The sequence below is a fragment of the Panthera uncia genome, chromosome E3 (genome assembly GCF_023721935.1).
Source record: "Panthera uncia isolate 11264 chromosome E3, Puncia_PCG_1.0, whole genome shotgun sequence".
Classification (NCBI taxonomy): Eukaryota; Metazoa; Chordata; class Mammalia; order Carnivora; family Felidae; genus Panthera; species Panthera uncia.
The window spans coordinates 6,206,411-6,350,589 of NC_064815.1; the positions used below are offsets into that span (position 1 = coordinate 6,206,411).

At 46.2% G+C, this 144,179-nt stretch overlaps 1 protein-coding gene and 2 long non-coding RNA genes across 3 annotated transcripts; 1 reads left to right on the forward strand and 2 right to left on the reverse strand.

Annotated features, from left to right (window-relative positions):
- Positions 1-15,067: 15,067 nt before the first annotated feature.
- On the reverse strand, positions 15,068-39,197 carry LOC125927899 (uncharacterized). Its single transcript, XR_007459494.1, has 2 exons — positions 38,752-39,197; positions 15,068-15,553 (listed from the first exon to the last, which is right to left on the reverse strand). It is a non-coding gene; the product is annotated as an uncharacterized LOC125927899 (long non-coding RNA).
- On the forward strand, positions 33,354-66,468 carry ERCC4 (ERCC excision repair 4, endonuclease catalytic subunit). Its single transcript, XM_049638273.1, has 11 exons — positions 33,354-33,602; positions 35,112-35,292; positions 40,969-41,164; positions 42,543-42,750; positions 45,838-46,018; positions 47,252-47,380; positions 48,552-48,662; positions 51,071-51,668; positions 53,956-54,048; positions 59,821-59,933; positions 62,237-66,468. The coding sequence occupies exons 1-11, from the start codon at positions 33,396-33,398 to the stop codon at positions 62,968-62,970; spliced, it is 2,751 nt and encodes a 916-aa protein (XP_049494230.1). The 5' UTR covers positions 33,354-33,395; the 3' UTR covers positions 62,971-66,468.
- Positions 66,469-131,092: 64,624 nt separating this feature from the next.
- Positions 131,093-133,040, reverse strand: LOC125927900 (uncharacterized). The gene is made up of 2 exons (XR_007459495.1): positions 131,851-133,040; positions 131,093-131,540 (listed from the first exon to the last, which is right to left on the reverse strand). It is a non-coding gene; the product is annotated as an uncharacterized LOC125927900 (long non-coding RNA).
- Positions 133,041-144,179: the final 11,139 nt, after the last annotated feature.

Here is a 144,179-nt window from a genome sequence, read left to right on the forward strand (position 1 = left end):
GTCGAGTTTCTGGTGGTTCTCTGGTCCTTTCTAGTCTGGGTTACTTTTGATCTTTTTTGTTTGTTTGTTTGTTTGTTTGTTTTGTCTTTTCTCCCCCTCAGAGAGTCCCCATTAAAATTTCTTGCAGGGCTGGTTTAGTGGTCACAGACTCCTTTAATTTTTGTTTTTCTGGGGAAACTTTTGCTCTCTCCTTCTATTTTGAATGACAGCCTTGCTGTATAAAGAATTCTTGGCTGCATAATTTTCCAATTCAGCACATTGGATATATCCTGCCTCTCCTTTCTGGCCTGCCAAGTTTCTGTGGTTAGGTCTGCTGCAAACCTGATCTGTCTTCCCTTGTAGGTTAAGGACTTTTTTTCCCTTGCTGGATTCATGATTCTTTCCTTGCCTGAGTATTTTGTAAATTTGACTATGATATGCCTTGTTGATGGTCAGTTTTTGTTGAATCCAATGGGACTCCTCTGTGCTTCCTGGATTTTGATGTCTGTGTCTTTCTCCAGGTTAGGAACATTTTCCACTGATATGCTCACATAACCCTTCTACCCCTTTTCTCTCTCTTCATCTTCTGGGACCCCTATGATTCTGATGTTGTTCCTCCTTAATGAGTACTGATTTCTCTAATTCTTAAATCGTGCTCTTTTGTCTTAGTCTCCCTCTTTTTTCTGCTTCATTATTCTCCATAAGTTTGTCTTCTATATCGCTGATTTGCTTCTCTGCCTCATCCATCCTTGCCACTGTGGCAACCATTCGAGATGGCAGCTCAGTTATAGTATTTTTTATTTTGTCCTGACTAGCTTTTACTTCTTTTATCTCTGTAGAAAGTGATTGTAATCTATTTTCAACCCCAGCTAGTATTCTTTTCATTGTGATTCTAAATTCTGGTTCAGACATCTTGTTTGTATCTGTGTTGGTTAAGTCCTGGGATGTCATTTCTTCCTCCTCTTTCTTTTGGTGTGAATTCCTTCATTTCGTCATTTTGAAGTAAGAAAAGGAATTGATAAGGTAAAAAAAATTAACATTCAAAAATTAAAAACAATACACACACACATACACACACACACACACACACACACACACACACACAAATCAAATACATGATGCTAGAACCTAGGTGTGTTTTGGTCTGGTTGTTAAAAGGAGCTTAATAGTTGGGAGAAAAAATGGGGGGGGGAAAGGAAAATGTTTGAAAATTTGAAAAAATGAATACAATGAATTAGAATAAAATGAAATGATGGAAGTAAAATAGAATTCAAAAATTTTACAAAGAAGTAAAAAATATAGTAGAAAAAATTAAAGATTTTTAATAAAAATTGAAAATAAAAATAATTTTTTCTCTTTCTGTATTCAAGAAAAGGAAACTAAAAAGAAAGAAAATAAATTGAATAGATGGACCCGCAAACAGACTAAAATACAATTGAAATTACATCGGTTTCCCCTTGAAGTCAAACTATGAAGTGCTTTATAATCCATCAACTAGGCAGGCGGAGAGACTTGTATTTCTGAAGAGTGAGGTTGGCCCAGTTGGGCAGGGCTTGGTGTAATGACTTCGTTCTCCACTAGATGACGATGCTCAGCTTACTGGAGGGGATTGTTGTGGCGCTTGCTGGTGTGTATGCGCATGCGTGGGAGCCGTGAAAATGGCGCCACCCAACTGCCCAGTCTCTAATATTGAAACTCTGTGCTCTCCCCAACCAGCAATCGTACACCCATCCTTCATCTCTGGCTTCCTCCGCTCCCGCTTCTACACTGTCCGTGCAAGCAGTCAGGTTGCCAGGTGGCACCTCCCTCCTGAGTTTTATCTCTGACATGGCTGTGTTTCCCGACCCCTCACTTCGGGGGAACTGCGGCTTGGACCCGCTCTGATCCTCTGTGGGAGGGTCTCCCTGAGCAATGGCCGGTGGTGGCCACAGCCAGGAACGTTTGCAGGACCCCTGCTGCTGCCGACGCCCAGAGACCGCAGCCGGGTGCCAGCCCACCTCAGAGAAAGTTTGCACGATTGTGTAGCAGCAATGTTTCAGGGATCATGGAAAATCACAACACATATCTGGCCCCTGGCTTTGCCCTTAACAACCTTGTTCCAGCACCAGCGAATGTGGTTGTTCTCTGGGGTCTGCTGTGGACCATCTGGCCACAGCCTCGACCATATGTCCTCCCAGCAGGGAAACTGCCTCTCCCCATGTGACTGGAGGATAACCGGCCTTCACTCTGCACCTGGGGATCCACCCTTCCCACCAGAGCCCCGCCAGGTAATGAGCTGCGGAGTTTCAGACTCTGCCCTCCCCTGTTTGTAGAGTCTTAATGGAATTTCAACCCTCTCCTTTCTCCTTTCTCCCTTTTTAGTTTAGTCCCTGTGGCTGTTTCCACTTTTCCACTTTCTCTCCAGCTGCTTTTGGTGGTGGGTGGGTGCTTTTTCCGAACTCTCTCCTGTCTCCATCCTCTGCAAGCAGAAACAGCTCCCTGCCCTTTGGGGCTTCTCTCTCCCCCAGTTCACCTCTTCCTGCTGCATACTGCTGAGTTCTGTGGTTCAGGTTGTGCAGATTGTTGTGTTAATACTCAGATCAGTGTTCTAGGTGTGCAGGATGGTTTAGTGTTGATCTGGCTGTATTTCATGGATGCAAGACACAAAAAAACTTCCATCCTGTTCCACCATCTTGGCTCCTCCCTATATGATCTGTTTTTATTATTAATTATTATTATTATTATCACTACCTTGCAGGTGTGAAGTTGTAAATTTAATTGTGGTCTTGATTTGCATTTCCCTATTGACTAATGATATTACACATGTTTTCATGTGCTTTTTTGCCATTTGGTTATCTTCTCAAGAGAAATGTCTATTCAAATTTTTTGCCTATTTTTTTAATCAGGTTTTTTGGAGAGACACATTCTTGATGACGTCTTTGAGCCCTAGATCCAACTATGAGACTTTGGGGTCTTACTCTTTTCAGTTACGGGAATCAATAGATTCAGTTTTCTGTGCAAGTCCTTTTTCATGTGTCTCTTGTCACTCACAACTAAAAACTACTCCTGAGAAATAGGCTAAGTCCATGGAACAAACCTGGATTCAGATCCGCTACTTGCATCCCCGAATAGCAACTCCTGAAATAAATTGCTCTTAGAGTTATGTTTATTTCTGCCAGAACTTTTTTTTGTAATCAATGACCCAATTTTAAAAAGTAGAGAGTGCCTTTTAGGAAGATGAAAATCATCTGTATGATACTATAATAACACATATATGCCATTATACTTTTGTCCAAACTCATGAAATATACAACAGGAAGTGTGAACCCTGAGGTAAACTGTGGACATTGGATGATTATGATGTGTCCATGTAGGTTCATTTACTGAAAAATGTACCACTCTGGTGAATGATGTTGATAATGAGGGAGGCTATGCATGTGTGGGGGCAGGGGAGAATCTCTGTGCCTTCCTCTTAATTTTGTTGTAAAGTTAAACTGCCCTAAAAAAAAAAGTCTCTCTCTCTCTCTCTCTCTCTCTCTCTCTCTCTAATTAGAGTTTTAATGAAAAGCCAATCAGCTAGGATGGACCAGGAAGTTTCCTGTAGGTATATCAAGATTGCTCTGGTATAGCAGAGCCCTACCTCTCCCATTTCATTCATGGACTTTTCCTGCATGGCCCCTGCAGGATTTTAAGTTTGCAATTCCTGACTTAACAGATGTGTGGATTTAGCTGGATCTCTTACCCTCAGTTTTCTTAATGGGTAAAGTAAGACTGATTAATAATATATACTTTGAAAGTTCATGTGCGACTTAGGTACCAAATAATAAAAGTTATTATTGCTGCTTTTAAATTATCATCGTCACTGATGATAGTCATTGTGGCAGATTCTTAGGGTGACCCCATCTTCCCCACCTCCTCGTGTTCTTGCCCTTCTGTGCTCTCTTCCCTTTCAGTATAGGCATGACCTGTGACTTGTTCCTAATCAATAGAATATAGCAAAGGTAACAGGCTACACATGATTATATTACATAAGCTTGTAGCACCTGTCTTGCAAGAGTCTCTCCCACCTTTGTTGGCCTTCAGGAAGCCAACGTATGCTGGGAAGCTCCAGGTTGAAAGGAACTACCGGTGGCCTCTAGAAACTGAAAACAGGAAACTAAAACTTTTAGTCCCATACCATGGAACTGAGTTCTTCCAACAGCATGCATGCTTGGAAAGAGATCCTTCCCCAGTCTAACCTCAGATGAAACCACAGCCCCAGCTGATACTTTGAATGCAGCCCCACAGAAGACCCAGTTATGCTGTGTCCAGACACCTGGACACAGAGAAACTGTGAGATAATAAATGTCAGTTGTTTTAAGTTCCTAAGCTTAAGGAGTATGGTTCACCCATACTCCTTAAGGTAGTATGGCTATGCAGCCAAAGATAAGTCATACATTAAGTATTAATGTCCTACTTATTAATACATAAATATTAAGCAACAATACATTAAGTATTAATGCACATTAGATAGCAGGAAGATTATGGAAGAGATGGTCTAGATAAGAAGGAAGAGAAAAGTAGGAGTGCCTGGGTGGCTCAGTTGGTTAAGAAGGAAGAGAAAAGTGACTTCCATCCGGTTCCCAATGATCCCACAGCAGCAACCAGCCACACAGACAAAAACCACAAAATGTTTCGTGTCCCCATTTTCCAAGGATGATTTGCCCCCTTTCTGCTTTGCCCGAACAAACACTGCTTTTGACTTGCTTTTGACTGTCAAAAAGAAGTTTCATGCAAATGAGACAGCCCCCTGGAAAGAATGAATGATCCCACGGTAGGATCCCAAAGAAGAAATCTTATTCAGTGGATCCTAACCAAGGTGCTTATGAAACCAATATTTCAAGGCCTAATTTTTAATAAAACGCCCAGGTGAGACTTGATAAAAGCATCTCTAGAGAAAAGAGAGGGAGAGTCCCAATCTTGCAGCCACTGTCCAACTGTATGTGAAGCCATAAGTGGAGAGATTAATGGCTCCTCACAGCCATAAATACATTTTTTTTCTCTTCGATGAGTCCTGGGGGACAGGAATCTGGTTATAATTGGATGTGTTGCAATATTGCTTTTTCATTTACAATTACAGTACTGAGAAAATGAAAAGGAATAGCGTGAGACTTGAGTGTGCTGGTGATTAAAAATGGCACCCGCAATATGCCATCAAGGCAGCCCTTCCTACCGTGCTGGCCCTCTCTTTCATTGGCACCTGCTCTGAAGGGGAGATGGGTGCCCTGTGACGAGGCAGGCACTGGGAAATTGGAACTACCATACTTCCTTCTGCTGCCCTCACAAAGACAGGCAGCTTTCTTCAGCTTCTACCCTTGTATTCTGCCCATCTCAAACACATTATGACATCATCACCCAAGTTCAGGATTCCAGAGAAAAATGAGGGTCTCATTTCTCCTTCCTCATCTCTGTCACCTCCCCTCTCAGTTTTCCACAATGGCGGTTATGGCTGTGCTTTCCGGAGATTTGTTTTCCATAACATCCTCTCTGAATGCATTTACAAATCAGAGAAAGGATGTTTCAGGAAACTATAGAGGGAAAACTCTTCGCACTGGGTGCCCAGTGTGTCGCAGGTGCTTCATAAGTTCATTGCAGGTGCCAAATAATGAATAACTTAGTAAATTAATAACTTCGTAAGTTCCTTCACTCCTTCATTTTGCATTCGCACCACTCCCCTCCTGCCAACCGTGGCCTCACTCACGTTCTCACTGAAATGCTTAGAAACTGGTCCCCCGCCATCATCCAGCCGTTGTCAGTGCGAAGTGTGGTCCCTAGACCAGCAGCATCAGCATCACCTGAAGACCTGTTAGAAATGCAAGCTGTCAGGCTCCAGGCCAGAGCTACAGAATCTGACACGTCAAAGGTGACGATTTGCAGTCTGCATTTTGTTGTTTTAATGTTTATTTATTTTTGAGAGAATGAGAGAGAGTGCAAGTGGGGAAGGGGCAGAGAAGAGAAGGAGACAGAGGATCTGAAGCGGGCTCTGCGATGACAGCACAGAGCCCGATGTGGGGCTTGAACCCGCCAACCGTGAGCTCATGACCTGAGCCGAAGTCAGACGCTTAACTAACTGAGCCACCCAGGTGCCCCTAGCAATCTGAGTTTTAACAAGCCCCCCGGGGGATCTGGAGGCAGGCTCAAACACCTTAAGTACCAATCTAATCCCTTTTAATGCCTGATGGATCATCCACATCGATATCCTTTACCACAAACTCCAGATTCACTGGAATTATTTTGGGGGAAAAAAAAACACAAAAAACAGAAGACCATTTGCCAGAGCTTAGAAATCCATTCGAGAAATTTCTCTTGCTCTGCACAGGTTGTAAGAGGACTTCACTTGAAAATCACATATGGCTTGCTGATGAATTACTCTTTAGCTCCACTCTGTGGATCTTTTGTGTTTTGTACCTACCTGCTTGCAGAGAGGTGCTGGTCAATGTTTAACAACTGGCTTTCTGGGAGCAAGATGCCTTTGCCAATCTCCGGGGTGAAAACACTCCCACCGTGGCCCACGTCAGGCTCCCAACATGATATCACCAAGCGCAGAGTCGAGAAAAGACACATACAAGGGTTCTCACAAGCATGCACCTGCTATGCCCACTGCCTGCTTGCCAACAAAAGCCTGCATTTCTCGGGGTACAGAATATGTCTTCCACTTCTTTGGCATTGCCCCCAAGGGTTCTGCTTGGCCAAAGGGGAATGTGTCCGCCTCTACCCTTAGGATGGTGGTACGCTTGACTCTCTTGCCAACGATTCTGTGTCCCTTCTGTTCACACTAGCCCTGTGGGAGGAGGACTTGCTAACTGGAATTGGCAGCTTGAGACAGTCGGTGGGGCACATTTTACTAGTTGGCTGGCTATTGGGATAAAGGTAGGAACCAGCTAGATCTTTCCTCTTTCCCTTCTGTGCCTGTGCATGGTGGCCCCTTGCCCACTTCCTATTTTTTGTCCCATGTCGTGATGCCAGAAGACAAAGCAGCCCCTGGCTCTTCCTCCAGGGGCTGCGGGGGTGTGTGGCCCCAGAGTGGCTCACACACCCAGCCATTACCAACCCTGGGGGTAGGGTCCAGGAAGCCCTCTTGGACTTTCACCCCCAGACACACGCACAAAGAAGTCCAGTTCTCTGGGGGCGGGGGAAGGAAGGCACCAAGCCATGTGGCCACTGTTGATGCAGCCGCACTTCATTTTCCCTCTTTACCACCGTCCTTGTGGAGGAGGGGAGCAACCTTGGCCATGAACCCTGAAGCCCTAACGCCTAGCTCACTGCTCTGAAAACAGCAGATACTTAGTTCTTTCTGGAGTAAGAAGGGCCTGGGTTTAGTAGACAATGGGTGCTCCATAAATGAGATATTTTGTAAGTCTTGTTTCATGGCATCTTCGGCCAAAGACTTGGCCCCTAGAGACCCCTGCCAACTGCTTCCCCAGGAAGCGAGGCCCTACTGGAGAAGCTGGGCCCCACAGTGGCCAGCTCAGTACCATGCGGCAGTTGTGACAAGGCTCCCTCCACACCAAGCCAGGCCCACTCACGCCAAGCTGTCATCTACCCAGTCTTCTGCAGGCAGGAGGCCATTCCCTCTCCCATGTGGCAGACCTTCAGGACTGATGGCCAAGTGTATGTTCTCTCCCTCCCTGTTTAAGGGCTCCACCAATCAAGGGATGTGGCTTAGCATTTGTTTCAGAGAACCTGACATTCAAAGATGGGGGTTAGGGGGACCAGGAGCATAGCAGGTACCTTAACGGTGATGTGGCTGCTGTCCCAGCCTTAGTCCTGGCAACCAAGATAGATTCTGGTGTTTCCACTTAATGTGAACACAAGTCCTCTAGGGATCACGTTAAAATGCAGATTCTGGAGCTCCTGGGTGGCCCGGTCTGTTGAGCGTCTGACTTTGGCTCAGGTCATGATTTCATGGTTCGTGGGTTTGAGCCCTGCATGGGGCTCTGTACTGACGGCTCAGAGCCTGGAGCCTGGTTCAGATTCTGCGTCTCCCTCCCTCTCTGCCCTCCCCCACTTGCACTCTCTGTGTGTGTCTCTCTCTCAAAAATAAATGAACATTAAAAAAAAAATTTTAATGCAGTATGCAAATGCCATCGTTCTCAGACTCCACTCTCATGACCGTAACACAATCCAGTCATAAATTACGGTTATGGTGATTTTTGAATTTAATTTCGAATTTTCTTTTATGTTATAATCAGGCTTAGAAGGAAAGGCAAAAACAATATATCACGCTCTTGTGTTTTATTGGTTAGGGTTTAAATACATTTGTTCATTTGACTACTCACTGATTGCATTTTTAAACATAACGTATTTTAATGCGATTTTTCTCTACTGCACACAAAATGCTTTAAGGCCATAAAATTCTGTGATGAATAGTAACTCCTCTTAGAAACCAAGGCATCAGCGATTCCTTTGAAGAATTTCTTCAAATTGACTCTTCAAAAATGCTGTAATGTGGTTGTGTCTACGTGACATCAAAAACATCTGAAGCAAACTGTTTTGTCTACACAGAGCCAAGTCTTGAGATATTTACATACATTTGAAGACACAGAGGAAAAAGAATCCTGGCAAAGAGCTGATTTTCACTTCACATCTTGCTCACAGCAAGTAAAGAAGGAGCCCGTAACAAATGATGTTTAATTAATTACAGTAAAAACTCACGTCTGACTTAACAAGCATTACTGGCAACCCCATTAACCCAAATCCTGTGGATTCCCACACCAGCCGGAAAGCCTTCCAATCGCAGAGAGGATGGAATGAAAACACAACTAAATCACGTCTTCAGAGGAATGCCAGCAAAAAGCAGGAGTTAAAACATCCAAAGATAAATAGGAAACCGGCGAAAGCCACGAAGCATCCACACATTTTGGTGAAATTACAGTCCATTTCAATCTCATTAGCGGCAGCCACCAGTGGAATGCAGAGCAGAGCTAGAAATAACTGGGAGGCATGTGCTACATCAGAGACGATGATTCTGTCCCGTTTAAGGTACAACTTGGCTAATTCACGGGCACCTGCGGGGCTCAGTTGGTGAAACATCCATGTCTTGATTTCAGCTCAGGTCACGATCCCAGGGTTGTGGGATGGAGCCCCGCCTCCCCTGGGCTCCACGCTGAGTGATTCTCCCTCTCCCTCTCTGTCTCTGACCCTCCTCCCTCGTGTGCTCTCCCTCTCAAAAATAGTAAACAAATAGAGGCACCCGGGTGGCTCAGTCAGTTAAGGGTCCAACTTCAGCTCAGATCATGACCTCGGGGTTCATGGGTTCCAGCCCGACATCAGCTCTGTGCTGACAGCTCAGAGCCTGGAGCCTGCCTCGGATTCTGTGTCCCCCTCACTCTCTCTGCCCCTCCCCTGCTCGCGCTCTGTCTCTCTCTCCAAAATAAACGTTAAAAATAATAATACATACATAAACATTTTTTTAAAAACTTGGCTAATTCTTTCTCATTTTGCCCCAGATTTAAAAAGTGAAACTCATTATTTGAGAGATCAGGGATCCTCTCTAAGCGAACCTTGGGTGTGGTCAGGCGAACCATTGCCACAATAACGCTGCAGAGCAAACCCCTCCCCTCCCCTCCCCTCCCTTCCCCCAATCTCAGTGGCTTACGCTCATGGCCCCGCAGTTGGGATGTGCTCTGGCTGATCCCAGCCGCAATTGACCGCATGTCTCTGCTTCAGACTGTAGGTTCAGTTCAGCTTGACTCCAGGGGTCAAAACTGAAGGGCCAGTGGTTTCATGGCCACTAGGACACAAGAGGACAGGTCCCGCCGCCCAGCCACATTGCAAGCCTCTGCTCACACCCCAGGCCCCAACATCCCATTGGCCAGAGCGAATGATACGGCTGAACCCCAAGCCAAAAACGGGCCAGAGTGAAGAATTGGGGCCGATAACGTAAGCTACCACACCAGATACACCAGTGTTTCTCAATCTTGTACTCGTTGTCACCCGTCAACCCCCCCACCCCCCAACCAGACAGCCTTTAGACTTAGGCACTCTGTAGAGAATGCATGAGAAGCACTTGACAAGAAGTGCTAGAAGCTAAGTCCACTTATCCCTCTCCGCCTAACGTAATTTGAGCTCGCCTCCCCTGCTTTGCAGAAGAAGGAACCGGGCCACAGGTTGGATACCTACAATGGGTTCTTTATTACACTTTAGTCCCAGTTTGCTGTACAGGTGTCTCTACTCAAGTGCCTCTGCGGCCTGCTTCTCCCACTGACGCGCACAACTTCTCCTTAAGGAAATCATCTCATTTTATGCCTGAAAGCCTCTCCAATGCAGCCTGAATGTTATTACCAGTTCACCCGCATTTGCACGGCCTCTCAAACAACTAGCAAATCACAGACAGAGCCCTGATCCTGCAGCTGCCACCAGGATCCTGGCCACAACGCCAAGTGTCACCTCCTATCAGGGTAACGCCACCCTGCGGCTGTCTTCAGAGCGCACTACGAACGCCTATTGCTGATCTGACTAGCATAATGTTAGAGTCTAATTCCCGCCTAATAAAAAAAAAAACTGTAGTTTTTTCATATTAATTACAACCCAGTTAATGTGCCTACAGGCACATCACACTCCTGAATAGCAAAAGATGTCTCTTACCAGTTAAGAACCACACTCAGCGACTCGTGCAAATCCCTAAATGATACAAGAAGCTTAAACAAATTCAAGGTTTATTTATTTTTTCCATACACAAAAGAAGTCCACAGATAGAGAGACCAAGGCTAGAAGTAGAGGTACATCACGAAATCGAGCTTTTGCTTTCTTTCTCCCCTGGTATCCTTAGTAGATGGCTTCCTTCCTCGCTGTCACCTCATGGTCAAAAATGGCTGCTAGAGCTCCAGCTGTCACACCCATACACCAGGCAGAGAAAAGGAGGAAAAGTAGAAGGGCAAAGACTGTGCTTGTCAGTGGATCCAACTGAGTTCTCTAAGTGCTATTGATGTTATTTCTAGAAGTCACCTGAAATTATCTCATGTACCATGAGAAATATGTGTGGCACTCTTTGGCCCCAAGTACATGGGGTACGTTATGGTCACTCCGAAGTCTGTCTGCTCTGAAACCCTTCTCTTCCCCTTAATGCAAAGCCCTTCATTCTCCCCAAGGCCACCACCATGAAGCGTGCAGGTGTTGTACCGTGACCTTCTTTCCTGAAGAGCCAGGTCAGTTGCAGAAGAAAACCTCAATATGAGAAGGTAATGTTTAAAGTCCTCACTGCTAGGGTTCTCCTTGGAGTTGCAAAAGGAAGCCATCTAAACACACGGACCCTTTGCAGGTGGCAAAATCCTTTAACTGACAACCTGAAGGAGTGCTCTTGATCTGGTTCACCCCACCTCAGGTCTGTAATTCTCCCCTAAAATTTCTTCTGCAAATCTCTCCATTCAAATCTTTATTAACCCTCTGGGCAAGTCGAGAGGTGAGCCACTCTCTTCTTAAAGGGAAAGAACACTTTTCCTGGACACACCTCCCCCTTCCCAGATTATAAAGCCCTGAGGCTGTCCATTTGCAACTATAGAAGAGACTACTGGCTGCTTTCCCATTTTTACTTCTCTTCTACTCAAAGAACCTCAAATTTATTTCATGTGGCAATGTGACCAGCAGAAGGAGTGTTTCCTGACCTCTCTCACCGCTAGAGTTAGTATTATATAAGAATAAGTTGGTGGATGCAATTTCCAGGGAAACTTAAAGAAGGGTTAATTGGGGTGCCTTCTCACCCAGGCTCAGTCAGTTAAGCATCTGATGTTGGCTCAGGTCATGATCTCATAGTTCATGAGTTCCAGCCCCGCATCGAGGTCTGTCCTGACAACTTGGAGCCTGGAGCCTGCTTCAGATTCTGTCTCCCTCTCTCTCTCTGCCCCTCCTCAGCTTGTGTGCTCCCTCTCTCCCTCTCCCTCCCTCTCTCTTTCTCTCTCTATCAGAAATAAATAAATAAACTTAAAAAAAAAAAAAAGAAGGCTGATTCATCCAGGAGATTCCTGTTTCTTTTTCCCCCTTGCTTCCTACTTCTTGCTGGGAAAAGCTTATACGTTTGCAGGGTTCCAGCAGCCATTTTTGAATCATGAGACACTTTGACTATGAAGGCCTACATTTTACTGAAGCCAAATATATATATATGGAAGATAGGTCCTCACTGGCCATGAAGCCACACTATCAGTCCTAAACTCTTACTTCTGGACTTCCATGCACAAGAAAAATAAACATCTATCATATTTAAGCCACTGTTATTTAGGTTATCTTTTCTTTGCAGCTGATGAACCTTCCCTTAACTGATACAGCGATCCTGGGCTTAAAGACTTCATTCTGACTCTGACTGAATTCTCTAGCTCAGTGACTCTCACACTTTGCATGCTTCAGTCTCACTGGAGGGTTTATTAAAACAGATCACTGGGCCCCACCCCCAGAGTTCCAGATTTGGCCATTCTGAGGACCTGCATTTCTAACAAGTCCCAGGTAATGCTGATCCTGATGTTCTGAGGACCACACTTCTAGAATATCTACGCTGGCTCGTTCCTAATTATTTGGATGATTTTCTTCCTAGAGACTGTGAAGAAAACAAGCGGCTGGGAACTGAGTCATTCTTGTTTCTCCCTTTTTGGCTTTTTGGCTCACGAATTCCTTTCCCAGACATAGCAAACTGTACCTTTTGCCTGATTTTTTTTTTTCTTTTTTGGCAGTATGCCCCTCCATGTCTACCATTATGAGAACTGCTGCTAACTTGATCACATGAACTTTGAGTCCTGGCAGAGATCCACGTAATTCATATAAATCTGCAACTTGTGAACACTTCATCTTGTACACTTTCCATTTTCTCTTCATCTTTTTTAAAAAAAAAAATTTTTTTTAAGGTTTATTTGTTTTTGAGAGAGAGAGAGCATGAGTTGGGGAGGGGCAGAAAGCAGGTACACAGAATCTGAAGCAGGCTCCAGGCTCTGAGCTGTCAGCACAGAGCCCGATGCAGGGCTCAAACCCACAAACCGCGAGATCACAACCTGAGCTGAAGTCATACGCTTAACCGACTGAGCCACCCAGGCGCCCCTTCTCTTTATCTTTAATGCCACACTTTTCATAGACAATAGTTCAAAATTGTGTGGCAAAAAAAAAAAAAAATGATTTGGGGTTTATGGCTTTCAGTTTTGCTGTTTTGTTTTGCATTTGAAGATAGTTGTATATATTTTTTCCTCTCACATATTATTTTGGTTCATTATCTGTACAGCATGTCAGTTCACCCCATAGCCAAACATGAATTTTTTGTTCAGAGTTCTTTTCACCGGACCCATACATTTTCCTCTTCTAGAGGATTCAAAGCAATGGTAATATATCACTGGGTAATTTTTTTTAATTAAAAAAAAATTTTAATGTTTATTTATTTTTGAGAGTGATAGAGAGACAGACAGAGTACAAGCAGGGGAAGGCAGAGAGATAGGGAGACACAGAACCTGAAGCAGGCTCCAGGCTCTGAGTTGTCCCACACAGAGCCCAAGGCAGGGCTTGAACCCACAAGCCATGAGATCATGACCTGGGCCAAAGTAGGAGGCTTAACCGACTGAGATACCCAAGTGCCCCACCGGACAATTTTTTTTTTACCCAGAAGCATCCATTCTCCTGTATTTTGGTGATAACATTCTGGTTTCCACTTGAAAATCACCTCTCCTGGTTCTCAGCCCTCCCCTCACAGTGGAACATGTCACCCATCCACAGCCAGTCAGAGCCCATGGTCTTCTCCTTGTGGGCAGAATTGTGCCCCCCCCCCCATTCATATGTTGGAGTCCCAACCCCTAGGACTTCGGAATGTGACTGCATTTGGAGATAGGGTCCTTAAAGAGGTCATTAATTTAAAATGAGGTCCTTAGGATAGGACCTATTTTAATATGACTGGCATCCTTATAAAAAGAGAAGACAGCCATCTACAAGCCAAGGAGAGAGGCCTCAGAAGAAATCAATCTGCGGACACTTCAGACTTCTAGCTTCCAGAATCGTAAGACAATACATTTCTGCTTTTCACTCGGTCTGTGATTTTGTTATGGCAGCCAGAGAAAACTAATACATCCCTGGCCCTAGGGGCGGCAAACTTTTTCTGTAAATAGCCAGACAATAAACATTTAGACTTTGTGGGTCATATGATCTCCATTACAACTACTCAGCTCTGCCATTGTAGCATCACAGCAGCCGTAGGCAACATTCTAAACGAATGGATGTGGGTGTGTTCCAATAAAACTTTATTAACAAAAATAGGCAGGCTGCCCTTGTAGTGTGATTTCCTGACTTCTGTCCCCAGATGATTGGTTTAGGAGTAAACATGTGACTGAGTCCTGGCCAATAAGCACGATTCTATTCCTCTGACCAGAATGTTATGGTGACTCTCAGAATTTGCTCCAAACTAGGAGGAAAAGCACACTCTTTTTACTGGACCATAGTTAGGAGGATGTGAGAATGCAGCCGCCATTCAGACACAAACCTGCCATCTTTCATCTATTTTTACAGAGGCCAGAATTCAGTAAGTAGATGCACATAAATGCCTAAAGAACAAATAAGCAGTAATCAACAATTTAAAATCTTCTACATATCCAAATGGGCTTGGCTGCTAGCTTGAATCAAGTTAACAAGAGAAGTGTCCATTGCACCGTTTGAAAACAACAGAAAGCAACATATCCTGCTATATGGCACCTTATGTAACCAGAACTTTAAAAGAATAACAAGACCCAGGAGAAAAAGCCAGAGGGAAGATACTTATCCAGATTCTCTGAGAATTCCCAGAAACAAAGCAGCTTTAAAAACACATCTGGTCAGTAATAAAGGAGATTCAAGGATGGCTGAATTTTTTTTTTCCATCAACTTACTTGATTTTAATTTAGATCTTTAACAGAAGAATTCAACATAGCTTCCCTGTTATGGATCAGATAGAAGAAGATATTAGAGTTCTTAAAAATTGAAAATCATATATTATTTTCTTTCCAGACTGATATTTATTTCTGTGTAGTAATTAACAAAATCAGATGCGAGCTTGCTTGTGTCCAACCGCTGATGGTGCTGGTGTCGGATAGTTAGCAGACCAAGTTAACCTCTAGTAGTAAGCAAAACTCAAATCTCGGGGGCTTTATGCAAGTTTATTTCTTGTTCCTGCAAAGCCCTGAGTCTGGGCAGCTTTCCGGGGAAGCTGCCTTCCACGTGGTAACTACTTCCCATGGCACTTCCAACAGATGATTCACTATGGACGGAGAAACAACACAGAGAATCACACACAGCCTTTAAACGCTTTCACCCTAGTGTCAGAGGACACGCCTACTCTCAAGCCATTGGCCAGAATTAGTCACATGGCTTCCCCAACCACAGAAGCCTGGGAAATGTAGTCTTTTAGGTGTCCAGGAAGAGGGGGGAGGATGGGAAACAGTGATTATCACAGTGCGATTCCTTCCAGAGGAGGAAAAAGGGCAACTTGCAAACCAATGAGGAGGAAGCACAGAGAAATAGGGATGCAGATAACTGGAGAAGAGACTACCATGGGGTTGCTCAGTTCCGTTGTTCTCAAGATGCACCTATGTACAAATGCCTGCCCATGACGTTGTTCGCTGAGCTGTGGTAAAAGGAAAAAAAAAAAAGAACATGTCATCATAGAGCTAAATTGGCAGTGTAATCCTTCAGTGTTGCTAAGATTGACAATAATAAATGGCCCTCCTACATTTTTTTTTGTTTTAAAATGTCATTTCTTTTTTGACTTGATGGTGATCATAGTTAGTAATTGCTTATCTAATGTCCTAACTTGGCAAAATAAAAGGTTGGCAGTCGCTCATAACTTTCACCATGTTTTAAAGTTACTGTGTCAGTCTGCAAAATGAAATTCTTGGAGCCAATGACCTAGTTAATGGCTTTGCCTAGAGCTTGCTTTAGCTGTGTAAGGAAATTTACTTTTTTGAGCACTCAATCTGCAGTGTTTAGCATTTTTCAAAGGAAGGTATCATTATCTCACATTTATAGATAAGGCAACAGAGACTCAGAATAAAGGGTTCCTGGTTATAATTTCTCAGTTGTCCCACTTTTCAGCCCTCTAATAAGTCCCTTTCTCCGCATTACTCTCTGTGGTTCTCCTGCTCTGATTGAACCCTTGCTGATACACACGAGGATCCTCTTCTCGGTGTCTACTTGTGGGGACTCTAACTTAAAACAAATCTCTTAATAAATGGTGTACTATGTGACTTACCAAGGCCACACTGTTAATTAAGGCCAACAGTGGACCTCAATCCAGATGTACATGACTGAGGTACACGTTCCATCCCTAAAGCCCACTGTCACTTTAGATACTGAACTACATCAAAGCAGTGAATTAAGAGGAACTTCTGGGTCACGTTCACCAAGTGCATGTGGGCAGAAATCCCTGCAGCTATATTAGAATGATATTTAACTCAAGACCCGTTAATGAAGCACCCCTCGCCTGCACACTGGCAACAAGAAGGAGAATCACGCAGTAGGGTGTCTGAGAGCAAAAACGGGCTAATTCTCAGCACAGGTGCTCTTGTGGAATATTGATAGCTGTTCTGAAGACCCAAATGGAGTATCTTTGGCTCTTTTTACCCCACCAGGTGTTTCTCACTCCCAGAGCCGAAAATGTATGTGCCTTCTAAGACTGTAAAAATAGGCATCTCTCACATTCCTCTATAGGAACATTTAGAAACAAACAACATTTGGAAAGCTGCATACATCTTATATGAAATATAAAGCTGTTCCACTGTAACTAGGGGCTTGCTCAGTCTGATGTATGAGCATAGATATTTGTATATTCATAAATTTCTGGTGCTAATGCACTTGAAATTCACTGTTCCTGAGAAAGGCAGGAAGAGGCAAGACAACTTTGAATAAGTTGGTGGGTTGTTTTTTTCTGAGATTTCTTCACTAAACAAATTTGTAAATATCCAACTTGCTTTTATTATTGTTAAACCCTAAATCTTATGAATTATATTAAAATATCAAACTTTGAATAGGGTTTTGGGAAAGGCTAAAATAAAACTTAATTTTTCTGATTTAATAAATATTACTAATAAAATGAGGCCATTTTGTTTTTCATCTACATACATTTCTAACAATCCCTCTTATATCTATACTTTTTTGTCAGTAGATAAAAATCAGTTCTATATATCATGAGTTATTTTAAAGCTCCTTTTATTCCAGGACTTCAAAGACATACAGAATGTACTTTTCTTTAAGTGCTCTGCAACTCAGTATCCATGATACATCATCATAAAATATCAAAAATCTTATTATCCATCAGAAATATTTATGTGGAATAGTTAATTAAATGGTGCAAAAACCTTAAAATTATGATTCACATTTGAGGCTATAAAAAGGTACTAAAGCATAAGGAAAGAGAACATTACCTTAAAGACTTAGAGGAAAAACAGAACTTAATGATCATCTTCTAAAAGACATGGACATAATTTTTTTTAAATATTGGTAAAATTGCAATTAATTTTATATTGATCAATTTAAAGGAAGATAGATAGATAGAAAATCAAGAGTCCTCTATGAAACTAAAGTAGGAGGCCATAAGAGATGAAGGCAAAAATGCAGGAGAAAAAGCCAAATAAAATTTTTAAAGAATTTAAGGAAATCTAAACTCTAATAGGAGAATTAAAATCCACACTGGAGACAGTTTAAAACAGAAAGAACACGGTAGAAAACTGCGTTATAGGAAACTTAGAAAACCCTAAAGATTATAGAGTAGGGAAAAAGAGGCAATGAAAATCAATTTTTGAAGGATAAAGTACAAAAGCAGTAATCATAAAACAAAATATCAGATATAAGACTAAATGGGTTAACATGTACAATGAAATATTACTTGGCCGTAAAAAAGGGTGAGCTATTGCCATGTGCGACAATATGGATGGACCTCAAAGGCATTATGCTGAGTGAAATAAGTGAGAGAAAAACAAATACCATATGATTTCATTATATGTGGAATCTACAAGACAAAACAAATTAATTAACAAATAGAAAGCAGAATCAGACCTATAAACACAAAGAACAAACTGATGGTTGCCAGAGGGAAGGGGGATAGAGGGATAGACAAAATGGGTGAAGGGGAGTTGGAGGCTTCCAATTATGGAATGATTAAGTCATGAAAATAAAAGGCATACCATAAGATATACAGTCAATGATATTGTAATAGTATGGTAACTACATGGATGGTAGTTGGTAACTACACTTGTGGTGAGCATAGTAATGTATAAACTCGTTGAATCATTATGTTGTATACCTGAAACTAATGTAACATTATGTCTCAGCCGTACTCAAATTAAAAAAAAAAAAAAAAAAAAAAGACCAAACATGCTGACATTGCCAATAAATATAAATGGGTTACACTTCCCTGTCAAATGGTTAGGAATTTCAAATAAGGTTTTAAAAGAAGTTTCTTTTTTTTTTTTTTTTTTAACATTTATTTATTTTTGAGACAGAGAGAGACAGAGCATGAACGGGGGAGGGGCAGGGAGAGAGGGAGACACAGAATCTGAAACAGGCTCCAGGCTCTGAGCGGTCAGCACAGAGCCCAACGCAGGGCTGGAACTCACGGACAGTGAGATCATGACCTGAGCTGAAGTTGGACGCTTAACCGACCAAGCCACCCAGGCGCCCCTAAAAGAAGTTTCAAATAAGGTTTATTAAAAATAAAACTCTGGGGCGCCTGGGTGGCGCAGTCGGTTAAGCGTCCGACTTCAGCCAGGTCACGATCTCGCAGTCCGTGAGTTTGAGCCCCGCGTCAGGCTCTGGGCTGATGGCTCGGAGCCTGGAGCCTGTTTCCGATTCTGTGTCTCCCTCTCTCTCTGCCCCTCCCCCGTTCATGCTCTGTCTCTCTCTGTCCCAAAAATAAATAAAAAATGTTGGAAAAAAAAATTAAAAAAATAAATAAATAAAAAAATAAAACTCTAGGGGTACCTGGGTGGCTCAGTTGGTTAAGTGTCCAAGTTGGGCTCAGGTCGTGATCTCACGGTTCATGAGTTCTAGTCCCGTGTTGGGCTCTGTGCTGACTGCTCGCAGCCTGGAGCCTGCTTCGGATTCTTTGTGTCCCTCTCCCTCAGCCCCTCCCCAACTTGTGGTCTGCCTGTCTCTCTCTCAAAAATAAATAAACATTTAAAAATAAATAAATAAATGAAAACTCTATTTTGCTTATAATGTATATACCAAAAAGGCAGATTAAAATAATAGAGGAAGATCTATCAGACAAACGCAAACTGAAAATGAAGCATAGATGAGAGATAAAGTAGGTGAAAATTCGACATATGTGCATGGGCATGGATAGGATGTGCTGGAGGCACCTTGCACTGACTCACAACAGCGGACTATACACATCTCTTCTTACCTCTACATTTAGTGACATTTTAGTACTTGTTTTTGCAGAGAGCTGGTTTACCAGCACACCACTGTGTATGCCCCTCTTTCCTTCACTCCTGTCCTCAATGTTTCCCAGCATTATGGATTTAATTTGTCATCTTAGATCTTGGTTATCATCATTAAAGTACTTTTATTTACTGTAATGGTTCATTGTATGTGTCAACTTTACCATCAGGTACCCAGATATTTCATCAAACATTATTGTGGGTGTTTCTGCAAGGGTAATTTTGGACAAGATTAACATCTTAATAGAGGAAAACAGATTGCCATCCATAATATCAGGAAGACTTAAATAGAACAAAAAGAATGACCTTCCCATGAGTAAGAGAAAAGTCTCCAGCAGACTGCCTTTAGACCTCGTCTACATCATCCACTCTCCTGGATCTCCAGGCTGCCAGCCTTCGGACTGGAATTATACCATTGACTTTCCTGTATCTTTTTAGAATCTACACACACACACACACACACACACACACCTCATTTGTTTCTTTTCTCAAGAGAACCCTAATTAATACATTTATACATTATATGCTTCACTTTATAGATTCTTCAAACATTTCCATTGTTTTATAGCCATATTAGGATTAATTTAGACTTCGTGTAAGCAGTTATTTTATACCTTGAGTTCCACATTCTTCATTTCTATACTTTGATTTTCCAGTTGTCTGGAGTATGATGGTAAATACTTTCAGGAAGTGTATGTTAAGATATACATCTTGGGGCACGTGGGTGGCTCAGTTGGTTTAGTGATGGACTTTGGCTCAGGGCTCAGGATCTTGAGGTCTGTAAATTTGAGTCCCACATCGGGCTCTCTGCTCTCAGTGCAGAGTCCTCTTCAGATCCTCTGTGTCCCTCTCTCTCTTTGCACCTCCCCTCCTGTGCTCTCTCTCTCTCTCAAAAATAAATATTTTTAATAAAAAGATATACATATTGATCATGTCTGAAATTGTCTGTTGCCTTCCCACATGAACAAGAGAGGAGCCAGATCCTTACCTTTGATCACTGGTTTTGCAGATAAGAAATATCTTAGCCTTATTTTTTTTCCTAAGTAAGTAGTCTTTTATCCTGTCTGAATGCCCATCATATTCTTTTTCTTCTTAACATTCAAACATTTTGGGGTGCTAGGGTGGCTCTGTCGATGGAGTGTCTGACTCTTGATTTCACCTTAGGTCATGATCCCAAAGTCATAAGATCTAGCCCTGCTCCATGGAGCCTGCTTAAGATTCTCTCTTTCCCTAGGGACACCTGGATGGCTCAGTCAGTTAAGCATCCGACTTCAGCTCAAGTCACAATCTCACAGTTCCTGAGTTCGAGCCCCACGTCAGGCTCTGTGCTGACAGCTCAGAGCCTGGAGCCTGCTTCGGATTCTGTGTCTCCCTCTCTCTCTGTTCCTCCCCCACTCACACTCCGTCCCTCTTTGTCTCTCAAAACTGAGTAAGTGTTAAAAAAAAAAAAAAAAGATTCTCTCTCTCTCTCCCCCTCAGCCCCTTCCCTGCTTATGTACATGCTCTCTCTCCCTCTCTCTCTCTCAAAAAAAATTCAAACATTTCATAAAAATAGCCTGTTTGATTGATTTGAAAATGAACATTTTATCACATGTTTACACCCTCTGGAATCAGGGTACAACTTACAGTCACTGTCTAACGTATGGCAGTATGATTCTGCAAACTCCTTCTATTTGACACCTGTGGAAAAGAATCAAGCATAAAACCCTCTTAGCCTTGATGCTATGTGGGTTATACTCTTTGCTAGTCTATTTTCATAAGTTTGTTTTGGCCTGTGCTCAGTAAACCATAAATTTAACATTATTCAGCTAAAAAAAAAAAGGCATCTCTATTATTCCTTTGAATGATTCCGTCTCTATGTGCTGTTTGCTCCTTCTGAAATTCTTCTCATTCTTCTCCCTCTAGTCTGCATTTCTTTGATCTTTTCTTAAGTCTGTGTTCATGTCTTTGTCCTCACCCTTTGGGTTTGGGGAGAAATTTTTAAACACGTCTCACACTGCTCTGATTCCATTTTCCACAACAGACAACTGTGTTCTGTATAGCAATTGTGTCCACTGCAGATTTTCATTTATCCAGTGTGGATTTTCTCTCCATACAATCCTTCCAGTCTCCACCTCTTTCCTCTTTAATATCACCCGCAAATGTAATGTTTCCAAATGTAATGCTCCAAAGAATTGTGTTAAAATATACTTCAGAAATATCCTAAAATATGAGACATATCCTAAAATTTCTTGCAACACCCCTAGTTCGCAAGGCGATTTTTGTTCTTTTTTTTTAATTTTTAAATGTTTACTTATTTTTGAGAGAGAGAGAGTACAAGTGGGGGAGGGGCACAGAGAGAGGGGGACAGAGAGAGGGGGACAGAGGATCCGAAGCAGGGGCTCAAGCCCACAAACGGTGAGATCATGACCTAAGCGGAAATCGGACACTTAACCGCCTGAGCCACCCAGGAGCCCCCAGCAAGTCTTGTTCTGATTGTTGAGTTTGATCCTACGATTTTGAGATCGCTCTACTTTCGTACGCCAGTTGGTTTCCTATGTGCTTGAGCATCTGGAGACATGAGCAGCAATGCCAAAGCCATCGTGCCTGGCCCTGGTAGTGTGTCTGTCAGGCTCAGAGTTTGAGTGGAGACATGATTCACTCCTGCCCTCAATCAATTTGCGACAGGCTTTCTCTTACTTCTTTCCTCCCCTCACCCTGTAAGGGAAACTCTTCCTAGAGAATTCAACTGTCCGATCGTGCTCCACGGGAGAAGAAACCAGTTCCTTTACTGGCCTTGTCTACTCTGTCCCAGACATGTGTTGTCCCTCTTCCTCCTGTTAATGCGTGTTGTCCCCCTCACCTCCAACAAGCCACTTTGCAGGAGTTCAGGCAACACATCTGATTGAGTTGTGTGTTTCTTCTTGAAGAATTTAATACATTAATACACGCCTATTCCCTAGACCTTCATCAGTCATTATTCCTACCAAGACAAAGTATACCCCAGAGGGATGTTTTGTTTCTCCTGAAATGATGTGAGATAATTAAGATGCTATTAACTAGTCTGGAATCATTTCGGAGTCTTTTAAATTCCGTTATCTAATGAGATGAGGGACTCACTCCGATATTATGGGAAGGTAATTTATTTCCTTCATCAAAATAAACAAGCAATTGCTCGCATCCCAAAAAGATAGTAAACACTAACTATATTCAAGAATAGGATATGAAAAGATGACAAAGTCTACATGATCTATTACTGATCCTGTCAAGGTAGAAATCTGCATTAATGCTGGTCAGTTAGAACCAAATCAACAAAACATACTAATTGTCACAGGCACACACATCAAGATTAACTTTTTGCAATTGTATTCACATGTACTCTATGTGCTACCTTTTGGCAAAGCACAAACTCACTGGTCTATATTACATATAGATCGATACAAATACAATACACATACACTCATAGAATCCAGAATGCATCTATATTTTAACTAAATTGAATCTATACATTTATTCTTCAGTTCCTTCCCTTGGATTTATTGCTAACTCAAAATAAATTCACAAAGTTAATATTCAATTTCCGTTTATTTCATTACAATCTTCATTCTTTGGGGCCACAGTAATTTTGCTGGGGAAAGAAGTAAGAAAAAGTTTCATCCAAATATATTTTCTTTATTTAATTTTAATAATATAATTTAATATGTAATTGGTGTTTGGACTAAAATGGGTGGTGAATAAAAAGATTGGAAGAGAAATGTGGGTTTTCTCAGAGTCTTGACATTTTGATATGAAATATAGTTATTTAAAGCTGCAGCTCACACTTAAAAAATTACCTACACACTGACTTTTGACATCCATGGTTACCAAATTGCTCTGCTCTTGTCAGCATCTACTTCATTCAAAAATACCCTTCCCTGGGGCGCCTGGGGGGCTCAGTCCACTCAGGTCACGATCTCACGGTTCATGGGTTTGAGCCCCACGTCAGGTTCTGTGCTGACAGCTTAGAGCCTGGAGCCTGATTCAGATTCTGTGTCTCCCTCTCTCTCTGCCCCTCCCCTGCTTGTGCGCTCTCTCTGTCTCTCAAAAATAAATAAATGTATGATAAAAAAATTTTAAATAAAAATTAAAAAGAAATCCTTCGCCCAATATTTGCCAAGCTATGACCATGTGTCAGGTTAACTCGGTTAACACTCAAAATAGTCCTATGATTTACTTTTCATTCCTGTATTCCCATTTTACAAGTGGAAACACTGAGGCTCAAGAAACTTGCCCACAGCCATGAAGTTGGTACAATGCAGAAACTGGATTCCAAGACATGGCTTCCTGTTTCCAGACCCCATGCTTTTGCCAGCCAGGACCATTGGGCTGAACCACCTTGGCATGGAGAGTCTTTTGGTTACCATGGTTACCCCCCCACAGATACACTGCTTTCCAAATGTGCTGTTAGCTAATTAACTAAAATACTTGTGGAAATCAAGAATGGATTAATACTAGGAAATCGAGAATTCAACATAGTTCTTCAACAGATCAAAGGAAAACATCATGATTGTATCAAGACATGCTGAAAACTATTTGATAAAATCCAACATCCATTCCAGGTTTGAAATAAACTCCTAAAAAGGAGAAATTATATGTATGAAAACTACCTCAGACCGGAAGAAGTGTATTAAAGTAGAAATGAACAGCTCCACTAAAGCCAGAGGCAAGGCATGACCAGTATTAGATTTTCCTCTGCAGCAACCTCCTGGCCAAAGTCCCAGAGCTCTGGAAGCTGGTAACACACGGGTGGATTCTTCTCCCAAGAAACAAACATGGCCAAGAGGAAATATCTGGAGAATGTGGAGCATGGAGATCCCTCGATGAAGCCAATTAGTCTGCCAGCCCGGCCCAGGCACACGATGATAGCCAAGAAACCACTGTGGGGATTTGCCAACCGCCAAATATGTCCATTCTAATTACACGTGGCTAGCCCCGAGAAGTGACAGGCTTCTTCTGAGAGCAAGTCTTAGAGGTTAGGACAAAGAACCTTTGGCCCTCAATGCTTCCACCAGGTGGGGAATTAATGTTTCTGTTTTCTTTTTTAATGTTTATTTTTCTTGACAGAGAGACAGAGTGTGAACAGGAAGGGGAGAGGCAGAGAGAGGGAGACACAGAATCTGAAGCAGGCTCCAGGCTCTGAGCTGCCAGCACAGAGCCCCACGCGGGGCTCGAACTCATGAGCCGTGAGATCATGACCTGAGCCAAAGTTGGATGCTTAATTGACTGAGCCACCCAGGCGTCCCTGGATGCTTCTTAATGCACAGGTTTCTCAGCCGGAGGCTACCGGCATTAGGAGCAGGACGAGAACCTGCTTTGTGATTTATTTGTCTTAAAGAGTAATTCCCATGAATAAGCTCTTCCACAAGTTCATTTCTCCCACCGAAAGGATAGGTAAACTATCAAATTATTTCCTCCTTTCTGTTGTTCCAAGTACATGTCTTGACTTCTAAACATAATGCCTCACTCTAAATGTCAGGGCTCTATATCCTATCTCCCTGTGCAAGTAAAACTACATTAAACATATTTACATTATATATTTACATTAAATAATAATAAATTCCACTTTTGAAATGAATCAACTTTGAATTTCCTGAGTCCATTTTTTTTTTTTTTTTTTTTACTAAGAAAGCACCTTCACCCCATGGGATTTCTTAGGCAGATAGAAGAAGTAAACTCCAAATTAAGCATCTCAGAGGGTCAGGAAAAGACCAGGCCATGAAAAAATAATTACAGATTTTTTTTTTTAACGTTTATCTATTATTGAGAGACAGAGTGAGACAGAGCATAAGCATGGGAGGGACAGAGAGAGGAGGAGACACAGAATCTGAAGCAGGCTCCAGGCTCTGAGCTCTCAGCACAGAGCCCGATGCCGGGCTCAAACCCACCAACTTTGAGATCATGACCTGAGTCGAAGTCGGATGCCGAACCGACTGAGCCACCCAGGAGCACTAATTACAGGACGTTTTTAATAGGCTATAATTTAATTTCATTTATTTAACAAATTAGTACTTTTATCCCCAAAATACAGCACAATGCATATTTGATGTCTTATTTGTATTATTTTTTGTTACGTTTAATTTTAATTTATGTTAATTGTATTTAGCTTAGAAAATTTTTTCAATGTGTATTTATTTTTGAGAGAGAGACAGAGCGCAAGCAAGGGAGGGGCAGAGAGAGAGGGAGACACAGAATCTGAAGCAGGCTCCAGGCTCCATGCTGTCAGCACAGAGCCCAACTCGGGGCTTAAACTCATGGACCACAAGATCATGACCTGAGCTGAAGCCGGGGCCCTTAACTGGCTAAGTCACCTAGGTGCCCCAGGTTTAACTTTTAATACGTTTTTTAACTATGTAGTTCAAAACAACAAATATAAGATAAACAATGAAAAAAATTCCCGTTCCTCCTCATTCCCATCTGAAAATTCCAATAGAAAACCAACAACCTTAGCTTCTTATATATCCTGCCAGACTTTCTTTATGTATATTCAAGCACTACACTCACAAAAAATTTCTTACACATCACATTGTACTTTGCTTTTTTCACTTAACAAAATCAATTGTTTTTGATGAATAAAAAGCCACAGGGTTTTGCGGGGGGGGGGGGAGGTGGATGGATTGCAGCCAGATATTAGGATATTTTGGCAATCATAATATTTTTGCATGTATGCTTGGGATGATAACTGATTGTAATTTATAATTTACAGATTTAATTCTGTATACATGCTCTACCCCAATGACAAACTCCTATAGGAAAATGACATGGTTTATTAAAGATTGTCATAGGTCACTACAAGCAATGTGGTCCAATAATCGGACCCATATTTAGCATCTTCTACCTATGCTTCTTCCCCCGTCTGTGCTTCTCTGAGACTGTAGGTGGAACCACATATGGAGAAAACACCGGAAGTCTATGTGTGTAAGTCCCCTCATGAACAAGATGCCAGGGAAACAGCCCCGCCACCACCACCCCTACTTTCCATTCCCCACACATGACACTAACTCCAAGTCAGGCAAATGGATTACAACAGCATCATCAATGCCTACTGACAAAGACGAACAGCTCTTAGATCATTATTATTCACAAGGTCAAAGCTCTTTGTCAGCGCCATGGTCAGGGCTTGCGTAGCCACCCGGACCCCAAGCTCGGAAGGGTCCCAGGCTTGGTTGAACGCTCTGCTGTCGCCATCTTGAAATTCCCATTACTTTTTTAACAAGATGCCCTGAACTTTCATTTGCACTGGACCCCACAAACTATGTAGCCAGTCCTCTGTTCCTTGTCAGAATACATTCTAAGAGGGAGAAGATGGTAAGGGAAAAGGAATGTCTCTAAAATTAAGGAAAAACCTGGGTCATCTGGGTGGCTCTGTTGGTTAAGCAGCCGACTTCAGCTCAGGTCATGATCTCTCTGCTGATGAGTTCAAGCCCTGCGTCGGGCTCTGTGCTGACAGCTCAGAGCCTGGAACCTGCTTCACATTCTGTGTCTCCCTCTCTCTCTGCCCCTCTCCTACTCATGCTCTGTCTCTCCCTGCCTCTCAAAAATGAATAAATGTTAAAAAAATAAAAATTTTAAAAAAATAAATAAAAATAAGAAAAACACACTTCACAAAATTTGCCTGACTCACATATTCTTTTCCCCATGGGAGAGTTTCCTCGGGGTTCCTCATAAATTCCTACAAAAGGCTAATTGCCTAATCCATAAGAACCACTATCATTTCTTGATGTCCTTGCAAAGAGGGGCAGGTAATTGGTTTTCAGGTTCAGATTCATTCTTACTTTTTTTTTTTTCTTTTCTGTTGTCAAACAGTAAAAATATTTTTATTTTAATTAGAGTCATCAAAAGTCCTTATTTCTGAGAAAAGAGATTAGTTTAATGACTAAATTCCCTGTGCCTCTATGAGTAATAATTAGTTAACCAAATACAAGTCTTCTCTCGGTGGAATAATGACACAGTGTTAGTACACAGGTGACTTCATTTTCAGACAATTAATGTAAGTGACACACACCAGTGGGTCTCCCAGGGACCTCAGGTCCCCGGCAAAGCTCTGTAGGTATTGCAATGGTTTCCTCCCTCCTACGCATACCATCCATTGCCCACAGACAGAATCGTAACAGGCCTCTCAAGGTCATATACTAAAAATTTGCACATGCTCGTAGACGCTGTCTGGTTTGATATACCACAGATCTATTTGAAACTGCTGCTGAATTCATAGTAGCTTTTTAAAAACATGGCTGCAGGGCACCTGGGTGGCTCAGTTGGTTAAGTGCTCGACTTTGGCTCAAGTCATGATCTTGCAGTTCATGAGTTTGAGCCCCGCCTCAGGCTCTGTGTGGACAGCTCAGAGCCTGGAGCCTGCTTCGAATTCTGTTTCCTTTGCTCTCTGCCCCTCCCTCACTCATGCTCTGTCTCTGTATCTGTCTCTTTCTCTCAAAAATAAATAACATTTAAAAAAAGAAATGTTTTTACTTTTTTTAAATGTTTATTCTTGAGAGAGAGGGAGACACAGAACCTGAAGCAGGCTCCAGGCTCTGAGCCATCAGCACAGAGCCCAACACGGGGCTCAAACTCATGAACCATGAGATCGTGACCCAAGCCAAAGTGGGATGCTTAACCGACTGAGTCACCCAGGCGCCCCAAGAAATTTTTTTAAAGTGTGGTTGCCACCCACAGACACAAATCTACTACTGTCATCATGGAGGGATTGATCCAAGAGTATTCTGAGTTTATGTTAAAGGGATGTATAAGCATAGAAAGGATGTGGACCATATGAGTCACGTGTTCAAGTCAAAGTGACTCAGTGACTCAGTGATTCATGGCCTGCCCGTGTTAGGCATCTAAGGAAGCAGTAGGGGGAGCAGGGGTGTCCACAGTTTTCGAAGTCAAGTAGAATTTGCTCCTGCTCCCACTTGGGGGCCATGGACAAGCTCCTTACCCTCCTATGTCCTCTTCTCCTTATGTGTAAAATAAGGAAAATAATAGTAGCTACCTTATGATCTTAGTGGACACCACCTCATTGTGCCCCCAGGACACCTTGAACTCAAAGGAGAATCATGGCAGTAGAAGAAGCCCCCAGCCCCGAATAAGGGAGAGGAAAGAGCTGAACAGAGCAAGATAGAGCCGGGATGGTGGTTAGCAATGTGCCCCGCCCCAGCCACAGTGTCTGCACATTGCAAGCCCACAATAGACGTGACTTGGTTGTTGTCGCCATGGTTAGGTCACTTGCCCACCTGTCTCTAGGTGAGTAGCTGTCCTAACTTGCGCGATCATTAAAAACACACTCTAGCTCAGTATGTCTTTCTGTTCATTACCTGGTAAGACGTTATCTAATTTTTAAGACATTATCTAAGCCTCTAGGTTTTCCTAATTGCTTTCCCCATGAAATTTTAATACAGCAGATGCATTGCAATTCTATGTGTTGTGAGTAATTTCAAGCGTCGTCTCAGCTGGGCCGTGAGTTGTAAACCCAACCCCTAGTACACAGACTTGGCGGGGGGGGGGGGGGGGAGATGTTATAGGCTCCGGATGGAAGGTTCTTAGCCAAGCGAGACTGTGGCTCGTGACCTGAGAGACCTCGCCTCTCAGTTCCGCCCTTCCAGATGGTGGACTGGACAACTTCCCTGAGAGGCAGTCCCAGGACATTGGGCCCCACCTAGAAACCTCCTTGCTTGCTCTTCATCCCAACACTGCTATCTTCCATCACGTTCTCAACCTGCAACCTCTTTATCCCCTACGTAAAACTCTTGATATTCTCTTTTCCTTTCATAATCATCTTTAAAACATTTTGAAACTGGACCCCAAAGGTTAGCAACTTTCCCTTTGCTAGAGGGCAGGGATGATCCAGGCACCAAATGCTCCTCAGCATTAAGAGGGAAGGTTTGGTTTTAATCCTTAGGAATACATGTGCTTCAGGTCCTAGAATGGGTTAGAGTGTTTTAAAACAGTTGTCACTGGGGCACCTGGGTGGCCCAGTCAGTTAAGCATCCGACTCTTGATTTGGGCTCAGGTCAAGATCTCATGGATCGTGAGTTCAAGCCCAAGCGGGATCTGAGCTGACAGCCCAGAGCCTCCTTCGGATTCTCTCTCTCCCTCTTCTCTCTCTCTGCCTCTCTCTCTCTCTCTCTCTCTCTTTCTCTCTCTCTCAAAATAAATAAATAAACATATAAAAAATAAAATGGTTGTCATTAAGTTTTTAAAATAAAATTGGTTGAATGTTCACATCTTGCTATTTTCTTCATCTCAGTTAACTTCTCTACCCATCACATGAGGTAGTTCTTATTATCAGCCCCCATTTTAAAGATGAGGCAACTCAGAGAGGTTAAGTAACTTGCATGAGGTCACACAGCTAGTAGGTACCTAAGCTGAGTTTTCAGCCCAGGTCTTTCTGACTTAGAGCCTGAACCCTTAAACCACCACAAGCAAACTCTAAGAGACTCAAAGGTACTCTGGCCCTAGGACAGGGTTAAACTCAGGAAACATTCGCTTTTTATCCAGCTTCTGGATTTAGCAGACATTCCGCATAGGTATGAGAAAGGCTGAGGTTGCTAAGAGAAATCACAGTCGTGGTCAACCTAAGGTTAACTGAGATATGCTGGGTTCTATCTCAGGGCAGAGGGAAAAAATGATGCTTAATCTCATTCCCAGCTCAATGCTAAAGGCCAAAGGCCAACTACCTGCCCTGTGTCCTGATGGGCAAAAAATAACTGGAACTCACAAAGTGACCTGGAGGGGAGATGGCTGTGGCGATCAGAACACCCTAAGAAATAAGAAAAAGTTTAGGAGAACTGTGGCGACAGAGGCACGGGAAAAGAAGAGTCCCGTCACCTTACGTTGAAAACGTTTGCCCACTGGAAAAACTGAAATTTTAGTCTAGACAGAATCTGTGAGAATTTATGTCTGCCTCCCCAGATGCCAACTTTTGACATTAAGTGTTGCCCACCACCCACATATTAAATCTCGAATTCACAAGAGGATCATCTTTAGCACTGATGAAGTATGTATATAGCACCTGGGAATTGGTTTTGGCTTCATTTTTATTATACAAGCAATACATGTTCAAGGTAAGCAAGACCAACATCATGGAAGGGAATCAACGGAAAAGTAAAGGTCTTACTGCGATGCCAACCACTAATCCTGGGGATTTCGCCTCCCCAGGAACAATTGCTTTTGCTAAGAGATTTAATTCCAGAGCTCTTCTAAGCAGTCACGGGAAAACATTGGTTTTTTGCTAATGTTTTTAGACAAATGGGACCGTACTAGACATTATTGTCTTGTAACTGCTTTTTTTCAGCATATAATAACATGCACGAGAGAGCTTGCCACATACACCTTTTAATAGCCATATGATATTCCGCTCAGTAGAGATGTGTGAAGAGATTTTAACTAGCCTCCTTCTTTGGACATTTAGGAGCAATATCTGAGAAATAATGATAGTTCACAAAATGATCTGATGAATAAACATTTTTGTACACAAGCTCCCGCTCGAATACGATAAATTCTATGGTGGCAAAATTTCACCTGCTTTGTTTACTGATGAACCTCCAGCATTTGGTTCGCTGCCTGACATGTAGCAGGTGTCCAATAAGTGTTTATTGAGTGAATATATCTTCGTGTGTATATGTATCTACACAAGTATTTAAATTTTATGTGTATGTTGACCACTGCCCTTCCAAAATTATTGCTTCACTATCTATTCTCTACTCTGTTTTGTTCTGTTTGGTTTTGGTCTGCTGGGGATATCTTAAGAGCTCAGTGTCATGGAAATAGTGAGTGACTGTGTATGTTTCCCATTGTTGCTGTAAGTAGCTGCCATGAATTTCGTGGCTGGAAACAACATAAATTCATTATCTTCTAGTTCTGGAGGGCAGAAGTCTATAGTATAGGTTAGCAAGGCTGCATGCTCCCTAAGAAGGTTTTAGGATAGAATTCATTTCCTTGCCTTTTCTGGCTTTTAAAGCTTGCATTCCTTGGCTCATGGTCTCTTCCACATCATTCCAACACCTGCTTTCACTGTCACATCCTTTTCTCCGATTCTGACCCTCCTGCCTCCCTCCTTCCCTTCTCTGGATGCTTGTAATTTACAATGGCCCCACCTGGATAATCCCAGATAATCTTCTCGTTTTGAAATCACATCTGCAGAGTCCCGTTTGCCACAGAAGGTAACATATTTGCAGGTCCCAGGGATTAGGACTTGGATATCTTTCAGGAGCCATTATTCTGCACACCACAGCGTGGGAATCAGGTTTGAACTTCAGCACTGCCTCTCCCACATGCACACCCTAAATACATGGTGCGTTCCTGCTTGCCACGTCCTGAACTAAATCTAAGCAATACACTAACTAACTCCGTGGTCTCGGCCAAGTTGTAGAACTTCCCTGAAGCTCCATCTGTCACTTTCAGAATTGGAGAGATTAATATTTGTTTCACAGGAAATTCTGCCTGTAGAACATTGCAGGCAAACCTTCCCATTCAGGAATTATTACACGTTGTTTTAATCTTGACAAAATGTAAGTAAAATCCTGGTTAAGCCGTAACGAGATAGAGAAACAGATCCTCTTGCATCTGCTGATGTGAATGTAGATTGGTACAGGCTTTCTAGAGGGCAATGTTGCACTATGAATGTAACGAAAAGCCTTATGCTGGTTCTCTTTATCCCACTAATTATCCATTCTAAGTATATCTTAGGAGCATGGTTGAATTTATGTGCAAAAATGTTCAGTGAAATATTATTTATAATAGGGGGTGATGGTGAAAACAAACTAAATGTCCATTAATCAGGGCTTAGATAAATAAGTGTGGTATATCCTCATTACAGAAATATTATCAGCCATGTAAAAGGATTCTGTAGAATACTAAATAGTATGCTCGAGGTTTGTCAAGTATCAGTGACAAACTTGGAAACCCGCCTCACTTATTATCTCAAATCGGTAAAAGAATTGTGCGGTGAGAAGGGAAAAAAAAAAAAACTGAAAATACACATTTCATGGTATTACAGTGACTATTTCTGGGTAATGGAATAACGGTTGATTTTCATTTTCTAATAATTAAGTTGGGGGGGAAGGAATGTCCACATAGAACAATTCCTTTGGTTGGATCCTTCCGAAGGTGTCCCTCTAGTGGAAGAAAGGATGCGGCGGCTGGGGGGGACACCCGGGCGCGACTTTTTAAGAAACAGATTATTATTGCATTCAAGACATTTCGATAGAAACAAGGGCCTGAAAGTAGTAAACTATTCTGCTCAATAAAAAAAAAAAAAAAAAAATGTTTACAGGGAGACAGAGGCCAACTGCAAAAGTAAAACTGAAACCTCACCGTGGCAAAGAGGGCCACTAATTCTAGGCGCGCCTGGACAACTGACAGCTTTTTCATTGCCGAGGTTGGGGAACTAAACTCCTTGGGTTTAATTCTCCTCTCCTTGCTTTCGGGTAGCTCGGGTTCTAGTTGCAGATCCAGGCCGCCCCACCCTCCGACCCAAGGGACAAGGCAAGACGCATTCCCTAAAGGCCGTGGGCTGGAGCCTAAGGTCTGGAGCGGACACCTGTCGGGAGCTCGCAAGCACCAAGTTGCGGGGGAACTCTACGAATCTTCGGCTCCACTCGGCTCCTCTTCGGCTAAGTTCGGTCAGGTCTCCTCGCGGCTTCGGCTCCTCCTCGGCTGAGTTCGGCTGGCTCTCGACCTGTCGGGCTCGGCTCCCTTCGGCTTCCTTCGACAGACGCTCGTCTCCCGCTCGGCTCTGTTCAGCTGAGCTCGTCTCCCGCTCGGCTCTGTTCGGCTGAGCTCGTCTCCCGCTCGGCTCTGTTCGGCTGAGCTCGTCTCCCGCTCGGCTCTGTTCGGCTGAGCTCGTCTCCGCTCGGTTCTGTTCGCCTGAGCTCCGCTCCCGCTCGGTTCTGTTCGCCTGAGCTCGGCTCCCGCTCGGCTCTCTTCGGCTGAGCTCGGTTCCCGCTCGGCTCTCTTCGGCTGAGCTCGGCTCCCACTCGGCTATCTTCGGCTGAGCTCGGCCGCGGCCCCGGAAGGGCGCCCATGGAGCCGGTACCGCCGGCTCCGCCGACCGCTATGGCGCCGCTGCTGGAGTATGAGCGGCAGCTGGTGCTGGAACTACTGGACGCGGACGGGCTGGTAGTGTGCGCCCGCGGGCTCGGCGCGGATCGGCTCCTCTACCACTTCCTCCGGCTGCACTGCCACCCCGCGTGCCTGGTGCTGGTGCTCAACACGCAGCCGGCCGAGGAGGTGCGGCTGCCGGCGCGGGGGTGAGGGGGTCCCCGAGAGAGTTGGGGGCTTTCCGGGCGGATACAGGCCCGGCGCGGGCGCAAGGCCCCTGAGGGCGCCGGCGGTCCCTAGCGCCGGGGGAGGGCGTTGAATGGGGGTCCGTGAGGCAGATGCAGGGCCCTGACACCGGCGCGAGGACGTAGGGTGGGAGGGGTCCCTTGGAGGATGCACGTCCCTGACACGGGCGCGGGGACACCGAGAAGGATGAGAGGGGTCCTTGAGGCGGACGCGGGTTCCTGACGCGGGTGGGAGGACACGGGAGTGGGAGGAGTCTCGAGGCCGACGCAAGTCCCTGACACCGGCGCGGGGACACCGAGGGTGCGAGGGGTCCCGAGCAGGGTGCAAGTCTCTGACACTGGTGGAAGAGCTTGGAACGGGGGTCTCTGAGACAGCTGCAGGTCCCTGCCGAGGGTGCAAGGACACAGAGGGACGGAGGGGCTCGGAGAGGGGGAGGGGAGTCACCACCGGAGGCGAGGGGCAGAGAGAAGGATTGGAGGTGCCGGAAGAGGACGCGATGGCCAGAGAAGGCTGCGGAGAGGAACGATGAGAGAGGCCCCAGGCTGGATACCATGGGGCCTGTTGGGTCAGAAGAGCGGGATCTGGAAAAGGGAACAGTGACGGGGATGGGGGCGTCTCAGAGGGTAATTGCAGGGTGTGAAGGGAGAGACTGAAACTGGGGAGAGCCCTGCAGGGAAGAGGAGGGTCTGAGGGGGTTGACCCAGGCTGGGGGCAGGCGGCGGAGGGTCGGAAGGGAAGGGAGCTGGAAGCTGAGGACCTGGCGGTTAAGGAATGGAGGGCACTGAGGACGGAAGACGGATACACCTGTGCCAAAACGGGGCGTTTGCTATTGAGAGGTGGCACAGCCTGGTCTGACAAGTCTGCTGCGCCCCTAGGTAGAGCAGGTGGCCAGGAGGCAGGTGGCCGCTGAGAAGAACGCCCACAGACTCCTTGAGGGCAGGGATACTGTCTGATTTGTCTAGGGATCCCCGGTACCTGGCACAAGCCAGGGCCCCCAGGAGAGGCAGGGTTGCCCTGAAGACACAAAGGGCCAAGCTCCCACTGACCTGAAGCCCCGCTGGGGCGGATGGGGACAGAGCCACCAGTCTAAAACTCGGCTTGGGAAAAGGATTCCTTGCGATGTCCTCACACCCTGTGCTTGCCTGCAAACCTGGCTTTGATGGCAAGTATCTTCTAGCTAGCCGAAGTCTTTTCACTGAGGGTTTTAAAGTCTTTGTTATTGTTGTTAAAATGCTCATAACTCAAGTGCAGTGATGCCTCAGCACAAACCCAAAAACACAACAAAAATAAAAGCCTGGTTGCATGTGGATGATTGGTTGATCACCTAAAGCAGTAACTTGGTTTGTATATTCCTCAAGTTCCCTGCCTCTCTTTTTAAATACAAAGACCTTGCCGCCTAGTAAAAACCGCCCTGTATTAAACAGACTGCTAATCAAACTTGATTTGATGTAGGAGTATTTTATCAGTCAGCTGAAGATTGAAGGAGTGGAACACCTCCCTCGTCGTGTAACAAATGAAATCACAAGTAACAGTCGCTACGAGGTCTACACCCAAGGAGGTGTGATATTTGCAACAAGTCGAATACTTGTGGTCGACTTCTTGACTAATAGAATACCTTCAGATTTAATCACTGGTAAGAATTTGACACCTTGTCATTATTTGTATAATGATACAAACTAGCACTTTTTTGTGCCTGTCCCCACTGCTAAAGTCTAAACTAGAACCTCCTTGGGGGCAGCACTGGGTGTTTTGACTCAGCATTGTACTCCCAGGAATTAGCACAATACCGGACACATTTTAGATGCTTAAAAAGTACTTGTAGCCTGAATAAGTAAGAATGACTTTTCCTTGCTCTCTAAGCTCCTATCTGGTTAATACTTCATAATTGGCTGGCATTTGCTTTTCGAACCTAATCAGCCTTGAAATGTTTATAGATATTCTTTGTATATTTCCTAAAATATTTGGTTTTCTCTTTGAAGGGTTTTTCTCCCCCCCGTGATTTGAAATTAAACCAAGTCGTTGCTTATTTATTTTGAGAAATAATGGCTTCATTTTAGCTAGAATTAATATAGAAAAGGAATTCGTTCTCATTATTATTCGTCTGTTTGGCAACCTTTTCTGATTTCCCCCAAAGCTCCCTTGAGGTCCCTACCTCTCTGTCCTCGGGTTATCCTGTGCTTCTCCCCAGTCATAGCACTAAAGAACAACCCAGTATATTTGCCAGTTTATTTTTCTGTCTCACTCTTGGATAACAAGCTTCATAAGCACAAGGAACAATTTGTTCATCACAGGCTAAGAACCTGATACACAGGGTATTAAACACGTAGTTGTTGGATGAACGTCGTGTGAATAAGCTGTGATCTTCAGTAAACTTCTGGAGGGCAGAGCGACTGTGACATTCATAATGGTATATCCCACTATTGCCCTGGCCCAGAAGACCCTCAGGAAACATTCAGTGAATCAATGTATGAACGAATGTTTTATGTGGCTCATGGTAAGCTGATTGAAGAAAAGCGTTTTTATACTTTTGTAACATTTATAACTGTAATAAGCTGGGGCACAGGTGGTGAGGTCGGGCTCACCCGGCTTTGAGTGGGGATGCCGCCACTCACAAGGAAGTTACGTGCTTTTGGTGAGCGCAGTTCTCTTTCTCCTTTTTTTTAAATTTTAGTTCGTTAACATATACGGGCAATACTATTTCAGGAGTAGAATTCAGTGATTGATCGCTTACATACAACCCCCAGTGCTCATCACAAGTGCCCTCCTTAGTACCCATCCCCCATCTAGCCCATCCCCCACTCCCCTCCCTCCCTCAATCCTCAGTTCCCTGTCCTTAAGAAAGGCATGTTTCCCTCTCTTCTCTCCGCCCACTTCCCACGTGTTCATCTGTTTTGTTTCTTGAATTTCCACACATGAGTGAAATCCTATGGTATTTGTCTTCCTCTGATTGACTTAGCATAATACACTCTAGCTCCATCCACATCATTGCAAATGGGAAGGGGTCATTCTTTTCGATGACTAAGTGATATTCCACCGTATAGATAGATACACCACATCTTCTGTATCCATTCACCAGTTGATGGGCACTTGGGCTCTTTCCATAATTTGGCTACTGTTGATGATGCTGCTGTAAACATCAGGTGCATGTACCCCTTCCAATCTGTATCTTTGTATCCTTTGGGTAAATACCTAATAGTACAATTGCTAGATTGTAGGGTCGTTTTGTTTTTAGTTTCTTGAGGAACCTCCACACTGTTTTCCAGAGCGGCTGCACCAGTTTGCATTCCCACCAGCAGCGCAAAAGACATCCTCTTTCTCCGCATCCTCACCAACACCTGCTGTTTCTTGCGTTGTTAATCTTAGCCACTCTGACAGGTATGAGGTATTATCTCATCATGGTTTTGATTTCTATTTCCCTGATGAGGAGTGATGTTGAGCATCTTTTCATGTGTCTATTGGCCATCTGGATGTCTTCTTTGGAAAAGTATCTATTCGTGTCTTCAGCCCATTTCTTCACTGGGTTATTTATTTTTTGGGTGTTGAGTTTGAGAAGTTCTTTGTAGATTTTGGATGCCAATCCTTTATTAGATATGTCTTTTGTGAATATCTTCTCCCATTCTGTAGGCTGCCTTTTAGTTTTGTTGACTCTTTCCTTTGCTGTGCAGAAGCTTTTTATCTTGATGAGGTCCCAATAGTTCATTGTTGCTTTTGTTTCCTTTGCCTCCAGCAACATATCTAGTAAGAAGTTGCTCCGGCCAAGGTCAGAGAGGCTGCTGCCTGTGTTCTCTAGGATTTTGATGGTGTCTTGTCTCACATTTAGATCTTTGATCCATTTTGAGTTTATTTTTGTGTATGGTGTAGGAAAGTGGTCTGGTTCATCCTTCTGCTTGTCGCTGTCCAGTTTTCCCAGCACCACTTGTTAAAGAGACTTTTTTCCATTTTTCTTTCCTGCTTTGTCGAAAATGAGTTGGCCATATAGTTGTGGGTTCATTTCTTAAATTGAGAAAAAGAGCACCTCCTAGAGTTATCTTAAGGATTAAGTGAGTAAAAATAAACTGCTCAGTATAGTGCGTGATACATACTAAATGATAAATAATAGCAAAGAAAAAAAAGCATTGGCTCTTCATAACCAGAAATTCTGATGCATCGTAAAGTCTTTCACTGTTTGCTGCTTTCTTCTCAGCTTAGTTTTATATTGCTTTAAGTGGATAAAATGGGGGCAGTGTACCGGAACTACCACTAGATGTCAGTATCGCTCTGACTTTTAGTCACCATTCAACCTACTTAGGCAGAGAGCGGGATGAATCAAAGAAACCTCCAAATTATAGCTTATAGGTAGTTCCTAATTAAAACCGCAAAATTCCCGGCCCATATCTGATCAACAGCCACTAATGAAGGCGCTGTTGCTGCCGCTGCTTGGCTGCAGGGAAGGTGAATGAATGCCAGACAAGAACGCCGCCCGATTCTGCTCCCCAAGGGATCATTCCACCCCCCCACCCCCACCCCCACCCCCGCTCCCACCAGGCTGGCAATGACACTTTCACCACAACTCTGACAGACCAAACAGCAGTCCTTGAGACATGTAACCCTCCGGAAAGTTCTGAATGTCCCCGGCCCTAACCTGCCCCCCCACCTCCGCCGCTGCCATTGCTACTCGTGGTATCCGCCACCATACCCCACCCAAGGGTCCCTGCCAAACGCAACTCCCCGGTGCGGAGAGAACTGTGTAGATAGCGACCCTGGTTGTACTGGCAGGAGACAGGACAGGAGGCTTTCATTGCTAAAACGGCTCCTGACATCCCCAACTAGAACTCAGAACCCGCTTTCCACGGGACGCTTAAAAACCCTCCCATGTTACATGTTAGGTTCGTGTGCCCAGTGCTATAATCCAGTTTTCTGTTCACTCAAGAAACATTTAGTGTCCTAAGTGTCCTTTGTTTGGTAGGGATGTGGTAGGTCCTGGAGACAGATGAACGAGGGACTGGTGAACTCTTGAGCTAGGCTCCCTCTGGGCTTGACCCCGCCTCCCCCGTGTACCAAAGTTGTGACCCCTGGCACGTTCCTTAATGTCATCAGGACTCTGTTTACTCACCCATAAATGGGAGACTGTAACAGTGCCTTCCTCTTAGGCTTAGCACACGGGTGAAATGAGATCATGTTTGTAAAATTCTTAGCTTCATGCTCAGCACACAGTCAAGCATTCTCTGATGACTGCTCGTTGTGATGTCCTTGTCCTTGAGCGGTGTCGTGGAGGAGGCAGGTGGAAAGCAGTACTCGCAGTACAGGATGAGATAACGAACTGTTGTGGGAGCATCAGAATGAAATGTAAGGAGGCTTTGGTGAGACCGCAGTTGCCCCCAGAAATACACCTGCTCGTGTTTTCTTGTTGCTGGTTTTTCAAATGGTGTGTCGGGGGTGGTGGGGAGTCCTCAGGGGGTGTCACGTAGGAGAAACCAGGCTTTGTCTTCAGGCACACATGGTTTGGGACCTTTAGCCTCCCATTGCTTGGTGGATGACCTTGATCAACCTGTTTGCCTCTCCTGATCTCATAATAATACCTACATCATAGAATTCTGAGGATTAAATGAATAACAGTCTGCAAAAGTACCTGACCCCAGTGCCCGGGATCGAGTATTCTCTTCTTCCATCTGGGTTCCAAAAGAATGACAGCCTTTTGGAACACAGCATTTTCTTTCTTTTTTCTTTTTTTAATGTTTGTTTATTTATTTTGAGAGAAGGGAGAACATGTGTGCACACGTGCATGAGCGGGGGAGGGGTAGAGAGGGAGAAGAGAGAGAATCCTAAGCAGGCTCTGGGCAGGATCTCACGGGGCTCGATCTCACGAACCGAAACCGTGAGATCATGACCTGAGCTGAGATCACGAGTCAGACGCTTACCCACCTGAGCCACCAGGTGAGCTGGAGCAGAACATTGTCTTAAATTGAGGCCCATCTTTCCTTTAGAAGCCCACCTTTATCACTTCAACCTTGTATAATACTTCAGTCTAGGCCAGCAAAGCGTAGCCCAGTGAAGTGCTTGGAAAAGCCCAGCGTCTTAAGTCCAGGATCTTTTCCGAGTTGTAAATTTGTTAGGTACACGTATTGCAGTTATTGAAAACCCTTTGTAAATTCCTAAATAACACTTACTGATTTTTAGCACATCTGAAAAATAGTGTGCTTAGCTAGAATTAGAATAGACGGTAGCTCTCTCCACCTCAGTCCAAAATTTAAACGCCAAAAGAGCAGAATCTGAATTGAGCCTCCTGAACTACTAAAAGGGGTCATAAATCACTATTAGTGTCATTTCCCAGATGCTAGGAGTCATGGGAACTGGTACAAAAACACAGAAGCACATTTTTGACAAATTTTTATGTAAGGTAATTGGCTTGATGTCGGTCTCAAAGACTAAGAATCATCACAGAATAATTGAGTTTTTGATTCAGAAATGACATCCGTGCACTCTTACGTCATACGTCTTCCTAATTTCTTGCTAATCACACTGCATCAAAATGGCATATATGTGTCATGTCTCGTGGATGTATTATACACACAAAAGAAAGATTATCTGGTCAGTGCTCTCATTTTATAAATAAGGAAACGTATAATAATTTCCTTGTTTTTGTGATCTCAGAAGTGTCCTAATCACAGCACCCCCAAACCCGGATGTAGTAAATATATTCATTAAAGGTCTTTATTTTAATGGACTAGTTTATCTCTCAGTTGACTATCCTCTGATTCCAAAAATTGAATTATTCTAGTAGGTGGTACAGATGTTACCCAGACTTGTGAAATGGCCCTCTTTTCTGTAGTCCACATCTGGTTCACATATGAAAGGAGAGTCAGTGAGGCACTTTGCTTTCAGAAACTCTTCCTCCGCCGTGCCAGACACACCCCACCCCAGGGCCTTTGCTCTTACTGTCCCCTCATCCTGGAACGGTCTTGGTGCACGTGGTTCCAAGGCTCACCTCCTCTTTTCCATCTAGCCTTGGCCCAGATAGAGCCTCAACGAGGCGACCCTGCCTAAAGTTGCCCCCCATCACCTCTCACACACACTCCCTCTCCTCCTCCTCGGATTCCTTTTTTCCTCCCCAGCCCTTATCGCTGTACAACTTACTAAATCGTCTCTTTGTTTATATTGTGTATCGTAAGTACCGCAAGGACACAGATTGCCATCTGTGTGTTCACTGCTGTATCTCCGGCCCAGATGAGCACACCGCCCGTGCTCAAGAGAAATGTGGTGAAATCAGTGAATGAAAACGAGCATGAACTTCCTTGTCTGTTCTGTAATCTAAATTATTATCTCTTCCCAGGCATCTTGGTGTATAGAGCGCACAGGATAATCGAGTCTTGTCAAGAAGCATTCATCTTGCGTCTGTTTCGCCAGAAAAACAAGCGTGGTTTTATTAAAGCTTTCACAGACAATGCTGTCGCCTTTGACACTGGTTTTTGTCACGTGGAAAGAGTGATGCGAAATCTTTTCGTAGGGAAGCTGTATCTGTGGCCAAGGTAAATAGCCTTATGTGACAGATTTCTGTGAGAGAATCCACTCCGACTTAAGCGTGCACTTGAAAGTGATGTAAAATTTAGAGGAATTGCACTTGACATATGATAGCCGGGTCCATACCAAGTGCATCAAATAGAAATATATGGTTACCTCATTTGTGATTATTTTAAAAGGAGAGACAGATTTGATATTTCCTTTTCTGGTAGCCCGTCACATCCATCCAAGGGCAGCTACTTTATTGCTTCTTCTACGTTTAGCGAACCCCCCAGGGAATCTAGAGCCTAAGGTATATAACAGGTTTAGGAGAACTAAACTCCCTCTGAAAATTACCCGTCGGGGAATAAGGCACAAAGATTGTTTTATTAATTTTATTTAACGTTTATTTGTTTTTGAGAGACGGAGCACGAGCAGGGAAGGGGCAGAGAGAGGGAGACACAGAATCCGAAGCAGGCTCCAGGCTCCGAGCGGTCAACACAGAACCTGACGCGGAGCTCGAACTCATGAACCGTGAGATCATAACCTGAGCGGAAGTCGGACGCTTAACTGACTGAGCCACTCAGGGGCCCCAAAGCGAAAAGATTTTTGAAGAATTCCTGTAAATGTCTAGGAAAACCCAGAAGGTTCCAATGTTCAAACATCTCGCACCTATGCTGATACGTATTTTGGTTACACTACATGGCATTTGAGAGTGATTGCCAGGGTCTTTTGCCTTTCTTGATTATGCTGTGTCAAGGATAGGCATGCTTTTTCTGTGAAGGGCCTGATAGTAAATATTTTGGGCTTTGCAGGCCATGTGGTTTGTGACAATGCTTCCAGTCTGCTGTTACATCAGGAAAGCAGCCATAGACAATACATAAACACTGGGCACGGCTGTGTTCCAATAACACTATTTCTAAAAACAGGCAATGAAAAAAAAAGAAACAACAAAAACGGGGCGCCTGGGTGGCTTCACTCGGTTGAGCATCTGACTTTGGCTCAGGTCATGATCTCATGGTTCATGGTTTCTAGCCCCACGTCGGGCTCTGCTGACCGCTCAGCCTGGAGCCTGCCTCAGATTCTGTGTCTCCCCCTCTCTCTGCCCCTCCCCTGCTTGTACTCTGTCTCTCTCTCCCTCTCTCTCAAAAATAAATAAACATTAAAAAAAAAAAAAAAAAAACAGGCACTGGTTTGGGCCCAGACCATATTTTTGCTGACCCCCTGCCTTATTCAACGAATACATCCTTTCGCTGAGATTAAAAGTACTTCTGAAAACATTGTCATTTTGCTGTCTGTTTGGTTTGTGTCTTAGTTGCATTTCCAAAACCCCTGTGAGAGCAAAAACTGAGAGCCGTGTTATTTCTGGTCTCGGAGAAAACGTTTGGAAACGATTTGTCTCTTCAGGTTCCATGTAGCAGTAAACTCATTCTTAGAACAGCACAAACCTGAAGTTGTAGAAATTCACGTTTCTATGACGCCTGCCATGCTCGCCATACAGACTGCCATCCTGGACATCCTAAATGCGTGTCTGAAAGAACTGAAATGCCACAACCCATCGCTCGAAGTTGAAGATTTGTCTTTAGAAAATGCTATTGGAAAACCGTTTGACAAGGTACTCTGCCTCTTTTCCTTGTAAGCGCAGTGTGTTAGGTTACAGCTTTAAAGAATTCCCGGTTCTTTTGCTAATTGCAGTGTCCTCAATAGGATATCGCTGTTATTTTTTTTAATGTTTTTTTATATGCATTTTTGAGAAAGACAGAGAGACAGAGTGTGAGCAGGGGAGGGGCACAGAGGGAGGGAGACACAGAACCCGAAGCAGGCTCCAGGCTCTGAGCTGTCAGCAAAGAGCCCAGTGCGGGGCTCGAACTCACAAACCGCGAGATCATGACCTGAGCCGAAGCCGGATGCTTAACTGACTGAGCCACCCAGGCGCCCCAGAAATTGTTGTTATTTTAAAACTAATCTGGAGGCGATTTAAGTACAACCTGTTCGGTTTACTGGAGAGTCATAATTTGTAGTAGAATACATGGATTGACCCTAAGCACAACTCTTTATTTTTGCAGTTATACAGTGATTATCTTGTATTTCAAGGATAATTAAGAGAAGGAAAAATAACCTTTTTGCTCTGAAATGACAGCATTTGGATATCTACAGATAGAAGAGTTTTACATGAGAATGCTTTCATAATTTATGATCTTTTGTTTGGAATAAAAATAATTGGGACGAGTTTTCATTACTGAGGAATGTGAACCTTGCTGTGTCCTAAAATTACGTTTTCAGTTGAGAAAATGTTAAGACTTTTAGTTCAAGGAACTTTTATTCTAACTGATGTTTTCTATTGTAGATGAATATTAATACAGATGCGTAAATGTCTAAAATTGAATTGTAGATCCAGAAAACGCTGACTTTTAAAAAAATTCCAGGCAGCTTTTTTTTTTTTTCTATATTTTGGTGGAACGAGTTCCTGTCTTTTAAGCTCTGAATGCATCTCTGTGTCACTGGAAATAATTCACAGTGATTATTTAAAAGGAAAAATTTAACTCCTCGTATCTCTGATTCTTCCAGAAAGTGCTTTTATTGAAATAATGATACATAAAACTAATTACATTATGTTTTGTTCCTCTGTTCTTACAGTTTAGTGCATGTGAAGCCACAAAGAAAAACCACAAAAAAACCCTTCCCATTCTTTTAATAGAATGTGTGCGTCCTTATTAAAAAACACAATATAACCTGATAGGTTTTGTACTAAGTTTCTGTTTCTCATTCCCTGGTAAAGGTCAAAGTATTATTTTGGGTATTCTTTCAGCAACCAGATGTAAATGCAGACATGACTCTCATCTTGTTAGAAAATTAACATTTAAAAATTTTTTTTATTTTTTATTTATTTAATTTTTTAAACATTTATTTATTTATTTATTTATTTATTTATTTAGAGAGAGAGACAGAGAGACAGAGAGACAGAGAAAGACAGAGCATGAGCAGGGGAGGGGCAGAGAGAGAGGGAGACACAGAATCCGAAGCAGGCTCCAGGCTCCAAGCTGTCAGCACAGAGACTGACTCGGGGCTCAAACCCACGAACTGTGAGATCATGACCCGAGCCGAAGTGGGATGCTTAACCAACTGAACCACCCAGGCGCCCCAGAAAATTAACATTTGTTTAAGAGACAGAGCGAGGGGCGCCTGGGTGGCTCAGTTGGTTGAACGTCCGACTTTGGCTCAGGTCATGATCTCATGGTACATGGGTTCGAGCCCCGTGTGGGACTCTGTGCTGACAGCTCAGAGCCTGGAGCCTGCTTCGGATTCTGTGTCTCCCTCTCTCTCCGCCCCTAACCCGCTCGCGTTCTGTCTCTGTCTCTCTCAAAAATAAATAAACATTAAAAAAAGAATAGGAGAGAGAGCAAGAGCATGAATGAGAGAGAGGGGCGGGGCGGGGGGGGTGGGGTGGGGAAGGGGCAATCCTAAGCAGGTTCCACGCTGAGCGTGGCTTGATCCCACAACCCTGGAGTCCTGACCCAAGCAGAAATCAATAGTCGGATGCTCAACTGCCTGAGCTGCCCAGGTGCCCGGAAAATTTAACTTTTGTAGATTATTTTACAAAACAGGCATGCAGTTATATGTCCCAGTTTGTCTAGGATAGTTCTAGGATCTGTCTGTTGTCCCGGAGTGATTATTAATAATATAATTTCATTTTCGTAAGAGCCCCAGATTGGACAGTAAACTATATGGTCACCCAGATAACTCCTTCTGAGTATGAATTTGTTGGGTAAAGTGCCGTGTAGTGATACTGCTTCCATAGCATGCTACAGGTATTATCCTTTTTAGTTAAGAAATAGTTTGTGGGGCGCCTGGGTAGTTCAGTCGGTTAAGCGTCCGACTTCAGCTCAGGTCATGATTTCGCCGTTCGTGGATTCGAGCCCTGCGTCGGTCTCTGTGCTGACATCTCAGAGCCTGGAGACTTCTTCAGATTCTGTGTCTCCCTCTCTCTTTGCCCCTCCCCTGCTTGCACTCTGTCTCTCTCTCAAAAATAAATAAACAGTAAAAAAAAAAAAAAGGAAAAAAAAAAGAATCAGTTTGTGAAGGATGTGTATATACGTAGCAGTGGATACGTAGATACCTACATAGTACATGCCAAAGCTAGCCTTCATTTTAGGCAACACTTTAGGATCCCAGAAAATATTCAAATGTAGTCCCTTGTTAATTTAACAAATTCTTTTCCATCCATGAATCACATTGGGGGGGCGGAAAACCCAAGCAAATCACTTACACCACAAAGTTAAGGTATGTCGTTATTTAATTTGATATCATGTAGTTTCCCTGGTATGTGCCCTCTGTTCCCTGTTCAGCTGGATCCCACATCTTTATGTATCCAGGATAGGGTCACAACCAAATTCGGCAGAAACTGGGCAGGTCTAAGCTGTAAGCTTTGATGTTTCATGAAAACAAATGACTGGGGACACCTGGGTGGCTCAGTCAGTTCAGCGTCTGAATTTGGCTCAGGGAGCTCATGGTTGATGAGTTCAAGCCCCACATCAGGCTCAGCACTGACAGCGTGGAGCCTGTGTGAAATTCCCTTTCTCCCTCTCTCTGCCTCTCCCCTGCTCCCACGCTCGCTTGCTCGCTCTCTCTCAAATAATAAATAAAAAAATAATAGCTATATCCAATATATTTTTAGCCATACTAAACTGTATTCTTGTTTTAGACGATCCGCCATTATCTGGATCCCTTGTGGCACCAGCTTGGAGCCAAGACTAAGTCCTTGGTTCAGGATTTGAAGATATTACGAACTTTGCTGCAGTATCTCTCTCAGTATGATTGTATCACATTCCTTAATCTTCTGGAATCTCTGAGAGCGACAGAGAAGGCTTTTGGTCAGAATTCAGGTGGGAGATAAAAATACTAATATTATTATGGGAGCTGATTTGAATAAAGTGTCGGATTTTGTTGGGGAATCAGATGTGGGGAGTGCTATATTCAACTACACGGTATACTAAGCTTTCAAATTACGTTTTATGTTCATAGCATAAGGATGTAGGTTTTATTGATAGCTAATGTTTCCGCCTACTGAACTTCTGTTCTGTATAATAATAAATATTCATATCCATTCCGGGCAATTTTATTTCTAGAAAAGACTCTGTATATTACAGGCAGTCCCCAACTTAGAAATAGGTTGTGTTCTGGAAGTTTAGTTGTTAAGAACTTCAAATTCATTTTCTGCTAAGAAACAGCAAGGGAGTTTAGGGTTTCATCAGCTAGAGTGCTGAAGACTGAAGAGATTTGTAGAGAAACATACTTAAACAGTTGGCTACCGTCTTCTTTTTCTACCAGCCACATCTGCCCCACTAATGTGACCTCTGTCACTGTTTGACTAGACCGTTGATTTTCAAAATGGGGTCCGTTGTCCTCTGAGGCCAAGATTTACTACCATTAGTAATGTTTTTAACTTTTAAAAATTATTTTGTTTTATTTGAGAGAGAGAGAGCAAGCAGGCAGGAAAAAGGGGCAGAGGGAGAGAGAGAGGGAGAGAGGATATTAAGCAGGCTCCATGTTCAGCACAGAGCCTGATGCAGGGCTCAGTCCCACAACCTCAAGATCGTGACCTGAACAGAAAGAAGGAGTCAGACACTCCACCAACTGAGCCCCCCAAGCGCCCGTACAATTAATAGTTTTTATTGCTTCATCAGGGACATTAAGTAATAAGCTACGAATGCACAGCAGTGAAGAACACATTGACCACTGGTACTCTTTGGTTCCACTGCCTTGATGATGCTCAGGCACCCAGCAGTGTTACCCCCCAATGCTTTTGCACCATTACCAGAAATGTCACCACAGTGGGAAAAAAAACAAATAAGGAATTATTACTCATCTGAGAATAGTTTTGAGCTCCAGAGTCCCTGAAAACATTTTGGTGGCCCCCAGAGGTCACTAGGCCACACTTTGAAAGCCCACTGGCCTAATCAAACAGTGATTGAGGCCTCAGTAAGGGAGAAGGTACGGTTCAGAGAACACTATGGCAGGCAGTTGTATAGATAGGGCATGTGACCATCAGAGAGTCTTTAAAATTCATCCCAAATTGAAGGCCTTTTTTTTTTTTTTTTTTTAACTTTTCATATTAGGTTGGCTCTTTCTTGAGTCCAGCACCTCGATGTTTGTTAATGCTCGAGCAAGGGTTTATCATCTTCCAGATGCCAAAATGAACAAAAAAGGCAAAGTGTCTGAAAAAATGGAAATTGAACAAGTACAAGGTATCCTGTAGGCTTCATCTTTAACTGTGTCTCTTATTTAAGTATTTGGTGTGAAAATTCTTACCAAGTCAACGTGTAATCCTCAGTCTCCTTCAGCTGTGTGAAGAATGCGTGCCTGTATGTTAAAGGCGTGTTATGTGTAACGTAAGTTAAAAGTATCCAGCATGGCAAGTCCTAGAATCCGTTGTTAGAGGATTCCGGATAACAAGTGCCAAATATCAGTCAAGAGTGTTCTTACTGCTATATAAGAACTAGTGATTGATACATTTTTTTTTTTTACTTCAGAATAATAACTACTTTTGGCACTTACAGTCTTAACAGAATATTTAACATTCCTTTTAGCTGTACAAAAATAAATATACCAGAATGAGGCGAGAATAGGTTTATTCCAATACTTATCTAGTGGGTATGACAAATATCATTGGTTTTTTAAAGCATGGGATAGGATTGATGCTGACTTTCTGCCTAGTTCAAAGGTCTAGTTCAAAACTTAAATACATTAGTGATGCATTTGGGTACTTACAGAAATGTTTGATTGTGGTCTCCTTGTATTCCATTTTCAGGAATGTGAAAGTCATGCGGATTAGAAATAATAAATACTCTTCCTCTGTACTAATTCTTTCGTTTTATGTAGCAGCTTATATATAGTATCACGGTTGACAACTAATACAGAATCATCTGAAATTCATGACGCACACGTAACTTTCTCTCAAGGCACTATGAAACCTCTCTTTCCTTTAAATTAAAGTTCATTTATTTATTTTGAGAGAGAGCATGTGTGCAAGCCAGAGAGAGGCAGAGAAAGAGGGAAAGAGAGAATCCCAGGCAGCCTCCATGCTGTAAGCACAGAGCCTGATGTGAGCTCAAACCCATGATCCGTGAGATCATGACCTGAGCCGAAACCAAGAGCGGACGCTCAACCGACTGAGCCACTCAGGCGCCCCACTATAAAACCTCTGTTAATGTCAGTTTCAAATATCTTCTATTTAGACCTTAAAGAGACCTTTTTCAAGAAAGTAGTTTCTATCTGGCATCAGGAAGGAAGCTCAAAAGAACAAGCTTTTGGAATGACGCTTGTGTTGTCTGTGTTGTGTTGTTTTGAAAGCCTGTGGAACACTTTACAGGTGAATACTACCCTGGAGAATGAGGTTATCCTTTTATTCCCATACAGAAACAAAAAAGGAATTGGTGCTAGAAAGCAACCCGAAGTGGGAAGCTCTGACCGAAGTACTGAAAGAAATTGAGGCGGAAAATAAGGAGAGTGAAGCCCTTGGGGGTCCAGGTAGGAAAAAAAGAGAAGAGGACGTTTGCTTTCAAAATGAAGCAAATGAGTCTTTGTTATTAGTCCTTTAAAAGTAACTTACTGTTATTGGGGCGCCTGGGTGGCTCAGTCGGTTAAGCGTCTGACTTCAGCTCAGGTCATGATCTCGCGGCCCGTGAGTTCGAGCCCCGCATCGGGCTCTGGGCTGATGGCCCAGAGCCTGGAGCCTGCTTCCGGTTCTGTGTCTCCCTCTCTCTCTGCCCCTCCCCTGTTCATGCTCTGTCTCTGTCTCAAAAATAAACATTAAAAAAAAAATTAAAAAAAAAAAAGTAACTTACTGTTATTTTGTTTATCAGATGTAAAAGAATAAGTGCCAGATGCACACAGAAATCCTAGTGGCAGCCTCCTTTCTGTTCGTTTGATGTGATTTTCTCCTGGTTGAATCCTTGCATACTTGTAGAAAGCAGGCTGCCTTGCTGGGCTGGTTGACTTCTCAGGACTTCTATTTAAAGATGCAGCTAATCTCCACATACACATTCACCACGATTTCAATCTAGAATCCCCCGAGGAGAAAGCTAATGGGCTTTTTTTATATTCTCAGCAAGTGTCTTTCCAAAGACGTCTCAACTGTTCTATGGATCAACACTGACGTGGCCCTGAAAAAAAAAATTCCAGATTTTAGGGCCCCTCTCTTCAAGCATGAGTATACTAGTAGATTAGCATCGTAGACCAAACCCGCTAAAATTTTTTTTTAAATAAAACCAGATATTTACTTTTTTTTTTAATGTGTATTTATTTTTGAGAGAGAGACAGAGGCAGAGCACAAGCAGGGGAGGGACAGAGAGAGGGGGAGACACAGAATCTGAAACAGGCTCCAGGCTCCGAGCTGTCAGCACAGATCCTTGACGTGGGGCTCGAGCCCACAAACCGTGAGATCATGACTGAGCCAAAGTCAGACACTTAACCGACTGAGCCCCCCAGGCACCCCAAAACCAGATGTTTAAAAAAACTAGATTTTTCTTTAGTGTATTGAGACTTTGAACTCCTATGAATCAGTAAAGGCAAGCACATAATTCTTATATGAGTAAATACGCTGGTGATATTATCTGAGAACGTATGGTACTTTGATTTAAGACTCCAAGTCATGCCTGCTCCCTTAGGAAAATTGAAAAGTACCAAGAAAAAAGAGAAAGGAAAAAATTATGTCTAGAAGCCACATTGGTATATTTCCTCCAGGTTTTCTTTTCTGTATTTTCTGTTTCACATTGTTAAGGTCACAGTGCAATGTAATTTCTGGATATATAATTAGCAAGTCAAATGATAACGTTCTTGAGACATATTACCACATTTGACTTACATGAAATTTTTATGAGTTTTCATTTCTTCTAGCAATGTTAGAGCTCATCTCTTTTTCACTTAGCAGTGACTGGAGATCATATATTCGTGTGTGTGTATACATGCATATGTGTAACAATTTTATTAATTTGGAGAAAAATGTTCATTTGAAATTTGGTATTTGCTAAGCTCATTGTTTTCTTTTTTTAATGTAAAAAACGTTTTTTAATGTTTATTTATTTTTGAGAGAGAGAGATAGAGCACAAGCATGAAAGGGTCAGAGAGAAGGAGACACAGAATCGGAAGCAGGCTCCAGGCTCTGAACTGTCAGCACAGAGCCCGATGTGGGGCTCGAACTCATGAGCTATAAGATCATGACCTGAGCTGAAGTCGGACTTGTAACCGACTGAGTCACCCAGGCGCCCCAAGTTCAATGCTTTCTTAATGCTTTTTCCTCTTTGGTGAATTGTCTTTCTTTTCCTTGGCCAAATTAGGGTATGTCCTCGGTTTGTATTGGCTTTTTATATATTAAAGATACTATCATTTATGATAGTTGTTTTGTAAAGTCGTTTTTCTGTCTTTAGCTTTCTTAATGCACAGTTTTTTTCTTATATAGAGTCCCTCTCAGATTATAGATATCAGTCTTGTCTGAGATATCTTCCACTGTTTTTAAGCCTAGAAAATCATCTCCATCCACAGAGATGGAGAGTAGTTGCCTTTTTTTTTAATGATTTAATATTTAACATTTGACTCAGTAATCCATTTGGAATTTATTTTGGCATATAAAATCCTCTGGAAAATTATTAATTAAAAAGAGCTTCTGTAAAGCCTCTATTATACCACGGCTAGGCTTTCCTAAGACTAAATGTTTCTGGCTTCAACTTTACTCAAAAGATTTCACTAATCCTGTCAGAGAGGGAAAGCATTTGATAAGCATCTGAGACCCTTTTTAAACAAATTGTAAATGCGCCAAGGGGTCAGATGTGTCTTCTTTGTCAGGGGAGGAGGCGAGCAGGCGGACAGAGAACGGGGGTGTGGTGGCAGTGGGGGGACACGTGAGGTAATGGTAACATTACGCTGTTTGGTAATTTTAGGTCAGGTGCTGATTTGTGCAAGTGATGAGCGAACGTGTTCCCAGCTGAGAGAGTATATCACGATCGGAGCAGAGGCCTTCTTGTTGAGGCTCTACAGGAAGACCTTTGAGAGGGACAGCAAAGCCGAGGACGTGTGGGTGCAATTTAGAAATGAGGACAGTGCAAAGAGAATGGCGAAATCTCACAAAAGGCCTAAAGACCCCCACAGCAAACAGAGGGCTGCCCCCAAAGAAAGGACTCTCAAGAAGAAGAAGCGGCGGTTAACTTTAACACAGATGATAGGAAAGCCTGAAGAACCGGAAGAGGAAGGGGATGCCAAGGAAGGCTGTCCTGGAGACATGGGCAGTAGCCCAGACAGTTCCTTAGAAGAAATCAAGCACGAGGAATTTGACTTAAACTTGTCATCCGATGCCGCTTATGGAATACTGAAAGACCCGCTCACCATCATCCACCCTCTCTTGGGCTGCAGTGACCCCTACGCTCTGACAAGGGTGCTGCACGAGGTGGAACCGAGATACGTGGTTCTGTACGACGCCGAGCTAACGTTTGTTCGCCAACTTGAGATTTACCGGGCGAGTAGGCCTGGGAAGCCTCTGAGGCAAGTTATAAAGAACATGAGCTCTTTCCTCTCTCTTTTTTGATGCATATATATATATATATATATATATATAATCTTTGTTATTGAAGTATAGCTTGACCTGTTCGATTAGTTTCAGTTGTACAACACAGTGATTGGGCAATTATATACGTTCTAAAATGCTCACCATGATAAGTGTGTTACGATATCATCGCCTATATTCCCAATGCTGTACTTTTCATCCCGCGGCTTATTTATTTTATAAGTTTGTACCTCTTCATCCCCGTCACCCATTCTGCCCATTCTCCCCACACCCCCTCTGGCAACCATCACTGTGTTCGCTGTCTGAGTCTCTCTCTCTGTTGTTGTTTGTTCATTTGTTTTGTTTCTTTTTAGATTCTACTTATAAGTGAAATCATATGGTATTTATTTGTCTTTCTCCGTCTGGCGTATTTCGCCTAGCACACTGCCCTTGAGGTCCATCCACGTTGTGGCAGATGGCAAGATTTCATTCTTTTTCGTGGCCAAGTAATATTCCATCCGTTGAACTATTTCTGAAAGGCTCCAATTTCACAGTTCTTCAGGCTTTAACACAGACACCGCACCAGCTACACATGGATTGTCTTTAACATTCTGTTGTCATGATGGGTGGGTGGAGTTTATGAGACCTTCTTTTGCTTTCTGACCAATCTAGGAAGTTTACATATGAAGCGTGTCAGATGTCCTAGCAGAACAACAAGTCTAGGGAATGATTTGTATTCCCATTACTTACTGCCCTGCTGTTCCATACTGTGTACCTTATGCATTGGTTGTAGCTTCTGGGGTACTGGATCTGAACAAGGCCAGAAAATCTATAATATCATAACCTCCACCAAAAATTACTGTAGTTATGACTCACCTCTGTAATTTCAATCTTCTGAAAGGTCATCCTTATAAATTTGAAGTGACTCTAAGTTACATCCACATAAAATGAAAGTGTTTGGGGAATTATTGTACCAAGTTTTCTTGAGTTTCAAGAATTAGCAGCTAAAAAAATCTAGAGAAATATCAGATTGAGAAAATGATGCCTCTCAAAGAATATAGTGTTCTGGCCCTCCAATTATCTGAAGGAAATAAACAGCAAAATTAATATCCTGAACTCAGTCTGAACCAAAAACAGAGCCAAAAGAAACCTTCCTAGCGGCTTAACTGACACAACCTTCCCGAGCAGAGATGAATGGAGCAGGTGGGTCAGAAATAACACAGGATGAAGAGATTGGACGAAGCTGGTCAAATAATTACAGGCTGGTAGATTTTTCATACTTTGCTATTGATCACCTGTGTAGATAGCTTGTTCGCTGTAAAGTTCTCTGTTGCCTGAGAATGGAACAGTGTGATATTTGAAAACAAAATGTGAGAATTGGAAGGGACCTTGGGGTTCCACTGGTCTCCATCAGTGGGAAACTGAGGCCCAGAAGTGATGAGTTACTTGCCCGTGGCCATGTCGCACTTCTGGGGGACAGCTGAGGTCTCTGGACTCATTGTCCAATGGTTTTTTTTGTATGTTTTTTTGTTTTTGAGCTGTCCACACTTCAAAGAAAGATAACCTAGGAGTATGATGTCTGGAAGAAAAGTTGAGGACTGAAAACCTCCGGTAAAAGGTGAAGAAGGAGGACAGACGAGGTGCTTAATTCAGCCTCTTAGCAACAAACAAGATAGGAAAGCTGCCCTTCCTAAGAGAAAATAATATATCGAATTATTGTCTTGAGGCTGATAGCATCCATATGTCTTCCATGCCCATGTGTTTATATAAAACGTGCACTGACTCGGTTCTGTTAAGACATGGGTAAAAAAGAACCGAGAAGGAAGATAAAGGTCATATAGATTTCATGTGTTTATTTCTCACTGGCATGAACTTTCACAAGCTGCGTTTTATAACTAGCAGCCAGCTTTTCAAATTATCGTTTGGCAGAGGGGTAAAGAGAAAAGTGACAAAAGAGAAGCCGCCGAGATTCTGTGTTTTCTGATTTGTTTATACTTCTGAGGCAAGACTTACTCTCTCCCTCTAGTTATATTTCAGTGTTTACCTAAACTCTGTTCCTCCTTTCTGTGAAGGGGGCAAAAAAATGTGGTAATGAGACTTTTAACAGGTGGGGGTTTAGGCAGCTTCGTTTTTAGGTGTGTGATTAATGGAACCTTTTATTCTTGGTCAAATATTTATTATTGCAGCCCTCTAGGTTGCTGATTTCAAATGCTGTGCTGTGCTCTTCCTTTTAGGGATTAAAAATTATGTTTTTACAGCCTAAAAGAGTTCTGTTTTAACTGGCAGGGTTTACTTTCTTATATACGGAGGCTCAACAGAGGAACAGCGCTATCTCACTGCTTTGCGGAAAGAAAAGGAAGCTTTTGAAAAACTCATAAGGTAATAATACATGGAAATTTTCAAGGTCTAGGGGCTTCTCTGAGTGGAGGCATAGCATAATCACCCTCAGGAGGGATGGAGAGGGGGAGACCCTGGGAGGATCGCGTCAAGATAAACCTGTGGTCCGCTTCATCCCTGGGGTACGTGCACCTTTCTTCTTTCTCCCCCGTCTCGGGTTGCCTTTCGATGGTTTGACAGAATATTGGAAACGTGGAGAGACCTGCTTCTCTGCTTGTAAAGACGTGCGACGCAAAACACCAAAAATACAGCTCGACCGACTACTTTCCTAAGAAATAACGTTCTTAAATTTCCCATACCCCCATGCACGAGATTTCTCCTTTGCCTTGGAGTGATGATTTAGTTCCTCCTTGTAAAATTTCCATGGTCTGGGGGTGGGTGACTGCCTTCCCTTTGGCCGGGAAATGCTTTTACAACCCAGTCACTTCAGATCACCAGCAGTAGAATCACCCCAGGAAGATATTTTTTTTGACGGTGTGACATTTACCCAAACATTCGTGTATGAGTTTTAGGACGAGCGTCTGGCAGCGTGCCGAATCCAAATCGAAAATGCTCTTCTGTGTAACATAAGGCAGATGTTCTAAGTGAGGTATGCACAAACCAGTCAGCTACCTTTTACCCCCCTAGGTCCTGGGGAAATCTGATAACCTCGCACCAGAGGATGCTGTCCAGGAGGTGGCAGCTTGGTGAGGGAAGATGGGCCACATGATCTCTTAGGGGCCTCAAAAGCCAGGGCAGGGGCCTCAAAAGCCAGGGCAGGGGCTGGACAGGGCATCCTCGAGCTGAGCTAGAGAAAAGGCTAGAGTGGAGGAGACCGTGGCTTGGACTGACCAATCGTCCAAGCCTCAGACATTGGCAGTGTATCAGTGGCAACGAGAGGGCGGAAATCATTGTCACTGGCTATCAGCCCACCAGGGCTCCCCACAGAATTTCACAGTGGACAGCCTTCCTCTAATACTGGCTGTGGGCTCTCAGTATACACGTAAAATGTCCCCAAACCCCACTTCCTCTGGGGCATGCTTTCTTGGAAACGGGTGCTTACTGAATCCGTGCCACTGGGTCCCTGTGGAGGGGCTCAGCTCGTTACATGGGCAGTACCCTTCCCCCCCGCCAAATCCTCTGTGAATACGATGTGCTTTGGCCTGGATTCTTCCAGCTTCTGGCCAGTCCTTTCAGCCTATGAAAGTATTTTCTATTAACAGGCTCTGTGGGATGGTTTATATGCGTGTACTTACGTTTTTTGGCAAAATATTTCAGAAAGTGTGATAACCAACCAGGTATTCAACAGGCTGCCTCTTCCTGTCCAAAGCTTTTAGCGTTTCTTCTGTGCCTTCTAGACCCTCTCTCCCCCACGACTCAAAACCGCCAACAGACATGTACCGGGCATCTCTGAGGTGCCAAGCCCTGTGCCACTAGGAACATGCTGTAGTCACAGCAGTGCCGGAAGTCCCTGCGCTGCTCGAGCTCATCCTCTGGTGGGAAAGACGAGCGTTAAGTGACCATGAATATTACACTAAGTGGACCTGCATGGAGCCCGGCCACAGTGGTGAAAGAACAGGGTGTGGTAGTGGGTGCCAGAGAGACCAGGCCCGGTGTGGGGACAACGGGTGGCTTCGCTGGAGAGGTGACGCGTAAGCCGACGCGTGAAGAATGTGCCCTAGGTGCTAAGACGACAGGGCGGAGAGGAGTGTGCGTGAAGGCGCCGAGATACAGGAAGCCCTGGTGAGGATCGAGAACGTGACTGTGGAGGCAGTGAGACAGCACCGAAGCGTTCTAAGTGGGAAGTCTATTTTTAGAGGCGCTCTCTGGCATCAAACTGGGGAAGGGATGGAACAGGGAAACGAGTCAGGAGAAAAGGTGGTAGCCAAGATTAGGCTGACGAGGAGAAGGGAACAGATTTCAGAGATTTGCAGATGCTGTTCCTTCGCTCTTCTTAAAACATCCTCTGCCCAAGCGTGCTCTGGTTGATGGTCACCAAGTCCCAAATGAGCACGTAGAGCTAAGACCATTCAGATTAGGTTACTGGCGTTCGTGTGAAGGTCCGCGAGACCCTCCTCAGATTCGGGGATTGACCCGAAGGACCCACGAGAGCCAGAAAACACTGGTATACTCCCAGTCATGGTTTATTACAGCAAAAGGACACAGATTAAAATTAGCAGAGGGTAAGAACCCATGTTGCACAGTCCAGGAAAAACCAGGCGGAAGCCCCCAGGTGTCCTCTCCCCGTGGAATCACATAGATGTGCTTCATCCTCCCAGCTGCGGTGAGTGACAGCACGCGCTAAGGGTTGTCAACGGGGAAGCTGACCAGAGCCTTGGGACCCCGAGTTTTTACTGGGGATCAGTCACGTGAGCACAGAGTACCCATCGTGATTGTAGTTCTCCAGCCCCCCAGAGCAAAAGCAGGTATTTACACCACATCAAGTTAGCATAAAGCATCTGATCAGACCGGGGCCAGGTGGTCCCAGGCCTCCAGTGTGCAAAACCCTTGATGAGGCAGACGATTGCAAGGGTTCAGAGCTCAACTCCCAGAAGCTGGTCAAGGGCCAGTCCTCAGGAGACTGGGCCTTTCCTGCAGCGGCGTAGCCAAAGGAGCCTGGTGGGATGTGGGGCGGGGAGAAGGCCTGAGCGGGTGAGGTTTTGTGCTCCAGGCTGCCTCTTGTCGAACACATCAGGGAACCTCATCTAGAAAAGAGTCCTTTTAGTAGATCGTAGCAAGCTGCCGGGGACCCCAGGCCATTCGTATTTTGGAGCTAGCCTCCACATCAAAGGGCTCGGTGATAAGCTGTGGGTAAGCCTGGCACGTCCTAGAAACCAGCCGGCAGAATCTGGAATACGGACTGTCCCCTGCCTTTCCGTCTACATGATCATTTCCATATCAGAGTTTAATGTAATTTTATCTGTGGTCCAGCCTAATCTCCTAACTCAATGGTGGTTGTCTACTTATTAGAAGTTAGATCTTCCCATATTACACAGCAATCAGGAAGTTACACCATCTAGACTCTCAAGATATTTACTTTCCCAGAAAACTTGGGGAATTTGAGAAGTGTTTGTTTTGAAAAGGAAAATATATATGAGGTGTGGTGCTGAAAGAGCATTTGCACTGAGCCCGCACTGAGAAATTTAATGTGAGAAAAAGACAATGTGCTTTTGCCAGGACCTCCGTGGGTGATGTCGTAAGAATAAAAGCAGTGCTACTATTTAAAACAACCAGAAAGGAATGAATCCCGCAAACTGGCAGTGAACAGATGGCTTGTCTGGGCAAGATCAGTGGGTTACCGATGACAGGAGAAAAAAAAAAAATGGCACTCCTAAGTATTGATAATAAAACGCTCCCCGGGTAGAAAGATTGGCCATAACGTTCGGAGTAGACATAGTTTGGAGAGGTCACTGCTTTGCAAAGGCGGGGGTGAGCTTATTTGAATAGCTCGTGATCCCAAAGTGAGTTAGTGTGAAGGCCAGAATGCGTGCCCGTTGGAAGAGACTTACGGTTCAGCACCTCCTCCCTACATCATCACGTTATACAAGCTATTCAAATATCATTAAAGATGCTGAAGTAAAAATAAGGAACCTCAGTACTTTAGATTAAGTGGGAAGAGGGGTCTGCACTTGTAATTATTTTCTCTCTGTCATATGGAACTTGGGTAATCATGCTAAATGTTGAAGGCGAAGGAGTGAATGTTTATAATTATGGCAGATTTCTGTTCATTTGAGGGAGACTTCTGATTTTCCTCCCAATCCAGGCTTCATTTCAGGAGCTTATTTTTTCTCAGATTCCATTTGCTGTTATGCTGTACAACATTTCACGGTAAACTGGCTGTTTTTATAGAACGATATTCATTGAAACCCTCGTGGAATCCTTTGAAGGCAAATCTCTAGTGTTTTAGCATTATCATGGATAATTAAGGGGTGAACTTACCACATTATAAGAAAAGTAGAATTATAATAACAACTAACCTTTTATAATGCTTTTTATATGCCAAGGGCTATTCTGAGTACTTTACATGTATTGGATAATCCTCCTAACGTGCCTCTTTTAGGGTAGGTTTTATTATTGTCCCCATTTTACAGATGAAATTGAGGCACAGAGCCATTAAACTACTTGCCTGAGACCACACAGCCAGTGAGTGGTTTCAGATTCCACAAAATACGGGTTCGTACGCTAACCCACTATGCCGCTCACAGACTACAAATTAATCAGAAAATTGGGATGCCCCCATGTGTGATATGTAGCGTAACCAGTAAAGTAAGTGGAAATAAAGAAAAAAAAATCCCTACTATTAATCCCAAATGTTAAAGAAAAAGAAGTCAACGAGCAATTATTTTTCTGAATAGATTGCTCTTTGTCCTCAACTAGAGTCTAGTAGGTGTCACGGATCCGTAACGAGTGGCTGTTGGGGCCACGGCTACTGCCAAGCCGATTTCAGCAGGGCCACGGTGGACACTGACTTTGAGAAAAATAGGAAAAATGGAACTGGTACTGTGGCCGCCCCCTTGTGCCATTTAGCTATAAAACGTTGTACTAATAATAACTTTGTATATTGTTTCAAAGGGTATATATAGGATTTAAAATCGTAATTTCTGTTCTTTGGTGGTAGCTTGTAGTGGCTAAAACATCACTTATCCAGAGTTGGTCGCAAAATTGGTCCATCTGGTTTTATTTCCTTTAACTGGAAAATCTTTGTTGTTTCAGCCCTTCCTGAAATTATTAGTGAGTACTAAATATCCCCCTTCTGTTTCACCTTACGCCACGCTCTGTGACCGCCGTTGGTCAGTGCCGCTGTTGTTTCACCCTCGCTCTGTTTTCTCGACTCCGTTTCTACGAGGGAGGAGACCCGGCCTTGTGCATCCTTTCTGCCGTTCCCGGCACCAGTCAGACGCACAGCGCTTGCTGGCTCATGAATTGACTATAACCGACTTCATTGGTTCTGAAAAATACGACTGTGGCAAACCTGGTCTGCTCTTTCTTTGGTCATTGAGGATTGTAGTTCCTGACCACAAACCTTAGTTATGATAGTTCAGTCCTGTCCGTCGACCAGCTGTGAGATACTGAGCTACCTCGAAGACAGGATTTGTTGTGTAACCATATTTAAATCCAAAGCACCTAGCACAGCAGGGAGGAGCACTCCGGAAAGGTTTTTCAGCAAATGCACGAGTGAATGAATCCGTGCTGCTCCGTTGTCTCACCTGAGACGTCGATCTTTGTGTTGAATCTCTGTTGGAAATTTGTATTACTCTGGATTGTCTTGTAAAATTGCAAGTATTTAATGGGGCCCCCACCTGTTTTTTTTAAATCAAAGTTGTATCATCTGTGCTTTCATTTTCTTAATCACTGATTTTTAACATTTCTACGTATGATTTACTCTGAAAGTATTGGAATATAAGTGGCTTGCATTATTTTTAACGCTCAGAAACGCATTAGCACATTTTTATAAAAAATCTCCATCTCTCTGTGGCATTTTTTACATGCTTATTTCATGTGTCAGAGTGCTTGAAGGACGCACAGAATGGAAACTAAACAACAGATTTTGTGACTCCGGAAGATCAGAAGTAGCACCCAACCAAGAAACTCTTTTCTCCTTCCTTTGCCCGTTGTTCGTCCGTGTGTATCTACTGTGCTTGCTGGTCTAACATATTTCTTGTGTTCTCTTTGCCACTATAGTCACGCAGATCATTTTCTTATAATGTATGGAAATTTAAAATCTGGAATTTTGAAATTAGTTGAAACAAATGTTTAAAATATCTTCCGCCCCAGGGAGAAGGCTAGCATGGTTGTGCCTGAAGGGAGGGAAGGGAGAGATGAGGGGAACCTGGACCTTGTGAGAGGCTCCGCGTCCACAGGCTCGCCCACCGACACGCGGAAAGCAGGTGAGTCCTGCCTTTTGCTGGGCACCCCCGTCGCCTGTAAAGGAGGCTTTGGGTTTCCAGAGCTTCTCCGCAGAGGTGAGGTTTTTCTCAGCAACCTCGTACAGGTGGCTGCCTGCTCCCATACCCAGTGCCCGCGCTGACATTTGCTAACCATGTGTCCCTCCCGGGCCGTTGGCTGCTCATCTGTAAAATAAGGGGGCTGTGCTCCAGGCGCCCCAACCTCGGAATCCGTCACGCCCCGGCATTGCTCGCAAATGTGATTGGCTGAGATACAGAACTCAAGGAACCTGTACAAGTGGCAATTAGGTTCTTACCTTCACCCAGAGAAGCCGGTTTACCTCACAGGTAGGCAGGAGCTGTGTGGGGCACGTCCCCACTTCTCTTCCTGCGTCCACGTGTTGCTTCTTGGCACGTCTCCAGATCCCGGGTGTGTGGCGCCCTCATTGCGGTCTGCGCTGTGGCATGCCAGCAAAAGCTGCTGAATTCCGAGTGCGGTGTGACCCAAGAATAACCCTGTCCCCCTCCCCAAGTCCCCATTTGCCCCTGGCGGTGGCTGCTGCCAGCCAGGTGGCATGAGGAAAGCAATATGACTGAGTTGACTTAGCGTCCAGAGCGGGATCGGTTAGAGCAGCAGGACTCCAGACGTCAGGGTCCTCGGGAATAACCTCAGAGGCTTGTCAGAGCTGCGGATCCACAGGCCCCCCCCCATGGAAATTCTGACTCAGTGAGTCTGGAATGGGATCGGCCTCTCAGGGCCTCCTGATAGGAGTGATCCCGGGACCCTACTTTGGGAAACCTGGCCTCACAGCATCTATATCTTTTTTGAAGAAGATTCTCGTTGACTCAGATAGGCTGCTGACATTTCATGCAGAACTACCGAACATCAGCCATACGAAGGAAGTGAGATTTGAGCACGTAGATGCCACGCAGAACGCTGTTTACAGAAGTCCGTCCTTCTGAGCTCAGTCCTCCAGGCCCTCCAGCTACCATAACAACTTGCCACAAATCCAGTGGCTTGAAACAGTATACATTTTTTTGAATGTTTATTTTTGAGAGAGAGAGAGAGAGAGTGCACAAGTGGGGGCGTGTTGCAGAGACAGAGGGAGACACAGAATCAGAAGCAGGCTCCAGGCTCTGAGCCGTCAGCACAGAGCCCAATGCGGGGCTCAAACCCCTAAACTGTGAGATCATGACCTGTGCCGAAGTCGGACGCTTAACTGACTGAGCCACCCAGGTGCCCCGAAACATATATATTTATTATCTTATGATTATTTTCTTCAAATTCTGGAGTCCAAATGGGTTTCACTGGGCTAAAACCAAAGTATAAGCCAGCTGTGCCCCTCCCACAGGCTCCAGGGGAGACCCCATCTCCTTGCCTTTTCCACCTTCTAGAGGCACCTGTGCTCCTTGGCTCCTGGCCCTTCCTCCACCTTCAAAGACAGCGCCTCTGACCCTGACCTTCCTGCTTCCCTGTTTCACTTGTAAGGACCCTTGAGGTGGGCCTGGGTAATCCAGAATAATCTCCCAATCTTGAGATCCTTAATTTAGTCACATTTGCAAAGTCCCCTTTGTCACGTAAAGTAATATATTTACACATTCCTGGGATTAGGATGCGGGCATCTTAAAGGGGCCACCATTCTGCCTACAGCAGCCCCTGGTCCTTCCGGGTGTAGTCCTTCAGCCAGCATCCTTAGCACCCACCTGCGATCTCATTAGAAACACGGTGTCTTAGGCCCTACCCCAGACCCTCTGAACACAGAACCGCCTTTAACTTGCTCCCAGGCTGTTCTGTGCGCATTCAAGTGTGAGAAGTTCTGATCTACCGGCTTACGGTTTTTCCCAGCTTCTTCCATTTTCGCACCTCCGGACTCACTGGTACAAGCACTAACAGCTCCAAAGGTTCTCACAGCAGCTTATAAGGCAGTTTACTCAGCAAGCCTTTTTAGGCATCTAGTATGTGCCGGACTCTGCCGTGGGAATCAGGAGTAGAGTGGGGCCGTGTGCAACCATCAGGGACCGTTCTTAGAGGGGCAGAGAGAAGGCAACAGTGAACGCTGGTGTTCGGGAGTCATTTGTGACTTTTCCTTTTAACTCTGTTCAGTTTAAGAGAAAATCGCCTTTAGTGACTCTGTAAACAGACCTTTCTGAAAATAGAGAAAAAGGAGGAATAAGCATGGGTTATTATATGACAGCGGATCCGAGGTTAGCAGCAGCAACCCAGATTTTAAACTTTAGTTGTTCGGCTTCGTCCTTGAGAGTTCTTCCTCAGTGACATCACTTACCGTGCCACCTTTTGTTAACAGGTGGCCAGGAGCAGAACGGTACACAGCAAAGTATAGTTGTGGATATGCGTGAGTTCCGCAGCGAACTCCCATCCCTGATCCACCGTCGGGGCATTGACATTGAACCGGTGACGCTGGAGGTCGGAGACTACATTCTGACTCCAGAAATGTGCGTGGAGCGCAAGAGCATCAGTGATTTGATTGGCTCTTTAAACAACGGCCGCCTCTACGGCCAGTGTATCTCCATGTCCCGCTACTACAAGCGCCCAGTGCTCCTGATCGAGTTCGACCCCAGCAAGCCCTTCTCGCTCACTTCCCGAGGTGCCTTCCACCAGGAGATCTCCGGCAATGACGTCAGTGCCAAGCTCACCCTCCTCACGCTTCACTTCCCCAGACTCCGGCTTCTCTGGTGCCCCTCCCCCCACGCCACCGCCGAGCTGTTCGAGGAGCTGAAACAGAACAAGCCGCAGCCCGACGCGGCCACGGCCATGGCCGTCACGGCGGATTCGGAAACCCTCCCGGAGTCAGAAAAGTATAATCCGGGTCCCCAGGACTTCTTGTTGAAAATGCCAGGGGTAAATGCCAAAAACTGTCGCGCCTTGATGCACCACGTTAAGAACATCGCAGAGCTGGCGAGCTTGTCGCAAGACAAGCTGGCGGGTATTTTGGGCAACGCCTCGAACGCGAAGCAGCTCTATGACTTCATCCACACCCCTTATGCCGAGTTTGTGTGTAAAGGCAAAATGAGAAAGTGAACGAGGGCGGCCGTTTTCTCATCCCGTGACTCTGACTTCCAGCCACCCTGTACCGGAATGAACAGACCGAGATGAATCACGAGCTCAGAATTCCGCTCTCTTCAGCACCTGACGACCGCGCAGTCCGCTTCTGGGGTCAGCGGACCACAAGCCCAGATGCCCCTCTGGACTTTGTGTCTAGGCACTGATTTTAACCTTCCCATGCCGGCCCGCCTCCCTCCCTGCGCCGTCAGGGCCAGAGGCAGCGTGTCCCGCTCTTCGGTCGGGAGTCAGAATCAGGCGAGGCGTCTTGTGGGGGCTTATAGGAGGCCGCTCTTGACGCAAGCAGCGATTTATGTTTCCCACGCAGGCCGATAAGACACGCTATCACGTCCCTGCCCTCTTTGTTCAGGACGGGCCCCCGGAACGCCGAGAAGGAACCTTGTCTGCCATTCCTCGCCAGTTCTCACCCTTTTCCGCAAATACGCGCATCCCCCTTTAAGAAAAACCCATGGGGACTTCCTCGTACTGACGTAAGATGGCGCCCGTGAAACTAGCCGGTTCCTCATCCCCCGAATGTGTGTGACGCGTACCAGAACTCGATTGTGCAAAGCCAGCAGCTTTAAAACGTGAGATGAATTGTTCCCTGTTTCCAGAATTTGATGGTGAAGGAGCGCTGAGGACGCGCCCTTGTGCAGACATCTCACCTCCTGAATCGCAGAGATCTCCAAGCCCAAAGGGCTCGTTAGAGTCTCTTAAGACTTCCTCTTTGCCCCCAAGCCTCTCCCCACACGCCTGAGACCACCAGCGCCACATCCTCTCCACGCGCAGCGTCAGCCCACCCTCTGCTCCCCGCTTCTGTCCCTGGGCCAGCGTGCTCGCTGCCGTCTGTGTGAGGACTCACGACGGACAAGCAAACGGGTGGCCCCCCGAGTCTTTAAGATTGGGTTTCCTTCTTGGAGTTGAGATAAAAGAAGTACAAGTAAATGGAAGATCAGCGCATAGAATATCTAAGAGTTCTAGAGAAATTTACACACTTAATTCACAAAGCCATCTCCTTCTCAAACCTTCCGATTGAGTTAGGTTAGCTTTTTACTGAGGTGCACATACAGGACATTCATAGCATCTTTGTGCAGTTTTTAAACTTTTCTATTTCAGCTTTACTAAGGCATTATTCACACATCTAGTAACGAGTAGTAAATTTTCTACCTCAAGAGCTGATGCGGGCGTAGACAGCAGTGCCGCCAGCCACACCGCACAGTTTCGCGTTTTCCGCGTCGGCCATGTTTTCGTTTGTCACAGTGTTTGAACTCCGAGTGGACGCGCGAGCACCGAACAGAGAGTGGTCTTAGCCTCCACAGACGTTCTTTCCACCAGCCTTTCCACTCATGTTGACGTCTCCATCCCTCCATATGTTAACACTTGTTGATAAGGTTAAAGCAGACGTGGATTTCCAACTCTCTGCCAGGGTAGGACAAGAATGAATTGAGAGAGATCAAGGAACCGTGTCCTTACATGGACCTGTGTACAGTGATCTGAGGAATGGAGAAGACGACAGGAAACAAAAATTAGTTTAAGGTAGAATAAATAGTTGGGCTACTCATTTTTTTTTCCCCAGAGTTAAAAATACACCCTTGAGGGGCACCTGGGTGGCTCACTTGGTTAAGCGATCGACTTTGACTCAGGTCATGATCTCGCGGTCCTTGAGTTCAAGCCCTGGGTCGGGCTCTGGGCTGACACCTGACAGCCTGGAGCCTGCTTCATATTCTGTGGCTCCCTCACTCTCTGCCCCTCCCCTGCTCACACTGTGTCTGTCTCTCTCTCTCTCTCTCTCAAAAATAAATAAACATTAAAATAAATATACACCCTTGAGAATAGAACACAAAATGTTGAGAACATTCTGTATTTAAGAGTCCAGTCAGAGTTAAAAGTACATTAAAATAGACATCCCGCACCAAATGGAAATGGCTATTAACAATTTTTCTTCACCCAGTTCTAGCTCTTCTGCTTGTGGCAGATGAAATTGCTATTTTTGTTTTCTTCTTGTGTAATCCCACCTGCCGTATTTTGTTCTTCCATTACATAAAAGGCAAATCCGAACATAGCACATTTTTTGATGTGGGTTTCCTCCGATAGAAGTCTTCAGAAATAAGCCCTAGTCCTAAATCTACCATTTTAAACAGCCCTTGTTATCTAGTCCCACATAGATAACAGTCTTAATTGTATTCAGAGCGCTGTTGTCTCCCTGCTCTGATTCTGTCATTTGCTGTTGGACCTACCGGACCCTTGAAGACAGGCAGGCGTGCTGCCTCACGTGTATTTAATTTATGGACGATAGTTTCTAATGAACTCGAACGTGCTCGTTGTAGACACAAGTCTCCCGCTGCCACTTCCCGTTCCCACTAAGGAAATACATCTTAATGTGTGTCCAGTTGTGGGGAGACTTCAGCACAACCATCGTGTATTCACTTTTATCACATTCTTTGACACATTTTTACAACCTGAGACTCTTGGCAAAGGACTAATGCATGAGTTTGCAAAACTAACGTATCGCTTTATTTTCCAGCATCATATTGTTACCTTTGCCTTTTTTTCCTTTCAAAATAGTAAATATCTAGTTCACTTATGAACTCATGCTTAGCTTTTTTCCAAACCTTTTTTAAAAACCTGAGATCGGCATTATACTATTTTTTTAGCTTTTTTGCATAAAAAAAATCAGCACATATGAAATAGGAGAGAGAGTACTTTGACTGAAAATAATTGTCCCATCCATGCATCCATCGGGACACAGAGGGTTAAGTCTAGATTTGGTTGTGTTGAGGTAACAGAGTATAGAATTAATAAATGGCCTCCAGCAAGAAAGCCTACCCCGAAGTCAGTCCAAAGAAGTGGGTGGGGGCAGAGAGACAGTGTTGTTAGTCTTTGCTTTTGTTTTTCAAGCATAATTTGATTTTCCTCTGGCTCAGAAAACTTCTTTAGGGAACTTCTCTTCTCTTTTGTGTTCAGTTTAGCCCAGAAACATCCTCCTAAAACCCAGCAGTTTAGGAAAGTTCTTTTCTCAGTCTTGAATACATTCAAATGTATCCAGACTTCAACACGAGTTGTCATTTTTCTTAATTATTTTGCTTTCTATTTTGGTTTATTGCTACTTCCTGCCCAATTCTGAACTTCAGTACTTAACCGTCTTTATCCACAGGTTTTTAGTGGGTCACACCCCTGCTGTTTTTTTTTTTTTTTTAATTTAAGGTTATGTAAGCCAAAAGGGAGACTGATTCATATCAATTTGTAACAAGAGGCGTGTGTGTGTGTGTGTGTGTGTGTGTGTTTAATAAAATGTGTATTTATTCAGTGTTTTCCTCAGCATTCTGTGGGCAAAATAAAAATAACAATGTATAGTGAAAGGACATGTGTTCCCAGCGGGTAGTTTTTACCAACATGTTGGTAACTATAATCAGAAACGAAGACAATATGTAACGTGCTTTCTTTTTTGTTGTGCACAATAAATGATTGCAAACCCCAGCTTCTGCGTTTGACTTGCGTGACAAACCCACTTTCTAAGGCTGCAGCACATTTTTCTTTTCAGTTATTTTTCCTTTACTGCCTTTTATTTTGTGCATATTTCCTTAAGGAGTGGGGGAGAAAAAGAGTATTCTTCTGAAAACACTCGTTTGTTGACGTGTAATGAATATGTGCTAAGCACAATGCCTGGAACATCTTAACTCAACAGAGAGATTAATTTCCTGCCGCCCCTGACTCATAAGTTCTTGTTCCTTCAGCGTCAGAGTTGAAAGTAAATAATCCTTGCGACACATCTAGAATTTATTATAACCTCTTATGTTTAATTATTATTTAATTAGCTTACTAATTGGCTCATCTTGAGGATTTCGTTATTTTCATTTCCGTCTTAAAATGTAGAACCGATCCCTTTGTAACAAGGCATAAAACAGGTTATTTTGCAAAATGTTTTAATATTGGAATAAAGACTGGTAGAATAATTAACCCTTTTTTAGTAGTAGTGATTTAATTCAATTCACATTTACTGAGCCCTTGTGCATGATCTCTTTTCATCACAAAGACAAAGGTGCTATTATTTAAAAGCCTCTTTTACGGTGGGGGAACTGAGGAGCAGAGAGGTTAAGTCATTTGCCCAGGGTCACCCAGCAGTAAATGATGGAACCTTGATTTGAACTCAAACAGTCTGACTCCAGAGCCCATGCTGAAACAATGGTGATGAGTGGTGGGGGGAGAGAGGTTTGTGCCCACTTTCAAATATTTCATTACAAATATGTCACAGAGAAAGCAAATTGGTTTGTTTTCATGCCTCTCTTAGTTAATAGTTTCAAAAGCAAGTATATAAAATTTGAAAAAAGGTCAGAGATTACTGAGCTGGATGATGTCGGGGCTCCTGGCTGGCTTAGTCATTGGATCATTCCACTCTAGATCTTGGGGTTGTGAGTTCAAGCCCCACGTTGGGCTCCATGCGGGGCATGAAGCCTACTTAAAAAATAAAATAAAGTAAAAAAGAGCTGGATGTTGTCCAGACGCATATGCTCCCTGGGGATTATCTGATTTTCCATGGCTGCGTACCTCTTACTATTTCACAACTTTATGAGACTAGAGGTTAACTTGTAGAAAACCTGAAAGCAATACAAGCCATTCCTGTTCAGTAGTGTTGCAAGGTTATTGCCTGGTGAGACATGAACCAGTGCTACATTCATTAGCAACTTTATTTCCGCATTCATCTGACCAGCTACCAATCTCTGGGTCTTTAATTTTCCTTCAAATCAGTCTTAACATCTAACTGGTTTCCTCGTGCATTGAATCTAATAAAATCTTTGACCCCTTTTGTTGTTGTTTCTATTTGTATGAGAGCCACGTTTCTAACTTTCTGAAAAAATCATGCTTTGCAAATGGTGTTGCCAACATGAGCTTCCATATGACGATAAAACCGTGTTTCCAGCCTCAATCATCCCCAAATTGCACCTTGTAAACTAGAAGATGGGTAATATACATATGCATATGTTTAAGAACTGTGGTTTGATAACTAAGATGTTAATACTACAGACTATAAGTGGATCAAATTTAAGAACTATAGACTCATTTTAAGATGCTCTGTGGACCCCTGTTTCTCTGTTTACAAAAGCTTAACTGAATGTTTCATCTCAGCTCTGTTTCCCTACAGCCCCTAACTATGAGTGTTCGGGAGACTGATTCATGAATGAGAAAGAAGAGGAATTTTAGAATTCCCAAGGATCCATTTGCCCTACAAAGATATTTCTACATGAAAAGAACAGTGCTCCCCAAGGGCCTGGGAGACAGGTAAACAAAATCAGTTTGTGATTTCCACCAAGGGAGTTTCCCGGGATTCATGAAAACAGTAAATAGACCAGGTCTGATGGAACGGCAGCGGCACAGTATATTTAAGATGATGATCTTTGGGGACACTTTTCCAACAGAATTTGGTGTCAGTGCGTGCCTTTCACTGAGAGATTTGCTTCTCTGTGCAACTTTGTTTCTGGGCAGGGGGACGCCCAACCGAAGCTCAGGGAAGAAGATAGTTCAGTAGACTAAGAGAAGCATGACTGGGCAGGTTTGTTTTCGTTTTCAGCGTAAGGCGTTTCCTGCAGAGGGCAGAGGGCCAGCTCTGGGTTCGATGCCGTAACAGCACATGCCATCAAGGGACATTCAGCCTTGCAGTGAAGGCAAGTCAGAGAAAGAACCCAAGCGACTAAAACAACTCAGATGCACGAGAGAAGTAGAAGTGCTTTGGAGGTCAGAGGAAGATGCCGCATCTGGCTGTAGGGATCTAGAATGGCCTCAGAGGGAAGGGCGGAGCATGCATGTCCATGTGCAAGAGCTTTAACAAAGACATGGAGAAAATGGTGGTGTTTAAAAGAAGGAGTCGAGAACGGCAGAGTTGGGGCAATTCGCTGGAGACATATCCTAGGGGTCTTAAGTGCTAGGCTCGAGGCGTTCTTATTTTCGTAGAAAAAGAAATGCTCAAATAAGGGAAGGGCGTGAGCAAGAAGTCTGTTTTACAACTGCAGCCTGGGAGTAGCGAGTTTGAAATGGAAATATTAATTGAGCACTTACAGTGTGCCAGATATTTTAGGTACGTCCTCACGCCCTGAAGCAGGGAACATCCCTGCTTTGGTACCCCAAGTACGTCCTCACGCCCTGAAGCAGGGAACATCCCTGCTTTGGTAATGGGGCCGGTAAGATTGAGAGAGCAAGAATTGAAAGTCACAGAGGAAATAAGCAGCAGAGGCGGGACTCAAACTCCACGGCCCCCTTTCCTTCTGAGGCCCCTTTCTACCCAGAAGGAAGGACTGGAGGTGGAAAGGCCATTCAGAAGGCTTTGTAATAACCCAAGCAATAGAGAATGACAGCCAGAACGAAGATTATAGCTTTGGAAATGGAAAGAAGGACAGAAATTGAATAGGCATCGAAGGGGAATGGCAAAGAAAGTCAATGCCAGGGAGTCTAAACACTTGCCTTTAAGCCCAGGCTCAGAAAATGATGATGCCTTGAACAGAACCAAAGAGGACCCAGCCGTGTTGGAAAGAAAATGAAGTTCTGGGTTTTTTTTTGTTGTTGTCATTAAAGTTTATTTATTTATTTTGAGAGAGAGTGACAGCAGGGGAGGGGAGGGGCAGAGAGAAGGGGAGAGACTGAATCCCAAGCAGGCCCCATGCCGCCAGCACAGAAGCCAGTGCGGGAGTCGAACTCATGAACCGCCAGATCATGACCTGTGCCTAAACCAAGAGTCAGATGCTCAACCGAATGAGCCACCCAGGTGTCCCAGGCTCAGAAAACGATGATGCTGTGAACAGAAACAAAGAGTCTGCAGAAGGACCCCATTGTGTTGGAAAGAAAGTGAAGTTCAGTTTTGACCAAGTCGATTTCAAGATAGCCGATAGGCAGACAGTCTCAATTCAAGGTGCAGTTGACCTCTGCACAGAAGTGAGAACCGAAGGCATCAGATAAATGGTTAACACAGAGAAAGATGCAAGAGAAAATTAGGAAATGCCCAAATCTTGGGAGTGAGAGCATAGAGGAGGCAGACTCTTAGAAGATCCTCAATGTGTAGCAGCCACCAGAATCAAAAGCGGCAGAGAACTTCAAGGGAGACCCACAGGGCTGGGAGCTGAGCTTGGACGCGCTGGTGGCCTCACACTGTGACGAGAGGGCATCCTGGGCAGGGGTTCCTGGGATCCCAAGGGCACACACCAGACAGGGGCACGGTGAGTCTGGAGACAAGGAGAACAGGCAAGCGGCACTCCCAAGGTGATCATGTGTGTTGGTGATCAGAAGAAAGGAGCGCATTGGAGCCAAAGAAGGAAGATGCAGGGTGCCCGGGTGGATCGGTCGGTTGAGCGTCTGACTTTGTCTCTCAGGTCATAATCCCACAGTTCGTGAGTTCGAGTCCCGCATCGGGCTTTGTGCTGACAGCTCAGAGCCCGGAGCTTGCTTCTGATTCTGTGTCTCCGTTTCGCTCTGCCCTTCCCCCGCTCACGCCCTGTCTCTCTGTGTCTCCCCAAAAATGAATAAACGTTAAAAAAAATTAAAAAACAAAAAAAGGAAGATGCTAGAGAGAGAACAGATCATTAGTGGAAGCAAAACCCACTGTTGGGGGTCCTGAGGGTGGAGGGAAACAAAAGTGATTTTTACTTTTTTTCCTTTCACAACCACAGAAAACCCATTTTTGTATCTATTTGCTGCTTCTTTTGGGGGAGGGGGGCAGAAAGAGAGAGAAAGTGGGAGAAAGCACAAGCAGGGGAGGGGGAGAGAGAGGGAGAGAGAAAATCCCAAGCAGGTTCCATGCTCAGCACAGAGCCCCACGCAGGGCTCAATCCCACCATCCCGGGATCATGACCTGAGCCGACATCAAGAGTCAGACACTCAACTGACTGAGCCACCCAGGCGCCCCTGATTTGCCTGGTCTTAAAAGCTAACATTTATAGTACCATGTACCCCCAACTTGGGAAGGAACCGGCAGGCCACAAGAAGTCACAATGAGCCCTTTTCTGAAACCTGTTTTAACAACAAAATGCTGCTGTTTGGCAGTGAGGTCTGCTTGCGTTTAAACTGGCGGGGGGGGGGGATGGCCTAGAACCCCTCCATTTGTAACCTGGCTGTGGAGTTTTATTATTCTTTAAAGCATCCCTTGCAGTGCACTATGAAACCAAAATGTATGCTGGCTACTGTCGTCTGCAAACAAAGTGGATGTTCAGTAGCTCTCCCAGCCAATCCTAAGACTGGGAAGGATTTTTATTTTGGTCGCCCTGAGCTTACTGTAACTGGGGCGGCTGGGTTGCTATGGTGATTTCTTCCCCAAACAGCGCTTTGCCGCAATACACGGAAACAGCAGATAAATCTGCTTTATGTTGATTTGATCGCGACATTAATTCTGGTGGGCACATCCCGCGTGCCTCCCATCAGGACTTGTGTGTAGGAATTTTCGATCGGGGCCGAGGAGGCCTTGTCTAAAAGAATAATAGAAACTTCGGTTTTTTGAACCTGGGCCTTCACAATTCATGCGGCTGAAGACGGCTGGCTCAGGGCCTAGAGCCCGACCACGGGGGTGGGAGGGATGGGGGTTGTAGCTGGAAGAAGGTCCATCGCTGAAGCAATTATGTGGTTAATCGCTCCAGTGTGGGCATAGGCTGAAGGTTGTGACTCACGCCCGACTCTGTCACTAATAATCGGGGGTTGGGCAGGATGCACAGAAAACTCAGCCGGTCCTTCCCGTTCCTCTTGCAAATCTGTAACTTCCTACAGGATCTGTCCGTCCTTGGAGTGCGGCGAGGAAGCAAGGCCTCAACTCCGGGACGCGGCGCTCCCTGTCTCCACCAGTAGGGGTCCCCATCGAGTCACAGCTCCTTAAACCAGCTTCGCTGGAGTCGCTGGACGCTTTAAGGCCGACCGCACTTTGAATGGGGGTGTATCTGCCTCTGATTCTTGCCTAACCGTGACATGGGAGAGAAGAAAAGTAGCTGCCTGTTTCCAGCATGACTCATTATAAACAAACGGAGGACAGATCGACTGCCTCTTATCAGAGCCCGAGTATGTGCCCCAGGCCTGAGGGTGAGTCACACTGGAAGTCGCAAGTCTTTTGTTGGGTGGAAGGGATTTTTTTTTCCCCCTCGCAGAAGAGGTGATTTCTTAAATACAATCAGTGACACCCCCCCCCCCCAAAGTGAGCCCTGGGCTTCTAGATGAGGTCAAATGCTCCCCCCACAAAAAACCAAAAAGGCTTCCAAATAAAACTGGCCGCCTGCACAAGGACCCATTTAGAGTTGATGATGGAAGCATTTGCAATCTGGCCGCAATGGTTTCACAACATACACACCTGCCAATAAATCATCCAAGGGTGCACCTTAAGTATGTGCAGTTTATTGTATGTGAACTACACCTCAAAGATTTTTTTTAAGTTTTTTTTTTTTTTTAATTTATTTATTTTGAGAGAGAGAGAGAGTGTGCACAAGCTGGGGAGGGGCAGAGAGAGAGGGAAAGAGAGAATCCCAAGTAGGCCTTGCGCTCTCGGCACAGAGCCCTACACGGGGCTAGATCCCAGGAACCTTGAGATTATGACCTGAGCTGAAACCAAAAGTCAGAGGCTCAGCCGACTGAGCCACCCAGATGCCCCTTCACTGCAAAGATTTTTAAGAAGAAATACAGTTAACAAGTTAGTGAGGAGGGGGAAAAAAAAAAAAAAAACCCTGGCCAACCCATTTTTATTATGAATTATCATGAAGCTGCCTGCACACCCCCTCACTCCCTTATCAGTACCCTTCTGTTGCTTTGCATTTCGGTGCAAACCCAGACAGGGTGCCCGCACCTGAACGGAACCTCATGCTGGTAGGCCGATCCCAACCCTCAGAGTGTGTGTTGGTAGGCGAGTTATTTATTTCTCCCGAAGGAAGGCGGTAGGGAGAGGGAGCACTCGCAACAAATTTGGAGTCGGGGCAGATGGCGGGAGCAAAAGGAGAAATAAGCCCCCTCGATGTACCTGCTCCTCGCCGCCTCCCCGGCTGCCAGCAGAATGCAGGAGGCTGTTTATGCCCTGGGTGCCTTCATATTTCAGCCCATACAAGTCAGGTCAGGCCAGCTGCATGACTGCAGTCGGGAGCTCCGAGGACGGGCTGTGCCGACAGATCCTGCACACGTGAATGACCTAACGCTTGGCCGCCAGAGCACGAGTGAATTCAGAGGGAAACGAACATGTATGTGCTTAGATGGTGGAAAAGAACCAAGTAGCCGGGCGGGTGGGGTGAAGCCAAAGAAAGCAGCGAGCAGAGGAGGGGTGGCCCCGATATAAAAGCCGACGACCTCAGTTAGGAAAATAGGGACACGTGTTTGCTCCTGGGCTCGCTGATGCATTTCTTCCAAAAAGCAATTGACATTTTTCTCCTTTCAGATACTATGCTCTCAAGTGGGCAGGAAAAGTGACTCATCTTGCAAATACCTGCTTCTGACTGCTTAAGGAAAAGGCCTTACCTATTTCTTTCATGTTTCTGTACGTCTTTTCCTGTTGCTGTCTTTGGGTGAAGAAATTCAGGGTACACATCAAAGTGGGGGGATCCGGCTGTCATCTTTAACAAAAGGGTCATTAACGTTGGAGGGGGTTGTCTTCATTTCCTAATCTCTCAGTCAGTCGCTGTCACTAAATGTGTGTGTGAGAGACTGTGGGGGGGTGGGGAGAGTTGTGTGTGTGTATGTGTGCATATGAGTGCGTACAAGATCATTTGAGTATGTGTGTGGGGGTCGTGGGTGGTGGACGGGTATGTGTGTGTGTTATTTTCTGACCCTGGATTCTGTGTATACTTTGAAGGTACGTCTTTGCCCACAGCAGCTGATCTCACATGTAATGGCTATGTGTGTCCTTAATCTCCAAAGGCAGAACCAAATTCCAACAATTCGTTTTGCTCCCGTAATCCCATACTCCCATACATATATTCATACCTTTTTAGATCTTTTTTGTTTTTGTTTTTGTTTTAGCTGGATAAATACAACCTGTAGGAAGAATGTTTCTCCCGACAGGTGTTTTCTCTTGACATCCAGGGTCTTCATGTTATGATTTGGCAAACAATGCCAGTTTCCTCAGCAAATGTTCCTGAAGGGCCTACTGTGTGCCAGGAAAGTGGAATGTGACCCATAGACTGGAGTTACAGGACGTTTTTTCCCCGTCTTGGAGTCCAAAAAGCAGAGCCAGAGTTTGTATTTATAACAATGGAATTACGGTAAAGTGTTACTCTTATTAAAAACAAAAACAAAAACCCGCTCATTGCCTGGAAATGACCGAACTTTCAAAGTGCTGTGATATGCATTACCGAGTTCTGGGCTGTGGGGAGCACAGGTTCCAGAAGTGGTAAGACTATACATCGTGGCACGTTGCCAGGCAAAAGGCCTTATTTCACATTTAATGCCTTGTAGGAATGAGATAGCGTGAGACGGGTCTTTCTAGCAGGCGAGAGACTTTAGTTGTCTTGAAAAGCCAAGGACCCGCGTCCGCATTGTTCAGGATCTTTCCGGCTAGATACTGGTGTCGCTGAGTGGTGCCAGAGGGTACTTTTGAAATGGGAGAGAATTGTTACAAAAGGAAAGACGTTCTCCAGGTAGGTCTGTTTAACGTTTTTACTCCTTAGGGCCCTTTAGAAGATACCTTGGTAATGCGGCTCTTAGTAGGTGCTCCTAGCCTTTGCTCTGTCCCTTCCAATGGCATCTTCAGTCTGTCATCCCAATCCAAGCTTTGTGGGATTTCTCTAATTAATAATCTTGTTTCTCTTACCACATTCTAACTTTTGTTTAAAATAGATGGGGTTTTTTTTTTTCTTAACTGGATTCTCGCTACCCAGAATTGGAGTAATCATAATCTTGGTTTATGAAACACACTCACCACCAATCCATGCACAACTTGCTTTGATTTAGATTGTTATTAAAAAAAATTTTTTTTTTAACATTTACCTATTTTTGAGACAGAGAGAGACAGAGCATGAACGGGGGAGGGTCAGAGAAAGAGGGAGACGCAGAATCTGAAACAGGCTCCAGGCTCTGAGCTGTCAGCACAGAGCCCAACGCGGGGCTTGAACTCACGGACCGCGAGATCATGATCTGAGCCAAAGTCGGACGCTTAACTGACTGAACCACCCAGGCCCCCCTAGATTTTTATTTTTAATGTTTATTTGTTTTTGAGAGAAAGAGACAGATTGTAAGTGGGAGAAGGGCAGAGACACACACACACACACACACACACACACGGAATCGGAAACAGGCTCCAGGCTCTGAGCTGTCAGCCCAGAGCCCGACGCAGGGCTCGAACTCACCAGTGGTGAGATCATGACCTGAGCTGAAGTTGGACGCTTAACCGACTGAACCACCCAGGCGCCCCGACTGTTATTCTTAATAATGCAGAAAAGTACTCACGAAGCTACCGTCCCTCTTGCAAAATGCTAGAGCTTTGATGAGAAGATTATAACCTACGTCTAACCCTATAAGGTCCACCCTCCCGACTCTATGACCCTGCTCCTCCAAAACCAAAATGAACCCTCATCCTGATTTCTGTGTTCAGTATTCCCTTGCTTTTCTTAAATTTAGTTTCAGAACTAAACTAAATTTCTTATGTGCGTTATATGTATTGCTGAAAGTGTGGTGTGTGTGTGTGATTCTTAACTTCATTAAAAAAAAAAAAAGATACCATGTCGTATGTAACTTGGTGGGACCTATGTTGGTAAGATCCAACTTGCTGTGCATGTTACTGTCATTCACTTGTTTCTGGCCTCTCTGTAGTATTGCATTCTCTGAATATACCCCAGTCGACCCCACCGATCCTCTCGGTACGCGTCGTTTGGACGGCGCACTGATGCTCCATATTGTAAACAGTTCTTTTATGAACATCCTCGTACCTGGTCTTACACGGGTACGAACATTCCTCTTGGGTACGTACCTCGGAGCAAAATCGCCACGTTGGACAGTATATGTATGCTCAGCTTTAGGGCACAATGCCAACCTGGGTACTGAAGTTGTGCGGACCCACACTTTGTGTCAGCAATGTGTATGCCAGTGGGTGGATCCACACCCTCCCTGACACCCTGGACTGTCACTGCTGGAGTGTGTATGAAAAAGAACCTCATAGGGTCCTGACTGGCATTTTCAACTACTATGCGATCTGCCAAATATGTCTCATATCTCCTGAGAAATATCAATATTTTTTCGCTCATTTTTCTACCATTGTATGCGTTCTTCTCATTAAAGGAGCCCTTCATATAATCTCATGCTGAGCCTTTGTACTTCTTTTCACTTTCTTTTTTTTTAATTAATTAATTTATTTATTTATTTTTAATTTAGATCTTTTCACTTTCTTTAAGGTATCTCCTGATGAATCCAAGTTCTTAAAATAGGAAAACTGTATCAGTCTTCTATAATTAATGCTTTTCACTTAAGAAGTCCTTTAAGGGGCGCCTGGGTGGCTCAGTGGGTCAAGCATCCGACTTCGGCTCAGGTCATGATCTCATGGTTCTTGAGTCGGAGCTCCGCATCAGGCTTTGCACTGACAGCGTGGAGCCTGCTTGGGATTCTCTGTTTCTTCCCTCTCTCTTTGCCCCTCTCCCACTCCCACTCTCTCCCTGTCTTCTAAGAATAAATAAACATTAAAAAAAATACAATGAACTTCTGCTAACAAAATTATACTTAGAGTCTTGTGCAGTTACTAGAAAATAAGGGTAGGCAAAATGATGTCTAATTTGACTAGCCAGAATTATGATTTCTAGCATTTTGATGTGTATTCTAGACTTTTTTATATCTTTCCTTACATATGTATTATATTCCATTAAAAATGGAATCTTCTTGTAGATGCTATTTTTTAAGGGTTTTTGTGGGGGGGAGGGATTGGTTATTTTGCTTAACATTGTATCCCATTTTCCCAGTGTAAGAAATATTTTTCCACACCATGATCTGAGGGGTACAGAGTATCTCCTTTTGTGGGTAAAATCTAGAATATTCACCAAGTGTGCCTCACAGCCACCAACAAATCCTAATGGATGCTGACTACTGCTCTTACACACTCCTTTCAGCCTTGGGCATTATTAAACCAGTTCCATACTGTTGACCCTTACATTTCCAATTACTCGCTATTAGAAGCAATGATGAAATGAGCATCTTTTAATTACACTAAAACTTTGCACACATCCATGATCATGTTCTCAGGATAAATTCTGTAAGTGGGAATTCTTAATGAGTAAGAACATGTTTTTACTTCATGATACTTACAGCTAAATTGCTCTCCAAAAAGGTTTTATTCACTTATATTCACATTAGCAGAATATAAGATGACCTATTCTCTCCCACAACCTCACTAACAATAGTATTGTTGTGCCTTTTATCATCAGTACGCCAAGTTCAAGTGCCATTTTACTTAGTGCATATTTCTTCAGTGACAATGAGGTTCAGTTTTTTCATGTTTTCTGGCCATTTGTTCTTGAGTATGTATTTGTGTGTGCGTGCGTGTGTGTGTGTGTGTGTGTGTGTGTGAATTGTGTATTGGTGTCTATTCCCCCTTTTATCCATCAAGTGTTCTTTCTCTTATTTATTTGTGCAAGTTCTATCTGTGGAGGGTTTTAAAGTTCATGAGCATTACGTACATTTTTCTAAATTTGTCTTTTGTCCTTTTTTCTATGCTTTTTTGCCTTTCAGATTTTCAAAATTGCCTATGTTGTCAAATCTTTCAGTATTTTCAAAATTCCCTTTTCATTGGAGAATATATATCCCAATATATAGGCTTTTCAACTGAAAGCCTAAATTTTCTTCTGGTTTTCTTTTTCTTTCTTTCTTTCTTTCTTTCTTTCTTTCTTTCTTTCTCTTCTTCTTTCTTTCTTCCTCTCTTTCTCTCTTTCTTTACATTTCCATCTCTGTTCCATTGACAACTCATGTCAGGTGGTGATGGAGCTAACTTTGTTCAAAATGGTTAGCCAGCTGCCAGCACCATTTGTTGAAAGAATATTTTCTTTACTTGCTAGTGCAAATTAGCACCTTTGTCCTCCTGTATTTATATTTATATTTGAATATGGTCTTTGCTTCTAATTCTGTTCCTGTTATGAGGATTGTGCCTATATAAGACCTTGTGAGTTTAATTATCATTTCATAATAAGTTTGGGTATACATTTTTGGACAGATACCTCCCTAACATTATGCTTTTTGGAATTTTTATTGGCTAACTGGCCATCCATAAGCACTTATCCTTCCGGATGGACATTTGGGGTCAAGTTTCTAACAAATGTTATGTTTTGATTTTTATTAGAATTACGTTACACTTATGTTCTTTGGGTGATAATAGACACCCTTACAATGTTGGGAAAATGGCTCGTTTTACTTTACTTGTGTCGAAGTCGGGTTTTTTTGGTTCTTTGGTAGGATTTGGTGGTTTGAGTCCTATAAATCCTTGACGCATTTCTTGCCAAGTTAATTCAAAGTTATTTGTTGCCATTGCAGACTGTGATTATACTCCCTTTCCTCCCCCAGCCTCTCATCATTCTGCGGCATTAACGTTTACGGCTTTTATAACTGGCTACCTCGCAGAGCTCTAACTCATCTTAACATTTTCTCGGCTGGTTCCTTTGGATAATACAGGTAGGCCATCATTGCATTCAAAAATAATAATAGTAGGGGTGCCTGGGTGGCTCGATCAGTTAAGCAGCCAGGTCTTGACGTTGGTCATAACATTGAGCCCTGTATCGTTCTCTGCCCTGAGTGTGGAGCCTCCTTGGGATTCTCTCTCCCCTTCTCTCTGCCCCTCCCTTACTCATGCACTCTCTCTCTCTTTCTCTCACTCTCAAGATAAATAAACTTAAAAAAAAAAATTGCAACCCCACCCAAGAGGAAGGCGCTGGGGTGGGTTTAAAAAATAATAATAATAATGGTAATTTTGTCCCCTTTTCAATATTTATGCCTCTTTCTCTATTTCTTATCTCTATTTTTCTATTTCTTATTCTTACCCATTCTCCAGCATGGGTTGGAGAATTCAGATGCCCATGGGCCCAGGCAGGTAACATTAATGCATGAATTGGGCCAAACTGAGGCCTTTGGCAAACAGAACACAGATCTTTTCTCAAGGGGGAAGTCCATACTTAGCTCCAGCCAATTTTTGCTGTTTGGGGAATAGCTCTCATGTCGACAGATGGTCAGATTTAAAAAAAAAAAAAAAAAAAAAAAAGTATGCCAAAGATCATTTCTAATGTGAAATCTGTAAGAATCTTAAATGTTGAAAATGAATTCAACGTTTTTAAACATCAGGCAAGTCAAATGTAGACTGACAGTTAGGTTCAACCCAGGCTCACAATGTGCCCCACTTTAGCTGAAGCTTCCAGAATTTAAGAATATATTGAGTTGGACTACTAAACGTTCTTGCCTTATCTTTTATTAAATTAGCAAAAGTGCCTCCAATTATTTGACCAGTTAGCCTTTTCGTAGTCTCTTGGGTTTATTATTCTTCATATTAAGCCTCTGACTCTGTCCAATTAAAAATTTTTTTAATGTTTATTTTATTCTTGAGAGAGAGAGAGAGACAGAGCACGAGTGGGGAAGGGGCAGAGAGAGAGAGAGACACAGAATCCGAAGCAGGTTCCAGGCTCTGAGCTGTCAGAACAGAGCCCGACACGGGGCTCGAACTCACAAGCTGTGAAATCATGACCTCAACCGACGTCAGACACTTAACTGATGGAACCACCCAGGCACCCTAGCCTCTGTCCGGTTTAATAGGAGTATTGCAGGAAGAAAGAAAGTTGACTTCTGTTAGCTGATATGGTTTTCTTCTGTGACCTGTGTGATGAATCCATACATTTTCTATTATTGAACTATCCTTGCATTTGTGACTGATGGAATTAAACTGTACTCAGTCATGTTATATCATTCTTTTAAATATACAGTCGTGTTCCATCTTCTGTTTTATTTAATGATTACGAAATAGGAGGCACTCAACTGGTTTTTTTTTTTAGCAGCAAGATTCACCTATTGCCCCTCTGTCTCATACTGCCACTGTCCCCTACTTGATTTCCTCTGGTAAATAGTGTAATATGCTGCTTTGAGGGAAGGGAGGGGCCGTCACACTTTATCACACCCACTAGATATGCTTGTGCATTGGTAGATGATGGCTTGGCTTTTGTTTTGCTGGGGGAACGAGGTTAAAGCTAGATTGTTCTCCATAAAGAAATCTTATTTTGGGGGTGCCTGGGTGGCTCAGTCAGTTAAGCGTCCGGCTTCGGCTCAGGTCATGATCTCACGGTCTATGGGTTCAAGCCCCGCGTCGGGCTCTGTGCTGACAGCTCAGAGCCTGGCGCTTGCTTTGGATTCTGTGTCTCCCTCTCTCTCTGCCCCTCCCCGACTCATGCTCTGCCTCTCTCTCTCTCTGTCTCTCTCAAAAACAAGTAAATGTTAAGAAATCTTGTTTTTTAGAGGCTCTGTGATTGGGAGAAGACCTTAAACAACAGGACAGAGACGTGTAAGAGTATCTGCTGTGGCTTGAAACGTGGTTCCTTTCTCTGATGTCCCACCAAACTATTAATGAATTATCTACTTGTCTTCAATGTGCTGTTGGGTTGGATCTTTTGGGGCAGTGTGACAAAGTGCTAAGCAGCCACTCTCTTAGACCCGGCCCCGGGCGGCTTTATAGGGCTTTGCTCCATCCCTCTTTTCGCCACACTCCTCCCCAGCAGGTGGGGACACCACAGGCCCTGCAAGTAAGCGCAGACCTATCTGGGTTGGGAATTCTGGGGGCCTGCATGTCCCCTGCCTTCTAGACCATGTTCTGAATAGCCAGGACCCAGAATTTTCTACCTAAATGGTGCTAGCCTGTACCCAGCACCGGTGCCGGCCTCTTTCCTAGGTCCATCCTCCCCAGGGAGAACCACACTACAGACATTTGCACCCCTGGGCCTGACCAGTGACCAAGCACAGTGGCTTGTGTGGAGTACAGACGAAGCCCGGACACGTGGGCTGGAGTGTCCGCAGTATTCCCACAAGGCCCGTTATGATGTAGGAAGGAGCCAGGAGCCATGAGGAAAGGGCATTCAAGTGTCTTTACAACAATAATATTTCAGACCACCAAGGAGCTTGAAAGAATTATAAATCCAAGCTTGGCTCCCCAAGTGGTTAGGAAAATACATTCATCATCGGAGAAGTAGAACAATTTTTTTTTTAAGTTCTTATTTATTTTTGAGAGGAAAAGGGAGCGCGTGTGCAGGAGGGGAAGGGGGAGCGGCAGAGAGGAGGGGAGGGGCAAAGAGAGAAGGGGAGGGGCAGAGAATCTGAAGAAGGTTCCACACTGCTGACAACAGAGAGCCCAAAACGGGGCTTGAACTCAACGAATCGTGACCTGAGCCACACTCAGACACTTAACTGACTGACTGAGCCACCCAGGCACCCGGTTTAATAATTTTTAAACACAGTTTTATTTATAGCTTTAAATACTTTAGCCATATGGCATATGGCCCCCTGGCCCCACAGTTGCTTGGGGGAAGCCCACTGCTGAGGCTACCCTTCGAGGCCATCTGGGCGAGAATGCAACAGGAAGCAGTGCTGGGACTTTTGTAACACAAATAGACTGAAGCCATCAAAGCAATAGGGGAATCCTTACCTCCCTATCTATACGGGTCTCCTAGTGCTGCCATAACAAAATACCACAAACTGGGGAGCAAATATATGCTTTAACAGCTCTCCATAGTTTGAAGGCCAGCAGTCCAAAATCAGGCCGTCACCAGGGCCGTGTGCCTTCCAGAGCTCTAAGGGAGAACCTTCCTTGCTTCTTCCAGCTTCTGGTGGCTGCCAGAAATGCTTGAAGTTCCTGCCACATGGCTGTGTCACTCCAATCTCTGTCTCGGCATTCACATGGCCTCTTTCTTCTGTCCCTGTGTGTCCTCTCCTCTTCTTAGAAGGACAGCAGTCATTGTGTTTAGGCCTACCCTAATCCAGTAGGAGCTCATCTTAATAACTACGTCTGGGGGGGGGGTTGCCTAGGGCCCCCCCACCCCGTCGGTTAAGCATCTGACTCTTGATCTTGGCTCAGGTCATGATCTCACGGTTCGTGAGTTTGAGCCCTGCATCAGGCTCTGCGCTGACATTACAGAGCCTGCTTAGGATTCTTGCTCTATCCCTCTCTCTCTGCCCCTCCCCCCCCAAATAAAAGACCCTATTTCTAAATAAGATCACATTCTGAGGTTCCGAGTGGATGTGGATGGCGGGGGGGGGGGGGGGGAGACAGACACCAGGCAGTGTAGCCCGCTATCCCTACATAGGTTTGGTCTATAATATTCTCGTTCTCTCCCATAGCGTTTCTGTCTCTCTCTTCCTCTCTTCTCAGTATTTGTTTATCAGGGTTGGGTTAGATTTGTAGAACTAATTAGGACACTTTTAAACTTTCTCAGTCCCTAGGAACAACTAAATCACGTAGAAATTATCTCTTACCTTGAGGTTTGCCGGGATTTGCCCCCCACCCCCCAAATCATCGGAGCACACACGTTTCATCACAGTGCCCAAGACTTCTTTAGCAGTCTCCTTTATGACTTTTTGTCTATTTGGGTTTTCTCTGCCTGCTCTTGAGTGAATTATGTGGTCTTATTTTGGCTAATATTTTATCAGCATAAATTTCAACATAGGCTCTTCATTAGCTTAATCTCCTTCCATGTCTTTGTTTCTAGTCCCTTTTAGACTCAATCTAGCACTATTTATTTGTATTTTGTTTTCCTTATGCAACCTTGCCAGAAGTTTCTCTCTTTTATTGGTCTTTTAAAAGAATTAGGTCTTTGATTTTTCTTACCAACCCCTATTGTTTTTCTGTTTTCTAACTTGCTTACATCTGCTTTTTTTACTTTTCATTCTTTCCTTCTGCCATCTGTAGAGTTATTTTCTTTGTTGTTTTTTTTTTTAAGGTTTATTTAATTTTGAGAGAGAGAGAGAGAGAGAGAGAGAGAGAGATAGCGTGAGCAGGGGAGGGGCAGAGAGAGAGGGAGACACAGAATCTAAAGCGGGATCCAGGCTCTGAGCCATCAGCCCAGAGCCTGACGCAGGGCTCAAACTCATGAACTATGAGATCATGACCTGGGCCGAAGTCGGACGCTCAACTGACAGAGCCCCCCAGGCGCCCCTATTTCCTTAGTGTTTATCTCAGGGCTTAATTGCTCACTTTTAAACATTGTTTTATTTAATTACAAAATCATTCAAGCTTTCTCTTTTCTCCAAGGAGTAGCCAGAGAGATGAACACACTGTGAGAATGTTGTAGGTGGGGAGAAGCGCCTGGAAATAGAAACGACCACGCACGCGCATCTCTGATGGGGACCTGGCTGTGCATCCAGAAAGCCGGGTGAGCAGATAATGCATCACTGCTTTTCTGCTGGTGCTTCCTGCTAACCAGAGGGCCCACATGGTCCCTAATTGCTATAGATTGAATGTTTGTGTCCCTTAAAATTCATAGCTTGAAAACTAATCCCCAGGGTGCCTGAGTGGCTCAGTCCGTTAAGCGTCCAACTGTTGATTTCGGCTCAGATCGTGATCTCACGACTCGTGGGATCGAGCCCCCGCCTTGGGCTCTGGGCAGACAGCACAAAGCCTGCTTGAGATTCTCTCTCTCCCTCTCTCTTTTGGCCCCTCCGCCACTCATGATTTCTCTCTGTGTTGTGTTTTAATTAATTGATTGATTGATTTTTTTTAAATAAAGAAAGAAAACGAATCCCCAGTGTGATGTAGCCCAGATGGGATCTTTGGGAGGAGTCTAGGTCATGAGGGTAGAGCCCTCATGAATGGGATTAGTGCCCTTAGAAAAGGGACCCCAGAGAGCTTTCTCACCCCTTCTGCCATGGGAGGATACAGAGAGGATGACCATATATGAACCAGGAAGTAGGCCCTCACCTTACACTAAATCTATCAGCACCTTGACCTTGGACTTCCAAGCTCCAGAACTATGAACAATAAGTTTCCATTATTTATAAATCACCCGACCTTGATACTCTGTTATAGCAGCCTGAACAAACTAAGATTCTAGTCAAGGACGGGACTCCCATCTTTCCAGCAGTTGGTACTGTAAATATCCCCTGGGCCTTTTGCAGGTAGTGGTCAGTATAGAGGAAATACAAAGTTTGGGAATGGAAACACAAAGGTCAACTGCCGGACCTCCCTTCTTCAGTGGATGTAGATCTTTACTCCTCATCAGTTCATTGCAGAGTCTCAGTCCTAGACTCCCGTTCCTAAAATGATACATAATAACAAACGTCTACTGATCTTTCCCTATGTGCCAGATACTGCCGCTTACTTCATTTTTTTAACAGCTTTATTGGAGTAGAATTTATATACCGTTAGATTGGCCCATTGTGAGTGTACAGCTCACTGATTTTCAGAACATGTATAGAGTTGTGCAGTCACTATCACAATCCGGTTCTAGAACATTCCATCACTTCCCAACGCCACCTCAAACCTAATTGCAGTCAATTCCCACTGTCCCTCTCAGTCCCAGGCAACCACAGAACTGCTTGCTGTGTCTACAAAATTGCCTTCTCTGGGGGCACCTGGGTGGCTCAGTCGGTTAAGTGTCCGACTTCAACTCAGGTCACGATCTCGCGGTCTGTGAGTTCGAGTCCCGCGTCGGGCTTTGGGCTGATGGCTCAGAGCCTGGAGCCTGCTTCCAATTCTGTGTCTCCCTCTCTCTCTGCCCCTCCCCCGTTCATGCTCTGTCTCTTTCTGTCTCAAAAATAAATAAACGTTAAAAAAAAAATTTAAAAAAAATTGCCTTCTCTGTACACTTCAGAGAAATTGAATCTTTCAATCCATGATCTTACATCTGGATTCTTTTCACTCCATATGTTGCCGAGGTTTGTCTCTGTGGTAGCATGTATTGGCATTTTGTTCCTTTTTTATTGCTGAGTAGTATGACCTTGTAAGGATAGACCGCGTGTTGTGTATCTAGGTACCGGATGATGGCCATCTGGTTTGCTCCAGCTTCGTAGCTACCATGAATGACAGTGCTGGGAACACACCCACATCCAAGCCTGTGCGTGGACATACCTTTCATTTCTTTGGGGCAGATACTTGGTTGAAGTGCCGGGTGGTACGTGAGCTTATGTTTCACTTTTTAAGAAACTGTCAAGCTGTTTTCCAAAGTAGCTGCGCTATTTTACATTCCCACCAGCAATATAGGAGGCACCGGCTTTCTCCGCATCTTTGCTAACACTTGCCATTGTCTGTTTTCCTGATTACAGCCATTCTTGTGGGTGCATGGCAGTATCTTAGTTGTGCTTGCTTTTTTTTTTTGTTTTGTTTTTAATTGAATCCTCCCTCCCACCAACAGTGTATTAGTCAGGATAGGCTAGGTGATGGCAGTAAGAAACAACCCCCAAACCTCATTGGCTTAAAACAACAAAGATGTGTTTCTCACTCATGCTACGTATCCAGTGATGATTAGAACCAGGGAGGAGGGTTTGTGCTCATCACAGACACTCAGGGACCCAGGCTGCTAGGAACCCCTGAAGTTAAAAAGCAAACCGCACACCAGCTTGCAAAGCTTCCCCCTGGTGGCAGGAAATCACTGTCATCATTTCACTGGCAGGCAAGTCACACGGGTGTGGTTCGCTTCAAAGTGCATAAAAAGTATAATATTGATTTTATCACATACCTAGAGAGGAAGGGGAATTGGAATATCTGTGAACAGATTGATGGCTTTTCACAAATACTAAGAGGAAGATACTATTATCACTATTTTACCAACCTCAAAGGTCAGAAATGAAGTGCCTGGGGGGAGGATTCATAGCTAATAAATGGAACCAAGGCACTCCGACTCCCAAGCCTGCATTCGCAACTACTACATTAGTTTCCATTGAGATACTGTTAATTACGGATAGATTTTTGAGACATCCCCATTGGGGGAGGAGGTGAACAATTTAGGCACAGGCTTTACTTGATGTCACAGTGGGATAGATCACAGGTCTAGAGAGATCCATACTGTGGTCACCAAGTTCTATTGGATATTGGCTTCTGCTTCAGACTGGGGCCCATGTATTCCCATCTCAAATGGTAGAGAAGACCCATATCCTGTCACTACCCTTATAACCACAGGTCGTATCCTTCTGCCTGCGCCCCAAGCAAGTAACATGTTTTGCTCCAGAAAAATCAAGACCCAAGAGCCCTGTGTGATTGGATCCAATCGAATAAACTTCTTGGAAACCAACAGAAATGCTGATAGAGGGTCCGTTTTAGTGAGTAGGCATAGAATCAGGTAACTCCTGGCAGGCTTGGTGCAAAGGTGGCTGGGGGGTTCCAGGCATGTGCTGAGTGCCTTATGATGCCCAGGCATGCAGGCTGTAGGCTCAGACCTCTGTTGGCTGGCCATGAAACCTGTGCAAGGTGCTCCAAGCCTCAGTTGCCTCCTGTGTAAACAGGAATAATGCGCAGGAGGATCCTTTCCACAGGGCTGCTAGGATTTAATCAGAAAACGTGTGAAAAGTACTTAGCATGGTGCCTGGAACTTAGTAAGGTTCAATGTTGTGTTAATAATACCAATAGTGTCTTGGGCGCCTGGGTGGCTCAGTCGGTTAAGCGTCTGACATCGGCTTAGGTCATGATCTCACGGTTCATGGGTTCGAGTCCCACATCGGGCTCTGTGCTGACGGCTCAGCCTGGAGCCTGCTTCAGATTGTGTGTCCCTTTCTCTCTGCCCCTCCCCGCTCATGCTCACTCTCTCTCTCTCTCAAAAATAAATAAACATTAAAAATTTAAAAAAATAATATACCAATAGTGTCTTAAGTCATCATCAAAGCATCGAGGTAGATGGAGACAGGAAATTCTCCAGATGTGGTGCTCAGGGATTCACTGGTCTTTGAAGCATGTTCTTGAATGACGTCATCCTTGGATAACCTTACCCACCTCTGATCATACCCTGCTTCTGTCAACACTGGTCCAGGGCCATGTATGATACATGGAGGCAAAGGGAGGTAATTTGAGAAAAATAAGATAAGAATAGGCAGGAGAGACAGTAATTTCCTGGAGTGTAGAAACAGCATAGCACTGTGGTTAAGAACGCAGTTCTGCCTTTTTACTGGCTCTGTGACCCCGAGCAGGTCACTTACCCCGTCTGGCCTTCTATCTAGGAGAGCTCATGAGGTGAGGCCATCAAGGCAACTTTACTTTTGACGCATCTTAGCTCTTTCAAATTTCAGTGGGGTACATCCTTGTCCTGGCCGTGCATGAAAACTTCAGGCAGGCACCATGACTTTGCTTTTCATGCCTAATTTTTTAATTAAAGTCCTATGATTTCTAGGTCACAGATTAGTCTCATTTCCCAAATCAGAGTGTCGTGTCCAGTATGTTAATCAACACTTCAAACTTTATTTAAAAATAAGCCTCCTCTCCTCTTCCTCCACCTGAGGCCCACCATAATGGGCCGCTGGCCTTCAGGAAGAAGGAAATAGACACTGTCTTCCCCCAAAATGTACACACAAGAGGTTGGAAGAGAGAAGATGTAAGGCAAAATGAGGGTGGGTGGGTGGGTGGAGTACCTACTTGACTACTAGAACCCAAAGATGGTGTCGCCCCCTCTCGGTATGCTCAAGTATCATATGGGGTAATGGGCGGGTGCTGGACAGTCCCCAGCATTGACAGGGTAACTCACACCAGGGACTCACTAACACTCCTCCGAGTCTGATGATCCGCCTCCAGCCTCTGTCTGATGAGGGCTCAAGGCCCTTCTAGGCCGCCCTGCGAGACACTCTCTAAGGTGACCCATTAGGCAGCTTGCTCACGTGAGGCCGCAGGAAAACATGTACAGTCTTCGCCAGAATGAGCGTTGGGCTCATAAACTTCCTGGCCACGTCTCTCACCCTCTGGACTTCTCAGAAGTGAGTCAGGCACGGTTCCCTTTGTCTCCATCTCTGCAGCAACAGGGTGGCTCATCAGACTCTCCATAGTATCTCAAAGAAGCCACTCTCCCCAGGCTTGAGATGCACAAATAGGTTAAACACCCCCACCTTGCTCACATACGTGTGTGTGTGTGTGTGTGTGTGTGTGTGTGTTGGGAGGTGGGTGACAGCATGGTGTTTGTAAAAAAAAAGTAGTAAAATCCTCTCTTCATACCTATTGAGTCTTTTACATCTTCTTTGTGGTTTAGGGGTTTGTGAATGAGGGATTAGTATTTGAAACTGGTTGTCGAGTCTTTGCTGGGAAAAACCTACATCCACACCTGGCCACTCGCTTTGCAATTTCTGTTCAAATCTCCGAGTCTTGCCGGAACCTCCTAACTTACCATCCTATTATGTGTCAAGTGGGGATCTCATTCGTAGCTGCCCTGTAGGGTTTTTTTTAGGAGATGCAGCCACATAAATGCTCAGTGCCAAGCGCTGAGCGGAGTGCCCGACGCTTAGAAAGAGCTCAGCTACGTGCTGATGGTCTTGGCTCTGAACCCCCTCGCCGAGCTGAGCGCGTGCGTTCAATGCATGTTAATGATGACTTGTAAATAACTATCTCAAGGCAGAATAGGCTAAGGGCTAAGTAAGCACCTAAGTTCCATACTGTGGTAACCAAGCAAAGCGGTAGGTAATTCTGACGGATACCGTGGGGGAGGCCTCAGCAGAGTGTTTGGGATTTCAGTAAACAGAGAAAGGAGCCATTGTGCAAGTGCACGGAAGCAGGCTGGTACATGTTTCTGGAAGATTCCAACAGGGCGAGGAAAGAGCTATCACTTGTGGGTGGGGTTGGGCTGTTGGTTTGGCCAAATCATGCTTTATTAGGGGCCGGCTGGCTCGGTTAGGGACTCTGTCAGCTGCACATGATAGGAAATCAGCCTTGACTGGCTTACAACAGCAGAGGGGAGATACTGGCTCCTGAAAGCTCAAGGCTGAAGGGCTGGTCCACCTTTAAGTGCAGCTGGACTCAGGGTTCGAAGACCATCACGAGGACCTGTTTTTCTCAGCGCTGATTTCGTTCTCAGCCACGTTCCTCCTGGAGCGGCCAGATGGCTGTGGCCCTTTCGAGGTGCCCACCTCCCGTGCCAATCCACAGGGAAGGTCCGTGTGTCTTGTGCCTAGCATTCCCAGAAGAAGTCCTGAGATTCAGGGTCATTGGCCTGACCTCGATCCCATGCTGACAGGGAGTTCCGGGCATGGTCCGGACCCAGGCAATAAAACTGACAGATACAGACTCTGCGCACTTAATTTTGATTCCAGGAGGCTGCTCTTGAGCTCAACTGCCTGACTCCCCATCCTGACTCACCAGCCGTCTGACCTCGAGCAAGGTAATACTCAACCGGTGCCTCACTTTCTTCATCTGTAAAATAGAGATCATCATGGTCCTTAAGTCATAGGGGTTTTTAGAAAGATTAAGTGAGCTGTTTCGATGTTCTAGAACAGTGCTTGGAATGAGCCGGCCAAGTGCCGATTCAGTGATCACTGTTGTCCCTCCGGTGATTTGACTTGGTTGCCCCGTTGCTTGATGTCTCTTCACGGTTGTTCCAGGTCTTTCCACCCCAACTTGTCTGTCACGGTGATGTGATCACTGCACAGCTCAAGCGCACTACCCAGTGAGAGGCAGAGCAAAGCCATAGCAGGCTTGGAACACAGGCTGCCTTGGTCCCTACCAGACAGGTCCCCATGCCTGAGGACAGTCCGTTTAATTCGTAGCTCCAGGTCTGCCATGGAAACCCTAGCCATCTCTGTGTTTGGCAGCATGGGAGAAACCAAGAGGAAAGTCTACCATTTGGTCCCTTCCCTTAGGGAGTTTGCAATCTAATCTAAAAGACCAGAACACTCTGTCAAATACAACCTGAGCCAGGACCCATTCCCCGAGGGAAATGCCAAATTGTCCAGCCAGGGCGCTTATAGAGTGACATCCTTCCTCTCCGGCTCCCTCTTGGTTATAACGTGAATGAGAATTTAGAAAAAAAGAAACGAAGGAGACAGGATCAGGCCAAATCCCAATGTCTGACTCACCTGCTTCGCTCCTGGACCACACTTAAGAAAAAGGACAACCCTTTTTCACGTAGTACCAGCGGGGTAACCTGAGAACATCCATTTAGCGCATCTGTCCCTGTGAAAAGGACCTTTCAGTGACACTGAGCTGAGTGTATCCTGCTCTATTTATAGGCACTGTTTGTTTAATTTGAGTCCGGTCTCTAAGAATAAATAATGAACTCATCCTGGGGACAAGCCAGAACCTACAACTCTGAGGCGACCCGTAAATCCCTTATTCCTTTCCTTCTGGTTCTAGAAGGGAGTTTGTAGTTCAAAAGTGAGCCACCTTTTGCTAGCTGGGTGGGGGTGGGCTTGACACCCAGGCATGTTTGGAGATTTGGTTTTATGGAGGTTTTTCATGATGGGTTGGGGGGGAGATTTTTTGGTATTTGATTTGGGGTTGGCGATTGAAGAATGAGGTCTTGGAATCTCTGTCACCTCCGAAGGAGGGACAAAGACCAAATAGCTTGAGCCCTTGGTTGGTTAAATGTCAGATGCAAAACTACCCATTAGGACCCAGATGTCCACTGCAGACCCCAAAAATCAAAGTCAGAACCTCAACGTGCTGGTGACTCAGAAGAACCCACATGTTCTTAATGGAGACAAACTCCTCGAAGGTACCGCTGAGTCTGAAGGGGATGACCCAAATTAAACCATTGGGTTTGATTCAGCACATTTGCATACTATGGCTCTCTGCCCCACCCCACCCCCCATTCTCCCTTTCCAGGAATTTATCCTTAAGAAGGTAACCAGCTTCTTTGGGAAGGGAAAGAACAGTGTCCATTCATTGATTTATTCTTCCACCATCTGCAGACTCTCTATTCTGTGGTAGATACTATTCTAGGCATGGGAGATGCCTTGATGGAGAGGACAGGGTGGTCAGCCAGTGACGAGGTCTGATTCACTTTGAAAGATCCAGCCTCTTTGCTGTCTTCCAGCTGAGTCAGGCCGGCTGTAACGTGCATTCCCAGCAGACCCCGAGTTCCATTCGCTTTTCCCCCCTCCCATTCAAAAACTGTTTACGAGGCTCAGTCTACAAGTTGGGCAAGGGGTTGGTTTACTTACACCACTGGACACGGTAGTGAGGTAATGAGATCATCCCCGCCTTTCAGAAGTTTGGAGTCCAGTGGGGAAGATGAGTCTTACTCAAATTATCACCTAAATATAGATATTATTACAAATGTTGCGGAGTCTAGGAGAACGAAGTTCAGAGTGTCTTGTGAGGGCCTAACAGAGGAATGATGGATCTGTTTGGGTGAGCGGAAAACCATCAACAGCAGAATACTTGAGATGCTCCAGACGGCATGCTGTCTGCGGAGTACAGGAACAACCGAGGTCTGTCTGCCGATGTGCTTTTGAGTTCCCGTTCTCTGGGCTGAGCCATCCACACTCACCGGATCGTCCTGAGGACTGTCACAGACGAGCAGATCTCGGTAGCCTCGAGGAGAGTTTGTGTCCATCAAGAACATGTGGGTTCTTCTGAGTCATCAGCACGTTGAGTTTCTGACTTTGATTTTTGGGGTCTGCAGTGGACCAGGCGAGACATTCTTCTTCTTCGGGGACATTCTTCTCTCTCTGCCTCAGTGGAGAAAGGAGGAAACAATTCCACCCCACGCTGTTTCCGTGCTTTTACTTGTGAATGGTGGTGTTGCCACCATACTTAGACACCTGGATGGACAGGTGGCCCCAGGTGCCTCTCTACAGTTTCATGCCCTCAGATGTTCACATGCATTGGCCTAGGAAAGGAGACATTGGTGCTACCCAGGTCCCGTTCCCTACTAATTAGGGTGCGACTTTGAACGCATCGCTTCTGCTGCCATGTTTTGGTAGGCACCAAGTTAAAGCCAGGACAAATGTAACAAGTTGCCCTGCTCCGGAAACGTTTACAAGGTCATTCAGAAAAGACTTCTCCTTCGTTGACCCAGCAAATATGTATTGAGTCCCTCCACTATGGCGGACACAGAAGCAGGAATTACGAGGGACACACATCAGTAGGACCAGCGCAGTCCCTGCTCTGTGGAGCTTACAGTCTAACAAAGGGGGAGAGATACTCAAGCCATCAAGGAACACAGTAATTTCAGATGGTTTTTACGCCCCAGGTGGATCAGAGAAGGCTTCCAAGAAGGTGTGATGTTCAAGCAGAGTCCTGAATGATGAGATGGGGCCAACTCTGAAAAGATTTAAAGGAATTCTAGATCCTAGAGAAAGAGCAAGTGGAAAGGCTCTGTAGGAATAAGGTGACTGATTGGCTTGTCTAAGGAATGATCGATAAGAAGCCTGGAATGGCTGAATGTGTGGTGAGTGATAGGGAAGCCAGCGTGTAGAGTGTGAGTTTTATTTTGAATGCAGAGGAAGCTGGGGCACCTGGGTGGCTCAGTCAGTTAAGCGTCCAACTTCAGCTCAGGTCATGATCTCACGGTCCGTGAGTTCGAGCCCCACGTCAGGCAGCTCGGAGCCTGGAGCCTGCTTCGGATTCTGTGTCTCCCTCTCTCTGCCCCTCCCCCGCTCATGCTCTGTCTCTCTTTCTGTCAAAAATAAATAAACATTAAAAAAAAATTTTGAATGCAGAGGAGGACTTTGGCAGGTAAACAGATGACCCTTCAGCCTATACCTCCCCGTCTACCTGGGGGAGAGTCTGTTGCCTTGGTGCAATTTTGGGAATGATGGACCCAGGATTCGTAGAACTCAGAACCTCAGGTAAACATACAGACAGAAAGAGATGTTGATGTTCGCCTCTTTCTGGATAGGAAAGAACTGTCACGTCTAACCTCAGGGGCCTTCCTGAGTAGGGAAAGATCAAACAAAGTGAATAAAGTGCAGAACAGCCTCCTGCTTGCTGCTCAGCAGATCCATTCCATCACCTTTTGGGTCCAGTGCTTGAAATCTCCTGTGGGAAACCACTGCTTCCCTGTTCTTGGGAATCTGGTTTGGCTTAATCGGATCAATGTGTATTTCACCTTCCTGCCCCATACCAAAATGATTGGCTTGGGGATGGTCATACAACCCAGTCATAGCCAACGAAACACAGGAGGACACTTCTTGGTAACTTGTGGCAAAAAGAAGGTTCCTCTCTCTTCCTTGGGAGCCACCAGTATGAGGATGTGAGGTCTAGACCCACTGCTGCAGCCATTTGTGATCACGGGGGAAGATTCTAGAAGTGCTAAAGATTGTTGGGGAACACAGAGTGGTGCCCGAGGTTGAAGCCAACACCACAGAACACGGAGCCGAGAGAGGGAGAGAACCGAGTCTTTGGGACGGCACAAAAAACCCCTGGCTCGAACCCTACCCGAAGCCTGACCTTTTGCTAGGCCTTTCGGTGGCCTCAGCCAATTAAACAATCTTTATTATATAACCCCGTGTAAGTAGGGATCTCTGAGTCTTGCACCATAAAGAACCGATCTGATGCAAACCTTAGAATAGGTACCTGACAGTTCCAAGGGCCTCCTCTGCGCCCCGGGGCCTCTAGGAGGAAGTGAGCCTGTTCCAGAACCCAAATAAAAGGTCTCACTTCCCACTTCTCTATTTCAGGGTTTCCATGCCTCCCGTCTCCATAGCGCTGTGACTCTCTTGGAGAGGCGGAGGAACCAGAGAAGGAGAATGGGGCCTGTTTCCAGGCTGCGCTGCCACGCTGAATGGCTGGGGAGGCTGGGGGGCTGGTGGGAGAGGCGGCTCCACGCTTGACATTTCAGGATAGAGATAACAGGGTAAAAATAAACCCCCAAGCGCCTGTAGCCGAGCTCTCGCTTCTCTCCTTCACAGTTCTCATCTCTCTTGGCTTTGGGGCCAGAAAGGTTCCTTTCAGGTCACGCTGGGCCTGTCTCTCCACAGCTCTGGGGTGGGGGGGAGTACAGGGAGTCAGTTTACGCCCGTCCACACCTGCAAGGCCACCTCCGGGAAGTCCAGGGATTCCCTCCATCCTGAAGCCCCCCTTTCGATGTTTGCAAATATTAATCCTCGACATCTTTGTCCTCATCTGATACTCGGGTTGTTGGGTCACATGAGCAAGGCCAGGAGCTGGGGTCTCCATTTCCCAAGAGGCAAGAAGGGCTCGTCGGGAGCCCCACAGCCAATGAGTACTGATGGATGCTGATGGAATCCCAGGGCCCTCTCTGCCTTTCTGTCCTCAACCAGAGGTGCAAAGAGCTGGAGCCCTTTCTGCAGGCCTGTGTGCACCCCATGACTGCTGGGGTTGGGGGCAGATGGAGGCATTCGTGCCACCTGCTCCGTAAGTGCCACCCTGTGCTGCCCGACAGCCCCGCCCCTTGGTCCCTTCCCTGTCCCATATCCCCAGAGTCTTGTATGTAGCAGTGAGTCATTTCCTTGTTTACTGTAGAGACACGGCTGGAACGATAACGATACGGCGCTGAGTGGCAAGACTTGGTTCTGCCCTGAAGGTTCACAGAGACCCCCTGGACCTCAGTCTTCTCATCTGTAAAATGGTGCCGAAAGCGGACGGCCGTGTAGGACTGTTCCCCGGATGAAATAAGCCGTTTCATGCAACACACTCAGCCTGTGGCTACTACTTGTTCCTCTGAACTTCGGAGCTTTCATAACTTTTCCTGTGCCCATGTTTGCGTAGGGTGATGATGCCACTCACCTACGTGGGTACGGCAAACCCCTTGGGTTCTTGCTCTCCCAGCGGCCAAGGATTTGCACTGAACCATTGCATCAGTTAAGACTCGTGGTTGCAAGTGACCGAAGCATTGATCCTTACTAGATTACATGAAAGGGGAATTCGTTGGCTCCGTGGGGAGCTCTAAAGGCGGCCAAGGGTAGAGGCTGGCTTCAGGCACCGCTGGATCCAGGGATGGAACTGATACCATCAGGATCGGGTTTCTCTCTCTCTTCATTTCTCACCGCCCCCCTTCCCTCGTTGTTGGCTCCCTCCCTGTGGTGGCAGAAATGGCTCTAGTCTCATCTTCTCAGGATCAAGGCCAGTGGGAAAGAGCCAGCCAGCCCCAGAATTCCCAGCAAGAGTCTCCATGCATCTCTCTGCCCTTCCCGGAGCCCATCCATCGCTGTGGCCAGAAGAATGGGATGCCCAGGGGAAGCCAGGCTCAGATGGCATGCCAGCCCTAAAGCCACCGGTAGGTCTGCTCTGGTCAAACCCCAGATCCAAGAGGACAGATTGGTGGTTGTCCAGAGGGAAATCAGGTATGGCAGCCACCCACACTCTATGGCCGTGTGTCCCCAAGTGGACCTTGAGGAGCTGACTTCTCGAATCTCAAGAAACAGAATGGGCTACGAGTGGGTGCCAAGCCAGGCTGAGTGGCTCCGAAAAAAATTAAAAACTCCCATCTGAGCCTCCTTGGGGGGCCAGCTGCTGACCATCTCGACCAGCTGACCTTGAACGGGATCCTTCCCTCAACTTGACCCACAGCCTGCCAGGGGGAAAGCTGGCCTCCTGGATCGAGGGGCTGACAGGCTGGAGACTTTTCCAAAGCGTTTGTCATTCCGCAGGGTCCAGCAACCACTTTGATTATTAGTTACTAATTATTTGTCTTTCCTGTAAAAAGGAACCAGCCTTTAGTGCAAAGTCCCCCTCCCCCACCGCCCCCAGGGCTCACAAAAAAATAATCACAATGGGGGCGCCTTGGGTGGCGCAGTCTGCTAAGGGTCAGACTTCAGCTCAGGTCATGGTCTGGTGGTTTGTGGGTTCCAGCCCAGCATCGGGACCTGTGCTGACAGCTCAGAGCCTGGAGCCTGCTTCGGATTCTGTGTCTCCCTCTCTCTCTGCCCCTGCTCCGTTAGAGCTCGCTCGTGCTCTCTCTCTCTCTCTCAAAAATAAATAAACCTTAAAAAAATTTTTTTTTAAATAATCACAACGAAAAGCAGCCCTAGTAAATTGCAGGTAGTCGCTCTTACTTGTTCTCAGCCTGGGGATTGCCGTTTGCCCCAGTCAGAAGGAAGGTTAGCAAGTTTCCGGGAATGTTAAGGACAGACCCAGCCCCAGCTTGAGACTTGATGGACTCAAGACAAGTAACACCAATTAGAAAGGGAGTAACTTCCCACCAGGCCAGTAGGGGTGTTTAGCGCTAGCGAACAGCCTTTTGCATTTGTTGTCTGCACCATCTAGAGGCCTGTCACGTGCCGCAAGCCGGTGGCGTGTGGGTCACACACTTCGCCTGCGAGAACACGGTTCATGCAGTTAAACCCTGCGACCACAAAGACACCCTAGCCGCTTCCCTCTCGCCTGTCCTCTCCAAGCCTGCCGCAGAGATGGAAAAGAAACGGAGAAAGACTCCTTTTTAAATAATTATGGTCATTATGTATGCATTTCCAGGGGGCGATTCTGGGAATTATTCCTAAAAGGCTGCAAAGAATTTCTTCTTTTGATCTCGATTCTGAGCCGGAGAAAACCAAATTAAAAAAGCAAAGCAACTGAGAATTCTCAGTGGGGAGGAAGCTGGGGGGGGGGGGGGGGCTGCCAGCAGGGTCCTGGGGCAGAAGAAAGGGAAGGGAGAATCCCCAGCACCTTCCAGAGAGGAGGCTGAGGTTGCATCGCTGGTGGTGTTTCCTGCGAGGCTGGCTTCCTTCCCTTCCTTCCAGGGCCCAGAGGAGAGGTCCCCTTGGAGTTGCTGAGAGCCTGGTGGCCGCACACGTGGCGGGCCAGCCTGCCCCAGCGATGGCCCTGAATTGCGGGGAGCCCCCCCCCCCCCCCCCCGACTTCTAACCCGCGTTCTGAGCCGCCACAACAAGATCCGCCAGTGTAGGCGGCAGGCAGCTCTGGGGGAAAAAAAAAACCCTCCCTTTGAGGCGCAGGGAGAAATGGTCCTGTCACTTCCCTAAATCTTCTCCTGCCGTTGCTAAGCAGCACGCCTCTGCCCCTCCACTTCCCTCTGCTCCCTGTCTGCTCTCTCCACCCTCCACCCCCTCACGCCCTCGCTCGCAGTGCGCTTCCCGGCCTGGTTCCCAACGCCCAGAAGAGTCCCGAGCCCGTTGGCTCCTGGGGCCACAGCAGGCCAGTGGCGGGGGCCTCGCAGCCCCTCTGCAGATCAGGCCCTTCCTTCCTGGCAGGAAAGACCTTGCGGAGCTGCTCTGGCTCCTCCCCACCCCCCCCCCCCCCCCCCCCCCCCCCGCCGAGCTGAGGTCGGCCTTCCCTCCCCCCCCCCCTTCCTATTTTCCTTCCTTCCTCCCTCTCTGTGTTCCTCCCTCCTCCCCATCTTCCCCCCACAAATAACACTGAACACTTAGCCGGCACCAGGAGGCCTCGGGGAGCAGCTAGGCTCCTCAAGAGGCCACGGGAGCACCTCCGGGAGCACCAGAATCGGGCCCCTGAAAGTGCGCCTCTACCCCCACGCCTGAGTGAGGGCTGTGGATTTTGTGGAGTGTGTCGCAGGAGCATTAAAGGGGTGGGGGGGGAGTTTGCCGCTTCCCTGCCCAACATGCCTTGACCTTCTCCACCCAGCCCCGGGTCCCCCCTCTGATGCTCTCCTAACTGCCTCTCGGGGGCGCTCTCTGCTTCTTCCACCTAGTCCCCGCCTCTCCCCCCACCCCCCACCTCTCCCCTGTCTGGGTTTCGCGCAGCTTTCCAGCTTTGCTTTTCCAGCTTTTGACTTCAAATTTGCAGCAAGTGTTGGGTGCTGCCACCAGGCTCTTATCGCCATCACCCATCAGGAGAGGTCATCCAATGTTCTGGACCCAGCCTGGGCCTCCAGTGTGCATGCGGGGCGGGGGGGGGGGGGCGTTGCCTGCGGCCGCCGGCACAGGCAATCCAATGTCATTTAAGGCTGGATTCGAAGTATAAAGACACACACATGGTAACCCTAAAAATGATCGATTTAATAAATTGATCAGTCCTCTGCTGGGGAGCGTGGGGGGGACGATTTCAAGGAAGTGCTATACTCAGGCGTGGGAGGTGAGGAGGCCTGCAGGCGTGGGAGGTGAGGAGGCCTGCACTGGTGTGACCCATCCTCCTGACTTGCCAGGGACTGAGGGGGTCCCCGGAGGGGACAAATTGGCCGCCCTAGCCTGTGATGCTTTATTATTATTATTTTTAATATTTATTCATTTTTGAGAGAGAGAGAGCACGAGAGAGGGAGGGGCAGAGAAAGGGGAACAGAGGATCCCAATGTAGTTTGAGCCCCACTGCAGGGCTCGAACTCCTGAACCGTGATCACCACCTGGGCCGAAGTCTGCCGCTCAACCGACTGAGCCACCCAGGCGCCCCTGTGATGCTTTATCTTTTAAGGACGGGTGTGGGTACATGGGACTTTGCTCCATTACTTCTGTATCCTTTTGTAGACTTAGAACATTTCACTGAGAAGAGAGAGACAATCTCTCCCAAGAGGTGTGTTCTCTGGGGGCCCCCAAGAGAAAGTCACTGATTGTGTGGGGAGACGAGAAAAGACTTGTAGGAGGCACTATTCGAGGTGAAGCTGGAAGTGGAAGTGAGAATCCCTCCAGCTCTCACCACTCAGTTTTGGAATTATTTTCCTGCCCCTCTGCGTGCCTTGCTAAGCTGCAGGCTTCGGGAGAAGGAGGACCGAATGGCAGGGCCCATTTTACGTGTCAGCCTCAGCGCGCGCAGATATTTGGTTCAGCGTTGGACCTGGGGAGTCCGTGAGGGTGTTTCTGGATGCGATTAACGTGTGCCTGGGTAGACTGAGTACAGCAGATGGGACAAAAGGCTGAATAAGAAAGGATGCTTCCCCTCTGCCTGCCTGTCTTAGAGCTGTGACATCCGTCTTCTGCCTTCAATCTCAGACTTGAACTTGCACCATCGGCGCTCCTGAGACTCAGCCCTGCAGACTCAGACTAGAAATATCAGCTCTCCTGAGGCTCCAGGTTGCCTCCCACAGATCTTGGACTTCTCAGCCTCTATAATCACATGAGCCATTGCCTTATGATTAGTATCTATCGACTGATCAATCAATCGATCGATCATCTATTCTATTGGGTCTGTTTCAGTGGAGAACCCAGACTCATACCCTGGGTCTTATACTTCCGTCCCCAGTACGTAGCCCAGACATGCATACCAGGTGCTCTGCAGACGTCTGCTGCCCGAGGATACAGATGCAGATCCCGGCAACTGCACGAGGCGTGGACCCGTGTCGGCATCTGGCTCGTTTGGTGAGCGGGCAGAGACTGGCGTGGCCCATGGGCTGAGAGGCAGGGGTGAGGGAGGGAGGGAACGGAGGGGTGAGCAGGAACAAGGCTGGAAAGGCAGACAGAGGTCAGGTCACCTACTGCCCCCAAGCTGTGCTACGGGAGCCTTGGCCCAGAGACGAGAGTGGGAAACTCAAAAGCGGGCGGGTGCCAGCTGGTCGTGCGAGGAGGAAGGGAGGCTTGGCTGTAAGGCCAGGGGGACGAGTGGAAGCCGTTCCCCGAGGAACACATGCCTGGAGAGGTGTTGTGCTCAGCTGCAGCCAGCTGTGGCCACACAGGATCAGGGCTCCACGTCTCAAGAGAAGCTAGGAAAGTCAGCTTTCGTGCAAAACTTCAAGATTTTTAAAAAACTCAAGGCAGGCCAAGCAAAACCCCATCTGTGGGCCTCCAGTCCCTGGAGGGGAGCCAAGTAGGGTTTCCAAACAGGCCTATGACACAGTCCCATTTGAGTTTTGGACGAATGGCTTCAGTGACAGACTGAACAGGAAGAAGGCAGTGGCTGTGGGCAGCACGTTGCAGCTCCCCAAAGGCCTTCAGAGAAACCCAAGGGCTCGATGGCGGCCCCGGCCCTAACTTCCGGAGGACCCTTATTTGAGTGGGTGGGAGAGTGGGCCAGCTGGACCCCAGACACATGCTGGGGAGTGGGGAGAATGAACTATCACTTTTCCCTTAGTTCCCTAAGCCACCCAGGCCATTGCGTCCACGCCCACCCTGGGCCGCAAAGACCACGGGTTACTAAGGGTCAGTCCCTGGACAGATGTGGCCACAGGCCATCCCAAAGGACCATGGGAGAAGCTGGAATGACACATCACACTCCAGGCTGGGTTGTGACCCAGGGGATCACACTGGGGTAACTGCAGGTCATCGGAAATGGAGTAAACAGAGGCTGTGCTCTGACCTGCTTGGACCCCTTGGAGGTACCGCAACCAGGCTCTCCCCTCCCCGGCCGGGGCACAACCTCCCTGCTTCCTTTCCATTGGCCACAGATTCTGGACTGCAGCTCCCCTAAAGGAAACCAGCCAAGTCCCAGAGGAAACAGAGGACTAGCCAGCCATGCAGGGGGGACTGACACTCGGAGGCTGAAGGTGAGAGCCCAAAGCTCGGAGAACGTACTTTCCAGGTTCTGTTCGGTGACTGGAATTTCCTCCGTGGGAGCAATTCCCCAGCAGCTCCTGCATGAAGCCGGAGTCCCCTTCCACCCTGGGCAGCTACCAGCACAGACTCAGACTCTCTCTGTCTCCTGGTTTTCCCCCAGGTGCCGGGCTGCCATTGGCAGGGGTGCTGGGGTGCCCTTGGATTTCACCTGCCAAGGGCCCAGGGCCGAGGTGTCCAAACTTCCAGTCTCCAAGAACGGCTGAGCGAACCCGCCCAGCTGTATGGGGGAAAGCTACAGACAGATATACGCACTTTCAGTCTCTTCCCTCTGCCCTTGGGGCTGCCCTGCCCTGCCCTGCCAGCCTCCAGGAATTGGTGAACATTAGCTGGGAATACAAAAATGACCTGTGGAGAATGACAGAGCCAACTCACTTACACATTTCCTTGGTTTCAAGAGTAGTGAAGGGAGCTGTCTTCACAGAACTTTTTAAAATCATGAGGAAGAGAGGGACAAAGTATGGGATCTTTTTTTTTAAAGTTTATTTTATTTATTTTGAGATGTGGGGGAAGGGCAGAGGGAGAGGGATGGGGAGAGACAGAATCCCAAGCAGGCTCCATGCTATCAGCACAGAGCCTAATGCAGGGCTCCATCCCGAGAACCTCTCATGAACCCTGAGGTCATGACCTGAGCCAAGATCAGAGTCGGCGGGGGCCCAGGTGGCTCAGTCAGTTAAGTGGCCGACTTTGGCTCAGGTCATGACCTCGAGGTTTGTGAGTTCGGGCTCCACATCGGGCTCTGTGCTGACAGCTCGGAGCCTGGAGCCTGCTTCGAATTCTGGGTCTCCCTCTCTCTCTGCCCCCTACCCCCTCACGCTCGGTCTCTCTCTCTCTCTCTCAAAAATAAACGTTAAAAAAAGAGTCAGATGCTTAACCGACTGAACCACCCAGGGGCACAGAAAGTGTGGGCTCTTAAAATCAATTCTACTCCGTGAGTTTTGATTGCTGGCCGATCAAAGGAGTCCTGCAAAGGAGTGAAGGATTCAACAGGACAGGGGTCTCCTAGCAAGACTGGTTTGGGGGATGGGAGCAAGCTCAGACAAAAAGCCTTGCCAGTAGCAAGTGGGAAACCAGGAACCAGGTGAGGCTTGTGAATCTAGTCTTCACTAATTATGAGGAGTAGGTGGTATTATTGCCTCCGTATTGACAAATAATATTTCATTGTACGGTTATGCAGTAGCCCCGTCTCATCTGTGGTTTTGCCTTCCTCAGTTTCGGTGACCATGGTTGACCGAAGTCCTGAAGCAGATGACCCTCCTTCCGAAGTCTCATCAGGAGGTCAGTGGTAGCATCGCGCTACGTCACAGCGCCTCCGTCACTCACCCGACTCACTTCATCTCATTACGCAGGCATTTTCTCATCTCCCATCATCATAAGAAGAAGGGTGAGTGCAGGACAATCAATCAGATATTTTGAGATACAGAAGTTGTGGTGTGTATATAGATATGATGGCATACTTCTCAGCCATAAAAAAGAATGAAGTCTTGCCACGGGGGACACCGTGGATGGACCTAGAGGGCATTATGCAAAGTAAGATAAGTCAGACAGAGAAACACATGTACCATATCATTTCCCTTATATGTGGAATCTGAAAAACAAAATAAAAACAACAAACAAAAAGCAAAAACATACATGCATAAATACAGAGAACAAACTGGTGGTTGCCAGAAGGGAGGGAAGGGGGGTTAGATGGGCAAAATAAGTGAAGGGGAGTGAGAAATGGGTGAAGGTACGGGGTGGAATGAACAAGGCACAGAGATTAAAGGTACCGCATAAGGAAAATAATCAATGACACTATAATGGTGTTGAATGGTGACGAATGGTACCCACACTTGGGGTGAACACAGCATGAAGTACAGAGTTGTCAAATCAGTGTGTTGTATGCCTGAAACTAATAGGCATATAGTTGACATTGCGTGTCAACTACATTTCAATTAAAAAAAAAAAGAGAGGGATACAGGGGCGTGTGGGTGGCTCAATCAGTCGAGTGTCCAACTTGATGTCGGCTCAAGTTGTGACCTCTCAGTCTTGGGATCGAGCCCCATGTCGGGCTCCATGTTAAGCATGGAGCCTGCTTAGGATTCTCTCTCTCCCTCTCTTTCTGCCCTCTCCCCTGCTCATGCTCTGTCTCTCTCAAAATAAGTAAAAGTTTAAAAAAAAGAGAGACACAAAAAAGAGACATTTAGAGAGAAAGAGACTACATTCACCTACCTTTTAGTACAGTATATTGTTATAATTATAATAGTTTATTATTAGTTATCATTGTTAAACTCTTACTTGGCCTAATTTATAAATTTAGTATAAATGTATACTTTATCATAGGTATGTATGTATAGGAAAAACTATATAACATCTAGAGACTTCGGGACTATCCTCAGTTTCAGGCATCTGCTGGGGGCCTTGGAACCTATCCCCGCCGATTAGGGGTATCTACTGTACCACATTTTACTTACTCGGATTTCAGCTCATAAGACTTTTGGGTGGTTTCCACTTTTTAGCTATTATGAATAGCGTTGCTATGAACATTCATGTAGAAGTTTTTGTGTGGACATGTTCTTTTTCTCTTCTATATACCTAGGAGTGGAATTGCTGAGTCATGGGGGAGCTCTAGGCCTAGCTTTTTGAGAAACTGCCAAACTGTTTTCAAACGCAGCTGCAATGCTTTGCATTTCCACCACAACATGTGAGGGTTCCTATTTCTCTGAACCCTCACCAATACCTGTTATTATCTTATCTTTTTTATTCTGACCGCCCTCAGGGGTATGAGGTGGTATCTCATTGTGGTTTTGGTTCGCATTTCCTTGGTAGTTAATGATGGTCAACATCTCTTCATGTGTTTATTGGCCATTTGTTTATCTTCTTTGGAGAAATGTCTATCCAGATCCTTTGTCTGTTTTTTAATTGGGTTATTTCTTTTCATAATTGATTTGTGGGGTACCTGGGTGGCTCAGTTGATTAAGCATCCGACTTCAGCTCAGGTCATGATCCCACAGTCCGTGAATTCGAGCCCCACGTCAGGCTCTGTGCTGACAGCTCAGAGCCTAGAGCTTGCTTCAGATTCTGTGTCTCCTTCTCTCTCTGTCCCTCCCCTGCTTGGTCTCTCTCTCTCTCTCTCTCTCTCTCAAAAAAATAAATAAATAAACAGTAAAAAATATTAAACAAAAATAATTGAGTTGTAATAGTTCTTTGTATATTCTAGATACAAGTCCTTTAGCAGATATATGATTTTTGCCATTCTGTGGATTATCTTCACTAGTTTTTCATTTTGATAAGGTCCAACTTATCCATTTTTTTTCATTGATGTTGTTGCTTGTGCTTTGGTTGTTATATCTGAGACCCTATTGCCTAATCCAAGGTCATGAACATTTACCCCTATGTTTTCTTCTCCTTTTTAAATGTGTCTTTATTTCTTTTGAGGGAGAGAAAGTACACACACTTGCATGAGCTGGGGAGGGGCAGAGGAAGAGGGGGAGAGAGAGAGAGAATCCCAAGCAGGCTCCTTACTGTCAGCACAAAGCCCAATTCAGGGCTCGATCCCATGAACCATTAGATCATGACCTGAGCCAAAATCAAGAGTTGGACACATAACCAACTGAGCTGCCCATGTGCCTCTCCCCTCTGTTTTCTTCTGAGAGTTTTATAAGCTTAGCTTTTAAATTTAGTCTTTGATCCATTTTGAATTAATTTATTTATGATGTGAGTAAAGGGTCCACATTCATTCTCTCAAATGTGGCTATCCAGTTGTCCCACTACCACTTGTAGAACGAATTGTCTTGGGTCCCTTGTCAAAAATCAATTGACCATAAATTGTGAGGGTTTATTTCTACATTCTCAATTCATTCTATTGGTTGGCCTATGTGTCTGTTCTTGTACCAGTTCCACACTTTCCTGTTACTGCCGCTTTGTAGTAACTTTTGATATCAGGAAGTGTGAGTCCTCCAACTTTGTTCTTTTTTTTTCAAGATTATTTTTACTATTTCAGGTCCTTGAATTTCCATATGAAGTTTAGGATCAGCTTGTCAATTTCCGCAAAAATGTTTCTGGTATTTTGATATGGATTTCATTGAATCTGTAGATCAATTCAAGGAGTGTTGCCATCTTAACAGTATTAAATCTTGCAATCTATGAACATGGATGTCTTTCCATTTATTTAGGTCTTCTGTAATTTTTTGTGACAGCATTTTGTAGTTTCCAGTTCAAAAGTCTTGTGTTTCTTTGGTTAGACTTACTCCTCAGTATTTATTCTTTTTGATGTTGTGGTAATAAAATTATTTTCTTAACTTCATTCTTGATTTGCTCATTGTCAATATGTAGAAGAAATACAGCTACTTTTTGTATATTGATCTCATATTCTGCAACACTTCTGAATTTATTTAGAAGTTCTAATGTATTTGGGTGGACTCTTTAGCATGTTCTATGTACAAGATTACATTATCTGGAAATGAGGATAGTTTTACTTCTCCCTTTCCGATCTGGATGCCTTTTTTTTTTTTTCCTTGCCTAATTGTCTGGGATAGAATCTCCAGTAATATTGAATAGATGTGGCAAGAGTAGGCATCCTTGTCTTGTTACTGATCTTAGGGGGACTGAAGACTGATCTTCAGTCTTTCACCATCATGTATGATGTCAGCTCTGGGTTTTTCATAGATGACCTTTATCTGGTTGAGAAAATCCCCTCTTATTCCTAATATATTGGGTGTTTTGTTTGTGAAGCATGTGATTTCCTTTTCCCTCTCAACCTTGTGAGATTGATCCACGTGTCACTATAGATTGTAATACCTACTTTTACTGAAGATTTCTTAGGGTAGCTGGAAAAGCTTAAGTCATGCTTACCCGTCTCTTTTAGGTACATCTTCCTTATCTCTCTCACACCACTCCCCAAATGCCCCTGCCACAACTCCCTCCCCCCAGGCAAACTCTCTCCCCTCTCATCCAGTTTCAAAACCAACACAAAAACTGTCTTCCTTTTCATCCCACTGGGGACAATTATAGGACAGTGGGAGTTCCATGGAAGAATCTCTTCGCTGTGCTTGGTGGGAGGGAGGTAGATCAGCAAAAGCTTCCTGAAAGAGGGTGAATTTGAGCCTAGATTAGAATGATGGGTAAGATGTTGCCAAGGAAAGGAGGAAATCGGTTGAGCAAACGCATCTTTTGGGATAGGTTGTGCTCTATCATTAAATGAAACTGAATGCAGCCCCTAACAAGGTCTAGGCAGCTTAGACTCCATTGTTATTACAAGGATCTTCTGCTTCTGTGATAATTGCATCCGTGGGTCTATAGAATCAATATGCTTTCTGGTCTTCAGAGTTACCCTGTCTGATATGGTGGCTGGTCACATGCAGCTATTTTAATGTATATTCATTAAAATGAAATGGCATGAGGGGCACCTGGGTGGCTTAGTTGGTTGAGTGTCTGACTTCGACTCTGGTCGTGATCTCACCGTCCATGAGTTTGAGCCCCGCATCACTCTCTGTGCTGACAACTCAGAGCCTGGAGCCTGCTTCAGATTCTGTGTCTCCTTCTCTCTCTGCCCCTACCCTGCTCACATTTTGTCTCTCTCTCAAAGATAAATAAACATTAAAAAAATTTTTTTTTCAAAATGAAATGGCATGAAAAGTTTAGTTTCTCATTTGCACTAGATTCATCTGTAGTGATCAACAGCTACATGTGGTTAGTGTTTATCGGAAGGGATGCCACGGCTATAGATGTTTCCACCCTCTTTCAGAAGGGTCTATTGGGCAGCACTGATCTAGCCTTGGAGAGAGGGAAGATGTAATTGAAGAAGATGGCTGAGGAGTTTGAGCCAGACCCATGAACCCCGGGCGTAAGGTAAAGGCAGCTGAGCCTGGAGATTAGTAGGTTGGGTGCCACTTTCAACTCTGCCACCCCTAATTCTGGACAAATCACTCTCCCTCTGTGGTTTTCTCCTTGCTACGAAGATGAAATTGTCAGGCAATGCAATCCCGTGAGCCCATCCAGTGATTTATAGATTCTGGGATTGTTTGGCAGAAAGGGATTTATTAAGCTATTTCTTCCAGATGTAGAGAAAAGAGCCCTGGACTCAAAGAGGGAGCAGGTGTTTCTGGTACTACCCACTGGATCAGGATGTGCTAACCATCTAACCTTTCTGAACCCTATTTCTCTATTTGCGAAGGGGGATTATTTAGTTCATACTAAAAAGGGTGTAAAGGAAAGCACTTAAAGAAGGAACCACGGATAGCAGGACACCAGTAAATCAGATAAAGTGGGAAGGGTAAAGCAAACAAAGCTAAGTGGGGTTATTCATGCTAAGATTCCTCAGAGCCTTTAATATATGAATGTGTCCTATGAATCTCTGAGCATTTCCCAAACTGATATGACCACAGAATTCCATTTTGTTCCATCTCCCAAGGAATGCTCACAGGCCTTAGTTACTGTTGACACAGAGCACACTTGGGAATCGCCATTCATAAGGATGGAGCGCCTTCCTTGGCCGCAGCTTGTATTGATGGCTGTCACCCAGAGTTGCCCCTGAGAAATGTGTGACCTAAGGAAGAAGTTGAACGACCAGGGTTGGATGACATCATAGGGATTGCTTACAGTTGGGGCAGCCGTATGAGAAAACCAGAGAAGAGAGGCAGGAGGGGAGATCTGGCGAACACGCAGAGTGGCAGAGGGAAGGCACCGTTACTGAATGCAGATGTAAATTACGTGCCGTTGACATTGTGCGTGGCATTATCTTGGCAGTCCCATATGCATCATTTCCCATTTTCCAAGCAACTCCAGGCAAGTGGTGTCATGCCCTTTTCACAGATGAGGAAAGTGAAGCTCAGAGGTTGCATGGCTTATCTGCATTTCGACATGCAGTGAATGATAGAGCTGGAATTTGAACCCGGGGCTGCCTGAGTCAAAAGCCCCAGATCCTAACCCTTCTGCTTCAGGGAGCCTAACATGTAATGGCCCTAGAGCTTTCATCCTGTATGGGATGGGGGAGCAAATGCTCTGTGGTTTGTAAACCTAATGGTGTCATCATCTATCTTTTTGCTTGTATCTGAGTGAACTCTTTCAAATGGAATGATCTTAATCCATTATCCTCCCCCAGGACATCCAGCTTCCCAACATAGATGATTCAAGAGGCCCCCAAAGCAGAGCTAAAGTCAGCCTTTCATCCTGGCCACCCCACATCACTGACTGCCCTAAGAAGCACCAGCACTTAAGAGGCCAGTGTTAAGCCTGGGATTTTTCTTACGCTCCTATCCAGAACCATCTAAGGGAAACGCAGAGGGCTTGGCTGGTAGGATGGGAGCCTGGGTTCTTAGGCAAGGCTGAGGGGGCCTGGCGTGGAGCATCGACCTCTATGGGTGTAGCGAGTCTGATGGTAGATTGTGCAATCTCCATTTTGGGGCCTGGGTATTGATCAATTGCGATCAAAAGCCATTGTACTGATTTATATTTTAAAAGATCTAACTTCTTTAGGGCATCGAGCCTTTGCCTCTGCAGAGGTCCAGCCAAACAACAAATAGAAACTCTCATGTCATGTCACTAGGACTTCAGCATTTAAAAACAGGATGGCAGGTTTGGGCCCTTCAAGGAGAGAAGAGGGGAAAACATTGTAAAAAGCATGTACTTGTGACCATTTTGGCTGAACTTGAAAACTGTCTTCATTTGCAGTTAATTAGATTAACTCAGCTGTGATTACAAATGGAATCTCTTGCTCTAGCAACAACCAACGTTTGTTGGACATGTGTTGTAATCTTGCCTTTAAATACAACCACATGTATGACATATTTTGTTTTCTCTTGGCCACTGGACTGGAAAACTATTAAGACAACATCTGCTTTGCTTTCCGATTGAATCAGGGGCAAAGAGCAGGTCTCTCTAGTGTCCTTCAGATTATGCCTGGGATATCGAGTTACAGCTGCTAACCACTTTCCCACTCCCTGAGAGTCTGATCCTGAGCGTGAGTTTTCTACTGGAAACTCCGGTCTCACTCACTCAAAGACCAAACTGCCTTCTGATCTTGGTTCCAGTCTGTGAAGCCCCGCCTTGTACATCTCATGCCTCTTCAACCTTCTCCTGTAACCCCTTGTTGGGTCTGTTGGGTTTTTGTAGGTAGTACCCAACCCGATTTGAAATTGTTTTCTTTTCCATTTCGTTGTTTGTCTCCACCAAGGGAAGAGTCTGTCTGGGAGGGCAGGAACCATGTGTATTTTCCTTTCATCCCCATTATTCATCGATGCCCAAGAGCATTTAGTAGGTAACTCAATAGATATCTGTTAAATAAATCACAGTGTTCCCCGACTGGGTGAGGCATGAAGTTAAGTCTGAACCATTTGGTGAGGAAATTGTTGGCTTTGCAATCATTTCAACCCATCTGATAACATCAAAAGTTGCAGTTTGGTGTGAATGTGTGTCCAACATGCTATTCCTCTCCCCACCCTCTCTGCCCCCCTTTTAAAAACCTGCCCATCTATATATCTAATCAGAAAGAACATCTCTGGGCTCAGAGCACAGTTACCAAGGCTAGCTAGGATTCAATAACATTGTTTTGTTTTCTGAGTGTTTAATTTTTTTTTCAAATAATCATCGTGGCTCTCCACTTTAAAAGAAAGTCCTCTTTTAAAAGAAAATTTTAACTTCAGGTGTATTGGTCTTGAGGAAAAATTGTCACAGTGTGGGAGGAACGAACCAAAAGCCTTGAAGGTGCCATCCATATGTTTGAAGTTTTGGACTGAACGGATGTGCGCGTGCTGTAGGGATATCCATGTATAGAGGAAGTTTGGCCAGTGCCTTCTGGAAGAGAACTTTATTTTTCTCTCTTCTCCAAATGGTTGAGGTTTGTGCTGTTAAGTCCCACCTCCTAATCTCTTCACCTTCCTCTTTTCCCCAAGGCTGCCCATGGCAGGCAGTGGGAGGGGTGAGGGTGGGGGTGGGGTTATTATTTGGAAAGAGACCAAGGAAGGCTAGGGGACCTGGGGACATTAGGCCTGGTGTGGGTAGCCCCTCAGGACATGGGGAGGAAGTACGTAGGGCTGAGTCCTGAAATTGCAGACCAGTTGTGTCTTTTTCTGGAGGGAAGTTTGCCATCATTCATCAGGTGCTTAATGTGCCTTAAGAAAGTTTCAGAACCGCTGGCCTGGGGGCTCCACCAGGAACGAATTGTTGCCGTAGAGTTCTGACCCTTGGTTCTCTGCCACCCACAGCTGGTCAGTTAATAATGCAGCAAGTTAATAATTAAAATAGAGGTTATGTGATCCTTAAAGATGCACACTCCCTCACTCCTTGTCTTCACTTGAAAAGCAGTGTCGCCAGCAGAATCCGCGGGAGCTCCCAGGGGGCTCTGGGCTCACCCGTGTCATTAGCACAGGGAACAATCAGGGTCTGGTTTCTTGTCTGTGTCCACACGACGCTTTGTGCTTATGCACACAGAGACCAAGTCTGACTGGTTTACCCTTCGTGCCTAAACGCCTGCGTCCCCGCTCTCTCCCCTAACTTGCCCATACTATCTCTTGCTAGTACCCCAGGATCAAGAGCGGACAACTTACAAGCCAGGAGGCAGGAAATCAGGGTTGGCTGTGTGACTTTAAGCAAGTGACTTAACTTCTCTGACTCCTAGGAGTATGGTTAAATTTAGATCAAATAAAGGAACAAATGTGGGAGCTCTGTAGAAAGTTAGAAGAGTCATAAGATGTCAAAGCGCTGTTCTGAGGGCAGCATTCAAATCACCCTCATGACTAATTCATAGAAGTCCCTGGAATAAGGTTCCTCCCAGCGTTTTTAAGCATGGAGTGTTTGCGGCATTTTTAAGCATGATTCGTTTTTAGATGGGTTCCATGTAGATTCTTCAAAGCATAGTAAATACTCACAATCAGTAACTACCCGCTGTAGGTATTTGTGGTTGTTGGAGCGACTTCTACCTGCGCTAAACCACCCCACCCTGAGGTTTTGAAGTGAAGTGTTTTGATTGGCTCCGAATGTGATCATGTGATTGAGGATTGGCCAATGAGATCATCGCATTTCTGCCAAGTTATCGGCTCAGGTAAGAGTACATCATTTAGTTGGGGTCAATGAGATACTGAAAAGGTTTTATAGAAATTTCAAGATTGTGGTTGTGTTCCTTTCAAATAGATCAGAGACTATCAGGGCTGTAGCAGCTGCCGGCTTCTTGGCAGCCAGCTTCTTGGTAGCAGAAAGAGAGAATTTGGGGCGCCTGTGTGGCTCAGTGGGTTAAGCGTCTGACCCTTGATTTTGGCTCAGGTCCCAATCTCGTGGTTTGTGGGTTGAGCCCCCACTGGGGTCTGCGCTGAGGGTGTCCCCTGCTCGGGCTCGCTCACGTGCGTGCTCTCTGTCTCTCAAAATAAATAAATAAACCTAAAAAAAAAGAAAAAGAATTTGAGGATGATCAACAAAAATGTAACACAAGATGGAGTTGGAAGTGTGATTTTGTTGCTTGAGTCCTTGTATCCAACTGGGCCTGAATCAAGTGCTTTGACATGAAAGTTGTGTTTGTTTTCTGAAGCCACTTTGGCATGAGGCTAGTGTCCCTTGCAACCACAAGAGTCCTGGCTGACTACAGATAATCTTAACATCTTCCTCAAGAGCCGTTTCTTTCTTGATGTTGATGACTTACAACCCACGGCCTTGGGCCCCATGCGGCCCCCACTGAAATCATCAATCTTAACTTCCATTTGTATTTTGCTTCTGTTTGGTACCCCAAGTGCGGTGAGAATCATCCATCACGTTTACTCAGCACTTCATAGTTGACAAACCATTTGCGTGGGTGCTGTGTCATATAACCACGTGTTACCCAACTTCACAGATGTGGAAACTGAAGATCAGAGAATGGAAGTGACCTTGTGCTCAAGGTCACCCAATTAACAGTTTGTGGTCTCCAGCCTAGGGCTTCTGATTCCCGGGAGCATGTACTTCCATACTGTGGCAAGTTAAAGGGTTTGAGGAGATGCAGGTAATACCCTGACTTCAAGAACAAGATACTCTGTCAACTGAACCCAATGTTCCCCTCCCCACAGCCTTGCTGTGTGTCCCCAATACTCCCAATACTGTATGGAACAGCAGATACCCAACGTGCTGCGGGTAATAGCAGCAGCCCAGAGCTGTCCTGAGCTTGTTTTCTCCCGAGCTGAAGATGTGTCCTTCTCAGACTTGGGGAAAATTTGCATCCTAACCTATTATGCTCCCTTGCCACATTGTACTGTTTTGCGCCCCTGTGCCTAAGCTCTGTCGCTCCCTTTTTCCTCTAATTACTTAGTCATCCTTCCTGCCTTTGTCAGGGTTCTCGGTTGAGAACAACAGAATCCATTTCAGTTACTTTGAAAAGAAAGGGAAAATGTTAGATGGTGTTAGGCAACTCGCGGGAGCCCCAGCAGGACCAGGTCATTGGGCTTAGAGGGTGCAGAGCCAGGAACAACACCTATGTCTTCGCTGCAAAGGAGTCTAGTAAACGGAGCTTCTCGTCTCCACCTTGAAGAGAGGAGAATCTCGGGAAGTTTCCCAAACCTAAGAATTGTATGTAAGAGGTGCGATCAAAAGCACCAGACGTTGTACACTAAACTTCCTAATTCTGCTCACTCATCCCTGAGGCCAGTGACCCACCCTCCCCAGGAGCCTTCCTCCTGTGTGGGACCTGGTGTCTGCAGCTGTGATCGTGTGTGGTTGTCATTGACTACTCCTCCCCCATCCGAGAGCATTATTTCTCCATTCACAGTGCAGTTCGCCCTGCCTGAATTTGCCCTTCGCTTCCCAACCACCACCCTTGCGCCTTTTCCCCTAGTTAACTTTGATTTGGTCTTCATGAGTCACGTCAAAAGCAGCATCCTCAGAGAAGCCAGTGCTGACTCCTGTCCCAAGTTATCCACTGTCTTAGTCCATTCAAGCTGCTGTAACGAAACTATCACAGTCTGGGGGGCTTAAACAGCAGGCATTTATTTCCCATAGTTTTGGAGACTGGGAAGTCCGAGACCAAGGTGCCTGGCAGGTGGAGTGTGTGGTGAGGACCCATTTCCTGATTAATAGACAGCTGTCTTCTCGCTGTGTCTTCACATGGCAGAAGGGGCGAAGGAGTTCTCCAGGATGTCTTTTTTTTTTTTCAATCTTTTTAAATGTTTATTCATTTTTGAGAGATGGAGAGAGACAGAGCATGAGTGGGGGAGGGGCAGAGAGAGAGGGAGACACAGAATCCAAAGCAGGCTCTGGGCTCTGAGCTGTCAGCACAGAGCCCGACACGGGGCTCAAACCCATGAACCGCGAGATCACGACCTGAGCCGAAGTTGGACGCTTAACCAACTGAGCCACCCAGGTGCCCCTCCAGGGTGTCTTTTATAAGGGCACTAATCCCATTCATGAGAGCACCACTCTCATGAACTAATCACCTCCAAAAGCCCTCCCCCCCCCCACCAATACCATCACACTGGGGATTAGGTTTCAGCATATGAATATTGAGGGGACACAAACATTCTGTAGGTGGCATTCACTCATCGTCTCTTGTCCTTTTAAATTAATCTATTTATCATAGTTTATGTTTTTTAAAACCTGTCTCACCTACTGGGGAGAAATGAATCTGGAGTGATCGTTCAAACAAATCTGAGTGATAACGAGGCCAGAACAGAACATGGCAAGCAGGCGGACGGGGCTGTTTTTTCTTGGAGAATGCAAAGAGACGCGTACTGTCCCCTTTGCTAGAGGGAAGTCGAAGCTGGGTGGGTAGCAGATCCTGTGGGGTGCCCTGACCCCAGCTTTGTGGCACGAAGAAAGGGAGAGCAGGAAAGAGGCGGATGGGTAAGGAAGTTCTCAGGCTTCACTCCTGGGTTGGAGTGGGGCAGAGCATAGGAGAGAAGCTACTCCCATTTTGTGAAACCGTGTTTTAGTTCGACTTGTCCAGCCTTGTTGGGACCCTCGTGCTTGGGAGCCAAGGCATGGCCCTTTTCGTAGTGTCCTTGCTCTGTAAGAACCATAAATGCTTCATTCTTTCCTTCTCCCTCACCTCCTTCTCCAGCAGATGAAATGCCCAGATCTCTCTTATCTGTAGAATCTTCTCTTACCCCTGCTTTCTCTTTCTTCACTGCCAGTATTCTAGAAAGGGCTGACCCCCACCGTGTATAGCTTGCTATCTCTTTAACCCCTGGCCATTCAGCTTCTGCCCCTTAGTCTATGGGACTGGCTTGTCTGAAGCAAAGTTACTCATGATCCTAAATCAGTCACTCCATCCTTTCTAGAGTCTCTTTGAGAGCTTTATGGAAGCTTTGGTCTTCCCTTCCAATGAAAACACACTCTTGCACCCAGGTAAAAAAATGTAAATAGTTTCAGAAAACCACATGCCTCGTAAGCTCTGCCTCAATCCCTGAGATAACGCTGTTCCTGGGTGTAAAATCAGAGGTCTTCTCTAAACCAGCTTTGGGGATGAAGAACCCAGGTTCTGAAGTCAGTCTGCGTGGTATAAATCCTGGCTCCACACTTGCTGGGTACATGAACATGAGCTCTCTGAGCCTCAGTTTCCCCAGATATAAAAAAGGAATAATAATATCGAACTTTACAGGGTTGTGGTAGAAGCTTAAATTTCATTCGGGTAAGAACAGTTCTTGGCACATTAAATATTCATAAGTTTATCATCATTGTCTCTGTTATTATTTTCACGAACCTCATTCATTCTGGATCAAACATGGTTTCATATCTGACTCACAGATGCATCTTGTGGGCTACACATTATTCAAAAAAAAATTCATTGACAACATTTAGAAATTAAGAGTTCACATGAAAATCTGTCTTGTTGGCTTCCATTGGAAAATCAGATCTGACGATCCTGGGTCATTTCCACCTGGCATCATGGCCTGGAACTGGGTAGTGTGAGTAATTCTCCAATTTGCCACCGTCCCCACCCATCCCCAGCGCTGAGACCAAGAACCCACAGCCCGGGATCATTGCACATACGTAGTCTTGTTCCTTGACAGTCAAGAAATTGCTCTTGTATCAAGGAAAATGAAAGCAAGGCCAAGGAAGCCTTGTGTGTTAAAAAAAAAAAAAAAAAGCAGTATAAATTAGTTCATGTAAGTAAAGATTAGCTTGTGAGTTTTGTGTTGCAAACACCTCTCCATCGCTTGCCGACTGCCCAGCCCCTGCAGGCCTCTGGGTTCCCCATCTCTGGCTATAAAAGATGTCTAAGCGTTGGCCATCACTTGCCTTCTTTTCATGTCTATCCTCTACTGGCTTCCTTGTCGCAGCCCCACTTTTTGGTGGTCTCGCTCATCCTGTGGTGGGTTTCAGAGCTGAATAGACTTGGATGCAATCCTCCCTCTTCTGAGCTTCAGGTGTGCGTCTGTGGGGAAGACACATGCGCTTACGTGGTAAGGCTGTTGGAGACTCAAACACCAGCATCCAGCCCTTAGAGCGATGGCTGGCAAAGCACAGCTGGTTCACACCGCCAGTTCCTTTTCTCTGCCTGCGTGAGGGTTACCCTCAAGGTTCTTCTGGCCCCTTCCCGAGGTTCTGTCCGGCCCTCTGGTTTGGGGGAGCACTCCCCTTCCTCTGTCTTTGACTGTTGCCTCTCTGCCGTTGACGTCCACAGCCATCAGTGCCAATATGCCTCTCTTCTTCTTCCTCTTTGCCTCTACGTCCAGCAACAACTTTAAAATACCACTTTCTAGAGAACATGGAATGATCCTTCCATCTTTCCTACAGCGTGTTGACTGATTGAATTTGTTTTTCTATTCTTTTTTTTTTTTAATTTTCATTTTATGTTTTCAAAGAGAGAGAGAGACATAGCCTGTGCAGGGAGGGTCAGAGAGAGAGGGAGACACAGAGTCCGAAGCAGGCTCCAGGCTCTGAGCTGTCCGCACAGAGCCTGACGCGGGGCTTGAACCCACGAACTGTGAGATCATCACCTGAGCTGAAGTGGGACGCTTAACCGACTGAGCCACCCAGGCGCCCCTGTTTTCCTCTTCTTGATAACTTATAAACTTTTCTTTCAGCCTTACAACTTTGTATTGGTAACATCATATGAAATTCTAGAAATGTTAAATTTGGAAAATTACCATCAGGTTTCTTTCATATATGGGCTCAAAGGTTTGGAGTAATTTTCCACAGACCAGCTTCTGGCTCTGTGCGCTTCAGAGCTTGTTTCTACTCCGTTACTCACATCCTCAGGGGTAGATTCATATTGTGACGTGTCTTTAAGTCATAATTCCAGGTGAATTGGCCCAGTGGGTAGTGAGAGGATTCCTGGAAACTATTCCTGCATGAAGATAGCTGGCAATTACTTAACTGTAGGGGAAGTGACTGTGAACTGCTTAAATAAACCCCACTCAGCATAGGGGACAGCAGGTGCAAAGACGTGTACCACTCACCTGTAGTGTGGGGACACCAACACTGGGTGTGTTCGTTTTCAGTCGCTGCTGGGACACACAGCCACACGTTTGGTGGCTTACATGGGACATATTTATTTACACAGCTGCCTGATGCATTCCCAACTCAGCTTCCTTTAGCTAGACCCAACAATCATCCACAGAAATGCCAGTGCCACCCGACGCAAGAGGAAGTGAGACGGAAGAGAAGCCAACCAACTGGAAGGAGAACTGGCCTTAATTGGTGGTGGGCGAACCATCCTATTCATGCAAATCACATGGAAACACGTGACCCTGTGAGCACCTTGCTAGGGACTTGGGAGTGCCCATGCAGGTGCTAAACCCTGATGCTTAAGCTTAACGCCTTTCACAGCACGTTCACCTGTGACTACACACTCTGCCTTCTGGCAAACTGGATTGACACCCATTGCCTGAGCGCCCCTGCTGTTCCCCCATTGCCTTGCCTTTTCTTGCATGAGTCCACCCTCCTGCGGGCCAACTCATATCTAAGTCAGATCCCTGCCTCCCTTGCAAACATCCGGGCCTTTTCAATCAATTCTCTTCCGTTAGCCTCCCCACCCTTAGAGATTCTCATCCTTTGAGTCTTTGATTGCTGTTGGCAGACAGTACCTTGTATTTTAGTCTTCCGTTCATTCGGTGGGTATTTGCTGAATCCCCAGCCTGTCTCAGCCATCGTTTGGGCACTGGGGATACCAGAAGGGAGGCCAAGTCCCAGCATTCTTGGAGCCTATAGCTTAGTTGGGTGGGAATTATAAGTACCTGAAAATGCAGAGATCCTATCAGAGGGTGATAGGGCCATGGAGAGGACCAGAGTGGCCAGGGGAGAGCGATGCTGCTTTGGTAGGATGGTCATGGAAGGCCCTTCTGATGGGCCGAGGGAAGGGCATTCTCAGCATGGAAAACAGCGAGTTCCAAAGCCATAAGTCAGGACACCGCAAGGCCATGGTGGCTCCAGATAAAATTATGTCGGGGGCCACTCTCCTTCCTGTCTCTAAGGAGCCCTTAGCCCCTGCATGCTGTTCAGGGTCCTTTCACACCTGTTCCCTCCCCAGATCTTCCCTTCCAGAGAAGGGTCCTTTTCTGCTTGGAATTTCCGGCCTCTGTGTCAGAACATGCCTGTTCTATGTTCTGGGACAGGCAATGCCTCCGGTTGCATGTTAATCAGTGACAGGCTGCTAATGCATTATTTCATCTCAGATGGTGTCTGTGCTTATCAGCAAGGCTTTTTTTTTTTTTTTTGAGAGAGAGAGAAAGAGAAGGAGAGAGAGAGAGAATCTCAAGCAGGCTGCACACTCAGCACAGAGCCCACAGAGTCTTATAACCCGGAGATCCTGATGTGAGCCGAAATCAAGAGGTGGATGTTCAACCGAATGAGCCCCCCAGGTGCTCCCCCACCAAGACTTTTGAAGGGAAAAAAATGCCTTAATTTCAAGGTGCACCTCTGACAGCAGGGGTGTAAGTCAGTGTGACGGGTCACTAGGACAGATATAGACTGTAGACCATGCAGGCAGGTCCTGCAAATCACATGCAGTGTATTCGTTTTCTATCGCGACTGTAACGCGCAGCCACGGGTTTGAAGGCTTAAAACAAAGTCTATTTACCCTTTCATGTGTCTGTAGGTCAGAAGTCCAAGTTCACCATGCCCTGGTGGGTCCTTTGCTTAGAGTCTCCCAAGACTGAGACCAGAGTGGTCAGTGGGACCATGTTCCTTTCTGGAGGCTCTGGGGATGAATGTGGTTCCAAGCTCATTTCAGTAGTTAGCTGAATTCAGTTCCCCGTGGTTGTGGGACTGAGGAGCCCCTGCTTCCAATGGGGGGGGCTGGTCTTTGCAACTAGAGGCTGCCCACATTCCTTCTCGTGCTTTCCGTGCACCCCCCCCCTCCAGCAGCAGTGGGGCAAAACCCTCCCAGGCTTCAAATCTCTGACATCTTCCAGCCCATTTCTCTGCCTGCGGCCAGAGAAAGTTCTCTGCTTCTGAGGACTTTTTGGAATTATGTGATTATAGGGGCGCCTGGGTGGCTCCGTCAGTGAAGCAGCAATCTCTTGATTGCCGCTCAGGTCATGATCTCACAGTTTGGGAGTTCGAGCTCCACGTCAAGCTCTACACTGACAGCACAGAGCCCGCCTGGGATTCTCTCCCTCTCCCTCGCTCTCCGCCCCTCCCCGACTCACTCTCTCTCAAAAATAAGTAAACGTTAAAGAAATAAAATCAGATCATGTGATTATGTGGGGCCCACCAGGAAAACCCAAAGCAATCTCCCTATTTTAAGGTCTCTAGCCTTAACCACGGCTGCAAAGCCCCCTTTGCCCTATAACATAGCGTCCTAACAGGTTCTGGGGACTGTGCCGTGGGCATCTGTGGAGGGGGGCGTTCTGCCCACCACGCCGAGCAAGGAGGCAGAGCGACAGGATTTACATCCTCACGCTTGCATCACGTGGCACTACGATGGCCCTTACGGCGTACCGTGGCCCCTTGTGCCGCCTGCGGTAATTCTCCAGCAGGTAAGGGCCGCTGTCGCAGAGCTGGTGAGGAATCTGGGCTCCGGAGCCAGACTGCTCGTGCTCAAAGCCTGGTGCCTCTGTTCGCTGTGTGAGGCTGAAGAAGTTTTTAAGCTCCGTGCTTATTTCGTTGTCCACACAGCGGAGACAGCGACCTCGGCCGCAGAGGGTAGTTAACGAGGAGTAAACGAGTTGACACACGCAGGGGGCTGAGTACTGTGCCCGGCACACGGTGGCAGCAAGCTGTCACCACCATCAACCACCTTATCATCAGCAACCGCACTGCCACGTCCTGCCACGGTCCCCCACGGCCCTTTTTACCATTTGCAGGCATAACTTTTTTTTTTTTTAAGTTTACTTATTTATTCTGAGAGAGAGAGACAGAGAGAGAGAGAAAGGGAGAATCCCAAGCAGGCTCCACACTGCCAGCACAGAGCCTGACTCGGGGCTCAAACCCATGAACCCTAAGAGCATGAGCTGAGCTGAAAACAAAAGCCCGACGCTTAACCGACTGAGCCACCCAGGCTCAAGCCTAACTTTTGTCCGTGTGTTTGCTGAGTGTGTATTACGCCCAACGAGATTGAAGTTCCGTAAGGGGTATTCCGTGGGAGGGAGTTGCGTCGGATCCATTTTCAATTACCTAAGTTATCAAGAATACATTTTGAAAGTAGATCGAAAATTCGAGAATGAGGCCAAGGTCTCCGTTGGGCACCATGTTTCCTCCTGGTCCCTTCTCTCCCCCAAAGAGAAGCGGCCTGAAGTCGGATGATATCAAGTGTTGCTGTGGGTGTGAAGAAATGGAAATGCCCAGACGATGTAAGTGGATACGGCCTCCACCGAGGGCAGCCTGGTGGCAGCGATTAAAATTAAAAACGGGCATTTCTCATGACTCGGCGGTTTCGCTTCTCCGGGATCCCTTACAGCCACACAGGAGCCGCAGAGAGGGATGCCCTTTGCTGTATTTTTCGTCACGGCAGAAACGAGACGAGTAAACCGTCATCCAAAGAGGAACGGTGAATTAAAACACAGCTTCTCCCGAAAGGCGGTGCAAGGAGTAAATGTGGGCCTTCTAGCTCTGTTTCAAAACTTCATATTCTTGTTTGTACTTCGCCTGTTCTAATAAGACCAGCAGGCTTGCTGGTTCTAGAAGGGGAAGGCGAGGCACAGACGTTAAGTACCTTCCCCGAGGTTATCTAATGGGGCTGGAATCTGAACCCGGGCAGTCTGACGCCCAAGTAAGTGGGGTCAGTCCCGATGCGAGACAGCCTTTTCCTTTTCTTTTTTCGCAAGGCACGGAATATATTCGTATCGTTCAAGTCTTCGTGTGTACAAAAGCAATGGGCAACAAGTGAGAGTCACCGAAAGTTCAGAACTTTAAGGGCGCCTGGTCACCGAACTTTCGAGATAGCTGGAGAGCAGTGGACAGCCACAGAAAGGAACAAGTGGGTCTTTATGGCCAGTTCCGTCTTGTTTACTTTTGTTTTCCCAGTGCTTCCCAAGGCAGCTCGCCCATGGTAAGAACGCATCAAGTATTAAGGAATAAATAAATAACCTTAGTGCAAGGCCTGCCCTCCAGTCTGACCGAAGGCAGGAAAACAGAGCCCGGACCTAGGTCTTCATGTTCCTTGTACCCCGCCCCCCAGGCCCTGCGTCCCTGGGATCCTGGCTGGGCAGCTGCAAGAAGTTTCGGGTTTGCTGGAGCATAGAGCTGGAGGTCTTTGAGGCTAAGTGACGAACTGGACATTCCTGGAAGAGCATTAGGGAACCTCAAAGAAAAAAACAAAACAAAACCAAAAACGGCTCCTAGACCTACTAATTGAGTATCGTAAGGTTGCAGGATGCAAAGTCGGCACCAAAAAAATGGATTATTTTCTACATCTTAGCGATGAACAGTTGGATCCAAACTTCAAAACACAGTATCGCTTACAGTCGCTTCTCCCAAGGAAATTTTTTAATGTTTATTTATTAATTTTGGGAGAGAGGGAGCGTGCACGCACACACACACACACATGCGTGCAAGCGGGGAAGGAGCAGAAAGAGAGAGAGGGAGAGAGGATCCCAAGCAGGCTCCACACTCAGTGCAGAGCCCCACGGGCTCGACCCCACAAGCACAAGATCGTGATCTGAGCCAAAACCAAGAGTCGGATGCTCAACGGACTGAGCCACCCAGGCGCCCTGATGAAGGAAATTTTTAAAAAGACCTAAGTAAATGGAGAGACACGCTGCGTTCATGAATTGCAAGACTCAGCATTGCATACTCCCTGCACTGATTTGTAGGTTTAACCCATTGCTTCTCAGAATCCCAGCAGACAATATGATTCTAAAATTTACATGTGAAGGCAAGGGGACTAGAATAGCTAAAACAGTGTTGGAAAAGAAGAAAGCGGGAGATTATAGGTTCACTCTGGTGTGAAGGCTCATTATATAGTTAAGGTAATGGAAACTGTGGTATTGCAGCAGGACAGACACGTAGATCAATGTGAACAGGATAGAAAACTCAAAAGCAGACCCACGCAAGTGTGCCCCACTGATTTTTGATAAAGGTGCAAACACAATTGGCCATCCATAAGCAAAATATGACCCCCAAACTAGTCTCACATCATGCACAAAAATTAACTTGAAGTGGATCATAGCTCTGTGAGTGAAGCATTAAAATACAAGACTAGCAAAAAACAAAACAAAACAAAACAACACATAGAAGGAGATCTTTGTGACCTAGGGTTAGGAGAAGAGTTCAATATAAGGCACCAAGAGCACATCCATAAAAGAGAAAATACTGTTAAGTTGGACAGTATCACAATGTGAAACTTTAGTCCAACTTCAGCTCAGGTCATGATCTCACGATTCGTGGGTTCGAGCCCTGCATTGGGCTCTGTGCTGACAGCTCAGAGTCTGGAGTCTGCTTCAGATTCTGTGTCTCCCTCTCTCTCTACGTCTTCCCGTTTGTGCTCTTTTAGCCTCTCTCTCTCAAAAATAAATAAACATTAAAAAAAATTTTTTTAAAGGAAATGGTCAAAAGTAGATGTGAACAGACATTTCACCGAAGAAGAAATACAGATAGCAGATATGTACGTGGAAAGGTGTGGCCATTGTGGAAGTGAAACACAGAGCTACGACGAAGGATAACTGTGCACCTATTGGAAAGGCTCACTTGAAAAACTACTGACACACTAAGTGTTGGTAGGGATTTAGAGCACGCAACGTCTCCTACTGCTGGGGGAAATGTAACATTCCCAAGCAGTGGTACAGTCAGTCCAGAAAAGAATTTGTCTATTTCTTGTAGTTAAACAGGCATTCACCATATGACCCAGCAATTGTGCCCCTGCACATTTAAAAACCTACGTCCACACAAAAACCTGTGCGTGATTGTTCAGAGCAGCTTTATTTGTAAAAGCCCTGAACTGGAACCAGCCCGATGTCCTTCAGTAGGCAAATGGATAAACCAACTACTTCTCAGCCGCAAAGAGGAATGAAGTATTGATAGATCCAACACCTTAGATGGATCTCAAGGGTGTTATGTTGAATAAAAATTACAACAGCAACCCAGTCTCAAAAGGTTACATGCTGTATGCTTCCGTGTACAAGTATCTTGAAATAACAACATTATAGAGATAGAGAACAGATCGGTGGTTACCAGGGGTTTGGGGAGGTGTGGATGTAACTATAAAGGGGTAATGTGAGGGAGTTTCTTTGTGGTGATAGAACAATCCTGTGTCCCGATTGTGATGGCGGTCACACAAATCCAAACCTTTGCTGAAATTTGTACGCTGGAAATAATAATAATAAAAAGGAGCGCGGGTAAAAACTGCCGAACTCTGAATAAGTGGTACAGTGTAATGAATTCGATTGTATCATTGTCAGTTTCCAAGTCTTGAAAATGTATGTGGTTACGCGAGATGTTATCCCTGGGGAAAGTCCAGTGAAGGTACATAAGGACTCTGTACTAATTTTGCAACTTCTTGTGAGTCTAAAGTTATTTCAGAATAAAAGGTTTAAAAAAAGCAAACTTTAAAGGGGGGCTTACTCGTAAGAGTTGGAGATGGCGACAGAGCCGTATACGGTCGTAAAAAGGATGACGTATCTTTCTGGAGCCATCCCAACTTGTACGCTCTGATTTTCCCAGGACTTACAGTAGTGCATAGCAAAGTGCCTAGCAAACAAGTGACCAGGGAATAAGCGAACACACATAGTGCAATGTCTGTCCTCGTCTGACTCTGTGGGTCTTTGTACTCCTTGCTACCCCTCCCCCAGCCTGGTGTCCTAGGATCAGGACTAGGCAGGTGTAGGGAGGCTTGGGTTTCCTGGAGCTGGGAAATGGATGTCTGTGACACTGAGTGACAGAGCCGCGGATTCTTGGAAAAGCAGCAAGCAGGTGGGCCGAGGGCAGCAGTGCTGGCCCAGGCCTGGCAGGGGACACAGTCTTGTCAGGACTCCCTTCTGGCCATTTGGTTGGGCAGATGGCCCTGGGGAGGAGGAGCCCCTTGTCCTGGCACGAACTTGGGCTCTGAGCTGCTTTGAACTGCCTGCCTACAGCTCTCTGAATTTTACTCTCTTCCTTTGAACCTCTTAGGCCTGGATTTCAATCCCCGCTGTGGCTTCCTAGGTGTATAATCTTGAGACAAGACACCTCAGTGTTTCCAGCTGTAAAATGGGAATGACACCCCCCCGCCCCCACCACCCCTGCTTACTAGACTCTTGTGTGGGTTTTGAGATTATTCAGGCCAAGGGCTTAGGGCTAGACAGGTTCATTGTAGTCAGGGAACCCCACGCCTTTCACCTTCCTCTTTGTGACAGCATCGGGCACCAATGGAAGGGGTTGGGCCCACCCTTCCGGGTGGGTTCATTCTTCCCACTGATCCACTTGCCTGAATTTTCCTTTGTATCCAGCTGAGGGTAAGTTAAAGCAAGCACCCAGGGCAATCTCAAGGGGGTGTGGAAGGCTTGAAAGGGCAGCCAGGGAGGCAGGGGTGTGGTAAGGCCTTTGATCAGGGTGGCAAGATGGTATGCACCTGGGGTTCGAATCCCAGGTCTGCCCTTTCCAGCCCTCGGGCACCATCTGTAAGGTCTTAGAATCTCGGTTTTCCCATGCCAGAGTGGGGCCCAAGACTACTGACTCAGGGCTGCGTGAGTATTAGACATTTTAAAAGGAAAAAGCACCACATGGAAAGCCGTTAGCACCCTGCCCCACACCTGGTGGGTGCACCCTGAATGGCAGGGAGACGAAATCATGATCTTCACCGCGCATGTGGGGAATGGCGTTGTGGAATTTGCAGCTCTAAGGGGCTGCTTGAACTGCCCCCTCCTCTATCTATCCCTGTGGCTGTCGTGAAGAATCAGAGTCCCGCCATCAAAGTGGAGCCGAGGCAGCTGCCCCCCGTGTGCTGTCCCCTGGGTGCAGCGGGTCTCACGGGCAGCCTCCTCTGGGGACCGCGCAGCCTCCTCTGGGGACCGCGCAGAGAGCGGTTATCTGGGTTACCTGCCGCCTCACCTGACTCAATCCCTGGAAACTGGGCCCCAGCGTTCTGGGCCAGATAACATCCTCCACGTCCTCAGATGCCCTGAGCTTCGTGGAGTAGGTGCCTGGGCATGGAGAGGGGAGGGCACAGGGTGAAAGCCTGTCTGGGATCAGCCACCAGTGGCCTCAGGGCGCACAGGGAGGAGGGGAGCTCAGTGCCCTGGAGGGATGGCTCCTGCTGACTCCCCCTCTGGCCCAGCTGGGTTGTCACAGAAGCGACAGGTCTCAGAGTCAGCAGGAGTCTCAGAAAGCAATCAATCCAAAGCCTTTATTTCCTGATGAGGAAACGGAGGTCCATGGAGGGTTGGTGACGTCCCTGCAGAGGCAGGAACCCAAAGTCTCCCCAGACCTGGTCTCCTGGCTCCCAGCTAGTGCTCACCTCCTCTCCGCCCTCACCACATTGCTACAGAGTAAGACGGAATCGGGTTCAGCCCCTGGTCCCGTTACTGATTTGCTGCAGGAGGGAAAGGTACGGAGGCCGCCGTCCTACGCCTCCATTTTATCATCTGTGAAATGGAATCATCATATGAGCCTCCTCGAACTGCTTTAAGGATGAAAGAAGGCATGCGAGGTGCCTGGGCTGGAACTCAGCAGACAATGAAAGTGGCGGGGGTGGGGGGGATATTGGTTTAAGTTGACCCCAACTGCTCTCTGTGTGCCAGACACTGTGTAGATGGTCCGCACGCATTAACTCCCTTCCTCTTCCCAGCAGGCAGGTGCTAGTTGAACCTCGCTCTTCAGAGGGGAGGGGGACAGCCACATCAGGCAGTCTGGGGCCGGGCTCTGCGCTTTTAGGAACCACACCCTAGCGTGGGCAGGAGACCCCGTGAGCATGTCCCTGGGGATTAGAGCTGATTATCTAAGGTCATGTCACGCTGTGCTAAAAAAAAAGTTATTTAAAAGAAACATCCAGAGAACAGGGGACCATCTTGTGAGGACAGACCCAAGGGTAAGCCTCCGATGGGAAGAGACATCGGGGGAGGGATATCCAGGGCACCTGCAGGACGGGGCAAGTCTCATGTAGCCCTGGGCCTCTCTTCAATCATATCGAGGCGGGGGAAAGAAAAAGAAAAAAGTCTGGGACTAAATGAGGTCAGCATTTCCCAAACCTTGGTGCGTGGAACAACATTTATCATTTTAATGTATATGTTTTAACATGTACTAGAGAAGTAGCTGGCGTTATCAGAGCCATCCTGAAATGAGTATCATTATTTAAGTTGAACGTACAGGAAGTATGTAAGTTTGTTTTCTGGATAGAGAATGTGAAGTAAGGGCAAAAATGAGGGGTGGGGGAGATCGGCAACTGGGGGAGGGGGGCGGTGGGCCTGGGACAGTAGGGCCCTCCTTCCCACTCACTGACACAGGCCAGTTATGGCCTGAACTGTGTCCCCCTCCCCCCAGAGATGTTGAGGACCTCAGTGCCTGTGGATGTGACTTATTTGGAAACAGAGTCTTTGCGAATGATCAAGTTAAGGTGCAGTTGTACTTGATTAGAGGGGTCCCGAATCCGGTAAGACCGGCGTCCTTATAAAAACAACAACACTGGGCCCGGAGACAGTCACCTACAGAGGGAAGATGATGTGAAGACACAGAGAGAATACACCAAGGCTTGCCCGAGGCTCCCCGAAGCTGGGAGACAGGCATGGAACAGATCCTCCTTTCCAGCCTCACAAGTTACCAACCCTGCTGACATTTTGATCTTGGACTTACAGCCTCCGGAATGGAGAGACAGTAAATTTCTGCCGTTTGAGTCACCCCAGCTGGTGGTGGGAGCCCTAGGAAAGGCAAAGCCTGAGTGCCAAAACACCGCAGTTTCCTCTCTGGGTCGACCTTGCCTTTGGGTCCCGGAAGGGCATGCTTTCCTACAGTCAGGAAGTACCCGGCCTTGACTCTTTGGAGATTTCACTTCCGGGGTGGCTGCCCTCCAGATGTGTGCCCCCAAACCTAGCAGGAGTCGAAGCCACCAAGCCATGCTCAGGCACACCCTAAACTACTGTACCCGCCCTGAACGTGACCTTGTGGAGAGTGCATTAGAATGTGCCCCTTCCTGAGCCCGCGTGATTGTCCTCGTCCCATAAACCAGGAGGCTGAGGTTCAGAGGCGTTGTGTGACAGTGGGGGACACGGTCTGCAGGTGGCAGACCCCTCCCCAAGTACCGCTGCTGTTATTACTCCTACTATTACTAACACACTTAGATCGTGCTTCCAAAAATGTGTGCCAGGTACTCTTTTAAGTGTTGATCGTGTATAAACCCTCAGGGACTCAGTGGCGTAGGTATTACCCCTTTCACACTTCCCTGGCTCCAGGGTGACTTGCCTGAGGCCACAGAACACGTCTGGGGGCAGAATGGGACCTGGCCTGTGCTCTGTGTCACAGTCTCCCACATACGTGTCTATCTGACTCATGGACCCAACTGTATCTGATCGGTATCCAATTTTTTTTGCTATTATTATGCTGCTGTGAATTTCCCCAGACATGTGTGATCCCTGCTCGCCTGTGAATATATCTTTTGCATAAATGCCTCTGGGTGGAAGTGTGGGCTCAAAGGGTGTGTGTATGTGTTCGTTTATTTTCGCCCGGATTCTTTTCTTCTCCTACCGGGGAGAGGAGAGACAACCAGGCTCTGAACGAACCTTGCCATCGTCACTAATTCTTATTCAGTGTGACCCAGCAAACATGTACTGGAAGCTTCTGGGGAGACGGAGATAGGGGTGACTCTGGGAGGCTCTTCTCACCATCTTGCAGGGGACACGGACCGATCCCTGAGTAACCAGTACCCGGACTACCTAAATCTGTCCTCACCCAGGGTTTCACAGGCCTTGTGTTTTGGAGTCTGGCCTTGGAACACTCCCCTGGCCCATGAAAAGTGTACATTGAACCCTAGCCATTACCACCATCGTGACGCTTTGGGCCAGCCCCCACCCCACCGCCAAACACTCTCTAGAGCTGAGTAGCAGCTGTGCCCTTTTTATGATCCCTACTAGGTCCAGAGAAGTTGATGATCCTCTCAGTGTTATGTCAGATTATCCCTTTTTGTGTGTTTTCTGGAAATTCTAGAAACCTGGCTTTTTATGTGAAATGTCCTGGCTTTTTAACGTTAGCAACTAATTAGGCTTAAAAACAAAAAGCAACAAAAACCCACTCCTGCGGTCAGAGAAACCCCATCTGCGGACCAGATGTGGGTCGCCAGTTTGCTTTGGAGTCGGGCAGACGTGGGTCTGTGTCCCAGCTCTGCCACTCACAAGATGTGTGACCACGTCGTCGTCGAAAGCCTGGGCATCCTCATCTGGAGAAGCACAGCGATAAGCCCCACTCTGCGTGATTGACTTTTGAGTGACTGACAATTTGGGTAAAGGACCTGGCGTCTTCCTGGCACTCATCGCGAGGTAGATCACTGTTATTGTTACGGCAATTTCATTAAATGAAGTCTGAGCTATGGTAGGTGGAGATGTTTGAGGGAAGCTCATTCCATTTGGGGCTTGTCAAGATTTAGTTGTTGAGGAAACACCCAGATGGAGTTGACCGGTGGCTTTTGGAATTACACACGCAGAGACAGATTTTCATCGGAAGGAGGGCTGTCTTCCACCGAGAGTGTCTCTTTACATAGAGGAAAGATTTTTTTTTTTTTTTTTTTTTTTTTTACCCTTTATGTACTTTTGTGAGCCATGAAAGTTCGTGGGCTTCTGGCCATCACTTCCATGTTGGATGCTCTGAAGGCTTTGCTGTCTTTGCTTCCTAGAAAGTAGCATAATTCCCTGATGACTGCTTTTCTAATGGGAGGTGAACCTGGAAGGAGGAAATCAAACCTGGGCTGGTTCTTAAAAATGGCAGTGTGTTGGGGTGCCTGAGTGGTTCACTCAGTTAAGCGTCCGACTTTGGCTCAGGTCATGATCTCACAGTTCGTGGGTTCGAGCCCCCTGTCGGTTTCTGCACGGACAGCTCCGAGCCTGGAGCCTGCTTTGGATTCTGTGTTCCCTCCCCCCCACCGCCCCTGTCCCTTCTCTGCTTGTGCTTGCTGTCTCTCTCTCTCTCTCTCAAATATAAATAAACATATTTTTTAAATACTTGAAAAAATTTCACTGCCTGAGGCAGAGAAAGTGATGGGGCTGTGAGCAGAGGCCACTCACTCGCCATCTTGAACAAGGAACAAGGAACTCAAATGTCATCTGTAAGCATTTTCTGAGAATTCTTCTCCACTGGGGGGGCTTGGCCTCACTTATTGGAAGAACCACTGGACTCCAGTGAGGAGAGAGGGGCTTTCATTGCTGTTCTGCTCTGTCTTCTCTCTGTGACCTTGGCCAAGTCACTTCTGCCCTTTGGATGTAAGGCCATAATTTGTAAAGCAAGTGTGTTAGACTATGTGTTAGTTTGCTGGGAGAACCAAAACGAAACACCACAGATGGGTGGTTTAAGCAACATAGATTTATTCTGTCACAGTTGTGGAGGCTCAAAGTCCAAGCTCAAGTTGCCAGCATGGCTGGGTCTGGTGAGAGCGCTCTCCTTGGCTTGTGGATGGTCGACTTCTCCCTGTGTCTGCACATGGCTGTCCCTCTGTGTGTGTGTCTGTGTCCTCACCTTCTTATAAGGATACCAGTCCTATTGAGTGAGGGTTCACCCTAATGAACTCATTTCAACTTAATGACCTCTTTAAAGGCCCTGTCTTCAAATACAGTCCCATTCTGAGGAAGTGAGGATGAGGACTTCAACATATGAATTTGAGGGGTGGGGGACCCAGCCGAGCCCACAACTGGCCAGTTCAGTGCTTCTCACCGTATGGGTTCTTGCTTCTAGTGGAATTGACTTTACATCAAATGCAGAAATAAGCCTTGAAGAGCAACCAGTCCTTCTGATTACTTGAAGAACAAAAGTTTTGGTTCAGTACTAATGTGACTTTCTGATGTTACCTTTCTGACACCTGCCGAGCAAGAAGAGAACAGACCGCAGGCCCAGAGCATTAAGGAGACAACTATAACTGCATTAGTTACCTATTACCCTCAAATCTAGTGGCTTAAAACCCTTCATATTTATTATATCACAGTTCCCATGGGTCGGGAATTCAGAAGCAACTTAGTTGGGTGGTTCGGGTTTAAGGTTTCTCAAGAGGTGCAATCAGTCACCTAAAGGCTTGACTGGGAGTAGGTAGGTATATCAAAGGTGGATCGAGCCGGTGCTGGCTGTCAGAGGGTGCTGTTAGTTCCTTGTCACACGGCTTGAGTGTCCTCACAATATGGCGGCTGGCTTCTTCCAGAATGAGCAATTGGAGAAAACAAGAGAGCAAGAAGGAAACCACAATGTCTTTTATATCCTAGTCTTAGAAGTCCTAAAGTGTCATTTCCACAGTGTTCTACTGGGAACTATGGGATGAATAGAGCACAGGTCAGCCCCATTTACTGCGGGAGGGAACCCCACAAGGGAATGAATCCAACAGGTAGGGATCACTGGGGGCCAGTTCAGAGATTGACACGGGAGGAGGTAATAAGAGTTTTATTTAGTGATTAACTATTTTTTGGTTACCTTGTCTATATTTGTATACGCAAAAAATATATACTAGTATTTTGTGTTCTTTTAATTATATATGCACATATATACAAGTGATATGCTATATATAAATATCTAATCTGCTTTCTTCCCTGCTCAATAATACATTTTTGAGATCAATCTGTGTTCAAGCTGATTCTTTCTCTTAAATTATAAACATTTGCCATTTTTATGGATCCATTCCCCTACTAATGGCCATTTCGATTCTTTCTAATTTTTTGCATTTATAACACCGATGACTGAAACATCCTTGTACATGTCTTAGGATAGATGATGAGGGGAGCCTGAGTGGTTCAGTCGGTTAAGCGTCCGACTTCGGCTCAGGTCATGATCTCACAGTTCGTGAGCTCGAGCCCCGCGTCGGGCTCTGGGCTGACAGCTCAGAGCCTAGAGCCTGCTTTGGATTCTGTGTCTCCCTTTCTCTCTGGCCCTCCTCTCTCTCTCTCTCTCTCTCTCTCAAAAATAAATAAACATTAAAATTTTTTAAAAAGAACAGTAGTTATCCTAATTTGCCCTCCCCCCACGTCATAGAAATGTTTCCGTTTCTCCACGCTATTACTAACTCTTGATGTTGCCCAAAACTTTGAGTTGAGACAACTTTTAGGTAGAGAAATGGTATCTCGATATTCTGATTTTTTTTAAACTGTGGTAAAGACCAGATCACATACGACTGACCATCTTGACCATTTTTAAGCGTGCAGCTACGTCACGTCAAGTACATACACGTTGTTGTCCAGCAGCTCCCCAGAACTTTTTCGTCTCGCAAAACGGAAGCTCTGTACCCACTGAACAAGAACCCCCCACCCCTCCTCCCCGCCGCCCCTGGCAACCAGCGTTCGACCTTGCGTTCCTATGAATTTGACTACTTTAGACAACACGTGTGGGTGGAAACACACCATTTTATCTTTTTATGCCCGGCTCATTTCACTTAGCGCAATGTCCTCAGGGGTCATCCACGTTGTAGCAGGGTGACATGATCTCCCTCATTTCTGAGGCTGAAGCATAGTCCGTGGAATGGATAGACCACATTTTCCTTATCAGTGCATTCATAGATGGATATTTGGGTCGCTTCCATTTCTTGGCTATTCTGAACAATGTTGCTGGGAGCACAGCATTCTTCTGGGTATGGACCTAGAAGCGGGATTGCTGGGCCACATGGTAATTTTGTTTTTAATTTCCAAGGAACCGTCATACTATTCTCCAGCTGCATCATCTTACACCGCTTCCAAGGGTGTACGACCACATCCTTGCCGACATGGGTTATTTTCTGTGGGTTTTTTTTTTTTGATAGTGGCCATTCGATATTTTAATTTTACGTCCCCCTGAGTACGAGTGAGTTTGGACATCTTTACACCATCCCCCTTGAACAATGGGGAAATTACAGTTCTAGGAGATTAAATCACTTGCCCCAAAGCTCAGGGCCGGGCAGGGGTGGCGCGGAATCACCAGCCGGGGTTAGATGCTCTGTGCACCCCTGTTCTTTCCAGACGTGACCCTGCCTCCAAACCCACAGGGCTTCTTTAAGAAAAGAAAGAAGGGGGAAGGCTCAGCTCCCTGCCTCTGAATTCCTGCCCACCATGCCTCGGACGGGGGGAGCTGGGGATCTACAGAGCATTATTATTGTTGGATCGGCGGGCCAAGTGGCGTTACCTCCACCTAGGAGGAAGCGGTGTCTACGCTAATACCCCGGACGGGAAATGTGTGCCCAGAAGATTAGCTCCATTGTGTGGGGCTGGACGCTTTCCACCGACTTTGTTTATGGGACAGATTGTTTTTGTCAAGTTGTTTGCCCCCGTGAGTCTCCCAGCTCTTGAGGCCCGCTGGCTGTGGACAGGGTCAGATTTACGGGTAGCCCAGAGCGTGGGCAGGAAAGGCCACAAAGGAAAGCCCTCCCCCCCCCCCCCCGGGGGGACTTCAAGAGTCTGTCCTGAGATGGAGGGTGGGGGTGGGGGCGGCTCCGCCCCGAACAGCAGAACCGGGGCTCTATTTTATTCATCTCTAAAGTGGGAGGCGCGGCGGGGGGGGGGCGGAATCTTCTTCCCTGTTGGGCCTTCGGGCTGGTATTTAGACGTCACCGTCAGCATCCCCCGTCCGCTCCCCTCTGCACACGTCCAGATGTGTGGCTGGGGTTTTGAGGTCGCTGCTTTTTGTGCCCGATTCCTTCCGCCAGAAGCTTCCAGGCGCCTACCGCCACCGGCTGCCTTGCGCCCGTCGGTTCCAAATCTGTTCGCAGACGGCAACGACAGCGGGCGCCCTTCACGCTCCCTGCTCCGAGCCCACGGGGCCCGGCTCCTCGGGTGGTCTAGGCACAGAGGCCAATTGCTACCATGTGCCGGCTCTCCATTGTTCCGTCTTCGTCCCCACCCACCCGGCCAGCCACCACCCAGGCGGACCGCCCCGTCGCCCTGAGCTTCCGTGCTGTTCCCAAACCTCAAGAATTTAGGCCAGGCGCTCTGGAAGAGAAGGATGCAGAAATTAAAAGAGAGAGAGAGAGAGAGAGAGAGAGAGAGAGAGAAAGCTTCTTAGCGGCTCTTGGCGTCAGCTTTCTTACCTGTACCGTGGCATCATCAGGCCACCCCGGCTCCCGAGCTTACTGAGCCGGTGGAAGGCACTGGTAGCTAAAGCGCTTGGCGCAGAGCCTGGGACTTGGCGAGCGCTCAGTGAACCGCTCCTCTTATTTCTCGCATGCCCACCGGGGGCCAGACCCAGTGTTCGGGCCACGGGAAACTCAAATGGGACACCACCTTGGCTCTCAGCACTCACCTTCAAGGGAGAACCGCGATGAGCAGACTGTTCTAGGTAAGGGGTCCGTAGAGAGAAGCACAGAGTAGGCATGTCAACCTGGCGGGCGGCTATCCGGGAAGGCTTCCGGGAGGAGGTGACATCTGAACGGAGCCTGAAGAGTGACTCCCTTCTGCTGTTTTGGTGATCCTGCCAAAAGCAGGCCAGAGCCTCACATGACACCAGTTGGTGGCCCTTCGTCTGTGCTCCAACTCTGGCTGTCCCCTCTTAGAATCCCCTCGGTGCTGGGCTAAAAAAAGAAATCTGCAGGCAACTGTTTCCTTCCTCCTGTAATACACACGTCTTCAACCTCTCACAGGAGGGTATTGCCGGAAAGGTTTCCATGACTCCCAAAGTCCCTGGGAAAGGCCTTCATCACTCATTCATTTGGTCATTGACTTACTACATATCAATAAACACCGACTGCTGGTTAGGCGAGGCTCACCTTAAAAAACCAGGTCCAGGTTGTGGACAAGCATTAAAATGAGGCCTGTTTGTCTCTTTCCTGTCCCTGAGTCACCACCCAGTTCCCCACGGCTCTAGGCATCGCTCACAGCAGCGGCTGTGGCGAGACGGCAGGATGGAAGAAAGGGTGAGGTCTGAATTCCCGTGTCTAGCGTCTGACCTCTGTCACACGCCCTCACAGCTCCTGCTGTACCCTCATAATCCTGGGAGGTGGCCTCTGTTACTCCTGTTGTCCTGCTCGTGTCCCAGCAGGTCGCACTTGCTGGGTCTACAACTGGCGGACAGCTAGACAGCTGGCGGTTCACTCGGTCCACTCAGGGTGCCTCCCACCTGACCAGCCCTACCTCAGCTCTTTCCGGTGCCCAGTTTCCCCCTGTGGTCTGGCTGCCACACCCACTTTGCCCATGGTCGTCTCTGGTCACCCTGTGGCCACTTCACCGTTCCCAGAGCAACTCCCATTAATGCCACCCATCAACACCATCAGCTGTTTTCTCTATCCATCCACAGGGCACATGGAACCTTCCGGATGCGAAATTCAAGCCCTCCCTCTGCCTAACCGCGTTGTGTACTGATTTTATTTGAATGTCTCTTCGTAGAATCCCATATGGGAAATGATGCAAAATCTTCTCTGCCTTTGGCTTTTCCCACACCCTAACAATCTTCTCCTAGGAGTCCTGCCTAGATGGGCATCCAGACGCAGCTGACTGCTTCCCCACCTCTCTCTCTCTCTCTCTCTCTCTCTCCCTCTCCCTCTTCTTCTAGGCTCTTCACTCCACTGGCCTGGAAGGGATCAGCTTTAGGAGTGGGGAGGAAGGTGGTTCAAGGAAGGAAGCCAGCTGGCTGATTAGGGAACATATGTCCCCAGATATTTGAAGATCTTACCCATTACACTCCCTGCCGAGGCTCCTGGGAGGGTTAAATGGGAGAGGTGTACATGTGCTTTCTGTGTGCCTGAGAATACACCGAAAGAATAAAAAGCGTGGGTTCTGGAACCAAGCTACCACCAGCTAGAAGCCCTATGGCCTTTGGCAAATCATTTAAACTCTCTGACCCTTGGTTTGCTCACCTGTGAGATGGGGATGATATTAATCCCTACCTCACTGTGCTCATTGGGATGTGTGGTTGGGTGCTAATCATAAAGATTGGTGCCAGTTTTATTTGGGGATACGGGCTCTTTGGTGTGACCCTGAATAAAAGGGAGGTTTGTTTTTGTTTTTGTTCTGTTTGTAAAGAAAAAGGAAACGAATGCTGGAGAGATGCCTAGCAAATGGTCTCCACCATGGTAAAGGGGTGTCAACGTAGCACCTAGTACAGAGGAAATACTGGAAAATGATAGTTAGTAGTGGTAATATTAGTCACGAGCTATGTCATGTGGGATCTGAGATGTGGAGTGGCATCTACTTGGTTGCAAGGCAACTAAGGAAGAATGATTGTGGGGTCCCTTAGAACCACCCGATCGTTTCAGACAAGGCGGGCGCTCGCTGTTTCCCCTGCCGGATCCCTCTTTGCATGACACATCGCAGCTGTTCAATAAATATTGTGTTGAGTGAATGAATGAATGAACCCCTTTCCCCCGACGCCTCCCAACACGTGGTGACTCTCTGTCCCTATAACCTCCAACTTACCTCTAAGTGGCTTTAGCCAAGCGTGAGTTATAACACACAGTTCTGTTCTCCCACGGCGTGCAACAGGACAATCCCATATTAGGTTTCGTCTCCAGCGTTCGTTGGCTTGAACTTTGGAATATACCAGGCTTTATTCGCTCTACCCTTTTGTGTCTCGGTGTCTGTCTTTCTCTCCACTCCCTCAAGGTGCTAATCCAACAGCTCGCTGTAAAAGGCGTGAATTTCTTCCAACCACAGTGGTCACGATAGCCTGACTTGTCAGCACCAAGTAAACACAGCTTTGATTTGAAGAGAAGGGGGGAAAGCCAAGGGCCACTGCTGCAAAATCACAGAGAGAAGGAATCCTTTCTTCCACACGTTAATGAGGTCATTAAGTCAACTCTGAGCCATGACTATGTGCCAGACACTGCTGTAAACACTACGCTTGCACTGACTCGTCTTGTCCTTACAATCTGTTAGGGTGCTGTGACTGTCCCTATTTGATGTGTGAGAGAACTGGGGAGCACACCGGTTAATAGTGATGGGGCTCTATCCTGAGTCAGGCGCCGTGCCCAGGCCCTGAAAATGTAATCATGAATAAGACAGACATGAATCCCTGTCTCACAGCACTTCAAGCGGACGTTAGGGACAAAAAGCAAACACCTAAATTAACAGAGTAATTTCAGTCAGGGGTGGTTTTGGCCGCAAGTATCCGATAGCCCAATCCTGGTGGTGTAAACCCTTGGGATTTATTTCCCTCCATGGAACAGACAGTGAGGATGCTGGTGCTGGTCCTCTGGCTCAGGAATCTGATATTCGCATTGTCTTTTCCTCCTGGTCACAGAATGGCTGCACAGCTCCAGCCGTCGGCCCTGTGATCCAGCAGACGGTGGAAGAGGGAGAGGGGTGATGCCAGGACCTGTCATTGGCCAGATGGGGGTCCAATGGGCACCTCTGCCTGGATGGCCGTGAAGGAGAAGGGAGCTGATATTGAAAGTCAGGTCAGCTGGCCAACAGTGCCTGCCACAGAAAGTGCAAAGAGGACCCTGGGAGAGAGGGCTCCTGTGTATGGCACGCTAGGGGGAGGTGACAGCTGAACTGAGACCTGATGACAGGAGGCCAGCCCTACAAAGATCTGAGGACACCGCATGCCACACAGGGGACAAAGCAATGCAAAGAGTTTCGTTCAGAAATGAACATGGTGAGACTTTGGAGAGAGAGGGGTCCAGAGCGGCTGCAGAAGACAGTGATGGGGAGCAGGTCGAGTGGACCCCAAGGGAAAGAGAGGCGCGAGATCACCCTGCGGGGTCCACTTGGTCCTTGGCTCTTACTCAGCATGTGATAGGAAGTTACTGGAGGCTTTTAATCAGGGAACTGAAATGATCCAATTCGTGTCTTAAAAGGAATTATCGGGGCAGAAGAACTTCTGTGAGGGGTCACAAAGCTTAAGGAGACTTAATTCCAGGTGACAGTATGATTTTCCTAGCTCCTTCTTCTCGGTTTACTTTTTTCTGCCTGTTAGACCACCCCCACCTCCCTTTGCTTTGCCGTGGCTCCCGGAGCTACAGACGAGGCCCAAGCGGGAGGTAAGCGTCACTTACCCTGAATGGACAGAGGCAAGTGCCCCACTACAGGTTCCCAAACTTCAGCTGCTCACCCTCCTCTCTCATGCCTGGGGCTGCATCAGTGGCTCTCAACCAAGCGAGTTTGCCTCCCTGTGGATAGGGGACGCTTGGCCACTTGTCTGGAGACATTTTGGGTTGTCGCGACCAGAGGGGGAACAGAGGGCGCTACTGGCATCCAATGGGCAGAGCCCTGGGATGCCACTAAGCATCCTACGTTGCGCAGGACAGCCCCCAAAAGCCAGAATTATTGGGCCCCGAATGGCAATAGTGCTGAGCTCGGGAAGACCTGGGCTAGATCGACATGCCTGTTCTGTTATTTCCTTAATTATATTTCCCTTTACACTCACTCACTCTGTAAATTAAACACACACACACACATGCACACACACCACACACACACACATCACCACCATAAATAAGAAATGAGTGTCACTTGCCGTAAACAGAAGTTGACCAGAAAGATAAACACGCAGAAGACAAAAGTCGACTGCATTCCAGCTGGATGGTGCCATTAGCTCTAGGCTCTGAGTTTCCTGAGGTTAAAAAGGGAGTTTGGGCAATGCCATGGAAGGCTAAGAAAGACTGAGGACCTGCCTTAGATTAAATAAGAGGAAAGAGAAAAGACATGTAAATGCAACATGATTCCGGACTGGATCCTGGATCACAAAAGCTACAATTACTGGAATGACTTTATTGGGACAGTTCGCAAACTTCTGAATATGGATTTAATATTAGATGCTGGCTTGGTGTCCCTATGAAATTTCTCGAGGTTAGTGATTATGCTCTGGTTATGTAAGCAAACGTCCTTTCTTGCTCTTAGGAGATACATGAAGTATTTAGGGATAAGGGGTGATGATAGTGGCAATTTATTCCCACTATTTTTCTTCTGAGAAAAAAGCGTTTTCAAGATTGAGAGGTGAGTGTAATGGCTTACCTTTAAGAAAAAGATGGGACAGTGGTTCTCACTGTTGGCTGCACTTTTGAATCCTCCTAGGAGCTACTAACATTCTGAAGCCTAAACCTCACTCCACCTGAATTCTATCAGCACCTGTGGGGGTGGCATTTTGTAAAAGTCTCCCCAAATGTGCAGAGACGTTTGAGAACCATTGCCCCGGAAAATGAAGAGTATAGGGCTGATTCCATTGTAAATCTTTCCTGTTTTATTTTTTAAAAGTGTGTGTATGTGTAAGGTGCATGGGCGGCTCATTCGGTTAAGCGTCTGACTTAGGCTCAGGTCGTGATCTCACGGTTTGTGGGTACGCGTGGGGCTCTGTGCTGACAGCTCAGAGCCTGAGGCTGCTTTGGATTCTGTGTCTGCCTCTGTCTCTGCCCCTCCCCTGCTCCCACTCTGTCTCTCTTTCTCAAAAATAAATAAACATTAAAAAAAATTTTTAACGCATGTGTATGTGCATGTGTGTGTGTGTGTATACACACACGTGTCTTCATGTGTATGTGTGCATATTACACATGTGTGTATATATGTGTACCTACACACCCAGAAAGAAAGCAAATGTGCCAAAATGTAAACAGTTGGTAACTCTAGCTGAAGAGTATGAGAGTTTATTGTACACTTCTTGTAAGTTTTCCATGGGTTTGGATTTTCTTTTCAAAATAAAAATTCAAAACAAGAAAACAAACAAAAGCTCTCCTGAATGTACCTATGATATCACAAAAATCTCAATTTTTTTTAAGTTTATTTATTTTGAGAGGGAGAGCAAGCACGTGGGAGGGGCAGAGAGAGAAAGAGAGAGAGAGAGTGAGAGAGAGAGAGAGAGAGAGAGAGAGAGAATCTCAAGCAGGCTCCACACTGTCAGCCCAGAACCCGATTCCGGGCTAGAATCCATGAACCGTGAGATCGTGACCTGAGCAGAAATCAAGAGTCGGACACCCCGCTGGCTGAGCCACCCGGGCGCCCCTCGAGCTGTATTTCTGTTTATCCATGAGAGACTGTGTTCCAACCATTGTGCCTTAGGCTGGGGTGCTCTTGATTGATACTAAAGAAAAAAGATTTTCTTTCGAAAAAGGTAAACAAAAGAGGTGTTAAAGAGAGAGCAGTGCCAACCACAGGCTTTCTCAGCAGAGAGATTGAAAGTGATAGAAAGGGATGATTTTCTCAGTGTGGGATGATTCGGTGTTTTCAGGGCCTCTGGAAGCCCAGCGATTGAGAGTTCCTCTTCCATCTTAAAAAAGTCTTGGCCAAGAGGCTCCGTTTTCTCTGCTGCAAAATGAGGATACGATGCTGGGAGCCGGGGCCCAATTTGGGGGCTGGTCCTCCTGCCCTTTGAGGTCTTTAGATAATTATCCACTGACTTCCCACTCCCACTGCATTCCAAACCCCGGGGAAATTCCAAGGTCCTTGCCAGGATGTCACTGAACTCCTGGGGCCTTTCTCGCTGTCACCTGGGCCCCGACTTCCTCCTGGCTCCGCCAGCTTCTCCCTCTGCCTCTCAAGGCGATTCATCTGTCTTCCCTCTGGCAGCCATTCAGCCCCTTGCTGCCTTTTCCAACACACACAACACACCCAGGCACGGACACACAGAGACGCGGACACACACAGACTTAGAAACAGAAGCACATAAAAACAAGGACATGCCCAAGCCTGGACAGGCACCGCGATCCGCACAGACTCAGACCGACACAAACATTCCTTCACGGACACACACAGACACGGGCACAGACAGACAGACACACGTGCACACTCACGGACACGCACACAGATGCAGAGGCACACCAGTCCCGAGCGTGCGGTAGAGCTTGGCCAGGGGCCGGGGTTCTGGAAGGGACTTCCAATACAGACAACTTACAAGCGGTCGTCAGGTATCTTCGGAGTCCCCTTGCACATCGTCCCCTCCGTCCTTGCTTTTACTTTCCCTCCCAAATACTCTTCTCCACTAGTTTTCCCTCTCTGGACAGTTCGTTACTTCTCAACTCTCGAATTGCAAATCGCTTTGGACGTGGCGTGCAGGGGCCTCTCCTCTCAGGAGTGTGCTCTGCTGAGAAACAGTCCTCCCCTTTGGGCTCTTCCTCTCACGGTGGGTTTTGCCAGGGGAAAAGAACAGCACAGAGATTGATTTCCCCGCTGCTGTGACTTAAGCCACTCGCCCTCACTCGACCTTAAAACCCTGGTGAGGTGTCTGGGTCCCTCCAGGCTGTTCACGGAAATACCATAAACTTGGTGGCTCCCAAACAACCCACATTGATTTCTCCCGGTTCTGGAGGCGGGGAAGCCCAAGGTCAAGGTGCCGCCGGCAGATCCGGTGTCCGGAGGGAACCACTTCCGGGTTCAGAGTCGGCCATCTTCTCTCTGTGTCCACACCTGGCGGAAGGGGCGAGGGAGCCCGTCGGAGTCCTTTTAGAAGGGCACAGATTCCACTCCTGGGGGCGCCACTGTCATGACCTAACCGCCTCCCAAAGACCCCACCTCCTAACACCTTCACCTTGGGGGTTAGGTTTCAGTGTATGAATTGGGGGGGGAGAGGGGGCACAAACATTGAGACCGCAGCCCATGATTACACTCCATTCGTTATTGCCGTTTAGAGAGGGTTTGTAGGTAATGGTGATGGTTTCATTCATCCCTACCCAGTAGGGTAGGATTTGGGGGAGGACCCTGTGACACAGGATGGGTGGTAGAGGTGGTCGTGTCTACTGTGGATTTAGGATTTCCTTTGAAGTCAAAGGATGACCTAGTATTCTTGGTGATCTGTGCCCCATCTCTTCTAACACGCCAAGATCTTTCCTGGTTCCAGGCTTTGCTCGTCTTGTTCTCTCTGCTTGGGGCTCTTCTTCTCCTGTCCTTGGTAGGTTCAGCTCCTTATTCCTTAGGTCTCAGTCATGGAGTCATTACCTTAGAAATGCTTTTCCCAGACCCCCCTGACTGACTTCCTTCACAGCATTTGGCACAGCTTGCTGTTACTTTCTTTTCTTTTTTTTTTTTTTTTTTTTTGGTACTTGTCTGGAGTCTGCTCTCCTCCCCTAGGGAGTAAGCTCTCTGAGGTTGGGAATCTTGTCTTGTTGTCAAAATGAAACTCCCCCTCAAATCCCTCCCCCAAGAAACAGATAGCTCTTTTTTTTTTTTTTAAACGTTTATTTATTTTTGAGAGACAGATCATAAGTGGCACAGGGACAGAGAGAGAGGGAGACACAGAATCCGAAGCAGGCTCCAGGCTCCAAGCTGTTGGCACAGAGCCCGATGCGGGGATTGAACCCACAACCCGTGAGATCATGACCTGAGCTGAAGTTGGATGCCCAACCCACTGAGCCACCCAGGCACCCCCTCTCCCCCCCCTTTTTTTTATTTTTGAAACAGATAGCTCTTAAGGGTTTTCTTTCTTGCTTGCTTTCTTTCTTTCTCTTTTTTTTAGTGTTTATTTATTTTGAGAGAGGGAGTGCAGGGAAGGGCAGAAAGAGAGGGAAAGGGAGAATCCCAAACAGGCTCCACATCGTCAGCACAGAGCCTGATGTGAGGCTTGATCTCACAAACTGTGAGATCATGACCTGAGCCGAAATCAGGAGTCAGACACTTCACTGACTGAGCTACCCAGAAGCCCCCAAAACTTTTTATTTTCAAACAATTTTAGACTTATGGAAATTTTCAAGAACAGCAGAGTATTCCCCTATACCCTTCACCCAGCACCTCCGAATGTTAGTATCTTTTAAACTGTAGCATTATTATCGAAACTAAGAAATTAACATGGGTACAATATTATTAATTAACCTATAGACTTTGTTCAGATTTCACTAGTTTTTTTCCTCTGAGGTCCTATTCCTGTCCAGGGTCCCCCACTGCAGTCATGTCTCTTTAGTCCCCTCCAGTCTGTGACAATTCCTTAGGCTTTCCTCATCTCTTATGACTTTGACACTTTTTATTTTGTTTTATTTTGTTTTGCTTTGTTTTGTTTTGTGTGTATAGTTAACATGCAGTGTTATGTTAGTTTCATGACTTTAACACTTTAAAGAAAATGCATGCCAAGTATTTTGTAGGATGTCCCTCAGTTTGGGTGCATCTGATGTTTTCTTCCGTATATGACAGGGGTTACAAGTTCTGGGTGAGGATGCCACAGAGCTGAAGTGCCTTTTTTGTCAAACTGTATCAGGGGTACATAAAAACATAACTTAGTACTAGTGACGTTAACCTCAATCGCTTGATTAATGTGGTGTTTGTAGGATTTCTTCGCCGTGAGGTTACTAGCGTTCCTGTTATAATTAATAAACATCTTGGAAGGGATACTTCAAGATTACCCTGTTTCTCCTCAAACTTTGGCCCACTTAAATTTTAGCATCCCGTGGGTGGATCTTACTGTAGCAATTATTTCCTGTGCTTTTCTCATGGTGATTTTTTATTTATTTCCTTCCTTCACTCTCCATTTATTGTCATTCTTCTTTAAGGAGACCCCCTCCCATCCTGCCTTCCTCCCTTCCATATTTCCTTCTTTCCATCAATATGAACTCAAGGGTATTTATTTCCCTTCAAGGCTTATAATCCAATACTATTGGCTTTTGTTGTTTTTGTTGCTTAAATTGCTTTCTGGCACTGCATGGTGTTCCTGGCTCGTCTTGTATTTTCCTTGCCCCGGCTCTGGAAGCAACCGCTTCTGCCCAGAGCCCTGGTTCCTTTGATTGGAGTATGGTGCTTAGAAACTAAGATACGAGTGTTAAGGGTGCTCATTGCTACTGAATCATCCTTGCTTCTAGGACCTCTCAGTGTTCAGAGCCTAGAAATATGTGTATCAGTCCATGCAAACACACACCTCTGTATTTATATCTTTATCTGTCTATTTATTTTAAAACTTCAGTTTATAACCAGACTACTGATTTCAACTCATCACCACAGCCTCCCTCCATCTTTGTATTTTTCTTTATTTGCAACTTTTTTTTTTTCGTTCTAGGGCTGATCCTTCAATCTGGATAAATGGTAAAACATGCTTCCGTCCCATCCCTTCCTCCCTCCTTTCTCCCCTGGGAACGACTGACATGAGAACACAGCCCTGAATGCCGAAAGCTGCTGTCGGAAGCGAGACGGAAGAGAACCCAGCAGATTTCATGGTCCTTCTTAGTGCAAAAAGCACTAATTATATAGTTAATATTTTACGGGCAGTGGGGTGCATGAGGTCAGCCCAGGCTCTGGAATGTAAGCTTATTGTTCCAGCCAAATGAGTCAGTTGAAATGAGAATACAAATTTGTTTGAGCAGCTATCTGTCAACAAAGTCTTGGGGAGCTGGCGAGGAGGAAGGAAGTTTTCCTGTTTTCCGCTCTCGCCCTCTAGAGAAAAATCTCACCTAGTGGTCCTCTTACCTTGACCGCTGCCCTGGCTGCAAGCATCTTGCCTCTTGTGGCTGCCTTCTTATCTCCTCCTTGATCTCGGCCCTTCCTGCTCCCAACATGTGAGCTGCTCTCTTTTCCTCTGACTTCCCGTCTTTCTTTCCCTCTTCACAGAACTTGTCGCCTTTCGCCTGAAAGGGGATCCTAGCAGAAACCTTGCGTGGCCGGCCGGGTCCACAGAAACTCTTCAGTTGGAAAAACCTAGTTGACATCTTCCCTGCTTTTGTCGTCGGAGGTTTGGTTTTTATTCGGTCAGTTCCCTGCTCTTGTAACACTTCGGGTGTGGGGGGATTTTGTTTCTCCCTTCCTTTTCATACCAGCTTGGACAGTTGTTCAGCATGAAACCTCAGGAATGTTTTCTTCAAAACCCAACTTCTGCCCACTATGCTCCGGATGTATGAAAGATAAGGAAGGAAGGCAGGAGTTGTTTACTCTCATGGCATAAGGAGCATTTATGATCGGAAACTCAAAAGCCTGCCTCTTTTAGCTCTCCCTGGGAAGAAAGAAGTAAACCCGTTTCAGGTGCTCTTATTGTTATGATTAGTTTTAGTGTTATCAGTGATTCCAGAAGTCCACAGGCCTATTTGACTGGGATCCTGCCACTCCCATAGCAAGGGGTGGGGGCCAGCTTCACAGTGGCTGGGCCAACCAGGAATGAACCCAGAGTGTCCCAGAGCCGGAGGAAGGCAAGTCCGTGAGGGAGGGAGTCTCAGGAGAGCCTGTATTTTCTTAGCTGTATCCACGTAGCCTGGATGGAAAGGTATTGACAGCCACCAACTTCCTGAGGTTGGCCAACTTCCCCGGGGGGACCTAGGGATGCTAAACCGTTGTGGGCACTGAACCATCAATGAAGACAATGAAGAACTCATTTCGAGAATTCCGAGAATACTCTCCATTCTTGGAAGAATGCTTAGCACAGGCACTCGGGGTTGGCGGGAAGGGAGGGAAAATGTGGTGAGTAATTATATTAATAATGACAGCTATGGGGGCATGCTCAGTAGCGGTAGGAGGTAATAAGAAGAAGGAGACAGTGACAATAATGGTAACAGTGATGAAGGTGGCTGGAATTTAATTCGGTTCTTGTAGTTCACTGATTTCTCACAACAGCTGTGTGAGGCAGGTACTGTGATTCATCCCATTTGACGTCTAAGAGACTGAGGCTCAGAAGGGATTCACTATCGTGCTTGTGGTCACAAAGCTACAAAGCAGCAGGGGTTGGATTAGAATCCCGAACGTGCTTTCGAAAATACTTTGCTAGTAGTCTTTTTGGGAGGGTCTCTCTTGTCAGCTGTAGGGCTTTGGTTTTGGTGAGCCCTGTAATAAGGTGGCTATGGCCGATGTTTTAGCACAGGTCCCTCCCCACCTCCACAGTGCGAGACAGATGGCCCAGAGAAAGGAAGCCAAGGCCCCACCCTCCACAAGGCTGCAATCTAAGGGAGGAGGCACATGCCAGGCTGTTTGTAGGCCCACGCTGTGGGGAATGGCCACAGCCACTAGGATGGTGTCATCAAACTGCGTGTCTGAAGACTTGGCTGGTGTTTGGAGGCATGGTGGTAGGCATGGAGGGAAGGCATGCCAGGCAGAGGGACCAGCATGAGTCAAAGCACAGAGGTGTGAGATAGCAGTCTGTGTGGCCCTCGGTGGTAGGGACCCTGTCCCACTCTCCCATCACATGATGAGCCAGTAGCAAGGCAAAGACCTCAGGCTTGCCAGTGCATCAGAATCGCCCAGAAGCCCCACCTAACTGCAGAGGCCCGGGCTCCACCCCAGACATCTTGAGCCAGAATCTTCAGGATCGCGGCCTGACCTTTCTTTCGTGTCTAGCTGGGGCTTGGACCATGGCAGGTGAATAAATGAGCCAATGGCCACACCGTATGCATCAGTCATGATAGGCTAGCGCACGAGAGGACAACCATCCACCCCCAATCCGCAGTGGCTTCCAACTGTAAAGTTTTGGGTTTTGCTCACATTATATGGCCCCAGTGGATTGGTGGGGGGTGGGGGGGGGGGGGGGGGGGGGGGGGGGGGGGGGGGGTGGGTGAGGGCTCTGCTCAACAGAGCAGACATATAATCCCTCTGAAAACACTCTTCGGCCGGGACTCGTCACATGACCCTACCAGGAAGTACCCATCTTGCAGGAGCCCAGAAGGTGGGAAGCCAGAAGTCACGGGTGAATGGCACAGCTGACTGCCAGACTCTATGAAGCTGGCATCATTAACTTCATTTTCATTTCAAAGTGAGACTTCAGAAGCTTGCTCAAGGCCAGAGAGAGGAGCTGGATTTGAGTTCTTTTTATTT

Excerpts from the sequence above, each read along its gene's own strand:
- ERCC4 (XM_049638273.1), top strand. The coding sequence starts at position 33,396 with ATGGAGCCGGTACCGCCGGCTCCGCCGACCGCTATGGCGCCGCTGCTG. Across the intron at positions 35,293-40,968 it reads ACCTTCAGATTTAATCACTG|GCATCTTGGTGTATAGAGCG; the intron begins GTAAGAATTTGA and ends ATCTCTTCCCAG. Across the intron at positions 54,049-59,820 it reads GCTTTTGAAAAACTCATAAG|GGAGAAGGCTAGCATGGTTG; the intron begins GTAATAATACAT and ends CTTCCGCCCCAG.